The 122,940-nt window shown below is 35.2% G+C and overlaps 7 protein-coding genes across 11 annotated transcripts in view; 3 read left to right on the forward strand and 4 right to left on the reverse strand.

Annotated features, from left to right (window-relative positions):
- Nucleotides 1–32,267, forward strand: part of LOC135682852 (uncharacterized) — a 67,357-nt gene extending 35,090 nt beyond the window's left edge. The window contains exons 21-42 of the mRNA XM_089113533.1: nucleotides 2,042–2,129; nucleotides 3,180–3,264; nucleotides 4,599–4,633; nucleotides 5,071–5,116; nucleotides 6,403–6,458; nucleotides 6,960–7,000; nucleotides 7,765–7,847; nucleotides 8,408–8,503; nucleotides 10,684–10,764; nucleotides 13,424–14,618; nucleotides 16,719–17,019; nucleotides 17,346–17,373; nucleotides 18,123–18,194; nucleotides 18,769–18,837; nucleotides 20,359–20,394; nucleotides 21,248–21,343; nucleotides 21,779–21,873; nucleotides 24,629–24,672; nucleotides 25,370–25,417; nucleotides 25,895–25,959; nucleotides 26,672–26,859; nucleotides 27,480–32,267. Of these exons, the coding sequence (XP_088969659.1) occupies nucleotides 2,042–2,129; nucleotides 3,180–3,264; nucleotides 4,599–4,633; nucleotides 5,071–5,116; nucleotides 6,403–6,458; nucleotides 6,960–7,000; nucleotides 7,765–7,847; nucleotides 8,408–8,503; nucleotides 10,684–10,764; nucleotides 13,424–14,618; nucleotides 16,719–17,019; nucleotides 17,346–17,373; nucleotides 18,123–18,194; nucleotides 18,769–18,837; nucleotides 20,359–20,394; nucleotides 21,248–21,343; nucleotides 21,779–21,873; nucleotides 24,629–24,672; nucleotides 25,370–25,417; nucleotides 25,895–25,959; nucleotides 26,672–26,859; nucleotides 27,480–27,684 (3,053 nt within the window). The 3' untranslated portion in view covers nucleotides 27,685–32,267. The remainder of the gene's footprint in view (nucleotides 1–2,041; nucleotides 2,130–3,179; nucleotides 3,265–4,598; nucleotides 4,634–5,070; nucleotides 5,117–6,402; nucleotides 6,459–6,959; nucleotides 7,001–7,764; nucleotides 7,848–8,407; nucleotides 8,504–10,683; nucleotides 10,765–13,423; nucleotides 14,619–16,718; nucleotides 17,020–17,345; nucleotides 17,374–18,122; nucleotides 18,195–18,768; nucleotides 18,838–20,358; nucleotides 20,395–21,247; nucleotides 21,344–21,778; nucleotides 21,874–24,628; nucleotides 24,673–25,369; nucleotides 25,418–25,894; nucleotides 25,960–26,671; nucleotides 26,860–27,479) is intronic.
- A 5,335-nt stretch (nucleotides 32,268–37,602) lies between these two features.
- Nucleotides 37,603–62,398, forward strand: LOC135687403 (uncharacterized). 2 transcript variants are annotated; one of them, XM_089113529.1, is made up of 24 exons: nucleotides 37,603–37,929; nucleotides 39,687–39,804; nucleotides 43,216–43,309; nucleotides 45,770–45,867; nucleotides 46,392–46,525; nucleotides 47,043–47,078; nucleotides 47,857–47,987; nucleotides 48,698–48,749; nucleotides 48,862–48,926; nucleotides 49,233–49,290; nucleotides 50,254–50,351; nucleotides 51,098–51,174; nucleotides 52,346–52,427; nucleotides 52,740–52,836; nucleotides 53,271–53,389; nucleotides 53,919–54,009; nucleotides 54,636–54,845; nucleotides 55,298–55,409; nucleotides 55,743–55,877; nucleotides 56,107–59,148; nucleotides 59,896–60,034; nucleotides 60,221–60,307; nucleotides 61,208–61,299; nucleotides 61,467–62,398. In XM_089113529.1, the coding sequence occupies exons 2-24, from the start codon at nucleotides 39,716–39,718 to the stop codon at nucleotides 61,609–61,611; spliced, it is 5,283 nt and encodes a 1,760-aa protein (XP_088969655.1). In that variant the 5' UTR covers nucleotides 37,603–37,929; nucleotides 39,687–39,715; the 3' UTR covers nucleotides 61,612–62,398. The 2 variants fall into 2 exon arrangements, with proteins under 2 accessions (XP_088969655.1, XP_088969656.1); XM_089113530.1 differs by lacking the exon at nucleotides 37,603–37,929 and adding an exon at nucleotides 37,936–38,929.
- Nucleotides 62,399–63,997: 1,599 nt separating this feature from the next.
- On the forward strand, nucleotides 63,998–69,634 carry LOC135687543 (follistatin-related protein 5-like). The gene is made up of 6 exons (XM_065204166.2): nucleotides 63,998–64,089; nucleotides 64,259–64,323; nucleotides 65,748–66,176; nucleotides 66,977–67,369; nucleotides 68,533–68,723; nucleotides 69,120–69,634. The coding sequence occupies exons 2-6, from the start codon at nucleotides 64,267–64,269 to the stop codon at nucleotides 69,442–69,444; spliced, it is 1,395 nt and encodes a 464-aa protein (XP_065060238.2). The 5' UTR covers nucleotides 63,998–64,089; nucleotides 64,259–64,266; the 3' UTR covers nucleotides 69,445–69,634.
- Nucleotides 67,217–90,757, reverse strand: LOC135681233 (synaptotagmin-1). Of its 4 annotated transcripts, none has more exons than XM_089113532.1 (7): nucleotides 90,393–90,757; nucleotides 89,860–89,999; nucleotides 87,526–87,789; nucleotides 85,956–86,116; nucleotides 84,982–85,212; nucleotides 84,378–84,510; nucleotides 67,217–68,896 (listed from the first exon to the last, which is right to left on the reverse strand). In XM_089113532.1, exons 2-7 carry the CDS (start codon nucleotides 89,978–89,980, stop codon nucleotides 68,823–68,825), a joined length of 984 nt encoding a protein of 327 aa, XP_088969658.1. In that variant the 5' UTR covers nucleotides 89,981–89,999; nucleotides 90,393–90,757; the 3' UTR covers nucleotides 67,217–68,822. The 4 variants fall into 4 exon arrangements, with proteins under 4 accessions (XP_088969658.1, XP_065051858.2, XP_065051775.2 ...); XM_065195786.2 differs by lacking the exon at nucleotides 67,217–68,896 and adding an exon at nucleotides 82,150–83,451; XM_065195703.2 differs by lacking the exon at nucleotides 67,217–68,896 and adding an exon at nucleotides 82,152–83,481 and having other exon boundaries at nucleotides 89,860–89,996.
- Nucleotides 90,758–90,893: 136 nt separating this feature from the next.
- LOC135681150 (synaptotagmin 1) lies at nucleotides 90,894–97,860 on the reverse strand. The gene is made up of 6 exons (XM_065195499.2): nucleotides 97,032–97,860; nucleotides 96,180–96,428; nucleotides 95,267–95,427; nucleotides 93,982–94,212; nucleotides 92,477–92,606; nucleotides 90,894–92,054 (listed from the first exon to the last, which is right to left on the reverse strand). Exons 1-6 carry the CDS (start codon nucleotides 97,195–97,197, stop codon nucleotides 91,735–91,737), a joined length of 1,257 nt encoding a protein of 418 aa, XP_065051571.2. The 5' UTR covers nucleotides 97,198–97,860; the 3' UTR covers nucleotides 90,894–91,734.
- A 102-nt stretch (nucleotides 97,861–97,962) lies between these two features.
- Nucleotides 97,963–106,504, reverse strand: LOC135680976 (uncharacterized). The gene is made up of 11 exons (XM_065195266.2): nucleotides 106,002–106,504; nucleotides 104,663–105,115; nucleotides 103,844–103,914; nucleotides 103,111–103,241; nucleotides 102,678–102,834; nucleotides 102,467–102,546; nucleotides 102,057–102,132; nucleotides 101,413–101,541; nucleotides 100,961–101,053; nucleotides 100,421–100,759; nucleotides 97,963–100,032 (listed from the first exon to the last, which is right to left on the reverse strand). The coding sequence occupies exons 1-11, from the start codon at nucleotides 106,151–106,153 to the stop codon at nucleotides 98,813–98,815; spliced, it is 2,901 nt and encodes a 966-aa protein (XP_065051338.2). The 5' UTR covers nucleotides 106,154–106,504; the 3' UTR covers nucleotides 97,963–98,812.
- A 1,078-nt stretch (nucleotides 106,505–107,582) lies between these two features.
- Nucleotides 107,583–119,257, reverse strand: LOC135681407 (syntaxin-1A). Its single transcript, XM_065195990.2, has 11 exons — nucleotides 119,061–119,257; nucleotides 117,939–118,368; nucleotides 117,253–117,366; nucleotides 115,756–115,855; nucleotides 115,306–115,380; nucleotides 114,502–114,569; nucleotides 113,554–113,662; nucleotides 112,403–112,476; nucleotides 111,830–111,919; nucleotides 110,506–110,553; nucleotides 107,583–109,641 (listed from the first exon to the last, which is right to left on the reverse strand). The coding sequence occupies exons 2-11, from the start codon at nucleotides 118,053–118,055 to the stop codon at nucleotides 109,486–109,488; spliced, it is 951 nt and encodes a 316-aa protein (XP_065052062.2). The 5' UTR covers nucleotides 118,056–118,368; nucleotides 119,061–119,257; the 3' UTR covers nucleotides 107,583–109,485.
- Between the last annotated feature and the right edge of the window lie 3,683 nt (nucleotides 119,258–122,940).

Consider the following 122,940-nt stretch of genomic DNA (forward strand, 5'->3'; position numbering starts at 1 on the left):
CGTCCCCCCTCTGTGGGTACAAGAATAGCATGTACAAGTGTGATAATGTGCATACACTTTGAAGCTGAGAAGGGGGGGCTGCCTCACTCATTACTCTTGTTTGTCATCCCAACAGCGGTTGTCTTTTGCTCCACTCCTCCATTCGCAAGTTTACTTTCGCATTAAGGTTGCGAAAAGTGTTCTCATAAATAGTTTATCTTAAGTAGCATTTTCTGCTAGAATTCATTTGCCAAATTTAAATCTAGGAATTGATAAGAATAGCACTTGCACCCAGCGATGCAGGATTATAATGGATCAAATTGAAATCTGTCCTCTAAACTTTTTCATAATTGCAGGTTGCTCCAGAGGTAATTACGGTGACACAAACTTTCGCAATCTTTCGTGATGACTTGTAACGAATCTTGCATTCTATTCCAATGTTCAACCATTATTCTTCTTTTGTCGTAGTCATGGATTTTAAGCTATAATTGCCTTTTTCCAAATAAAATGAATAGAACACGCTTTTGTTCATCTCATTGCCTTTTTCCACATTACATGTAATTCTTGTTAGCAGTTTCCTGGAAATTTTTTAGCATGCAAGTGTTTTTCCAAGGGGAATCACATCAATTCCTTGTATAAAGTTTGATGGACCACTATCTATGCCAACCTTTTGTTGTGTACAGTGTTGTCCAGGCTAAATAATTATATACATATATACATGTGGCATTTTCGTTAGTTCTGTTTTCAATAATCTTTACAGAAGTAGCTCGTAGACCTGTCATCTTTCCTTGGACTTGATAACTAAAGTTTGTCCAGTTCTCTTGCTACACAACCACCTCGTCAGTGAACTTTTTTGTGCAGAGTCAATCACCAAGAACACACCTCTCCTTGAAACAATGAAGCATAAACATCAAATAACTGACAATCATAGCAGACAATGGACAATAATAAGCTGCCAAAAACAATAACCAACAAACAATAGATAGTCAACAATAGACAAACTCCTTGTGCCAGTTTTTCCTTGACACTGCACTTTATCGATACACTGATGTTATTCAGCCATTGTGTTAGCATCCAATGCCACTGTCGATTCTCCCTTCAGCCAGTCAATCCATTGAAACTTCTCTTCCAGTATCATCTTTCTCCACATTAAAGTTTGTTAATAAGTTCACTCTGTTTCTGAGTTCCTTAGGTTCAATAGTTGTTGTTGTGTTTAGAAGATTGATTGTGCATGTTCTTCGTACCCATTGGCTCGTAACCCAAAAAGCCAGAACTACTGTTTCCATGTTTGTTTGGTTCGGAAAAATTCTTGTTAATGCTAGGCGCATACGAGAGAATTAGGCTTGACCAAAACTCTTGTACCATTTTGTTTAAACCATTTTTGTTTGGACCATTATGTACAATTTGTTCTGTGACACGAGCGTTCCAAAAGTAAAGACATGGACTAGGAAATTGCGAGAGGGACTAGCAAGGGTTTTTTTGCAAATTTAGTTAGTGAACTCGATACAATAGATCTAGAGAAATTTCGTCAATTTCATCGGTTAGATTGGGAACAATTTGAGTATGCATGGACAAAAGTGGTCCATTAATACAACAAAAAGAGAAAGCAAGAATACGCCTTGCATTGTTACAAGAGAACGATAGTTGATTATTGATGGGTATTTGATGATTTTCGTTTAAAACAGTATTTTTTTGCTAAAAGCTGTGCTGCAGAAAGTAACAATTTATGTTTCACAACATTGCATCAGATTCTTTAATCATCTCAGTTAAGCTTTGAGCTTTTTCATGCTGGTATTGTCAACGATTGTCATTCTCGCGGCTGTTCGCTTCATCCGACTCAAGTCGGAGCACAGCTGGACAATTATCCCCGCCATAGCTGGCCGAGATAAGATTTTTGTCGTCTTTAAATATTCCAGTTGCGGCATTTTAATATTCGTGTGAAAACGAAACGCTATTCCATGACTGGATTCTTTAACTTGAACGAACAAATAATCTTTGAACCAATACTTTTTGGACACGTATTTTCACATGGTGATTCCAAAATTTTATCTTTATCTGTTAGCTGAAAACAAAAAGCTGACAGAAAGCCGAGAGAAGGCATTGCAGAAGATTGGAGATATATCGATATCAGGGGAAGAAATGGAGCAAAGGTACAGATCTTTTTTCGTATGCAATTGCCATTATTATTCGTACAAGTTCGAAGAATAAGTACACTTTATCTACAGCTCTTCATATGTTAAGCTTTTTCAAAGTTTGTAATGAGATATTGCAAGAATAGCAGAAATAATTTGATTTGGATATATCTATAAAAGTGTTCTTGTAAGACCTTAACCACCATTTTTATTCTAATATGAAGGGCACCAAATAATAAAAATTTGAAATTATCCTCATGTTTTGTTCGATTTATCTATTTCTAAAATTCGTGTTATTGTTAATCCTTTGAGCTTTCGTACCTGCTCCAAATCATTTGACCTTTCAATGTCACAGTTTCAGCGCTTCATTTCATGAACGCCAAATATTTTAGTAACATAAAATCCAAGTGCAATTTATCAATGGTGACCCTTTAATCCTGTTATATCTGCGATCGCGATGAACTTAATCTGGTTTCGCTCATGGGATTGAAATGGCTCTTCAAAAGTATTATCTTGTTTAAAAATAAAAAACAAGAGATTCCTCGTTGCTTTTTAGCTTTTAACCTGATACTCGTGTTCGCCGCTGTTGCAAATGCACGATCATTTGTAAAATTTTAGCATGAAAACATTCGGAGGAACAGTGACTGCTTCAAACTCCGATCTGAAAAATTATTTCTTCCTTCTCAAAAATTACCATTATTCACCTGGTATAGTCATATACATGCAATTAGCTTTAATATTTTTAAAATTAAAAACATTGCATCGGATTATAGACTTAGTGCTTTTTCGGTTTTCAAGTTATTTTGCTGTTGACTTTTCCTTGATTCTATTTTGCAGTTTTATTTACAACCTAAATGACGTTTTTGCATAAAAATTGTCTTTTTTGTGAAACAAGTGGAACCATTTGGTACAAAATTAGGCTTAAAAAGGAACTATTAATTCAATTGAAATTTTTCAATTATACTGACACCATCTTTGATGCAAAGTCTTTCTGTTACTGACAATCTTAGGTATTGAATCTTATATATAACATGAATTTCTAAAGTAGAACATATTTGGATGTTCTAGAGTTAACGAATTGATTGAGGATATTCAGAAAGAGAAGGCTATTGTCGAAGAACTGAGGACAGAAAAAGAAAAATTAACGATAGAGGTAAATTCGATAACACTACTTTTTGTCGCATCATGTCAATTGAATTATATTATGTTATATTATATTATATTGTATTGTATTTTATTATATTATATATTTTTCTCAATATTTTATTTAGACGCAGAATACTAACTTTTGCTAATCATTCTGCCTTCGTCTGGTTTCTATTGTATCTTTTTACAAGTAGATGTGAATAATTTTGTTCGGAGACGTTGTGAATTCTTCTAGACGTGAAGGCGTGGCTCCTAACGTTGTCCATGAGGATCATCGGCTCATTCTCTTTCAAGTTTATTTATAAAGATCACATCAAGGCCATTTTTCAGTTGTTCTCATTGACTGTGTAATAATAGCTCTACCAATCTTTTTAGCGTCTGGACGCAGGCGATTATGTTTTATCAAAATCAAACCCAATTGAATTTTTATAGAGAAAGCCAAATGGAGGTTAATTTTAGAAATCTCATTGTGTTCTGATCAACGTAAAGCAAATTTGATTGATGTTTTACAAAGTTCTCAGTGAACACAGGTGGTTCATTTTAGCTTCCACAGTTTTTTCTATTTGGTTTTTTTCCACTGACTTTTTCTTTGCGATCAGTTAACAAGTCTTTCAGCCTCCTTTACTCATTCTTTTATAATCTGATTCACATACAATTGAGAAGCATTTTTCAAAATGGCTGCCTTTTTTGGTCTGTTTCTACAAGGTAAGGGAATTTGAGAAGACGGTGGAGATTGTAGGGCTTTTCAGTGAGTTAAAGACTTTTATTGGCGCAAGGAGTTGCAACGCCTATCGTCTTTTGTCACAACCTGTTCGATTTTCTCGTGCCAGTTTCGATGAACTGTGTATGAAACGAGAGGAACCTTTGAGAGCAAATCTTTCGTTAACTCCCGTTACGTGTCCTCTCATGACGATCTTTTTGTGAGTCATACATGAATATTTACGTTGCTATCAAATTATTGATTTTCGTGAAAATGCACTCCTAGAAATAAAATCGAAATTTTTGAGTTGAAAGCCTCAAGAACAATTCAGATTGCTAATACCTACTCGTGGAAAAGAGGTTGCCGGTGCTATTGGCGTTCCAGCAATAATGATATTTTTGGGTAAAAAGTAAGGATAGAATTAAAGTGATTTGGATCGTATAATCTACGATGCGTCTCTTCACAACTGGGGCTCTATCAGTGTTACCTGAATAATGAGAAATTTCAATCCAGCGCTGACATACTAGATCACTAAATATGATTAAATATTGCTTGCTGTTACACTGATTCATTTGTATCTTGAATTCTCAATTGATATTATTTTTATTATTACTCTGTCGTATTTGTTTTTCCCTGTTAAGCTTGAAGAGGAGCAAGAAAAGAATCAGGCCTTGCAGTGAGAGTTCAATTAATTATATTTTTGTTTTGATTTTTTTGATATTGCATTTGTTTCTACAAATAAAGAGGATGTTTTGAAGGTTACCTGCATATTTGGAATAACCCTAGTTAATGATTTCATTTGTGGATATTTATTTATTAATGTAATCCAAACGTCTTCAATGCATATATACTGAATGCCTTCTGAAAAGAAGCTTAACATCAGTGTAAGTATTTTGCTACTGCTAACCAAGCTCTGTTAAAGCTTTCGAACTTATACACAGATTAGTTTTTGATGAGACGTGAGTAGAGCGTCTATACCTTCCATACTCATCAGACAAAGCAGAGTACTTTGGAATTAAGATTTTCAATGCTTTCTAAATTTTTGCTCAGTTTCATATCCTTTATCTTATGATGACATTGTTTTCTAATTTCATCGTGATTTTATTTCTCAAGGGAAGAACTACATAAACTGAAGAAGACAGAGACGTTTTGTGAAAAGGTACGTTATTGTTAGTGCATGCTAGCTAAACCCGGCATCAAAAAGATTTACTTAATTTATAAATACACTACTTTTGTATGTCTTTACGGTTATAAAAGCTGTCCATTGCTCAATGTTGTTTGATGAATCACCTTCCATGCTATCAAAATCTTAGTCTTACGTTTGACAGTGAGCTTGTTTCCTTCCAGGTTTCAGCATTGGTCATTTTCTGTATCTGCAACTAAGTCTACATTTTTTATCAGTTGCATGGGACTGTCATTCTCGATTCGTTGTAATAATACTGGTCCCAAAAATGGGATGTGCCAGCTTAAAAATTGGGTGCATAAAAAAGAAACATTTTGGTCGTCGCCTCGGTGTGGGGGGGGGGCTGCCAAAGGTCTCTGTTAGTCCAAGTCCTACTGTATCACATTCGCGTTTCGTGTATCGCGTGAACTTCGTATATCCTTGACGATATACTTTGTCATATTTCCTTGACGATAAACCTTGTCATATATCCTTGGCGATAAACCTTGTCATATATCCTTGACGATATACCTTGTCATATATCCTTGATGATGCGATATACCTTGTCATATTTCCTTGACGATAAACCTTGTCATATATCCTTGACGATAAACCTTTTCATATATCCTTGACGATATACCTTGTCATATACCCTTGACGATGCGATATACCTTGTCATATATCCTTGACGATGCGATATACCTTGTCATATATTCTTGACGATATACCTTGTTATATATCCGACGCTATATAACGGATTACGTCAACTGATACTTAGCTGGCGTTGTATTCCTCGCTTTTGTTCCAGCAGTCGTGGTTTAAGAGTTTGTTTAAGCTTAAACCTCGAATTAATTATTGAGCACACATTCATTGCAAAAGTGAGAAAAACTCTTAAATTTGTTTAATATCTTTGGTGACTTTATGTTTTTTGCTGGAATGCAAATTAGGCATTGGCAACAAAAATTAACTTTCAAGCATTCTTTCACTGCGAAATAAATCAGCAGCCTTCGTGTCCTTAGCCGTTATTACAAAAGTCATCAAAAGTTTTCTGGTAAAATTAAGATCAAATCTTAACTTTTCTTTTCACTCTTTCAATCATTGAAGATTGTGAGTAGATATTCTAAGAACGTTTGTATAAATGTAGTTTTTTCACAATGCGATTTGTAGCTGACATTTCGCATTAGGCTGTTAACAGAATTGCATTATTTTAACATGGGAAGTGGAAGTATTTTCTTTTGATATTATCAGATAATTTACATTCAAATGTATATTTCTTTTTGTAGGATGACAACGTTGATGCTAAAAACGAGGCTGTACAACGGATAAAGGACCTAACCGAGTAATCAAGTCAAGCATTTTGCATTTCAATTAGTGTTGCACCTGCTCATTGATTTAAATCCATTAAGGGGGAGGAGACCGACGTCATCTCGTCGATTGTATTATGGAAAAGCACCTAACAAAAATTACTTTCTGTGGGCGAAAACTTTACTAGCATCTGCCGAGAAAAACATTATCGTAAAAGCTTGCTTCTATGACAAACAACATGCTCATTTACTTTAAAGTAGCAAATGACAATAGACGAGGTATACTTTGCTTCAATTTGAGGCAGTGACATTTCAGTTCATTCATTTCAAATTCATTTCAAATTCAATTCATTTCAAAACTGTGACAGTATTTGAATGTATCGTTGCTTTTAATCAAAATTAAGGACAAAAGTTGTAATTTCAAAAACCAACTTTCCAATTAATAGCGAATAACACATGTTTCCTGGTATTCCAATCTGTTTTGTTGGATTGGTACCATCATAGATAATTTTTTGGAATTTTTATTGTCTTTGAAGCTTGGTTGCAAATCTAGAAGCAAGAGATCGCGAACACATGCGTAAGTGCCCTATTCTGAATTCGTAATCATTTACTTAATTTGTAGGCTTTTAAGTGTAGAAAACAGGAAGGTTTTAAGTTTCTTATTAGAGTATAAAGTTTCATGAGATCAACAGGCAACTCTGTACAGCTCTGTCTATACGGTGTCTGTCCAAAAGCCAGAACTACCAATAATGGTATCAGATCATGGTATGTTTTCAAGGGCCTAAAATCTGGAATTCACTCTCGGAATCAATAAAGACAGCACAAAATACTAGACAATTTAAGAATTTGATCAAAACTTAGTTCTTTGAAAACAAGTGCGCATGCTCATTTTGCAGTAAATGAACTGTCTTATGCAATTCTTGAAATTGCTTCACGTTAGTCTTATTTAGTGTATATTCATTATTGTAGAAACTAACATTAAATAATCTACATTACAATACAATCGTGCACTTTATGACAGACCGGTAAACAGTAATTTTCATTATATAATTTGTGTATATTTCACTATAAAAGTAAAGGTTAGCTATCATGACTTACATAAGATAATATTGAAAATTGATGTCTAATTATTTTATTTTGAAGCACGATCGATCTAATTAATTTGTTTCGAAATTTATTCCTAATTTGTTTCGAATATCTAATAAATAGACGATTTACTGTGTTTAAATAGAAAAAAAAGAATCGTCACAGAAGCTACCTTTGTCAAATTGTGATATATTTATAAATAGATGTTCTTAAGATCGCAATTTTATAATCCATATATTTCATTCTTTTTCTTAGGAAAGGTTTTTGAGCTTGAAGATACTGTAGAAGTGAAGGAAAACACACTACAAAAACGCAACGATGAAATAAAGAGACTCGAGGTTTGTAATTTTGAAACAGAAAAATCCTGCACATCCTTTGAAATTCCGTATTTTTCAGTATTTTAGTTATTTTGTGGAGCACATTTTGCGTTGATTAACTTGTGTGAATTCAGAGAACATTTCTATGAGATTTTTCTATTTTATGAACAATGCGATTTATTTTTCTTATTTTGATGCCTCTGATTTCTTCTTATTTTGAACTTTTTGAGCATTTCTTTAAGATTGTACTTCAAGCTCTCAGAGCCTGTGAGTATTTTGAAACCATCCGGCTGATTCAATCTAATTTTTCAAAACAATGGATGTGGCAATTTGGTTGAATATTATTTTAGGACTGTCCATTGCAGCTGTTTCACTTATCGAAAAGCTATCAATGATATCGTTCACTTTACCAGCATGCTCTGAGCTTGAAAAAGGTCATCAAAAAATTCATTTTACTAAGTACGCTCTCAGATGCTGTTCCAACAGTAAAAATTGCAGGTTTCCTGCCAGGTAAAAATGGTTCATTGTTTTCTAAGCTCTTAACAGTTGAGTAGTTATTTTTTAATGTTAACTGGTTGCAGAATTCATTGTCTGAAACTGTGGCAAAACACGAAAACAGTCTACGCGATATTCTAGAGATGTTTCCAGTTCCAGGCGATTTGCTGCCAGAATCTGAGGTTGGTATCCTTAAGTTTTGCTTTATCTTAGATATTTACGCGTGTTTTGAGCACGATCGATCTTTTTAATCTAGAGCCCTTTGCTTAGACTAGAACTCACATATTTACTTTGTCGTTCCCTTCTTTTCACGTGACCGGGTAAGTTTGTTGATAGAGCAACGACGTTGCTGGTCGTTGGTTCCGAATCTGTCCTGGTCAGGGACGGGTTTACTGGGGGTGTGGGGAGTGCGACCCCCCTCCCCCCACATACTCTATGTTTGTGTTCTTCGGCAAATGTTGCTTTGATTCGGTAAAAAGTATTTTTAATCAGTAGACTGTAGTAACAAAATGATGCAAAAAAGTTGTTTTATTTATTTGCTTGCATCTCATTGTGATAGTAACAAAGTGTCACAATAGTTCGGATACTAATGCATACTAACATAAGTAGAAATTTGTTCCAGCTTGACAGGCGCGTTGATCATCACGAAGCCAGCTGTTGCCTTGAATTTTAAATTGATGAATTGTGAAAGATTTTATTTATTTATAATATGGTGCTGTATTTGATGGTTTTAACTTTAAAATTAAACTTTGAGACCCCATTACTCATTGACTCAGGGAAATTGTGACCATTAAACTGAGGGGCCACGAGACCTCAGAACTGATTGACTGAGTGACCGCTTGGTCATGAAACCGTACGACAGCAGAGTGAACTGAGATGCTGCGAAACCGCGTTACCCTATGAATCTGTGTGACCGAATGACCCTGAAACGCGGTAAAACATATTGCGTTGAAATTAAGTTACCGTGTGAACGTTTTCCGACGGAATGTATAACCGCAAACTTCTTATCAATAACTCCGGCCGGCCTTGATTTGAATTCGAAGAAAATTTAGGTAGAAAAAATTAGAAATAGGAGGGGGAAATTGTCGGGAGGCCAATAGCCTGCAAAATTTTGGTCTGGATGTTATTCATTTGCGATGCCATTTTAAGTTCTCATCAATAATTATACCAAGATATTTGGTTTGATTCACAAGACTAACATCATGATTCCCTGCCTCGGAATGATAGCTTTTCTCATTTTGCTTAGTTTCTGTTTTGAACCATTACCATATCTTGAATTTTAATCGTCGAATGAGAGCTTATTGTCGCGGAGCCATTCATAAAGACTCGTACTTTCTGCATCAACTGTGGCACCTTTAATGTCCTTATATCCTTATTGACACAACCTCGTAACTTCTGTTTCTCTGTCCTGAGTCCTGCCCTGAACTCAGTGGTGGCGCCAGGGGAGGGCTAGGGGGGGGCTACAGCCCCTCCGTCGGAAGCATCTAGCCCAAACCCCCCCCCCCCCCATCGGAGGAAATTTTAGGTTATTGTCGGAGCAAATTTGACAAAATAACGTACGAAAACTGCTTATTTTAGTCATTTTAGCCCCCCTGTCGGAAGCTCCAAGCCCCTCTGTCGGAAGATTTCTGGCGCCATCTCTGCCTGAATTCTTTGACCGTTTCTCGGCATGAGATTCAAGTGTCTTTTCAAACGCAAATATCATTGTCTCTAAAAATAAGTGTCTAAAAAGTAAGACATTGTGACTTCGTCCATGTTAATTTTTACTCGCCCTTATGCTAGACGAGAGGCAAATCGCTCTATGAAAATCTCGTACACCTTTGGTGGAAATCTTATTGTTGTAACTGAAAATCTCTGAAAATCCTTTTGTTTTCATGGAAATCTCGTAAGCTGTTGGCATGTGTGAATAGAGTTTTTAAGTGATGATATCACAATAAATTTGGTTTCTATTCGTAACTGTAGAAACAGAGCCAAAATGACAGTAATCCGTTAGCAAACTTCAAATCTTCTATTGGCCATAGCTCACCCAAGTTTTGACTCATCGACTTATTTTTGCATATTTGGAAGCATTATATAGAGTTCTTTTATAATATCTAATCAAAATCCAACATTCTAAAGAAAATCTTTGTTGTGACGTCAAAGGGCCTCAAAGTTAGGAACTCGATTTCCCCTCCGGTGCAGGGTTCATGATATCGGTGTCGTATCCCTGAGTCATGTGTTGAGCTCACTCAGCATGATCGGCTTTTGTTCCCCTATTTACCGCCGGATCATGTTAGATATCATCTCTCAAACCTGGGATTGCTCTTCGGCCTTCTATTTGCCAACATGAACACATCACTTGAGAACTTTGCTTATATTTTAGCTGCCTAGTCAACCAGCAGAGTTTCTCAAAGAAAAATTCGAGCGGTGTATGGCTGCCATAAAACTAAAGCTACAAAACATGGTAAGTTTTCTTTTGCCTACACAAATATCAAATTATGGCATTGCTTTATTGAGCAACTTGTCACTTTTTTGTCACTTGTTATTGTGGTTCTGTAAAAAGGGTTGTTGACATCAAAATGCTTGTATTGTCGTTTTGAAACTTACTTTTTAACTTTATCACTTTTTCAAAAGCATTCTGAAAACACTGAGGTTTAGCTTTAGAGTGATACGGGTTTTGACATTTTGTACGCAAATGAAGAAAAGGCCAGGATAGAAGGCTGCTCGACGCACTCCAATTGAATGCTTGCAGAGAAAAGTCGATAAATATTGTAGAAAATAAGGAACGCTGCAATGCACCGAGAACAAACAGCGATAAAAACAAATAAGGCGAAGATTAAGAATCCGGTTCGGATAATCCGATTGACCTTGTGTCATACACGTTGAGGACTTTTTACTGCATCAACGAATCGCAGGTTGCCTATGGTCAGGGAACGCTCTTCCACAAATATGACATCAACCAAAACATGGTACCTCTCCGGATTGTTCATGTCCGCCCATATATCATTTCGGGAAGCTAATATTTCGCCCCGGTATACTAAGTTTCAATCAGAGCAGAAGTTCTTACATTTTACTAGTCCTAATATTTTCAGTAATAACGGAACAATCCTGGCATTAAAACAACTTGGAACAGCTCCCAAAAATGAACACTTTCTTGAAACTGGCACCCGCAAGTACGGAACAAATTATGTATGATGCTGAAACAATAAAGTCCCGCAACTTACATTTCCGCAACCGCAGCTTCGTGACTCTACCTAACCGTAATACCTCTCGATAAGCGGATAAAAATAGTATATACACTCATTTTTTATAAAAATTCACTTTTTTAAACACCAAAGCTCGATTTCCCAGAAAAAACAGAGTAAGACCACGCCCAGCCTCAGCATGGGCTCCGACACAGGTTGAAAAGTGGGGGAGCCAAAATAAAATTGAGCAATCATAACAAAAGATTTTGAAAAAAGCTCGATTGTTTTTCAAAAAAGTGGGGGGGGGGGGGGCTATGGCTGCCCCGGCCCCCTCAATCCAGGCGATACTTTTCTTAACCGTGTCCGTTTTTGTTCCTGAACCCTAATTCAGTTCGAAACGATTTTTCGTTGATTATTGTGTGACTGTTTCTCGATTTTCCTGATGCCTTTTTGATTATTTTTTATTAGTTTTATTTTGATAAAAGCCGCCAGTTTCTTCAATAATTTTATTATTATTTATTATTCTACATTAATTCATGACTTTATTCTTTATATGTTTTGTTGATTATAATATTTGTTTACTGTTAATGATTCTTTGAAATTTTTCGTTGAATTATTTTTATTACTTTCTTTTTTCTTTGATTATTTTCGTATAATTTCAATTATTTTATATTTATCCATTTTATTCTGTTGTTTGCATGTAATTAATAAATTGTTCGTCGGAGATTCCACTGTGCTGTCAACAAATTTCAAACCTGATATTGAAATTTTCAAGAGGTCTCCGTTTCTCGTCTTATCATCCAGCACTAGGATTGTCAGAAACTCAACGAAAACTTTTATTGTGGACTTTAAGATGGAAATTTCGTGCACAATATTTAAACGAGATTGATAAATGAAAGCTTGAAAAGATTGGCTTTATCCCAGAAAGGACTACAATGTAGAGGCATTTAATTCAATTTTACTTTACTTCAAAAAGCTTAGAGAAAAGAAATGAAGTAATGAATTTAGGAAAACAGAGGTCAGGCAGCAACGGACGTTTTAATTTTATAGACTGATATTTTCATTAAAATTCTTACATCCCCGCTCCCCTGTGGTGCAGAAAATATTTTGTTGAGATTCATCTTCTTTGCCGTTTGGACTTTTGAAGACGTAGACAGAGGGAGGGGGGTGGGGGAGTCTTGAAGAGGTAGGAATCGTCAAGACTGACTGAAGGACTGAAGCTAACAACACGTGTAAGTTAAGGGTAACTAAATGTTTGTTGTCCCGTCTAGTCTTGAAATTACGTGTATCGATTCCATGAATAATGGTGTCCAGGCGCGCAGTGGATAGCTACCTATCCCTTAGGCTCATGCTCTTTTAGATTCAAAATGGGTATCTTTGTGGATGTCTAACCAAACCCCTATTTTGTACACAAATAGAGTGAATATTCAATTTATGTGGGTAAGGTCTATAGATTTTTGTATGCATTTGATCATAATATGCGGCTGTTCCTTCGAAGATATTTTGCATTAGTTTATTTCAGACACTCTTTTTTTATAAGAACCAGTAAATTTAAGTTCAGGCTGACTGTTCTTAATTTTTTCGAAAATCTGAGGCTGGATTTGTTCTTGAATTAAGAGGGTGTGAGCAGTGCTATTGCTCTGAAGGAGGTGTTCAGGCCTCATTTGCCTGAAAAGCTTTTTCGCTCTAAGGAGGTGTTCAGGCCTCATTTGCCAACAATTAATTTGCTGACAAATTTGAATATTCACCGAAAAAGCACCCACACATTGCTAAAAATCCTCGATTTTGAGAAAAACGTTGTTCAAAATTGCAATTTGCAGAAGCTCAGCCTCAACTTGTTCTTAATTTGTTCTTAACTTTTGACCAGTTTTGAGGCTCGTGTTCTTATGAAATTGTTCTTGTAAAAAAAGAGTGTAATAGAATGTTAATTTCTTTCAGAGTGTCCGAGATGGGCCTATTGGAAGCGAGGGCAATGATGCCCCTAGCTCATTGTTTAGCGAAAATATTGGTAACCAGCCGTTTCCCAACACTCACTTCGAGCTGGGATCGAAAATCTCGAAAGAACTGCATGCCCACGTGGTCCAGAAAGCTAGCGTGTGTGCTGCATGTCAGACGGACTTGGGTATGCGCGAAGTAGAAGAAGCGATTCATGCAGTTACAATGTTGAAAGCTTTGCAGGAGATAGACGATGCGACGGCTTCTAGCGACGATTGTTTCGGAGCGCATAACGAATTGCATGAACTTGAGAACAACTCGCACGCGGCTGAAAATTTAACAGAAACTAACAGAGATACAGATCCGATTGAAGAGATACACGAGTCACCAGGAGAGGTTGATTCGATTGAAAATCGAAACAATAGTAAATCAGATGATGTTTTAAAAGATCAACAGATCGCCAAAGAGAATAGTCCGTGCAGAATACCGGGATTGAAGGTGAATCATATTGCAGAGCAAGACAAACAATTAGGAGATATAGATATTTTAGACCAGTTAATCTTTGGTAAACCAAAAGAACAATCTGTTGTGAGTGGTATGAGAGGAATTGTTGATGGTTCGTATGAGAGGTGCTCACCAAAGCTTTTTGAAGTCGAATCAAAAACAGTTGAAAAGGTCGACAACACGAGTGAGGAACATAGAACTACCAAGGAGAAACGGTCTCGCAATTTACTGATAAGAAGCGATAGTGTATCGACTGACGAATCGAACACTAGCGATGAAATGGGGATAGAAACCCTAGATTTTGAGCGCAAAGTTTCGACAAAAAGCGAGGTCTCTGAAGCTGTATCGGAGAGTTCAACAGCTTCCTTAGGGTCTAAAAGAGCGCGCAGAATCGGGGTGTCGGCTGAACCAGTCAGACTGCCTACGTGGACGGAGCTAAGAGAATCAATTAAACTCAACCAGCAAATATTTTTGGAAGAGGAGATGAACCAAGAAACTGAAGGACTGACGAGAACCCCTCGAAATTCAATAGAGGGTGTGTATGACGTAAAAGTAAGTGATAGCACGAACAATAACATAAATATGGATGGCTACGATATCACCAAAGAAAGGGATACTGCACTGGATGCTGCTGATGCTGCTAATACCTCAATGGAATGGTGGTATGAAGTGCCAAAAGACCAACAGGAGCAAGGTACTGTGTGTGTCAGTTTATTGTTCTTACTCCAGGGCCATCGGAATGAGGGCTGGGGCTCCTCCCAAGTATATTTGGCCTATTACCCCTAGGAAAGTCCAGAGTAGGAAAAGTCTCCCCGTTCTAACACCATTCGACCCCATTATTAATTTTGATCTTACTTTGGTAAAGTCACTCAAAATAGTAGAATGCTTGTTTGATGGGTTAGCTTTCATTTACGATCTTAATATAGCCCAACTGACTTAGCTAACAAAACATGGTAGTTTTTATTGTCTAAGAGCCACAACTGATATACTTTTCATTGTTTTGTGATAACTTAACAATGGGTGTATGATGGTTTTACACCTAAATATGCTGCAAATTTGATAAAAAGATTAATTTATGATTCTATTGTGTTCCAAGATTATGTTGAGTATTAAAGCGGTACAGTCAGGATTTTGCTGCATAGTTTTGATATACAGTTATTAAAACACCATGACAGTAGTCGTTTCAAGAATTTCCAAAAGCCTTACTTTAATCTCCTATCAATGTTGGGATTTGCTTCTAATCTTCCTTTCCTGATGAAATTTCCCTACTACTTTTCCTACCTTTGCTTCAAACATCCAATTTTGAATTCTCTTATTTTGCATTTGCAGATTAAGGTGGGAAGGGGTCCAGCAAAGGCTGCAGCTTTGATCACAGGATCCCCCTTTCACTGCCCTTGAGTCAAATATGAAATCGAAAACAAAAATGTGAATTTGTGTTAGCTATTATTATAGAGTAATATTAAGCTTAATACAAAGATGTTCCAAGAGCATTGATTGAGGAGGTCAGCATCTTCCGTTTCATTTTCGGACATTTTCTGACAGTGTCAATGAAAATGTGTCCTATCCAATACATCACTGCTTTGTTTTGATCAATGAAACCTTTGGGTGTGATAAATTATACACAGTTTTTCCATAATATGAACATGGCAAAAAACATACCAGTGCCCTTGGATTCACAGCTTTGCGAACAAGCGCTTTTTTGGTGCCTGATAATGTAGAATAGGTCCCACTCGATCTTAAATACAGGAACACGGAGAAGCCAATAACATGAAATTTGGTCAAGTTTAATTTGCTGCACGTCCTCTGCAAGTATGACGCATCCACAATCTAGCGAATCCGTACTAATCCCTTCAAGGGATTCCAGTAATTCGTGCTATGATGACATGCTGTGTGTCGCCTAGAATTATCACATACATATAAACTAGCAAATCCGTACTAATCTCTTCAAGGAATTGCTGTAATCCGTGAAATTAAAACGCTAACGATTAACACATATTCTTTGCAAAACGAAGATTTGGCTTTGGTTAAAATGAAAGCTTTTTTCCATGTTTTTACTTTTCTTCATATTCAAATCTTTGCCATTAAAATGGACTGAGGGAAATAGATGATGAACCTTCTTTTCATTTCTAAGTTTTTTCAATGTTAAAGACAAGTGAGGTTCTTGACAAATGTGAAGTTATTTCAGAGAATTCAAAAAGCTCCTATGTTTTAAGCGGAAATCGTTATGGCCCTACAACCTTCCTTTACATTGAATAGAAATTGAAGTGAAAAGACGCAGTGAGTGTTGAATGATTGGTTTAAAATGCCTATTTCAGTTGAATATGGCATGTTTTTGATGCAATGCGATGATTTTCAAACTGCCTTTACATAGCCAACAGTTGGTCGTGGGCCTTCTTTTCAGGTAAGATTGGCTCCCCCCCAGAACCAACTGGCTGGCGCCGCCTTTGGTTTTAGGGAGTCGTGCTTTTCTTTTTAGCCAACCATAGCTACTTAGAACCATGAGTAGAAGCAAGATTCATGTTCAATTGGCTTGAATAAGATTAATTAAAGGAAACAACCTGCTGAATCTAGGAAGACCTGAACTGTGCTTAACCATGATGACAATGTAATTAATAAGGATATTTAAAACCAGCAGTTCTGTTTTTATCCAAGATATGTAACACTCTCCCTGTGCCTGTTTTGTTTCACCATCCCCTCCAATGTAACTTGCTGACTCCAGGTCGCTTTCACCCCAAATCTTGAATAGAATGATATTTTAGAGTTGCTGTTATTAATAACCTTCTTCCTTCCAAAGGTGTTGATTCCTCTGTGACACAACCAAATGAAGGAAGTGTTTCAATGGATTTGCCGCGGACTAAAATCTCTACCAGTAGCTCAGTTCATTCAAATTCCGGAGAGTCCTATCAAACACTTAGGTCAAATGAATCCAAAGAGTCAAAGGCAGGAATCGTGGAAGAGTCTACTGCAAAGCGTTCTAGCAAGTTAGGAGATTCTGTGGAGGAGGAAAAGGGAGGTGGCTCCAGCCCAGACAACAGAAGTCTATTGAACTCTTCAAGGAAGAACTCAAAACTGATGCACGAGGAGCAACACCCACAGTAAGAATGCATTTATTGTACAAGTAACCATCAAACATCTTTATTGTGATTCTCGTCATCCTTGTAATCACAGTCATCATCATAATCATAATCAATTTAAAAAACTAGTATCTCATCTATAAATTCAACGCATGTCATAAAGCTATTTTCAACTGCCCCATTTTTTAATCCAGCAAGTCATGGTTTTCAAGCATTGTGAATTATTGCCAATCCAGTGCCAATTTAGCTCGTTTTTAAGGGCAGTCAGTAAATGCAGCATAAGATTAGATATGATCTGAGACGAAATCTCTTCCTCATGAAAGCTAAGATCTTTTCTGTTTTTGCAGTATGTCAAATTTGGAAAAGGACCTAGAGGTAATTTGTTTGTTTTTTGTTTATTTACTGCACAATATGCCCTTCTCTTTCTTTACATGACCTTCACCAGCTCTACAGCTCTTTCATTCTTCCTCATTCTTCGCCTCCTAAACATTGAAAATTTTCCTTAAAAAACAGGGCGTGGCTTCGGCGTTGTTTAGGCGTGGGACTACAGTTTCTTTTGTCTTTTGTTTTTGTCTTTTCTCAAACCCCGAAAATTTTACAAGTACAAAATATATTCTTCGATAGATACAAATTGTCTATAGCTTTTACATTTCTTCTTTCGTGTTGAAAATATTCTTACATTGCACAAAGCAATTTACTGTCGTCTTTACAATCTATACATAAGCTGACATTTTCAAGGAAATACAAGCAAAATGTATGTGTTAAGCAAAATACAAGTTTCCAAAATTGATTGCTGTAATAAATAATAGCCAAGAAACTTTGCTTTTTCGAATGTTCTTAGTTCCATTAAGCATCTTTACAAAAAGAGCAGCTTTTGTTCCATTACTTGTGTAAAATATTCAATTTGCTAGCATGCCATTTTTAAACAGAAAAGCCAAAAATAGACTTTGCTTACAGACGTAGTAACAACATTATTTCAGAAATCATATGTGAATTTCATCAACCTTCATTTCTTTGAAATGTTTTTTCTACAGAATAAGATAATTTCCAAGCAGTTTTCGTACAGAAATCAATCCTATTTGTTGCTGTAGATTTTGATCGTTTTTGTTTCTAATATTTTGTAGAAAAAATACAATGCAGCAGTTTTATCGTTCAAAACTGATCAATACACACTTCAAAGGAGACTCGAAAATCAGGTGATTATTTGACGTAGAATTTAGAAGTTTTAACTTACGTTGTTATTGCAACACAGTGTCATATCAGCCCAAGCAATTTAAACTGACGTTTTTTGCCAATTTGAGCCTTCTATTTGTGTCCAGACTTGGAGCATGGAATTAAGTAGTGGTGGAGCTACTGTAGTGGCATACTATAGCTACAACTATCTTCTTCATTCTTTAGAAGCTTATAAAGATCTTCATTTTAGTTTCCTGGCTGCAATTAAGCACTTAAAATCCTACAAGTTTCTAAGAAGTCCAGCCGCAAAAATGGAATGTTTAACCCCAATTTAAAATTCGCAATGAAATGCAAAATTTCAAATTTGCTACCAGAATCAAAATAGTTTTACAAACTGGTGTGAAAATGTTTGTTGAAAAAAGATTTGATGTTTTTGGACTGCTTTTTATCTCTGCTGCTAAAAGGTAATTTGTAGGGGATAATGTGGCGATGAATGTGGCGAAAAATTGTATTGTGAGGCTTAAGCTGTGTATTTTTATTCCATCTCTTATTTCCGTCAAACTTCTAACAACTCTTCTTGTCGTGTTGTTTACATAGGAGAGGGCAAGAGATGTGGCTGAAAGCGGAATGGAGAGAGAAATTCGAAAGCTGCACGAAAGTCTACAGGTATTTCCTTTGACACTTTATCACGAAATATCTTATTGCAAATGCAGAATATTGCCAAACAATACAATGACTTTTTACTAATTAATGATTTCAAATTTTTATCTTCTCTAATTTTGCTTTAAATAAAAACTCCACCTCTCCGGTTTATTAAAGTTAAGATTCCTCTGCAATAAGTTTTTATTGTTTTTTTGTTATCATTGTTAGATACCTTATCATTTTCTAATATTAGCACATTTCAACGACCTACGCTTATTTTTCATTCTTATGTTTTGTACAAGATAATTTTGCTTGATAAAATTCTAATATGATGTAAATCCAAAATGTTGTTCTCAATTGCTTGGCTGGTGTTTATCATATGTTTGGGTGAATTTCAATTAGCTTATTTCATCACGTAACTACAATCGATTCCTTATGAGAATTATCTCAACTTTTGCGTGTTTTCCTTTATTTTTGGGTCTGAAATATATTTTTCCAGCGTTTTTAAGTTAGCTAATCATGTTAGGCCCCTCACGCTTTTAACTTTCTGGGATTTCAAAGGAGCTATTTTCAGTGCTATCTCTTTACAGGTATACCCTTTTTAAAAGAACGATGTGTCGTCATTCAGTTAATGCTTAGGCTAACTTCAGTGTCAAAAACCTTTATGAATTTTCATGTTTCTATTTTTAATGTTTGGGGCCCTCTTTCTAACTTTGTTGGGAAAAGTTTTTCGAAACTATAACAGAAAATCAGACTTTTTATGTTGGTTGTGGAAAATTAAGAAAGAATTTTCATTATGTGTCTCTGAAGTGTTATGCCAACCAGCCCTTTACATTGACAGAAAATCGCATTTTTCTTTGAGTCTGATTTATAAAATTGCAGTTGTTTCTTGATTTTTCTCCTTCGATTTTCTCTGTTCTTCTAGCAAGTTTCGTATAAAAATGAAGGGATTGTGTCCAGAAATCCTGCAGCCACGTAGCTGCAGAGGAGAAGGGAGGCCCCCCAAATAAAAATGTTGACGAGAACTTGCCCCCTCTGGCTACAGTTTTTCCGAATTATATTTTAAAAATTTGGCATAATTATAATTCCATGAGCTTAATCTAGTCCACATATATCGGTTTGTTATAGATCTGTTTTCTTGTTTTAAAGCCTGCCCCCCTCAGGTATGGTTCTTGCTCTAGTTTGCCCACCCTAGCCGAAATGTTATTCTTCTTCCTCAACTTATAAGTCGGATCAACATTTCTCATCTGTTTACAGATGTCTTAATTCCAGCATTTATCAGCCTTCAGTGCTTTCGTAACAATCAACAGTTGAAGCAGGGACGATTTTAAAGGAACCGTAGATGACACTCAAGCTTTTCTATTGTGAAAATCTGACAATAAGGTATCGCAATAACTAACACGGTTATCATGCCTAAAATGGTGACTGCCTGCCTTGCTCGTGGATAAATTCCCTTACATTTCAATCATATTGTGTATGATGCCCAAATTAAGTATCAGTGCTTTGGATATTATGATATCTTATGTTTAGATTTATCTTTTCCAGGCGGCGTCGAAAGTTGCAATGACGTTTGAATTAAAGGTAAACAAGAATAAAGCTTATATGATTTTTCTATTCTTAATAGAAGTAAAAACAACTTAGACTACATACAAATACTCTGTAAGTAGCTGAAATGGACATGTATTTATATTCGTTGCCAGGCAGCTTTCGAAGGTAGTTAGGACGCTAACAATCCATGCTTTTAAGCAGTGATCTGGTCCACATCTCGTGCTTTCTGTGCTTAGAATTACAGAGAAAAGGCTACTCGCCACAGTCTGAGCGAAAATTTGGTCCTGGCAAAGCTCGAACCCAGACCCTCGAATCTGTAATCCGCGACCTTGGCCATCCTCATTCTAAATGGCCGTGACTTCATCGAGTTTCAACTAACACAAAAAATAGACTTTTAGGCTAGAGGCTGTCTACTGAATTACACATTGTTCAGCAATAGATATTTGGGCATCTCACGAGCACTCTAAAATGAAAAAACTTATTCATGAGACAGCCGCTGGAATAGTTATAAGTAAGAAGGGCATAACTGCTGATTTATCCTTCAAGTTGATTCTGGAATTTTATTTTGCTTTTTTGATGAAAAAATAGTTCATTCAAGGATTATTTAGTATCAATTGATTGCGTTGTTTCATTTCATATCCTGTAATTAATTGACGCAAATGAGGAAAACATTGCAGGGCAAAACACAACGCTTTGCGTGGTGCTTGTTCTGTAAAAAAAGCTTAGGCTTTCATATATCATTGTATTATATCGTCTAGTATATAGTCAGTCTAACAAAAGAGTCTAGTATCTGATTGATGTTCGAAGACTTAAATTCGCTGCATGGTCGAAAAGAATGTCGTGTTCGTAGCTGCTGTAAGTACATTAAATTCACTTCCTGTTCCAGGAAATCATAACGAATCTAGAAAGACACATTGACGTTCTAAGAAAAGCTGGAATGAAGGTCTCCGCCCAAGCTGAGCAGCACGGATGTTTTCAACAAGTAAGGACATGGTTTTTTAATTATACCAAAATTGTCGTTTACAAATAATTTTGCGAGAAGCTTTTCTCTTTATAGAATTGATTTTATCATTACTAATGAGACAAGATAATGCTAGGAAAAAATTGAAAAATCTTCTGCTGTTGGGATCGGTCGGTTAAAATTTTTATAAAATAAATAGGATACAATTTTTGCATCGATTCCTTGCTTTAAAACTCTTCTTAGAATGGTTTTTCATGTTACATAGATAGCAATTCAGTTTTTCGGGTCTTCAATTAAGTGTGAGAAAAACTATTTAGCTTTAAAAGGTGGTTGAAATGTTCTTGGAAATTTCAGTGAATTCTTGTAATAATTTCGACATTCAAGTCCTTAAGTTAAATGGTGTCCAAATACCCTTATTTTAATGCACAGTTTCGACAAAGGATTTTATGATTTCAGGAATCAAAAGTAGCACCCACCCTCGAGTGTCTTATCAGCTATGCAGAGCATCTCCAACTGCGCTTAGAAAGATCAAAGGAAGCCGATGACAGTCGGTGAGTATTATAAAAAGGTCGAAGACACTGCATGTTCTCAGAAGTGTCATTTTTCATACTCGATCTTCAATGGTTTTCCCAAAGCTTGGCTGCCTAGCAGTGAAATGACATGAGAATTGATTTAAGCAGAAGCTAAGCCTTGATAAGTGTAATACTCTCCAGAATCATTTACTTTGCGAATTTGAAAATTCGTATATCTGACAACTTGCTATTGTCTTAGCAACAGAAAACCACAGTCAGTTTGCCAATAATATGGTACAGTTTTGGATAGTTTGTTTCCTTGACGAGAATCGGGACAAACTGAACTATATCGCTGCTTTGAGTAATTAAGAAATGCAATATAAATAGGAGCAAATTTTGAAATCCCTTTTTGCCATGTTAAACTTATTTGCCTTAAACTAGATGTTCAAGCAGGAGTGGCGGCATGGGGGGGCAAGGGGGGGCTTTAGCCCCCCCTAGATTTTTGTTAGCCCCCCCGTCGGCAGCCAATCAATTTTTGCTTTCTCAATACCGTCGGCACTTGATGGATGTCACCCGGTTCACATGTTGTTTAAATGACATAAATAATCGAGGAGAAAACTGCGCTGGCTGGTTTATGGTTTTCTCAATGGCTTTTCTTCGGCAATTTTATTATCAAAGTGGCATTATATCCTGTTGCTTCCGTGAAAGCTGTGACTTAATTGCATGGTGCTCCTTCGCATGACCCACAATACCATGGTGCTCCTCTCGGTTGAAATTCCTGTTGCTGCTTGGAATTCAGGCGAAACGTGCAGATGCTTGATTTGGATCATGTTTTGGACCGTTTCAAGGAAATTTACCCTAACAACAGCAAAATCACGCTGTGATAAATAAAGTCTTTAAAGAATTTTCTTCTTAAGGGATTCTCTTTTCGTTTCAAGACATTATTATTGCCAATGAAAACATTTCGATCATGAGCACATTTTGCGTAATAAATTTTTCAAAAAGCACTTCTTGTCCTTTTTCATAAACTATTTTTCAATAGCATTGTTCACCGCATAGCTTGCTACAAACAAATGGTTTAGAGAAAACCATTGATTAACTTCTTCCACCATAGATAGGAAGAAATATTCAACAATGGGCAATATTTGCGCATTAAGTTTCTAACAAGGCACAAATTGCCGAGAAAATCTGGTGGACTCCGACACAGGTTGGAAAGTGGGGGACGGGAAGGGGGCAAGGGAGAATTTTGCACCCACAACAAAAGATTTTGGAAAAATGCTCTATTGCTCAATAGGAAATTTCAGGTAAAATCCGCTCGGTGGAAGAAACGCTTTAGGTATTTCAGAGACCTTCCTGTCATAAAATCAATAAAGGATCGAGCAAACTTAGGTAAAATTGTGCCTCGTGTTCATTTCTCCTAAAGTTTCTCAGTAGAAGCGTCAACTGCAATTCACTATGAGCTCCACATTCAAAAGGCATGCTAAGATAGAGAGAGGGATCTAAATTTAGAAGTAACTGACAACCTGGTATTTTTCAAGACCACGGCGAAATTGTTGTTTTATCTGCTGTAAAAAAGTTTTGCAAAAAGACAATAATTTTCAATGGGATTAGGAGAATTGCTTTAGTGGAATCTGCTTAAAAGAGTGCATTTTCCAGGGAACTAGAAGCATCACAATTCGAAAATTTCCTCCCCCTTCGGCGGCAACCATGGTGCCGCCCCAGGTAGTAACTATATATTTTGCCCGTCCCGATATAGAGATTTGACAAGACTATTAGGAAAGTCGGTTATCTTACAGAGTTAGATTGACAAAATGTATTGCAGAGGTTTGTGGCACCAGCTAAAAAGTTTCAGGCAATAATTTTTTAATCAGGTAAATTTGCATACCACACCCCCCCCCCCCAACGAGGCTTGCCTCGCGACGGCCCTGACTGCTATATGGGGCAAATAGATTTTTTTTCTGTCGGCAATTTGACACATCCAGCGTCGGCAGTTACGGAGAATATAAACTTCGGCACCTTGAAGGTTTGTCTCTAGCGCCACCCCTGTGTTCAAGGACTGGTTTTATCCATGGTTATAGGCAATATAGAATTTATTGTAAGGCAACTGCAAGGTCTGAGATACTCGGGTGCTTTTAAAAACTTTTTCCGTCACCTAAAGCCTCAATTAATCGCTTGAAGCTTGCTTTTAATTCACAATTAGCTGTTTGGTTCTTCTAAGCTACACAGTTTTTTGTCAATTTATTGCCATAATTTACTACTCTTACTGTTTTGGTGGCTATAACGCTTGCTTCTGAAATCTAAAACATGTTATTAGTCGATATTATCAAGCAATAACTAAGATATTCATAAGTAGAGAGGAATCAACGAAGCTTCATTGCTAAATATAAATTTCAAGGAAAATATAGATATTTTGCCGTATTATTGTTATGTCCTTTCAATTAGTCCGGCTTAGTTAACGATTTTGGCTGGCTGGATTATGAGAAATGTAGACTAAAGTTCGATTCAGTTTGAACATCAAACTCAACATCTGAATGTAAACCGTAAACAGCTTGCAGGTTGAAAAGCATTGACTTTGTAAACAAATCGTTTGTGAATAAACTTGTGTATCGTCTATCATTAGAAGGTTTTAGAACTACATATACCTGCTTAAATAGATTTATAGAAATCATAATAGAAATTCGTCTAGCCTGTTTTAACTAATGTCACCTTATGTGTACTGTAATTTATTATTTATTGGAGCTATCATATAATTACAGATAATTGTTGATTTTTAAGCTTGCTTTTTTAAATTTAGAAACAAGGAACTGGTATTGGAGTCTCAATATTCAATAGGAAATGGTATGATAATTTTTCAGTCAACTTTTACAAAGTTGCCTCTTTTTAGAAGCGCTAGATTCCATTGTAAGGGTCTTTTTCTGTATACCGATACCTCTACAATTGCCTTTAGTGCATCAGGCACTATAATGACTTACTGGTATGACAGTAATTTTCGTGAATATTCTTTAAACTATTTTGAGATATTTAACAAGAAAGTGAAAATAAATTAATGACTGAATGGTAGCGTTAATGATCTTATACTGTTAAGGCGATTGTTTCCTTCAAGTCTGATCATGAATATGGTTCTGCATTTGCTTTCACAAGCATTAATGTGATTTTTGTACACTGAAGAGGGTCAGAGGAAAGCTTTTATTTGTCTTAAAATGTTGGTTTTTCAAAGCCATTTTGAAGCCCCTCTTTCATGAGACGAATTTTTAACTTCAGTCATGGTTAGGCTGTTAGAGCTGTCGGTTTTTTATAATTTTTTATTATAATGATTTTGAGAATTTGCTTTCATCTCTGACTTGCTACAATATTCTTTAAGATTGGCTTGCATCGGTAAAGAATGAACTAAATGCTTTTTAACGCTTAAAGCCAAATCTAGGCTAAAATCAGCTATTCAATTTTTTTGAGAAATGTGTAGTTTAGCAAAAAATTAATCTTTGAAGTTTACATTTGTAGCTTTATATTAAATTTCTCCTGTGTGTTTCGGTTTTAGATGCAAATCACGTGAAACAGAAGTATGGTTATTGTGAAAAATGTCGAGGTTGGTTTTGATTTTGTTGATCAAAAATTCTGGTGCTTTTAAATCATTTATCACGGAAAGAACGAGATATACCAAATTTGCTACAATTTGCTCGAAAATCTTAGTGCTGCAGATTTGCAGCTTTGTTTCTTTCATAAATTTGCAGTTATAAAAGGAATGTGAACAAAGTGTCACACAGCCTGACCATGCCAGGTGGATTCTTTTTTCACCGAGTTGGCGCTTGTAAAAAGTGCATATTATTCAGGAGAACAGGTCCCCTTGTAAGCAATGTTAAGAAGGAATGTGGGGCATATGTTAAACCTCTGATACTTTGTTCCCATTCCCAACTTCGTCTGTTGTCGTTCCCCACTATGTTTAAAACGGATATATATTCCATGTGCTTCCAACAAATGTGTTGCAAGGGCACGCCGAAATGTTTTCTTGTCCCCATATTTTAAGAAAAAGTAAACCTTTATCTTACTGGTGGTTCTATTTTAGGGGCACTTACATTTGAGGAAAGCAATAGAAATGGATCAGACTTTTCAAAAGAGGAAAAAAGCAAGGTCAGTTGTTCATACAAGTCAAACTGAGAATTTTAAAATTTTTTAGTCGCTGAAAAAACGCTTCTCGATTCTCAACAAACCTGTTTAGGGGTATACTTTGATATTTCCCCGTGTCAGTATTCTAAGTTAGAAGATGTCTGTTAGAGTAGTACTCTCGAGTACCCAACAAATGGGGGGGGGGATGAGAATATAATTACAGTTGGTGGCTGGAAATATTGGACGGGTTGCTGGAACAATCGGAGGGGAGGGGGGTAGGAAATTGTTTGATTTGATTTGAGAAAATCTACTTATCTATTTTAAAACTCTTATAGTGTTTGCAGTTTTGTTAAAACTTTGAAAGTTTTAATTCCCAAATTACTCTTTTCAATTTTTTTCCTATGGCTCAATTTAAGGTTAGTTATGAAATTTGCATAAAAAATTAGATTCAATTTTGAATCGAAGATTAAGATTTTAAAGAGAAAGCAACGTTTGTTAGTAAAATTCTTCAAAATGTCAGTGTAACTTTTCCTTTTTTCAATCGAAAAACCACATCACATCTACTCTACTTAGTGATAACAAGCATATTTTGATTCTTGAAAAGGCAGACAAAATGCTAGTCTTTGTTTTTCGATGCTCTTTGCTTCATGCCAGTTTATGGTTGTCGAGTTACACTATGCAGAAGAATTTTGGATTACTTGTAAATATATGTTTGAACATTGCCATATATTTTCAGAAATCGAGTTCTTCGACCTTTTTCGGCCTTGCTTCATCCATACTACGGGAAAGGAAAAATGATTTGCATAAAAAGTCAAGCGAAGTTTCAGAAGTTCTTTTTCATGATAACGAAGATATCAGCAAAGCTCCTAACTCTATCAACTTTGCTCCAAATGAAAAAGAGCCAGAGACAACAGCTCCTTTGAGGTTTGTTGTCTTCAATGTAGTTCATTGCTTTACAACGTTTTATATGTTCATCTACATTCTACACTATTTCTTTGAATCGGGAAAAACCTTGAGATAATGAAGATTGCTCAAAACTTTACTTATGCAGAGCGTTCGATGCCCTGTAGACATGGCTATGCATGCTTGTTGGGTAGAACACATAAGCAGTGGCGGGCACTTGGGGGGGCGAGGGGGGCGACCGCCCCCAATACTTTGGAGGACAATGGTCTTTTATTCTAAAACAATGGGAAATGTGACGTCATCTTATTAAAACAATAGGCTTGCCCCCCCCCAATATTTGATCAAGTGTCCGCCCCTGCACATAAGTTCTAAAGTGATCCCTTTCACCGTAAACATATGGCTTGAAGCAGTTGGCTGGTACAGGGGTGTAGTGATGAGGATATTTGTAAACTCAGGTCTGACTGGTTTGTAACTTAGAACTGTCCTGCTCTAAATAGATAAAATCTAACTAAATAAAAGATGCTCCAAAGTGCAAGATCTCGATATACCCATTACGAATAAAAGGATGGAACGTCATAAGTATATTTTTTACTATAAATCGAATTTTATCTTTGTGTCAAAGACGAATCTGATTTTTCTAGGGCGCAAAAGTCGAGGGGCTCATATTGTGAATGTGTTGGAACAATTTTACGATTCATATTGTCGGTCGCAATTATGTCGGCAATGCTGCTTGTTTTTGCGAAATACGTCGAAGTCGATCTGCCTCTTGTAAACAAGAACTGGAATGACAAACTGATCATGTATGGAAAGAGATTCTTCGGCAGCAGCAACAACAACGCAGTTTGATGAAGATATACCTATATAGGTTTGTCATAGCCTATATTCCTGTGGGAATTTCTATCGAAAAAATGTTTGGGACACAGGTAAACAATGTCACTGCTTTGATATTTGGGGAGGTGAAATGCTTCATCAAGATGGCTTTTGCAAGGGAACTGCAAGCATCCATTTGTTCTTCTGTGGGTTTTCAACGTTTATATAGTTTGCTGCAAACTTCAAGTGTAAATTCTGATCTTTTATTGTTCTAAAGAGAAACTTCACAACTAAGGAACTAATGGATTGCAATTGTCGGGATTGCGCAACAGAGAATGGATAAACTTTTCATCACTAAGAAACATTGTTCAGAATTTATGGACACAAAGATGTTAGTTACATTTTAATCTGGGAACTTTTTCAACAAAATGTACAGAAGCATTGGGGTTGAATATGAAATGTTGCCTGATCTGGCACTTGAGCAAAATCAACTTGAAGAGAATCTAGCTTCGGATAAGAATGAAGCAAATAGCAATGCCTAAAGGATGAGGTGGTAGAAAATCAGTTGATTTAAGTGCTAGCTTCAATGAGCTTTTTAAAAAACGTTGAAAGCCAGTTTTTCAGTTTTGTAAAAACCTGGTTCGTCTAATTTATGTGACTTTAATGTAAAGGAGTTTAACTGAGTTTTTTTCCAGTAGACATTAATTATTCTATTTCATTGACCTGCATTTCTACAGCCCGTGATGTACCTGCCCCTCTACCCACAGACAGTCACAGTCAGACAATTTCAATGTTCCCATTTTTCTTCGAAGCTTTTGTTATACGAAATGACCATTCTCCAGCTGTTTTGATTGTTTCGCCTAACCATTCGATGTCATCTACCCAAAGTTGGTTGACAAGAGATCCTAGTTCATAGTATTATTGTACACACACCACCTTTCTGATAAGACCACCTGGCCTAGAACATCTTTCAAAATAGTTTGGTTTGGTTAAACAAGAAATTCTAAAGATTAACATAACTTTATTGTCTTTCACATATCCATGTTGGTATGTTAGAGTGTTTGATAAAAGCATTTACATCATTTAAAAGACAAAGGCGTCATCATCATTATTATAATCACCAACACTTTTATCTTCATCATAAGCACTAGAATCATTTATTACCTTGGCTCGTTCCCGGAACAAGGTCTAATTCTAAGTACGAAAGGGTTCTTTAAAACTTGAAATGACTAAGCAAACGGGCAGGTTTGATTGAAAATACCGTGGGATATTTACAAAAGAGTTGCTAAACTATCAATATGGATATTCTTTATTGAGTAATGATGTGAATTGTCTAGTGGCTGCTCCTTCGTGTATTTTATTCGATACATATTTATATCTTCGTCAATCTACCATTTTAAAGGTTTTCTGGATTGCTCTCCAAGATTATCAAGCTTTAGAAAAACTTTTTTCAGTGCAAAATGCAATTCTAAATTTCTTTGGATAAGGTTTCGTGATAGTCAATGAGTGTACATTTTTGTTTATGAAACGTTGTTGTTTAAATTATTGAGTTTGTGATGTAATTAACAAACAAATCATTATAACTTATTATGATTCTGTTACATGATTAATTTAGACATTGTTGATATTCAGAGATTATTAAATTATTAATATGAAATCAAGTTTCAAAAACGTGGAAATGCGATTTGATCGCGGGATCTGCTGCGTCTTCTGCGCGATCCTAATTCATACACAATGTATGCAATCTCAGCATCTTACAAGCATCCTTTGCAATCATAACTCCATGCAACCAGTGTTGCCTACCAGGCTGGTTTAAAAGAAGCGAAACATAGGAAAGCAACGCTTTTGAAAAGACACTCATGATAAATATCTATGGTTAACAATAGATAAATGATCATTACCCTTTATAACCGCGGAAATTAACCCCTTGATGTCACGTGAATCTAACATACACATTTTCAATTTTCGGGGCTTTAGGATCCCCGCCTCCAAGCCACCACGTCTCTGTAAACCCACAAAGTCATGTATTGCGGTCAGTTCTTGAGATACGCCATGGTTACGTAGTTCTCTTGAATCCCGCTATCACGAAACGAGCTTCTTACAATCTTCCCACTATTACGAGCTAGAAGTATAGAGCCTATGGGATTTGACTTAATGATTCTATCGTAAAGAACCCCTTTCGAATGAATCCCCCGGTATAGCTTTCTTTCGCTATTACGAATCAACTTTTTGGTCGCCGGGCAACACATAGCCTCTATATAACAGTGTTTAAGGAAAAGTCATTAGCCAGTTTTAAAGCATTAGCCAGTGAAGTTGAAGAGCAAAGATCACGGGATGAGTATTTGATATCAAATGAACGAGTACATAGACAACGATTATGCATTGCTCACTTTGAGCATTTCAACTTACAGAGGAAAAAATAACAGTCAAGATATCGGATACTTTAGAGGAGGGTGACCAGGGATGGATTAAAGCGGCAAGGATGGAGGGGGGGGGGTAGATAATGATTGGATTTTGGTGCCACAACTTTCAGGCAACAGGAAAATGATGGAAAAGCCTGTGTTTAGAATTCAGTCGTTACTTTAAAGATAAAGAAGACAGAAGATAACTGAATAAATTTTTGCATCATTTTCACTACAGACTACAAAAATGCCTTTTACCCAATCGAATTAGAATTTAACGAAGGACATGAAAGTATCTGGAGTTGTCGCATCCCCCACAACTCCCGGTATATCCGTCCCTGTGAGAATATATGAAGAAGTCGTTGTACAACCACCCACAAAGAGTGAAGTTGTGCCAGTTGTGCCTGTGCCAGAGGTTAAATGCGATAAGAAATAAATCCCTTTCATTTTCAACGTTGTTTAAGCCGCAAGACGGCAGCGACAAAAACATATTACTGACTATTCCAGACATGCTCTGCTACTGCCCGATCATTGATGCCAATTCATTTTGAAAATTCATCCCCACAACGTTTAGTTTCTGTAGGGACATAACTTGTGGGGGGTGTTTACCCCCACCCCCCTTCAATACTTAATGAGTCGGTTAATAAGAACTCAGTTGATCCACAAAATCCTTAGTTTGCCGGTGAAATGTCGGCAAAGTCAATTGGTAGTTGAAATAGCACCTAAATATTTCTTTATGTATGTCTTCGTCAGTAAATTTTACTTTCACTGAGTTTCTGTTTGACAACACTTGCTGCAACAAGGGTTCTCATTATAGTGAACTACCATTACTTGGAATTCTTTACGACTTTTTCACAGGGACCACGGATGCAAGGGGGCTGAGGGGCTTTAGCCATCACCCCCCCCCCCAAAACAAAGCTTCCAGAATGTACTTAAAACCGAGGGGTAAATAACTCTAAGAAATCTCCTACATCTTTTGTGAAAATCCTATTGTTTTATCTGAAAATCCCCAGAAATCTTCTTGTTTTAGGCAAAATCTCGTACGCAAATTGCAAGAGTGAATCGCCCCTCGCTTAAAACCATACCAAAAATTGTCTTGCTCTTAGTTCTTAGAGTGTTTAGCCTCCCCCAAAAACGTTTAGCCCCCTCAACCTGTTATATACTTCATGGTCCTTGTTTGGGTTCTTTAGGCCCTAAAGAAATCGAAATAGCAGGATTCCACTGTATTTTGAATCGGCCACTACCCGCTGTACGTAGCGCGGTACATGCAGGACCAGGTGTTCAATCAATAGAAGAATCGAACAGGCCATGTGCTATGACGCATCTCAGTTTACCTTTTAACGAGGTTTTTATGAGTTGGCCTTTGTTTCTTTGGGAATTACTAATCCCTCGGCACACGATAGCTTCATTGGTTTTGAATTCGAATTTCTCGAAACAATTTGCGGACAGCTATTGCGTAAAATTTCGCTTCTTTTTCTTAAACAACAGACTTGACCACTCTCATGTCAGGATAGAATGCCAAACTGTTTGTTCAACTTTAGAAGGTCGTGTCAAGTTGGATATCCTCGGCATTATAATGAACTTAATGCTGTTAGTAGCATTAACAAAGCTGATGTCAATTCTGTCTTCCGTTTTATGGGAAACTTTCATTTTACTGACACACTCCTGTTTGTTGGAGCTTTCAAGAAAGCTTTTCAACTCATAAAAGCGAATGCAAAGAAGATTAACTTCAGCAATCAATGCATTTTTAAAGCCAAAAACAATGACATTTTGTCAGGGTGTAGCAGTTTCTGACACACCTTAGGTTTTCATCAGTAAATCTTCACTTGGGTCACCAAATGACTGCTTGCACCGTCAACCCCCTTCTTTGTCTTTGTCCAAAAATTTTAATTTTAATCTGGAAGCCAAGTAGACATTGTAGGAATTCCGTTCTGCTGTACGGGTAAGCTCTTCTCGCGTATAACCAAGTGACTACCCTGGGTGCAAGAGTTCCCATCATTTAGTCTCAGAAATACAGTCCGAAACTAGACACTGAAATATTTCTTTGAGCGAGAATCATTCTATAATACCGTCTACAATACTTTATCTCAGGGCCGACACAAGCAGTGATTCATAAGGGGCTTACATCGTAATATTTCCGACAACATATCTACTTCAATGGTAGAATACTACGCATGCGTATCTAATTACCAGCTCCCATTTGCTAGGTATAGAACTAGTGGCCTACTGGGCAACCCAATTTGCTCTATTTTAGATAAAGATAGATTTCATCAAGGTGTAGTTGCCTTCTTGCTGTTGCGAAAGCATTTTTCATTAAAATTCAAAAGTTTACAGGTTAAAAAAGATAAAGAGCCTTATCAACATAACATGATAGCAAGGAAAAAACATGCTCCATAGTATAATAATGCCGAAAAATCAGATCTTTTTCTTCTCTTTTTATTTGCTGCAAATGCATCTTTCTTTGTTTTTCTTCTTCTGGAGCTTTGAACGCCTGATCTTTTCCAGGTTGACATGGGCCTATATTTGAAATCGCTGCAGCACATTCTGGTGCTTCAGCATATAGCAAAAGTCAAATTATACATCTTAGTTTTCAATTTTCGCAACTTGCTTCATGCTTCCCACTGTAAAAGATTCCATTATCGACTGGAAAAATCCCGGAGTTTCACACGAAAAGGACCCTAAATGTTCCGTAAGGACTAAATTTGGCTTTTTTCAACCGATGCAACATGAAATAATCGATTAAAAGCCAAATTACTAGTAGCAAAATATGGAAAGATAAAAAGACTATCATCAGCCAGTCGTTGGGATATGATATGACTGATTAAATGGGGCTGATAAGTCTTGTTTTTCTTGTTTTTGGAGCATCTCAGTTAGCATTTTTCATTTGATCTAGTCCAAGATTGTACGAAAAGGGGAAAACACGCAGTACAGTCAGCCTCGCTTGTTTCTCGACATTCACATTTCAAAAAGAATCTGGGCAATTCACCGTCGTATCACTATGTTACAAATTTTGTCTTCTTCTTGCATCTTGTAAATCTCTAGCACAAAAACAGTTTTCCTTGGTCATCATCATTCGCCCATTCCACCTTTGGCAGTTTGCGCATAAATAAGGGATACCTGTTGCCACGCCAACCTTTTGGTTGCTTTCCTGCTTCTTCTTGCATCCATCAATCATTCCTTCTAGGCAGACCTTTCTTACATCTAGAGTCAGTGGCGGCGCCAGGGGGGAGTATGGGGGTAATTACTCCCCCCCCCACTTTTGCCAAAACATGGTCCACATAATCTTTAGCAACTGATTAAAAAGGGCTTTTTTAATATACGTAATAAAACAAGAACCAGAAACTTTTCGGAGTTTCGAGGGACGAAACGTTTTAACACAGCGCAGGATCATTCACGTGATCCCCACATTAGTTCAGATGCTGTGTCACAGAGCTTTGAAAACAAGACGAACTTAAGCAAAGTTTTAAAAACGTGGATATTAAACTATATCGGGGGTGCTTTGTGACGTAAGGTGCCCTAAACTGCGTTACGCCACCGATTCTGATGACTGATAACACATAGATAATTAGACATGTGTACTACAATTTGATTGACCCTTGATAACCGGCAGATGCGATTTCCAAGAATTTCTTTGTTATTGTAAAAAATTAAGATGGCACCGCTGACCAAGTGGTCAGAAGGACCTGCTCTCGCGCTGTCCCATGACTTTTTGTTACGAATCTTTGCATCGATATCCATTTGTAGTTTGAAATCCAAACAAACTAGCTATATAGCTTCGCTGGAATCAAAGTTCGTATTTTATCATTTGCGACGATATCGGAGCCTTGCTTTGCTCCTCTTCCAAAGCTGCACAATTTTATTCGATTGATTCCTGGGCAAGAGGCATCATACGATTTCTCTTATTTAACAGACTTGTAAGATATGACAAAGAAGGAATTTGGAACATTCCGAATCAGGCAACAATGAATTTTTCCTCACAAGGTTAAAGTAGTGACAATATTCTAACGACACCCTGAATTCACAATGGAATGGTCCTCTTCAAGTTTCAGAGTAGGCTTTACCTCAATCTTTGGAACTGCGTACACAAATCAGACAAAATTATCTAGTGTCCTCGGAATGGTCCATATCTGAAAAGATAAGAGAAATTTAGAGAAAGGTTTTTCAAGCAGTTGGAAGGAGCTTCAAGTTAATTAGGTAAAATAGTAAAAGTTGTTGAAAAAAAGACATAAAGTAGCTTTTGACCTGAATTCTTCAGCAGCTGTTAGTACGTCGAAATAAAAACATTTGCGCATTTGAACAACTTTTTGGCAAGTTTGTACAACGTGTCACAGTGCCCCCTCCAGTTACAAAGATATTTGCCTGTCCTTTATAACAGATGGTTTTAAAAAAAACTCTGAGATGGAAACAATCAGTGGAAACTGCTAATAGATTTACAATTTCCTGCCATTAAATTTTCACAGTTTTTAATGCTGTTTAAGTTTCATAATTCAGAAATCTCATGATGGTTTTAGATCAGAACATGTATCTTCATAAGTTTTAGATAGTTACATTCATAAAAGATGTAGCTTCTCATTATATTGAAACGTGAAAAAGTTTAGATGCAAAGAATATACTGAAACCAAAGGAATGGTAGAAATTTGAACCGGGAAATGATAAAAGGGGGCGGGTTTCACTAAAGGTGCAGTTTAAGCACCATGTGCCTTGAACAGATCGATCTGGGGACATTATAAACCTATCAAGTTTAGTCCAGGGGGCAAAGCCCTTGAAGTTCTTAAGATTCAAAGCAAATCTATGTTTTAAAATTCTTCCAAATTTTAAATTGAAAAATTGTCAGAAAGATTTTTGGCATCGATCACATATTTACGAGGAATTTCAAACATAATTTTCGCTATCAGTCTGCCAAATTTAAAAATTTCATTACTAGAAACGTTTCTTTTTGTTTCTCAAGGAACACAAGCGCTGAATTATTTCTATCGGCCGACATATTTTGTTTTCAATCCCTCATTTGTCAGAGGATAGAAATTATGCTAAAAATAATTAAAAAACATCTCAAATAGACCTGTGGATGTTTAATTGTGCCATCTCGTTTGCGTGACAAAATTGCATTTATATTTAGTTTCCTGTTCTTTCAAGGACAAATGATTTATTTGCTAATTAAAATTTTACTAGACAACTCAGTATTCAGTTTTATTAAACATTAAAATACGAAACAATGGCTTGTTGCTTGCCTCTTTCCTGTATGATATTCATATACAATTAATTTGGATTAATTCGTAGACACGACATCCCAAGAAAGTTTGAGAAAACCATTGAATGTGTTTTCAGTCAGGAATTTTGTATCCAACACATTTTCAGCGGCATTTGTGTGTAGCCGAAAACTGGCTAAATTTTTATCTGTTTAATAAAGATACAATGTTGAATTCTCAGGTTCTTAAGCTTTCAACTTCCAAGCTGTCAAACACAAGGTAAAGTAGTGAACAGTTATTTTTGGAAATTTCATGTAGGGAATTCATTTGGAAATGGGTGGCTGTTATGGAATGAAGGAAGGATGGAATAGAGCAAAGATAAAGCCATTTAGCTGGCGGTGTGAGGTTCAGCTTACCCTTTTGCTAGCATAAAAGTGTCTCCTATCTATCATCGGAGTTGACTTGAACTTGAGCGACAATAGAAACAAGGTATAATGTGCTCAAGATGCCCTTCAAGATACTCTTAAGAGCACTAATTCATCCCAATTTGTCCAAAAGGGTCTTGATCTGGCTGGTATTATAGTAGCCCTGCACGCGATTCTATGCTTTGTTGTGAAATTGTTGGGTGCGGCCTACTATCTATTTCTTACAACCAGGACACGTGAAAAAAAATAAAAGGGTCTGCTGATAGCCCCCTCAAAGCTGGTTCAAGATATAGAGAAATCGTTAGTAGCCCCAGAAAATGCATTTTTCATCGCTATGTGTTAGCCAATTATACTTATACCTGTCGGTTCCCTTTCTGTAGTCCTGGAGTTCCCTACAATAGCTACTCTTCAAGCTTAACTCCACCTTTTTACGTAAAAATATAAATAAGATCCTTTACACAGAGTTATAGAATGTCAGAGGTGACTATCTTTTTGTTTATATCAATTTGTCTTAAGAACTGCTTCTTTACACCAACGTAGTAACATTCTGTAGTTGTTGTTTTTCAATACCTTATTACAAACAAATTACGACAAATACCCATTAATGCTAACTTCAAATGAGCCTAAATTCATTAATATCTCATTTATGATGTCATTAATTAAGCGACAAAAGAAATTTGTTTTAATTTACCAAGCTGCAGATTAATTGTAATTCTGCTAATGATGCTAAGTACACTGGACATTGTTTGTGAAGTATCATATAAACCGTGAATTTTTGCTTCCTTGGTAATTTTGCAATAAGAAAGAAAACGGCTAAAATTTACCTTTGTCTATTCATGATATTAGCAGAGTCAAATGAAATTTGTTTCTAAAATGAAAGTAAAAATGCTAGTTGCTAAATGAGCAAGAAGTATCTTCTCCATTTTAGAAAACTTTTCTAATTGGCTTGGTACATCAATACTTTTTCGTCTTAGACAAATGATTTACACACTGTTCATATTATATGACATCAACAGTCCTTATTTGCTCCATTTTCTTTATTTATGTATCGTACTTGATTTTTTCATTTTCAATAATGCTTGGATTAACTGTATTTATTTCTAGTACTCAAGATTCTAGAATGCTTTGGTTGCAAAAGTGAAAATTTGTAAACAGAGATAAAAGCATACGTGGAGATGTTTATAAGCAATGAGTAGTCCATTTGATATTGATATGAAAATAGAAAAAATTATAACGTGATATTTTATGTACTGAATTGAGTTTGATACTTAAAAGACTTCCTAAAAACACGGCAAGCCAATTTTATGGATTGAAATAGAAAACTCGACTGCTTTTCACTGTCTGCAAGAAGCATCATCACTCGGGCTACATCGAGCTTAATCAACTCAAAAAGCGTTGCAGAAGTTAAATTTCACCGCGAGGCGTAATAAGTTACTTTGATCCCGCGACCCATCTCGCTTGCGGTTCGTAGCTGGGTTTTCCTTGGGGTGTATGAAATTCTAAGAAATGCGCCTATGTTGACGCGAAGTTAACCTGTTCAAAATTACGTGATCAACAACGGACTCATCTTGTTTTGTTTGCTACATTTAAAAATGCTATTAAACCACATGCGCTTTCGAGGTAATTGTTGATGAATGTGAAGCAAAATTTACAGTCAAACTGTCATAAAAGCCTTTTTATTTATATTTTTTAACCTATTTAATAAAAATTCGCTTCCCGTTCGGAAAATTGTTCGTGTTACGGTCACGAAACTTCGCTGCTGCGCAGCAACAGGTCCTTTGATTGACACTTAACGTTATCTACAAAGCGAACATAGGAGAAAATACATTTTGATCTAATCGGATGATACAATACTTTAAAATAATTATCAAAGGGACAGCAAATAATCAAAATAGCCACCATTTTCTGTTTCACTGTAATGATTATGGTTGAAAACAAGTAGTTAAAAGGCTATTTGCTATATGTCCTGACTGTAAAGCTGGAATAAAAAGAATATTTCTGGCGTCCGATTCTGAAGTCTCCTTCCGATAATCGATGGTGGCTGTGATGCGTGAAGAGAATTCGTCAATGCAGGAGAAGATGCAGCCGTTTCTGAACCTGAATGTTGGATAACCGCGTTACTTAGATCGAGGAAAAACACAAGATTTCAGCGAAATTTCGACAGACGGCATCAACGGAAAGTTGTGTAAATGACTGATAAATTGTTTATTGAGGTCTTCGTTGGGTTTCTGCTCACTATTAGCCGGAGAAAGGGATCCAATCTCACACGTAACTATCTTTGTCACCTGTTTGATGTCCTCGCTTTGTGCTGAATGTCATATTTTTCAAAGATGTGCGCGCTAGTTTATTGTTTACAGTTTCTTCTCTAGTACCCAAATTTTGAAGATTTTCTTTCATTTTAATCTTAAATTTGAATTTGTACACAGCCAATAATTATTTAGGCCTTTTTTCGGCCGGTCGGCAGCCACTTTATTTTTTACACTTAGGTGTAGATGTCTGTTTTTGTTAGCATTGTAGCAACGAATTTATTATCACGTTAGGTTTCATATGAGTTGTTACTCGGTGAAACACCATTCAAAATGAATTTATGAATAAAATATTTCATTCAAGATTAAAGAACCAACTGTCGTGCATCTTTTCAGGGAAGCTAAAGACTAATTGTTTGTGCTATCTTTTAAAATCAGTAGATAGCCACTCTGTAACATTATAGTTGGAAACAGCTATTCTATATTTTTACATCAAGAAGTTATTTCAGTTTTGATTATCTTAGTTTAGGTCGTAAATACGCATTTCTTTTTGCTTATTTTTATAAACTTTGAAAGTTGCGGGTCGGACAGTTACAAATTATTTGAAATTTGCTTTTGATAATAAGAAAGAATGACTGTGACTTGTTTTCGCAGTCAATTTGTTTTGATGATAAGAATAACTTTCTACGAGGCTATCGCAGAAGACGGGATTGGGGGTAAATTATGATTATGATCTATACGCCCTAGTGGGGTTACTTGGTCAAAATGGACAAGATATTTTTATGAAGTTTGTCAATGGTTGAACAAAATAACAGTAGACCTCCTTGAAGAGGATGACAGAAAAGGCAAATAGCGAAGTATAGCTTGCAGGTCAACTCACTAAACCTTCATATAGTTATTTGCATTGATTGAATGCACACACGAGTGGTAAATGCTCAAGTCAAAATGATCTTTGATACCAGGCTGTCCACCCTCGGGTTTTTGTAACTCTATGTTACAAAAAGCGGCTTACTCGGACATTTGTAAGTAGGCGCACGATTTTGGTTGCGTGAATATAAACTAGCGTTGTGTTGTTTCGATCCTTTGTTCAATTTGCTAACCTTATCAAGGTTTTAGAAGTTTCATTCATGGGTGCAGAAAGTTCCTATCGTATAGGGTAACAGTGAGGTTTGTCTGGTATTGTGAAGGGGGGTTTCGGGGTGGTAAAACTGTCTCCTCAAGGGTGTTATGAAGTCTAGTCGCCTTCGGCTCGTCGATATTGTTTCGTGAAGCCTAGATATGAAGAATTAAAAGGTTTCGTTCTGCTCGCTTCTGTTGTAACTATCAACTTTCATGTAAGTGATTCATAACGTATATGTTTTCCTTTTCTTCCGTTCAATGTTTATGGATAAGATTGTCTGTTCAGGAATGGCGGTTTATTTCGTGTAATGGCTTGCTGAGTTATTGCTGTTCCTGATCAAAAAGGAATTTCCCGAAATGAAAGTGGGTTTTGTAGCCTTCAGAAGGCGTTTACTCGTTGCCAATTTTGGTTTTTTGCAAAACTACATATCGTTTGGATTGAATTTATCTGAATGTCTTTTCAGGATGGCTACCTTTGTCGTGCTGATAACTTAAATAGATTTGGTCAAGAAACGGCCTATTGTTTGCTTTGTTCGTGGCCAAGCATGCACTTGGGTTGTCGTTGTCAATCAGGTCGAACTCGCAAAACTAAATACCCGGACCGTTTTGTTTATCGTAATTTAAATATAATAATTTAATCGTAAGTACTTTAAATTACAGGGTAGTGGAAGCTGATAGCATATCTGACGATGGAGAGAAGTGTCAGGGACCTAGCAAATTACAATCGTGACTACCAACACTTCATTCAAAATTTACAAAAATTTCACGGAAGTAGAGGGTAAGAATGTTTTGTTTTCATTGTTCCAAATGTGCCTAGGAATATGTGTTAGCTTTATATCAATAGAATAAATTTCAGCAATCTTATATTATGGGATTCAGTCTCATTTGTAAAGCAGTCTCACAGCAGAAACTGTTTCAATGAATTTTGCTTTGTTTGGACAGGATGATAAGCTGTTGATGCTAAAAAGGATTATCCTAGACTTAATTTCTATTTTTGCTAGGCAATTAGCTCATTGTTTGTGGAGAGGAATATGAAAAGGAATATAAATTATATTTATGAGGACCTTTCTGGTTTTTTTAGTTTATAAAATATTTAATATATACTATAAGATAAATATTTTTTGTTGAATTTTGATATGATTAGCAGACTGTTGTTTTGTTGGTCAATTATCGAATCAATAGGTGATGTTATTTTAATTCAAGTTTGTGTAAAAGAGCAACATGTTTAATATGGTTTATATCATATAAGCAATTTATAAAAAATCAAGATTTGGAGCAATTAGCTACAAGGAATAATGCTGACACTTTAGACACTTTTGTCTGTGACACTTCAGAGCTCAGTGTCCTATTTTAAAATATATCATTATTATGAGGATTTAGTTACAATTAAGTCCAATTTTACAGTTAGGTGCATTAAATAACCACAGTTGTAGATAAAAATGAACTTTAAAAACTCTACAAACATTATATAATATATGCAATGAGAAAAATGGGAAGAAAGGGAAAAAGCTATGAAGAGAAATGTATATTCATATAAACTTTATATATAGGAGAAGGAGAAACATTTGATTGCTGTGACACATAATTGATTTGTCAAAAATCTAAAAGAACATAAATTACAATCTAAAACGACAGTGAAACAGGCAATCATTGAAGCATTGTTCAAGCAATGCTTTGTCAAGAAGACATATAACAGATTTGTTAACTAGAATGATTGTGAATCAAAATGTATATGCACAATTTTTTGATGGTGCAAAATTCGAAAAAGGCTTTGAAAAAGGTAAACACTTCACAGCCTAAGGCTTTGAAAAAAGCTTTTTCGTCTGACACTCTTCAGAGTATAAAACGTCAGAATAAGGTTCCAAAAGATCAAGATGGAAATTATATACCCAGTTGTGGGTCAAAGGAGTCTCATAAAGGTTACATTAACTTGTATCTTACCAGCTTAGCTGTTATGTTTCAGGAATTTGCCACAACTAAGGCAAGATTATTCCACTTATAAGTAAGAATTAATGAAATGAAGTAGGAGAGCGAGTGAATGAGTGCATGAGTGAGTGAGTGAGTGAGTGAATGAATGAGTGAGTGTGTGTGTGAATGAATGAATGAATGAGTGAGTGAATAAGTGAATAAGTGAGTGAGTGTGAATGTGTGTGTAGTGTGAGTGAATGTGAATGAGTTAAAGAGGGTGAAGAGTTTATGAGTGAATGATTTCTTTGAGAAATACTAGTAGCCTTGTATTCACTAGGACAAGGGAAATACTTGAAGCTTTTATTGTCCAAGGAAAAAATATGCTGAATTTGAATATCAAGAGTCAAGATGGTATAATTTGGCACCTTTTATATTTCATCATAACTATTATACCTTGGTCCAACCATTTGTTTAGTCCAAATGTCATCTGTTCGATTAAATGAATGATGTTAATGGTTGGTTTTTTATGCTGGACAATTTTTATTGTTTCACTTAGGTTTTATCAGTTATTATTTTGTTGTCATGTATTTTGTTCTGATTTTAGCATTATTATGACTTCATTTTGGTAGCCAATCTCACTTGCGTTCATTCAAATGAGAGAGTTTTTAATCACACTAAACATTGAGTTTCTTGTAGTATAGAATATATTTTTCAGAAAGTATTGTTGTAAAATATTATTTTTCTTAGGGCTATCCAAATTTGTTTGTTAATAAAACATGAGTTATTGATAAAATTAAAGGCCCCATATTCTGTTAGTTTGATTAGGGGATATTTGTTGAAGGAATACATCTTATTTTATGTATGAATGGTTTCTTTACATAGAAACATCAACTCAAAGTAAAAATTTTATTCATCTTGATACAGATGGCCATTTAATGTTCTTTCATCTTTAAAGTGAGTTATAAAGCAAAGTTGAATGAGAAGCTCCTTTCATCATTATTATTTTCAGAGTACTGTTTCTGAAAATGGGATTTAATCAACTTTAAGAAGATTTACTTGAACACTAAAGAACAGGAAGTTACTGGATAAAATTAAAACTTGCAAAAGTTATACAGACAAGCTGATAAACAGATTGTGATAAGCAAAGCAAATATATCAACACAATAAATTGCTATTTCAAAATTCCCCACAAAAGTCTTTTCAAATGCTTTTTACAGTCATGGGCTGTGAAATAGATCTTTATGAGAATCCTGAGTTTAAAGTTGATAGTTCCAAAATTGATTAAAATTTTCTGTAAATGAGCATGCTTTACAATAAGAGGCACAGAAATATTACCAGATGTCATAATTCCTGTGTTTAATTTCTACTAACAACAGTGACATTAATTTCCCAAAGACTTTTTCCTAACTGGTCTAATGAAGAACTTTGATTTCAAACAATCTTTTGGCGGTACAAAACTTTGATTTCCACCATGTAGAATCAAGTCTGGAAAATTATACATAGGTCCATCAGTACATAAGCCAACTTTTTCAAGACCTCCCAAATAAATCAATCACAAACTAGACCTGGTTAACTTTGTTTTTACTGGACTTTGACGGTGACCCCCAAAGAGAGAAACTTCTTTCTAGAAGAATCATCAATGTTTAATGTTGCTGTTTACACACAGATTTCTTAAAAAAATGATTCTTTGTTGGTATTCTACAGAGCTTTGCCCCCAGAAATCAATAGACACTAAGCCTTTGTTTCCATTCTTTTCTGTTTGTGCTAATTTACTAATTAATTCATCATCATCAATTTGTTCATGAGCTTTTTCAAAATAATATTTGTCTTCAATACTCACTGAAGCAACGTAAATGATGAAATTATGATGAGATCTTGTCCTTCAGTGGAAATTTTAAAGTATATGATCCAAGATCTATGTTTATCTGGCACATCTTGCATAAATTAAACCTTGTAACTTGAACAAATTGCACTTATGTGTAAATATGTTCAAAAGTAATGAATAGTTTCAATAATGTATATATTACTTGCTGATATTAAATTATAATAGTTCAAAAGACCCATGGAAGCAGCATTTGAAGTTAACAAGTGTTAGCCTCCTTTTGTTGATTTTTAGTGTACCGTTGTGCCTTTCTCGTAATAAGCTTATTTTTCAAAAGGAATTTGCCTTTTAGATCAATTATTTTGGTTACTCATCCAATAACATTTTTAGAAAGTAGATCCATTTATGGGTTTCACCTAGCACTGTGTTAGGAATTTGACATGACATTTTTCTCTTTAGGTCAGGGTTCAAGAAGGTACCATTCTTTGGTGGAAAAGAACTAGATCTGTTGTTATTGTACAAGACAGTTACTTCGCTTGGTGGTTGTTCAAAGGTAAGCAGTGTTATTTTCTATTTTAAGACTGTTTAATGGTCTGTTGTCAACCCTAGAATTCACAGTAACCTATCTTAAGTATCTCCTGCTTTTAGGAAACAAAGCAAATGTTATGTAACTTTATTTTAAATTTTTTAATGATTCTGGATTCAAATGTAACATTTTCATTGGCACTTATTGTCCATCTATGATAATGAAAAAATAAACTTTTTAATAAAGAATTGTTCAGATAACTAGGGTACAGAAAATCTGCCAATTTTCGGATTGTGTGTACGGAAATTCTGGCAAAAAAAGATCTCTTTTTTTAATATAGAAAATTGTTTGCTTCTAGTTCTTAGAGGCTACTTATGCTTATTGTATGAATAGTTAGGCAGTTGTGTTTCTTTTAATCTTTGTGTCAGGTTTCTAGGCTTGTAGAACTTCTGAAAATGTTACCAGAACTTCAGTTAAACCATATTTTTTCTCTAAATACATCTTTCCCTGTAAGCAAGAAAATCCCAATCTAAACTTTTGAAAAATACAAACAATGAAGCTACAGAAAATGTGACATGTTTTTTCATTGGATGTTTGAAATGTGCAGTCATCTTTATATACCATAAACAGAGAACAAAAGGTTTTTTAATTCTATATTGATACTCAAATCATTTTGAAATGGCAGTTTTTTGTTCCTTGTTTAGGATCATAAATGAAAATAATTCAGAAAATTTTCTGTTATCCTTAAATATTTATTAAAAACAGGGTCTGTTATACAAGAATTTCACAGCCAGTTTACAGTTTGATTTATTTCATAGCATGTTTAATCATAATTTGAAAAAGTCTTATGATATATACCTTATGTTTTACAAGTTCAATTTTACAAAGACCATATGCAACAGATTTGTGCTAGAAATCTCAGTAGAGCTAGGGTAGTTATTTGCAGTGATTCTGAAGCATGCACAAACATTCGAATAGTGTGCACAAATAGAACTGAAATTGTTGGTTGGAATTTGTATAAAATTAAGTCAAATTACTGTCTAAGAACTACATTTACTGATTCTGCAGGATAAGAGAAAAGAACAAATAGATAATTTTCTTCATGAAATAGAAAATTATGTTAACAAAGAACAAGAGTAAATGTTAAGATATCATTAGTTTTAACGTTAGGTTGAACAACATTTTATTTCACTTCTGTCATAAATGTAGCGATCACAGATTTCTGATATTTTTAAAAGTTAAATTTGGTGGATCAGATATGAATGAACTAACTTGTCTTGATTAAGTAAACTAGATTACCCCAATTTTTTATTGCCACATTTATCAAAAGTTTTTTGAAAAATTTTCTTATTTTAGCATTGAAATGACTTTAACAAATCATATATTTTCTTTTGCTGAGGCATAAGACTGATATCCTCATTAAAAAATACTCCATTTTCCCTTCTACACACCAAATTCCATGAAATATGTTCCTCAATAGGGTATATACAATTTCCTTTATAATTAAAAAGTCATCATAAACATCTTTTTAATATCCTTTTCATCCAGACCTTCATTTGTAACATATTTTTATTGCATTTTGATTCGCATTAGAAAGTTATTTTGCCATGTCCACTACCATGCCAGTGTTATTTCACGAAACATTGAGATTGATCATGGAAAGCTTTGTTATTTCCTGATTGGTTCTCTGCGGCTTCGTTCTAGCACTAATGTAATGAACACAGTATTTGCTATGGTACCTGCTAATGGGAAATGATTATATTAAACAAAGTCAACGAGAAATCATATTAGCTGATAAATGCGATTTTTCTGTGCATTAAGTTATGAAAAGTCCACTTTCCTTCCTGGTTCACTGCGTGAAATCAAACATTGTGGATTTCACGTTTTCCGTTCTTAAAAAATTAGTTTTATCTTTGTCTTGTTTTGCTTGCTCCAAAAGAAGAGTGAAAAATGACGTCATCGATAGCAAATCAAGCATAAGCATTAGATGAGGTTGTTAATTTACATTGTTAACAGCAAAATTACTTTAGATAAAGCGAACGTGCTGGCCGATTCCAGCAGAATCTGCTTGTTCTTTTTATAGCTTTTGATGACCCTTTCATATCACACAAACATGGCTTGTATTTGAACAATTGGATGTTTGAGGACAAAATGATTTATTTGAGGAATTTTAAACAGGACCTTTCGGGTCGTCAAGCTGGGCTGTAAATAGCGGACAGTGTTAGGTAATCCTGACAGAAGTCTTAAAATTTTTCAATTGAGAAGGATAAAGAGCTTGGGCCTATCAAAGGGGCTCTTTTCGCATGCCAGACTGTGAGCACCTTGGGCAGTTTTGATTTTTTCGCACGGGGTATGGCCTCCAGTATCGCCAACTGCTTATTTCCACGGACGTAGCTAGTTTGTGCTGAAAAACAAGAGTATTTTTGTTATGGAATACGAGTAGGGGCTGGTGGCAACTTTGAGTGACCATACAATACGTTTTTGCAGGTGACCGATGAAAAGAAATGGAGAGACGTCGCCAAGTGCTTCAATTTGCCATCAAGCTGTACTAATGCCGCATTTTCCTTACGTCAATACTACCTAAGGTAATGCCATTAATATTTGTTTGCTGTACTCAAGGGATGGGTGCTTTCTTCGGGGGGAGGGGGAGGCTAAGTGAGCTCTAAAATTGCATATGCTGTGTTTTTTGTATTAGTAATATCCGAATAAATGAAGTTCCTCAACAGCATTTTAGAGGGGATGTTTTTTATGTAGGGGAGGGCGAGGAACCCAAAGGGGGCATATAGTGTTTATTCCCAAGACTTACTATGGTATGCTGCCTATATTATATGTCTGCTCAATTTGTCATTACCTTCGACAGTTTTAAGTACGTAGATAGTTTTTTGATTTTTTTTAAGATTGCAGTAAATTTCTCAATTCTAGTGAGGATATTGCGATAGATTTTCTTTAAATGGAGTCATAAATTGCAATTTTGTCATTTGTTGGTTTTTCATATTTCACTGTAGCAAAGTGGTTCATTGTTTGCAGTTGCTTGTCGTATTCTTTAGAAGTTGCAAACCTGTTTTCACTTGTTCTGTCTTTTATCGCTTTCATAACTGAATTTTTCTAGATACTTGGCATCGTATGAGAAGCTTAATTTCTTGGGTGAGGATGTAGATGACAACTCGTCCGATATTCGGCGGGCTAGCAGCTCACTTTTTCTGCAGCAGTCGAGTATCAACTTTGCACCAACACATTATCAAGGTACTATTATTATTATTATTATTATTATTATTATTATTATTATTATAAAATTATTTACAGTAGGCGAAGCAAATTTTTTAGCTAATATAACAGCTAATTAAAGCCTACTATTTATACTACATTTACAAATCTTAAATTAATTACAATGAATGGGTAAAATGATATAAATACTGTACTGTAAATACTGTAAATGCATTTTGCTTTTGTACTGTTAAAATGCAGGCACGTTGCTTCTTCGATGATTGTTAGATGACGCTGATAATTACATCAAATACCATATTATGCAATTCATTTCTCTCCCTTCGAACCGTGATAGTACATCAATCTTTCTAGCCCCTACCCACTCTATGTATACGCAATACGTTCTTTATCCTGGAGATCTTGAAGTGTATACATATTTTCTTACCATTTGTCATTTTTAGGGTATTATTCTTGCAAATTTAAGTAATTCGCCCTAACAAATTTACCAGCAAATTGGATTAAAACAAAACTAACTCCATGTTGCTTTTTCGTCTAGAACCGATGAAAAAGGTTGAACTCGGACCTTTTGGTGGTAAGTAATTATTCATTCACTTAATGAAAAAGCCATCCTCTACTCTAAAACCGTTAGCCTATATTTGAATTTGAATTGTTTTGTTTTCCATTAGCATTTGCTCACACCGAAACCAAAGTTTTTTCCAAAACGCTAAATAGATTTTCATGCAGTTTATCCTGAAACATCTTCACGCCTTTGCCGAATATACCCACGATAAAATAGATTTTCAAACCTTTTTGAAGCGGATTACATTGTAGGTCTGGTGGCAATCCCATAAACTGTTGTTAATTACATCTGTTTTGATTATGATAATTCGCAGGATAAACCATTTATAACAAGATTAATTTGGAATTATTGAATGATTTTCCCTGAAGAAACAATTCGTCGTTGTGTGTCAATCGCTTGCGGAATGTGATGTTATGAAATTTTTAGTTAACTCACTTTCTTTCAACATATCAGAAAATTCAGTAGCGTTTGTAACGTAGCAGAATTTCAAGGCTAAGATATATGGCAACGAAGCTAAAAGGCTTTACTTTCGAGACTTCGTTTCTGTAATAAAAGCCTAGGTATCATGTTTGCTGTGATGTCATTTTCAATGAACTTCACTGGAAGTCATATTTGCAATAGTGCTTAAACTGACCCCCGGTGAACAATGATTAGCGTTTTACCAACTAGCTCCCTGGCGTGTATGACAATTAGCTAACCACGCAGAACCGCTTTACTCGCCCAGGTAGTTCTTTATCCTCTTTTTGATTTAGCTTCAAGCAAACTGATTTTTTGTACCTTGAATTTGCAGAACCCAAAGTAAACAATTTCGATCGTCTCATGTTCGCACTGGTCAGTGGCTTACCAAACGAGGTGGATTTTGCCTTGAATATTTGCACGCTGTTATCAAATGTCACGAATTCAATCTTCAATCTCGCCAAGGTACGTCCATTGTCGCTCGGTCCATCCACCTTGTTTTTTCAGTACTCGGCTAACATTATTTAGGTAAATTTATGCCAAACTGCATTTAGTTGTTTTTGTTTACTTTTATTAAATGTATTATGAAAATAAAATTATGTAAATTTATGCATTCAACTGCTTTACAAATGGCCATGTTTGATCACTTATTGTGATGCGTCAAGTGAAACTTAAAGATGTATTAATGGTATTTAAAGACATTTAAAATGGTTGCCCTTGAATGACGTCATCTTGTATTTAAATCACTTGAGCGTAAGGGACTTCGTCATTAACTTGGCGCTAAGTGTTTGTACTACGTCATGCAAACAGTTTTTGCATCCTTATCCATATGGTTTTACAGATTTGATCAATTATCTGACATTTGATCAAGAATGATTTAGTTTTTCGTGATATCTTGATTGTCAATCTTGTTCTTTGCCAATCGGTTGGTGCCAGTCAGTATTTGCCTTACTACTTTCTAGAAAAATACTGGCTTCTTTCTTTGATACAAGAGACTTTCTGCATTCATGCCTTGTGAAATAGTGTTTATCCTCCATGAATAAGTTGAAATGTAGTGGAAATGGTTGTTGGAAATTTTCCCTTATTTTGTTGGAAAATAATTGAATATGCAAACGATGTTTTGGAAGTAAACGTGAATATGAGAAAACCTTAAACTGTTTTCCGTCTTTTGACAGGCGCCCAATATCGTAGATCTAATGCTTGCACACGTGGGGATATTCTCTGAAGGTAAGTGTCATTATTCTCTAATTTAGTAAGATAAACAGTGCGCATAGTATTTTTATGTTAATGCTTAGTTGTATCAATAAAATTTTGTATACAGCAAGCTTGTTCTTCCCAGGGGATACGGCAATGCGAGAACTATACAAAGAATGGTATCAAGAATCGGACCGCGATTTTGATAAGGTACGTTGGAAGCAGCGAACAGTTTTTGTATGTGTTCTGTCAGTTTGCTCACAGGTAATGTGATGTAAGATTTCCTCTCAAGGCCCAGTAAATCTCACCTAATTTTTTCGCACAGAATCAAAACTTTTGTTAATAATACTTATATTAATATTCTTTTTTATATGCAAGTAAAAGCTAAATTAAACTTGGGGCTCCAACCTTCTTGCATGTCTTGTCGTTAGGCCTTTTCATTTTTAAAGATTGCCTGATATTAATTCCCCTTGTTCGTATATACCGCTTTTTACATAAAAATGATATTTTCAACAGTTTTGGAAAGAAACAATAGACGATAAAACTGTAAAGGAGATTTTCAATGGAATGTGTGGTAAGTGATTATTATATTTATAACAATTTGCTTGAAAGGCTGGTTTTCATAAAATCATAGAATAAATTGTTTTGTTAAACCTGGCTCTATTCCACGAAATGATAGTTCTAATGCTGTAATGTGTACCTTTATTTTGGTTCGAATTAACGCAATAACTTAGTTCATTTCTGAATATGAGTTCTGTAAATACTGGCTTTCAAATCTAACTATTTGTTGCCCCTCGAAAGCACGCTTTAAGAAATTCATTATCTAAAAAGTTGAGGAAGTACGTGGAAAACTTTGGTAGCAAAATTGCCCGAATATTTAAGAAACTGCGTACCAACCCAGGCACTTAGTTTTTACAATCAAACTATTATATTTTCATTCTGGTACTAAATTTATTTGCTAACTGTATTATCGTTACTTAGTTTTTACGTGTATATCCATGGCGTGTCTTAAGAGACGTGCTCATAAAATTATCTTTATGTTTTGTTGTTTTGTTTGACTATTGGAGAGTCTAGTTCAAACGAGACCTGGTTAGTTATGCGTATCGTACCAAACGGCAAATGGACTTTTTTGTAAAATGAAATGAAGTGAGCTGGCATTTGTTTCAATTGTAGAATGCAGTTTTAAAGTCTGATAATTCAACTTCCTGATAGTTTGAACTTTTGTTTTTTTCCAAAAATAACAGTTTTCTTTTACAATTATCGTTGTTCATGCAAATTTTTCATAACTTTTATAATTCGGACAAAATTTATTTTTAAGAGTTCTTTTTTGTCGTAAATCAGAAACCCAGATGCCTTTTCCAGCTCCATCAACATTTATCAAAGTACCTCGCTTCCTTGATGGCCTATCCTGATTCTTTCAGCACCTGTATCAGCTGATGACATTTTCTTGCCCTGCTACATATAAACCATTCCTTTTCAGTTTCCCCCTTTTCCTTATACAAGTTTCTCTATCTCAACCAAACCCTTTTTGCTCTAGGTTGCAATGCAGCTGCCCCGGCTGATGACTTAGTAAATCTATTCAACCCGAATACAAGCAAATTGGCTGAATCGGTCGAAGCAAAAAGAGTTAATCAGGTATCCTATTTCATTAGGCTTATCCGCATTTATGAACCAAAAGTTTGTATTACGGCTTGCCATTATTAGAAACGCGAGTGTATCGGTTTTTTTAACGAAGTTAGCCTCCAGCGGATTGGTTAATGCGGTCGGTCACGTGGTGCTCCTCATTGAAGCCAAGACAATATTTTATATGGATTACATTCTATCTGGAATTGTGGTAACCAAATTTTAGCCAGGGCTAATTACCTGTCCGTATTTCTTAAAGAATTTCATAGAATTTCTAAACTCAAAGATCGAACGCAGAGCTCGCTAATATGACCTCATCAATTTTAAGTTACAGTGTGCTTAGGTCTGTTCTTTATCAAAATCGTACGTGTCATTTTTTGTGCTTTTTGTAGCTAGCATCAAAAACTTTGTTTATTCGCTCGAGGAATTAAACACAGGTATTTCACGTTCCGCTGTGGTTTTCACGTTTCATTCCTTGTGGAGAATCAAACAAAAAAAAGCTTTGAGTTATCAAAGCTCTATTCTAAAGGTATCTAAAGATATCTATCAAAGCTCTAAGTGCTACAGGGTTGTTATTCCACCAGAGTACTTTTAGTGCAAAATTCGCCACTAGATCCTGTTCAATTGTCGCTTAGATTGACCAGAATCCATTCCCTTGCCCTCTTTGTATTTACCAATCGCACCCGATGTATTGTATAATTGGAAATATCAATGTTCCATTATGTTTGACCATAATCGATTCTTTCTCCTTGCTCTAGATATGTGTGATTCTGCATAATTTTTCATATGAAGAGTTGAACTGCATGTTCATTGCTTCACACCTCACTTGTAGAAGGTAGGTATATAATTTACCCTTTGCCGATTTTGTGCACCTTTCTAGACCATTACGGGCTTGAATTTCAAATCCTGTTGTTTTATTAATGCTTCTCTTTGTTATGACTCGCGGTCACCTTTATTAAGTCATCCTCGTGCAGTTTCGAGCAATTTAAGTTGGGTAGCCTGAAGCTCCAAAGTTAGTTCGCAAATCTTGCGCCATTATCATTTGTTGTTTTTTGGGTGCTAACTGTATCATCAAGCCTTTTATTGCCAGCCTTCAAGTGGCTGATTGCTCAGCAAGGTCCGCGATCTTGCTGCCTGCCCTGTAAGTCTCCTGTACTTTGTTCTGCTCTGCATTTAATGATTTTGCGATCATTTCCTAAACTCTCTTTACCCCAGAATTTGGCAATCGTTTTCTAAGATCTTCCTTGTCTACTATGAAGTGTTTGTATAGTTCTCATGCTGTAAAAATGTCCACCAAAGCTTCTGCATTGGTACTTCCACTTGCATTCTTCCTATACTGTCTCTTTCTATCATGGCCTTCTCACAGTTGTCCCAGATCCTGACGCGATAGCCTCTCTCTTGGGTTATCCCATTTAATGTCTCTAGGTTGTCTCAGTATCTTTTTGGCAAACTTGCTATATATTTGCTAGATTCGAGAAACCTTAAAGGGCCCTGTGCAACGTCAATGCTCTGCGACCGCAAATATGCCTTGTTTCCCCGTGATCAATGATTTCTGATTATCAGAAGTTAAGATGGCTACCCCGCAGCAGGAAGTTTCCGTGACACTTTTCCTTCTCTCCTCAAGCAATACTTTTGTTGGGGAACTTTGGGCTGCGCGGCTTCATATTCCACGCATCACGTTCGTACGCATCACAATATGTGATATTATTGTTGTTGTTTTGTGACGATTTTGATCTATAATGATCTATTGATCTATTATTGTTCTCAGCTATGCGTGTCGACAGAACCCATTGTTTGCCTTCAAAATTTCAATTAATACCTTTGTTTATCTTCCCCTGCATGTTTGTAGGAGATTGCTTGTTTCCTTCACGAGGCGCTGCGCGCCCGCAAAGCACTAACGTTGCACAGGCCCCTTTAAGAAACCGAATATGTTATAAAAGCTACATTATGTTGTGCAATTTTTTTTGGTTGCCGATAAGGGATCTAAAAAAATTTTATCTTTGCAGATTTCTCACACTTTGTGCTGGGTCAAAACTGACGTCTTTGCGAAAAACAGCACTCGATGCACTGGACAACTTAGCTGATAAGGTCAGTCTATTCTGCTGAACTTATTGAGAATGTTTTAAGAACAGGTACTTTATTGCACAAAGAGAGCAGGAAGGCAGTTAAATATATGAACTCTTTTTAACTAATGCAGTGAAGACACCTGCAAATGTATTATAATAACAAGTAACTGCGCAGAGGTCTTGGAATTTAGCTGGAAAGGCTTTTGGAGCTAACAATGTGGCCTTTTTTGTTTCTGCTCTCTCTAAGATATGGACTTTGTTGTTTAGAGAACATAGTATTATAAAGATTCCTTTTTTCCTTCCAACTTGCTAATTAAATCTTACAACATTTCAGATTATTCTGAACATTATTCAAGACGATCAAACCCAAAAAGAGCTCAGAGTCCTACAGAGTTTTCTTTTTTCAAATGATCGCCAACGAAAAGTTCGAGGTTTGTTTAATGATATGTCTTGTCTTAAAGTTTTTTTTTAAGTGCTCATTAAGCTTAAATAATACTGGAGTTCAATCAGGCTCTTTTCTTTTTCAAAGAATGTTAGGTATAGTATAAATTTTATTTTCATATTCAGTCACTTATATTTTTCTTTAATGCTATGTTCATAATTTCCCAGTGACGTAGACACCCCTATTTTGCAGACAGCCTGTTTGTCTTTAGTCCTTAACGAGCTTTAGCTGTTCATTTGTATAATTAAACATATTTGCTTAATCTGAATGCTCATTAACTTGTTAGTCATTGAAGCAAATAGACATTAAAAGGCAATACTATTTTATTCTCGTCAGTTAGTTACACCACAAATGTTTTCTTTATTTTGATCACACCAAGCAGTCGGTAATGCCAATTCTAAAATGAAATTTTATCCTATTTAGCCATCAGCATTCTCGCAAAGCTTAGCTCCCATGAAGAAAATGAAGATGTTTTGAGTGAGGCTATACCTGACTATTTTTATGAAGAACTTATCAGATGCCTGACAATACCAGATATTCAGGTATCCAACCGGGTTTTTTCTTTTTTGCTTTGTTTCACGCCATGCTTATCTATGCTAATTGGTCAGTTGATATTTTCGCCTATACAGTTTATCTTTGATATATATACTTTTTGTAGGTATTTTTCTCTCTCCAATGTTAATTATCTTCGCAGTTTAGATACCAATTATCTTTAAGTAGATTTTTCAACCTTTTAAAGTCCAAATGCAACTGAAATCCTGAGAATCTTGTCCATGTGAAAATCTTTGCCCATGTGAAAATCTTTGCCCATGAAGCATTTCCCACTAATATGAATGCGACTCCTAACATATCTTCCTGATTATATTTTTATCACCCCTTTCCAAGCCATAGCAATTGCCTACATCGTGCTACACTTATTGTCTCCTTATATCTAGGCAGAGTTGTTTTAGCTGAAGTTCAGCTCCTCTAACATTATCATTAGTCAAAAGTTAACATTATCAACTCCCCTTGCAAGGAACAGATAATCTATTCAACAATTTGCCTCAAATTCGCCAATCATCTTTGTTTTAGCTGATCCTGAACGCCTTAGATGCACTGTACTATTTATCTGATTTGGGTGAAGCAACAGCTACTGCGATAGTAATGGTTTATAAAAGCATAGGTAAGAAAGTGAATTTCAAAGTGTAGTTTCGATGCGCTGATCTTCGGTAAATCTTCTATTTATCACCAGGATGTTACAAAGTCCTGGCTCTAAAAAGTAGTGGCGGTAAATAGAATACTCGTCTTCAAGTTCTTCATTTTTGTGTTTATCCTTGTGTATCAGGAAAGTGTTATAACATGTTATTGGAAGATGTAAGGAAAAAGGTGATTGCTTTGTATGCTATAAAGGGGCGTCATTTTCATACAGCTGAGATAGAAGTTGGCTTTATTAGAGAGAATAGAGAGAGGTTAATCAAGCAGGGGTGTTAAAGAGGGGACTCACCCTATATGTCTCTTGAAAATCCTGTGTCGATTGTATTTGTTGTTATACTCAGAAAAAGCTACAGAAAAAATTCATTTGTTAGATCCCTTAATTTGCTAGATTCTTTTTGAAACCAAAAGGAATACTAAAAAAGTGATTTTGATATGATGATTTATTAGGTTTTTTTTGGAGTGATTTAAATATGAGATATGCAGTAGAAAGGAGTTTAATTTGAAATCGTTTGCCTGCAATGTACACAACTATTAAGCATTTGTTTTTTATGTCCAAATATCAATTTTCTATTTAGATATTCGTTTTCCATTTAGATATTTTGGTATGTTTGGTGACAGTACACGCAGAATCGTATGGAAACAGAGCCATTACTGGCTTTCGAATCGTTGAAAACAAGAACTCGTTACACGCCCAAAAGCACGCTGCGCTGCAGCAGAATCTGCAAAGAAACGTAGCTGTGCAGCAGCTGCAACGGAGCTATACCCAAATGCATCCAGTAGTTCAACAAGCCGGGATTCCGCAAGGTAATCACTCTTGTGGTAATCACTCTTGTGGTAATCACTCTTATGTGTTGTTTTCTGCAAAACCCTGGATGAACTGACTCTGGTGGCAAAATTGAACTGACTCGTGAAATATTCGTTGTTGGGAAATTCTTCTCTAGTGTTTTTTTTGCACAAAATTTTCCATTCTTTTATTATTTTGAATTTGCAGCTCGAAAGAATTTTCTGTAATTCCATGTGTCCTTCATTAGCAAAACTCAAAGTTGTGTTTCTTGTCGCAAAGGTCTTTATCCTTATTGTTTTTATCTTCCCATTCGTTTATTTGCCAAGGATAACCTTTTTACGATCTTACCTTATCATATGATGGCCATACCCTTCTTTGATGTAAGATGTATGTACAGTTAAAAGTATTTTTTATTGTGATGAATATAACTATGCATTTATGGTTATCAGATATCAATAAAACTTGTTTGCAGTGCGTTCTTCTCCAAAAAGCCAAGTTGTCCCGGCTCTTCTGCCTGTGCGGCAAGAACCTCCAAAACCAGATGAAAATGAAGAAGTTGAGCCAGAAATATTTGCTGCAAGATGGTGAGTTCTTTGATCTTTGCTTGTCCATCACATTTTCCGCGAGTTTGCAACTTAAAGGAATTCTAAATGAGTTTTTTTACTCTGGTTGCCTGTACACTCGATTAGAAAACGTTGTAACGTAACCATCACATCCTCCCAGAGTTTAGAACTTGAAGGAATTCTAAAAGAATTGTATTACTTGTCCCCATCAAGCTATTAATTGTTTGTGTCTTGGAAGATAAAACGTTGCAATGTAACATGGACACAATAAAGAAATGCTGCCTAATTCCCATCTTTGATGCTCTTCTTGACATAAATAGTAGCTGCCAATAATATTTATTTTATTCGTTGCAGGATAAGTGCTTATTACGAACTTGCTCCAGGCACCGAGATTCAAAGATCACAGGTCTTTTCTGATTACATCGAATCTTGCAAGGAAATCGGTAGAAAAGGAGTTCTTAATGCTCAAAACTTCTTCAAGATTCTTGGGTAGGTAAATTTTGTTGAATTTTTGCTTTCTCCGAGGTATTGCCTAAATCATTGAATAGCTTAATCTCTCTAAAATAATCTCTTAAAGACAAAAGTTAGTTTTGGTTTGGATTGCATGCACGACAAAAGGTCTTTTTTATATTTGTCACATCTTTTAAACTCTCAACTTCCTGAAATGATTATCTATATACTACGTTCAAGTAACAATACGTTGTGTTTATTGTTTCAGTCTCGTCATACCTGCACCATACTGGCGCCCAAATGAGGCAAACAGAGACGATCCAACCATCACCGGCATCAAAAGGAGAGCCAACCCCCTTCTCGTAAAAAACAAAGGCTCCAAAACTTCTGCTCGGATTCCGGATGTTTCTTCACAGCGTAGAGAACAATCAATGCCAATTCGTCCGATACCCGTGATGCCAGGAAGCCCAGCGCTGTTGCTGAAACCCCAATCGATTCAAGGTAATCTACTTCGAGCACAAGATGGCACTGCCAGTCCTTTACAGGGACAACAGCAGCTCCCTAGGCCCATTTTGGTACAAACTTCCTTGCCTTCCAAAGCTCAGATTCCACCACAGTCAATGGCACCCGTAACTAGTGCCAACCAGGGAATACCACTGAGATTGCTAGAGCAGCACGTCAACTCGCAAGGCCAAGGTAAGGATCCCCCATCCAGTGCAACGCCAAAAAGTAATGCTGGATCGACCGACAAAGATGCTACACCTAGTGTTGCTGCAGTACAGCAGTTAACTCCCAGTCATACTGGAACAGCACAACTACAAGTTCCAGGAATTGTCCAATCGGCACCCGGAAACGTCCCACAAGAGACAAGCAACGTTTTATTGGGAAATGTAAATCAAACATCGCAGAGTCCTTTGTTGTCAAATCAGGGGGTCGTTTCTAACCTGACAGTGGCTGCTAGTCCAGAGCTGAACAGTCAATCAAGGAACATCCTTGACAGTAATATGAAGTTAAAATCCCAGCAGAAACTGAGCGCGAAAGAAAAGAATGAACGAAAGAAGGCAATGAAAGCAGCAAGAGACATGATCAATGCCGATATTCGAGCTTCAAACCTTGATCCACTTACTCAATGCCAGAATCTTACTGAGCGTATACAAAAGGAGATGCAGCAGCATTTTGTGCAGTTTCATGTGCATCAGCAAAGCATACAAGCGATACAAGCTCAACTGCAGCAGTTAGTATTGCAAAACCAGCAGGCCAAACTGCCCCAGAACGTGATGGATGATATTAACACTCGTGTGCGCAGTCATCATGCTCAGATGCAGGCCCATTATCAAAAGCTGCAGCAACTGCAATTACTTTTACAGCAAGTGAAAATTAGGCTTACACAAGAACAGAAACTAAAAGACCCTACTGCAGCAGTACCTGATACCAGTAGTGAATCGGCGGCTCTGAATATGCCAAAGACACCAAAGAGCTCACGAGTACCCAAAAAACCGTCAACCACAAGCATGCCTGCCAACCTCCCCAACCAGTTGCAAAATTCACCAGCTGCTTATGGGTTAACTGTAATGCAACCTGGGAATGGTGCACAGTCTCTCGCAGTCGCAGGTATTCAGCAGATGCAATCATTTGCAATAGCAGTTAACCAACCAATGGCAGCCACTGTGAATAGCATTTCCTCAACAAGTGGCGCGGATGTATCCAAGGGTGTCGCTCCTTCGCAATTAAAGGCAGCAGAAGATGGTTCACAAGTAAACCAGGCTATGCAAGGTGTTGCCACAACTCAAGTAGGACTGTTAGCAGCCAACACGCCAGTGCAAATACAAACTTCACAGATACCGGCTCATATGGTAATGACAGGGTCGGCTGCCCTGAATCCTCAGACAGCAACACCGGTCAAACAAGCAGGGGCTCAGGTTTTACAAAAGTCTGTCGCTATCACTTACAACACGCCAATCCTACCCAGGCCGCCCACTTCAGCACCGTCAAATATACAGGGTTCAGCAGCACAGAGTTTACCGAATTCTGGCTTTGGGGGGCAAGCAGTACTGTTTACAATGCCAATGGTGGCAGTACCGCCGCAAGGAACACTGCAATCTACACAAGAGGTAAGGTCTTCACCAACACCCGTCCAGAACACTGCACACCCAAGCATAACCAAAAGAGACAATGTTGCTATGTCAAATACGACTGTGATGACGTCATTAGCGCGAGTAAATAACGAAAACATTATCCTTGGAGAGGAGTCATCAATTTCTACGTCAAAGATAAATGCAACTATTACTAACGGGATTATGGGGTCGTTAAGTTCTGGGTTAAGTTCAACTCCATGTACTGTTACATCTAACGGAACTGCCAGTCCAGAGCTAAAAAACGCAGCGACATTGGTAAATGGCAAACGGGAAGGAGCGACTGGTAAGGGCCCTCAGCCTTCTGTACACGAGGTTCAGTTATCGGAAAGTTATAATCCAACGAACGTTATAGTTAACGGTAAGGTAAATGGAATTTCCAATTTTAAAGATAATTCTACGAAATTTCCAGATACAGTTAGTAAAAATATGGATGTTTCTGAAATTCGGTTTACTGACGACGATTTGACAAAGATTGTTAATGGCGACCGTGAGAGTTCGGTTGGTAAGGGACTTTCAAACTGCACAGAAGAAAGCCACGAGGGTAATGAGAAAACGAGTCTGAAAAGGAAGCTTGAGGATATTCAAAAAGCCGACACAACGAATACGCGACTGCACGATATTGGTATTGATAAAAACAATGAACATGACAAGTTGGATGATTTTTTATACAGTAAGTACGACTCAGTAATAAAAAATAGCAAAAAACTAAAATTAAATGGAGTTTATGTTAATAACTGCAAAGAAAACGTTGATATTAAAGAAATGGACACCAATCATAGTGAAGATATTTCTGATCAGCCGGGTCATTTGGAAACTGATGACGCATCTAGGATTCAGCGCCGGGTTATTGTGGAGGAGACAGGTGACAGTTCAGGTCAAAGTAGCAAAGAACTGAAAATTGGCGATCTAGAACAAAGCGATACGGAAAAAGCAATTGCGGAAATCCCTGAAAATGAAAATATTGCCGGGCAAGATAAAAATGTAAATTGCCTTGATAGTAATTTGAATAATTTGGAAGGTGAAGTTCTCGAAGATACAAAACGGAATTCCAAAGATCAAGTATCGCAAGATTTGGGGTCAAAAGGTCATCAGAGACTGAGCACGTCAGAGGAACATAGCAAAAGTGACAAGGAGAGACAAGGAGAAAGGAAGTGCCAGTGGTCTGGTTGTAAAGGGTAATTTTTATTGTTTTTCTGTGCCTTTTTGTATTATTTTTGTCGAATAAAGGGTCCCATACTTCGTTGTTGAAAGCTTGGTAATTGAAATAACAGGTTTCCTGCCGCATATCAAGGGTTGTCACATGCATGCTGTTTGTCTTCTTGAATTCTTTTCGACTAATTCAAAGGCTGTTTAAAGCGTCTGATGCTACGCTCAACCGGAACTTTGTTCATGAAGGCCAGTGCAATTGATATCATTAAGTGTTGATCTCCCATCATGTTCTCATGACTCTAGATAGATACCCCCCTCGATTGGCCACCCCCCCCTCGAAAAAGCCCCCCTCGAATAAGCCCCCACCCTAGAACTACAAATTTCCAATAAGCTTCCCCCTCGAATAAGCCCCCACTGCTACCGCATATTCTCCAATTGGACCCCTCAATTTGAGGGTTTTTGCCATCTGAGGTTGCCTATGGCGTTTTATTGAATTACCACGACAAATCGTACTTTTGGTAGTAATTAATTAAATGCTCATAAAGAAATTCCTACTAAAATAAACAAGTTCTTTTAATTCTATAAGCCCCCCCCCCTCGTATAAGCCCCCCCCTTCGAATAAGCCCCCGTCCAAAAATATCAAAAATAAATAAGCCCCCAGGGGGCTAATTCGTGGATTTACGGTAATGAAATCATAGTTAAGATTTAATGGGACTTTTTGCAGCGGCCATTTTCTGTTGTTTGAATGATTACACGATTTTCTTTCCTTGCAGCTCTTTTGCCACCTCGAATGACCTGCTTGCACATATGGTGTTCAGTCACGCCCCTCAAGAAGGTAGCATGAAGGCCTGCAAAGTAGCTGGGTGTAAACCTGTTCAGAGGCCAAGGGGATCAATGATCTGTCATTTCAACGTGAGTACGATTTCATTCTACAGTCAGAAACTATTCACCTACCATTAGCAAGAATTTTACGATGTAGGTTGTCTTCATTTGCAGTCTCATTCTCAAATCTCTGCTTTCCTGTTATTGATTCAAAAAATCCTATTGCCTGCTAATATAAATTGACTAATAACAGCTTTCTACCTCATGTTTTTACAGCAAGTTCACTGCAATACGTCTACCGTTCACGATGATGAGCAGGTGACCTTACCACAGTTGCTCTTTCCAAAAGTTGTTGATATTGAGGTAAGGGTGAATACTGTTTGGATTGAGTTGCTATTGTACGGTTGCCTGAGCTTGTTGGCTACAGTTGTTCGAGAATATTGTAGTTTTACTGGGGAGGGGAGGGGGGGGGGGGTGGGGTAGATGCTCAAGAGTTGGATTTCCATGATCTGAAAGCAGTCTAATGATTTATAGATTTTGTGCAGGAAATTGTTTCTATGCATACCGTAAATCCTCGAATTAGTCCCCTGGGGTTTTTTGATGGGGTTATTCAAGGGGGGCTTGTTCGTGGGGGGGCCTATAAAATTATAATAGACATCAAGAAGACATCAATAAAAGACCTCGTATATCTCTTTATTTCTTTATTAAAATTTAATTAATTATTACCAAAAGTATGTTTTTTGTGGTAATACGATAAAACATCAAAGGCAACCTTAGAAAGCAACAATCGACAAATCGAGAGGGGCCAATTCGAAGATTAATAGCAGCATTGGGGGCTTTTTCAAGGGGGAGGGCGCTTATTGACAATTTGTAGTTCTAGGTTGGGGGCTTATTCGAGGGGGGAGAGCCTTTTTCGAGGGGGCGATCCGCAGATTTATGGTTATGCCTTTAAGATGGCCGTGCGTTGAGTTTTCTTTTTAGCTCGAAAACGACCAGTGGGGTTATAGCATTAGTTAACTGAAATCATGTCTTTTTCATGGCTACCAGCTTGTCATTTGTAAAAAGTGTTAAGAATTGTTTTGTGTTAAGCAGAGTTACGGCTATTGCTCGTTAGAGGATACTTAGAACGAAGGAAATCAGGTTTTCTTGTTTGTTGATTTCTGAACTTGCTGCTACATTGATATGAAATTTTGATTTCTGAAGATGACACACCCAAGATAATGTTTTATGTTTTGATGTTATTTGCTCTGCCTTGTTTTTTAGAGAGAAGACGAATCACCGGTTACTCGAACCGTCCGCCTTACTGCAGCGCTTATACTCCGGAATATCGCTCGTAACTCACCGCATGGGAGAAAGTAAGTAGACTGGCCTTGTTTTTGTCTCTAATTAAGGGAAGTTAAGGGGAATCGGAGAATCAAGGGTGAGAACGATGAAATGTCTCGTAAATACGGAATACAATGATCTAAGGTTCTTATTATGTTTTTGCTTCATTTTCTAAATTTTGCTTCAATTTCTTCTGCAGGGTAATTCTGACCTACGAGACGAGGCTTGTGCCATCTGCGATGTCTGCTTCGGAAGCGTCGTCCGCCGTGTCGGCGTGTCTAGAAGAACTATCAAGAAAGCGAAAGAAACCCTCAGACAGTAACACTGCTGATGTGGCCAGTTGATCTAGGATACGATTTAGGTTAATTTATGCTAATTTATGTTAATTTATACTTAGCTTTACAATTATTTGGTGCTTTCAACCCAAAAGCTTTATTCAAATCTTCTGTTTTACTTTCACGTGCGTTGTAGCTTCGTGGTGGGAAAGAACACTCACGTCGATTTTTTAAATTTGCATTTGGGTTTGAGTTCGTTCTCTTTGCTACAGTTTTATTGGTGTCTTTTAGAATAATATCGTTCGTACTTCACAGCGTCAAGCCAACTTTGGCAATTGTTTGGAACTTTTTTAAAAAAACTAGCCTACTCTCTATATCGTTTTTGGTTGCTACCTGCGAACCTTTTAAAGCATGTCACGACATTGCCTGCAAAGTGATCCTTGCAAAATCAATATATTTTATTTTCAGTATGTAAACGGAAAACAGTGGAAGATCTGCCTGTGCATAAACACATCTACCGTTACATGTTTAGACTTACAAAATCTACAATTCAAAGAGCTTGTCTCTATATTTTAAGATACTATTTTTGTGTTATTCTAGAAGAAACATTGAATACAAGGCTTCCTTTGTACCGAAGTTCCAGTAAAAAGTGAAATGTTTTCAAAGTTTGTGGCCTACGCCTAGTTCCCTTTCACCCCCATTACACTTTTAAATTAGTTACTCGTAGACAGGTTTGTTGACATCTGTAAAAAGAGACTAAAAGACGTATATAAGAATTGCAGAAGGCTTTCCTCTTACGATGAGTAATGCGAACTTATTGCCACGTTTATGAGATTCGAGATGGATTTTAAATGCATTTTCTCTTTTTTCTGATGATATGTCTCCATGTTGTTTCACGTTTATTTTCATCCACGATTTTATAGAAGCACGGGCCATATAAACAAGGAACTAAGGCAGCTGCAGAATAGTGCGCGATGCCGAGGTGGTCTGTTGCAGAGTGCACAACGTCATGAATACAGATATGTAGGCCTGTCGGTGACAAGAATTTTCCCTTTCGCAGGAGAACCAAATTTCGGACATTGAACCCCCAAACTTGTGCCTAAATTTCAGCCTTGCTAACCAAAATTTCTTATTCAGTAAACATTCAAAACTGTTTATATTTAATTGAGAAGGAAACTTTGGTATATTTTGTCATCTGCCACTTTGTCATTCAAAACCACCTTCCAGCTTTCAATGAATTAAGGCCCTTATCTAAGCCAGTTTTCACGCTTGTCCAATGGATTATGTGAAGTTGTGAAACGCACCCCGTGCAAGTTACTGTCCAACCTTTCTCCGGAGAGTACGATTGTAGACCAAAAAGGACTTTATGATAAACATGTCCAAATTAAATAAAAGTTTAAATTTACAGAAGCTCTGAGATTGTTTTTCGCAACAAGGAAGGCTTAATAAGGTTGATGCTTTGCGAAATTTCCGATCAACCGGAAGATTTTCGTCTGAGATAAATAATACAGTTCGCGAAGATCACGTGTTTTGTCCTGTTGCATGAATGTTGGCTGTGCACGTGCTTTCTATGAATGTCTCCCAGGGGGTACATGTTCCTATGAAAAACAACCAACGTCCGCGTTCTCCCATACCATTTTGTAAAGTAACCTTGTCCCCTAAGACCCCTGTGAGCCCCCGTATCTAATCGAAAAAATCAGGCACCGGTTCCTGTATGACACAGGTACTGGGGTTGCTACTTAATGTTGCCGAAATGTGAATTCTGAAACCGGCCAAGCAATCTTTAGAAGAAACAATTGAAAAAAAACTGCAAGTATGTTAGTGAAATGCAGAATTCAGTTTTCACAACACTATCCCCCATTGACTGCGCCTTTCATTTTCAAAGATTTAGTAGAGGGTCGCACACTGCAGAACTTTTTTCAGTTCCAAAAAAGCAACTCCTGGTATCCTTGTAGCTTGTTTACGTGTCTCTGCTCCTGGAAATTCGAGTAGATGGCTTTCCGCCAAGAAAGGACCTCAACAATTCTAAGTCAGTTACATATCAGGGGGCAGGGTAGAGGACATCGCTCTAAAAACTGCCTTGGGCAGTCGGGGGTTTCTTTCTAAACTCCATCGCAGATACGTGAAAATGGAAAGCAACACATTTTTATGATGGAAAGCAATAAATTATTTCCCATAGCTAGGAAGAATTTATTTAAGAGACTTGAGCTCTATGAGGTCGATATATGTTTTGAACTTGAGTTCATGATCATCTCAGTTTTTATGCCTTTGCAATCTGGGAAAAAGTAAGAGATGTTGGAGAACGCCAAGACCGTGGACACATTATACGTGACGAGGCAACATTTCACCAAGGCAACGAACAATGAAATATGAACGCAAGGTTTCATATAGCTGTCTTCCTGACCACAGCATTCTGGGACAAAAGTTTTATGTCATTCAAAGATTTGCTTCCTAGATGATATTTTTATTTACTTCCTGTTAACTTTGATTTAAATACAGCTCAGAGCTCTTGAAAACAAACTCACAAGCTGGACCGAGATAGAACAGGTAAGTCATTGCTTTCGATGTTTGATTTTTTTGGCCAAGGGAAACGGAATTGACGTCAGGCTTGAAGTGAAGCGCAACTTTCGACTTTAGCAATCGATCTTTCTTGTGAAATTTTTCGCCTTTGTGTGTGTTGTTCTGCAGCTTTGACTGGATTTTATTTGTGTTCTAGGTTTAACGATGTACGTGGTAGCTCTTTTTGCCGTCTTGTTGGTTGCTTCAGCCGAGTCATCAGGGGTATGAACTCGTTTTTTATCTCTTTGTATCTTTGAAGCGCTGCTTGTGCAGGTGGAGAGACAAGACACCTTCGCAATTATTTTAAACGTCGATGTATAAAATTGTAACTGTCTCAGCTCTAAGCATCCTGATGTTTGCAACCATCACAAATTTCTTTCTAAACACAAGACATCGAATTATACCCATTACATAATCCTTGAAATACCACAGTGCGCACTTTTCTAGGCAAAACGTTACAATTTGGTGTTTGTTTCTGGTGATATCCCAACTACAGATACCCCCAATCTGCTACAGGGATTAATTTAACGGTTTTTGGACGAGCACTGCTTAGCTAAATGTGACGATAAGTCCGTAATTTCGTTTATAACCCTGCATGAGAAACAGGGAATTTTGCATAACCATCTATCAAACTGCCTAACCGAAATTTTTAAAGTTTGAGTCATGAAAGTAAAGGCCCTGATCATTTTAAGTCTTGTTTCAAGAAGAGATGTTTCAGAAAGCGTGAAACATGCCTGGTCAGCAAAATTTTGACCTTAGAATTTTTCAAATCTGATAATTTTATCAAAAAGGTCTTGCAAAACTGAGTAAAAAATACTAAGCCATCATTGTTTCCTGGTGTAATTTGACCTGCTGAGTAGAATAAGATGCGACTCTAGTTTTAAAACATCACAAAAAGCTGTTTTAGACTTTGGTACTTGTGCCCAGGCTGTTGTTGGGTATCGCAGTGTAACCTTACAACTATTCACGTTGTTCAACTGAAACTTTGCTTTTGAAGGACAGTTTGTATACACTTTTTTTTATAAGAACTTTTTTATAAGAGCTCTTTTTTCTCGAAAATCTGAGGCTGGATTGTTCTTAAATTGTTCTTATATTAAAAGAGTGTAAGCAGTGTAATTGCTAGCTTCTTCGCTCTGGGGAGGTGTTCAGGCCTCGTTTGCCATCAAAAGGAGGTGAAGCAACCTTCATTTGCCGACAAATTTTAATATTCGCCGAAAAAGCACCCACACAATGACCAAAAATCCTCATTTTTGAGATAAAACGTTGTTCCGAATTGCATTTTGCAGAAGCTCAGTCTCAGCTTGTTCTTTATTTGTTCTTAAATTTTGATCAATTTGAGGCTCGTGTTCTTATAAAATTGTCCTTATAAAAAAAGTGTATTTGAGATTTGCCTTCCTATGTTTTCGTTGTTTTCTGGCTGTTTCTGCAACAGTATGGAATATATCAGCGATCATAACCACGAGCTGCATGAAAAGTCGAGGCACGTCATTCAAGCCGACAAGCACGTATTTTGGTCGACGAGGCACGTCCGTGCCTGTAGGCACGTTAAATTAAAACCTGATCTGCTAAGAATGCAAAACCCCCTTTTCTAGAACAACTTTCGGTTTCGGTGAGTTTACAATTGAAAGCGGTGGCCTTTTTTCTAGGTGTTTTACGCTCTCACTGACAATGGCATTGACATTATCAATGCGAAAAACCTGAATGTTGTTAAAAGACTAACACATGACATGGCTGTCCCTGGCACTGACAAACCTCTCTGCACAAGAAGCCCTCGCTATAATTCCGCTTGCGGCTGGGGAGGCGCAGCTGTTGTTCCAGGTAGATTTGTGTTTGTGGCAGACAGTTATGGGAACCGCGTTATCGTCCTGGACGCTAAAGAAGCCAAGCCAGTGAGCAGCATTCAAACAAATGGCTTTCCTTATATGCTGAAGTATATTGCAGCCCTAGACGAGGTCTGGATCCACTGTTGGAAAAACAGCTATTTAGATGTTGTTGGAAGCAGGGAAGGAGCAACGGCTATACAGACTATCAAAAATGCCAGCTCGTTGGTTGTTTCGCATAGCATCAAGGCGCAGGTACTTGAGATTAAGAATTTATACTACATATACCGAGCAAAAGAAAGCCATATCTCAGTCAATTTGGAACATCTTAAAGGAATTCGACAGATACTTAAGTGGCTTCAACCACTGTCAATCAAGAATTGGCCAATCAGCGAGGGTGATATCACTCACATGCTTATGGATTGGCTAATTGGCTAATATTGATTGACAGGTAGGTTAAGCCGCTTTAGTAACTATGGATTGCCTTTAAATGATTTCATACTTTTATCATGATGCTCTCTCAACTTAGATTCCAATTCAAAATGTTTAAAAATAGATTTGTGTGATGTCATCCTTTAACAACTTTGAAAAGTTCGCACTCACTGTGGTCGGTTGTTTTTTAACCGATTTCCTGAATCGGTTTTCTTGGGTCCATTTTGGTGCTCAAGAAAGCTCTCGTCTAATGTGTGGGAATGACCCAACTTGAGATATGTCTGTTTTACATCAGTTTATTCCTAAACCGGTTAATTTTTATGGTTAACCATCCTGCTTTTGCGAGGATAAACGCATTTTTCTTCAAACATCACGAGGCATTTGGAAAGAACTCGTTTATTTCAGTTACAAAAAGACTAAAAAATACAATTTTGTCTCTCTGAACTTCAGCAAGTTGATCAAGAGATAGACATCATTAAAATGTTTTGTCCTAAAAAACGTTAAAGAAGAAAAGATTTGGTGATGCAGCAACCTTTCTCACTTTTTCACTTTTTCTTTCCCAAGACTACTTTGCCAATAAATCTCCCCCCTCCCTGATTATCTGCAAATTATTATTATTGTAGGTTGCTGATTCATACAAGGATGTAATGCATGGATATTTTGAAGCTGAAAACTGCCAGAATATCAACCGGAATATCCAATATGGTGTTGTCACCCACTTTAATGAGCCAGGAATCCACAAGATTGATTTAGCGAAAAAAATGTATGCTAAGTTTATTAATACATCAATGTATGGCTGCAAATCGACATTCGGCTTGGCGTACTCTTCGGTTAAAAACTACGCTTTCGTACAGTGTCTTGGAATTTTAAGAGGGCATAGGCAGAGAATGATGGTTGTCGTCGATCTGACACGGGACGCCGTGATTCATGCCGCCGACGCGATCACAGACAAAGCAACTGGGTCTCCCTTTGCTTCGCCTGATGGCAAATATGTCCTCGTTCTGAACAAGAGACAGGTTTGTTGATAATAATAATAATAATGATAATGATACAGTAGTGTCCCGCATATAAGGAATACACAGACCCTGATTTTAAAAAAAATGACACCTTCGATAAGAAACTGGTGAAGGTCTGAAAAAATGATTGTTTCTTATTCAAAAATTATCATGTAACTTAATCATTTGAAAAATAGAACAAAATATTAATCATTCTAAACTTACTATTTTGTCAGTTATTTTGATAAAAGGGTTAGTGAGGGTTTACAATCATTGACCATAAGAACTGTTTGTTTTCAGCTTTCCAGTTTAGTGAAACTGAGCCTGGTCAAATGAAAAAGAATTTTGAATGCGAACTAAGCAAAAAGCACTTTTCTGGAATAATTGTAGCCTTTCCTAAAAGTGAAAAATTACAAATACAACTCATTAAGGTATTACCATCACAATCATTTCTCGATGTGTCTGACTAGAATATCAAAAGTATAATGTGCTTTTTTGTATAAGAAACATCACTCTGGTTTTAAGTGTATATCTCATTTTATAAGAAATATATCAGACCTGAAATCAAAAAAATGTTTTCCTTATATGCGGGACACTACTGTATAAGAATGTTTATACTGTTTTCAAACCGTACAACAGTGTGGTTAAGGTGAACTGTATATATATTTATGTATACAAACTGTTTGTTAGCCTGGTATATTCTTTTTAGAACTTTGTAGAGAGATGCAGTTTTGACATTAGCAATATTTGCTGTTTAACTTTGTTGACTATGCTTTTGGCATTTCTAGTTAAGAATCAGTGGTGGCGCCAAAAAATAGGGAGAGGTAACTCACCCCTCACTGGGCTCGATTAATGCACTGGTTTGTAAATTGATAAAAAAGAACTGGGCACTGGTAGATCATGTTTTAGATTTGTTTTGGAAAAATAACACTGTTAGATATATAAATCGCTAAAGTAATGAGTAAGGGGAGTGGCCAAAAAATAGCATGGGCTGAACCTCTTACATTCAACGGTAACTGGCATCTTAAATATATAAGTTTAGTCTCTATGTGTGAAAGAGTCAACTTGAATCTTGTATCTCTCCATTTATTGTTTAATGGACTTAGGTAGATTAATGCACTCTTAATTGCAATAATCTTTATTACATTTTAGCTAACTATTATCTTCTATGCTTTCGTCTAAAGATTATAACATACTACATGGAGAAGGACACCAGAAAAATTAAGAGGCTTAGAAGCATCCCACTTCCCAAGTTTATGCCCAGTAGAGTTGCATTCCTGAAAACCGCTGATGGCTATCATGCTTACGTCACTTCAAAGATGTTTCAGAAGTTGCTTGTGATCACTTACAAGAGAGGCAGTATTGACAAAATAAAGTACGTATTGTGTTTGATATTGATAATATCAATAATTCATTGCAATCAATCTGTCAATTACGCAGTTGGTAATCATTATCATCATCATCATCATCATCATTAATGACCATATTCAATGATAATCATGATCCTTATAGCTAGCATCTCCTTTGTGTGTACTTGTTTTATTTTCACTGCAAAATATGTTATAATTGCATTAAGGTTTGGGGATGATAATTATAAGAATAATGATCATAATCGATAACTGCATTCTAACTTTTAGGCCCCGTTCTCAGAGGGTCTTGTTTTCGAATTAAAAAGACTCAAAATAGGAGCAGGTGGGCTGGGTAAAGTAAGAGAACGGAACCCAAAGTACCAAACCACTTTTAAACAGTGTTTACGTAACTTTTTTCTTAGCACTATCGGAGGGGTTGGCCAGTTTGCAAAAATATCAGAGGAAAAAATACAAAAGAATCGAGCCATATACATGAAGTATTACAAACTGATGCTTGCAAAAAGCCAACAACCTTTCAGTGAAGAAAAGTTTCAGAGGTATGTTGAAAGAATGTTTTTCGAGCATGTTAGAAGACCGATATCGGTAGGGTGTAATTTGAAGAGCCGGTACATAGGAACGCCAGCAACTGTTGCAAATAAAATAGCAATTATTGATGGAAAGAAAATGAAATTGGTTGGCCTAGTCACAGGGGTTAAAGGACCACGCCAGTTGGTATGGGTGGACTAACACTGGCGTGCACGACAAAAACTACTTTAAAATACCAGCATTTGCAAAAAGTAACGCTATGATTAAAGTAAAGCCCTGATAATTGTATAACTTTGAAGCAGGTAATATAGAATTTAGACTTCTAATAAAAGTTATTGCTACTATAGTAATTTAGAAAATTGCAATTGTAGAAGAAAGTTTGTGATTTGAATCCAGACTCCTTTACAAAGCTTAATATTGAATAATTTTATTCTTAATTATTTTTTACCGAATTAACTGTCGTTTTGAAAACTGAACAACAAAAGTTATCGTCAAAATTGATGAGTTGAGGCGGCATTTAATAACCTTTTTAAAGCAGTTAATCAAAATGAACGTTGAACGTTCGACCAAAAAGAAGTTGAAAAGTTTAGAAGCAATTTCAATGTTAAAACCGATCTTTTTGGCAGAAAATTTGCACACAAAACATGTTGAATTTAGAACAAAAAGATTAAAAAAATACGAAAATGTATTTGATTTCCATATTCAATTTATTTCATATCATCTACTTCTCTTGCTTTGGAGTCTTTAAAATGACTTTCATTAGGCTTTTCGTGGGAAATACCTCTCGTAATATTTGCTGTTGAAGTATTTAGGAAATTTAGTCTAAAGATAAAACGACATTTTAGATTTGCCGACTACTGACAAAAAGTAATTTGCCGGCTTAGAAAAATGATTTGCCGGCTTTGAAAAATCATTGAAACTTTCAAAAAATCTTTCCTATAAAAACAGGTTTCAGCATGATCGGCAATCCTCCAGCATAATCTCAAAGAAAATAAATTGAACTTGGTTTGAAAACCTTTGGTCGTTTTTTCTAGAGAAAACAACACCTTTTTAGATTGGTTGATTTTTGATTAAAAAGTAAGACTATAGGCTTAGAAAAATCATGAATATTTTTCGGAACTTTTTACTTAAAAGACAGGTTTATATGCTTCAGCATGATCATAAAGAACAGAAATTCAACTTAGTTTGGGAATAGAAGTCGTTTTTGTTAAAAAATAATGACTTTCTAGAGTGGTCCATTTTTGATAAAAAAGTAAGGCTATAGGCTTAGGAAAATCATGAAAATTTTTCGAAAATTTTTTCTTAAAAAAACAGATTTATATGCTTCAGCATGATCATAAAGAATATAAATTCAACTTAGTTTGGGAATGAGAGTCATTTTTGTTAAAAAATAACGACTTTCTAGAGTGGTCAATTTTTGATAAAAAAGTAAGGCTATAGGCTTAGGAGAATCATGAAAATTTTTCGAAAATTTTTTCTTAAAAAAACAGGTTTATATGCTTCAGCATGATCATAAAGAATATAAATTCAACTTAGTTTGGGAATGAGAGTCATTTTTGTTAAAAAATATGGACTTTTTAGAGTGGTTAATTTTTGATAAAAAAATAAGGCTATAGGCTTAGGAAAATCATGAAAATTTTTCGAAAATTTTTTCTTCAAAAAACAGGTTTATATGCTTCAGCATGATCATAAAGAACAGAAATTCAACTTAGTTTGGGAATAGAAGTTGTTTTTGTTAAAAAATAATGACTTTCTAGAGTGGTCAATTTTTGATAAAAAAGTAAGGCTATAGGCTTAGGAAAATCATGAAAATTTTTCGAAAATTTTTTCTTAAAAAAACAGGTTTATATGCTTCAGCATGATCATAAAGAATATAAATTCAACTTAGTTTGGGAATGAGAGTCATTTTTGTTTTAAAATAATGACTTTTTAGAGTGGTTAATTTTTGATAAAAAAATAAGGCTATAGGCTTAGGAAAATCATGAAAATTTTTCGAAAATTTTTTCTTCAAAAAACAGGTTTATATGCTTCAGCATGATCATAAAGAATAGAAATTCAACTTAGTTTGGGAATGAGAGTCTTTTTTGTTAAAAAATAACGACTTTTTAGAGCGTTCAATTTTTGATAAAAAAGTAAGGCTATAGGCTTAGGAAAATCATGAAAATTTTTCGAAAATTTTTTCTTCAAAAAACAGGTTTATATGCTTCAGCATGATCATAAAGAACAGAAATTCAACTTAGTTTGGGAATAGAAGTGTTTTTGTTAAAAAATAATGACTTTCTAGAGTGGTCAATTTTTGATAAAAAAGTAAGGCTATAGGCTTAGGAAAATCATGAAAATTTTTCGAAAATTTTTTCTTAAAAAAACAGGTTTATATGCTTCAGCATGATCATAAAGAATATAAATTCAACTTAGTTTGGGAATGAGAGTCATTTTTGTTAAAAAATAACGACTTTCTAGAGTGGTCAATTTTTGATAAAAAAGTAAGGCTATAGGCTTAGGAAAATCATGAAAATTTTTCGAAAATTTTTTCTTAAAAAAACAGGTTTATATGCTTCAGCATGATCATAAAGAATATAAATTCAACTTAGTTTGGGAATGAGAGTCATTTTTGTTAAAAAATAACGACTTTCTAGAGTGGTCAATTTTTGATAAAAAAGTAAGGCTATAGGCTTAGGAGAATCATGAAAATTTTTCGAAAATTTTTTCTTAAAAAAACAGGTTTATATGCTTCAGCATGATCATAAAGAATATAAATTCAACTTAGTTTGGGAATGAGAGTCATTTTTGTTAAAAAATATGGACTTTTTAGAGTGGTTAATTTTTGATAAAAAAATAAGGCTATAGGCTTAGGAAAATCATGAAAATTTTTCGAAAATTTTTTCTTCAAAAAACAGGTTTATATGCTTCAGCATGATCATAAAGAATAGAAATTCAACTTAGTTTGGGAATGAGAGTCTTTTTTGTTAAAAAATAACGACTTTTTAGAGCGTTCAATTTTTGATAAAAAAGTAAGGCTATAGGCTTAGGAAAATCATGAAAATTTTTCGAAAATTTTTTCTTCAAAAAACAGGTTTATATGCTTCAGCATGATCATAAAGAACAGAAATTCAACTTAGTTTGGGAATAGAAGTTGTTTTTGTTAAAAAATAATGACTTTCTAGAGTGGTCAATTTTTGATAAAAAAGTAAGGCTATAGGCTTAGGAAAATCATGAAAATTTTTCGAAAATTTTTTCTTAAAAAAACAGGTTTATATGCTTCAGCATGATCATAAAGAATATAAATTCAACTTAGTTTGGGAATGAGAGTCATTTTTGTTAAAAAATAACGACTTTCTAGAGTGGTCAATTTTTGATAAAAAAGTAAGGCTATAGGCTTAGGAAAATCATGAAAATTTTTCGAAAATTTTTTCTTAAAAAAACAGGTTTATATGCTTCAGCATGATCATAAAGAATATAAATTCAACTTAGTTTGGGAATGAGAGTCATTTTTGTTAAAAAATAACGACTTTCTAGAGTGGTCAATTTTTGATAAAAAAGTAAGGCTATAGGCTTAGGAGAATCATGAAAATTTTTCGAAAATTTTTTCTTAAAAAAACAGGTTTATATGCTTCAGCATGATCATAAAGAATATAAATTCAACTTAGTTTGGGAATGAGAGTCATTTTTGTTAAAAAATATGGACTTTTTAGAGTGGTTAATTTTTGATAAAAAAAAAAGGCTATAGGCTTAGGAAAATCATGAAAATTTTTCGAAAATTTTTTCTTCAAAAAACAGGTTTATATGCTTCAGCATGATCATAAAGAACAGAAATTGAAATTAGTTTGAGAACAAGAGTCGTTTTTGTTAAAAAATAATGACTTTCTAGAGTGGTCAATTTTTGATAAAAAAGTAAGGCTATAGGCTTAGGAAAATCATGAAAATTTTTCGAAAATTTTTTCTTCAAAAAATAGGTTTATATGCTTCAGCATGATCATCAAGAACAGAAATTGAACTTAGTTTGGGAATAGAAGTTGTTTTTGTTAAAAAATAATGACTTTCTAGAGTGGTCAATTTTTGATAAAAAAGTAAGGCTATAGGCTTAGGAAAATCATGAAAATGTTTCGAAAATTTTTTCTTCAAAAAACAGGTTTATATGCTTCAGCATGATCATAAAGAATAGAAATTCAACTTAGTTTGGGAATGAGAGTCTTTTTTGTTAAAAATAACGACTTTTTAGAGCGTTCAATTTTTGATAAAAAAGTAAGGCTATAGGCTTAGGAAAATCATGAAAATTTTTCGAAAATTTTTTCTTCAAAAAACAGGCTTATATGCTTCAGCATGATCATAAAGAACAGAAATTCAACTTAGTTTGGGAATAGAAGTTGTTTTTGTTAAAAAATAATGACTTTCTAGAGTGGTCAATTTTTGATAAAAAAGTAAGGCTATAGGCTTAGGAAAATCATGAAAATTTTTCGAAAATTTTTTCTTAAAAAAACAGGTTTATATGCTTCAGCATGATCATAAAGAATATAAATTCAACTTAGTTTGGGAATTAGAGTCATTTTTGTTAAAAAATAACGACTTTCTAGAGTGGTCAATTTTTGATAAAAAAGTAAGGCTATAGGCTTAGGAAAATCATGAAAATTTTTCGAAAATTTTTTCTTAAAAAAACAGGTTTATATGCTTCAGCATGATCATAAAGAATATAAATTCAACTTAGTTTGGGAATGAGAGTCATTTTTGTTTTAAAATAATGACTTTTTAGAGTGGTTAATTTTTGATAAAAAAATAAGGCTATAGGCTTAGGAAAATCATGAAAATTTTTCGAAAATTTTTTCTTCAAAAAATAGGTTTATATGCTTCAGCGTGATCATCAAGAACAGAAATTGAACTTAGTTTGGGAATAGAAGTTGTTTTTGTTAAAAAATAATGACTTTCTAGAGTGGTCAATTTTTGATAAAAAAGTAAGGCTATAGGCTTAGGAAAATCATGAAAATGTTTCGAAAATTTTTTCTTCAAAGAACAGGTTTATATGCTTCAGCATGATCATAAAGAATAGAAATTCAACTTAGTTTGGGAATGAGAGTCTTTTTTGTTAAAAATAACGACTTTTTAGAGCGTTCAATTTTTGATAAAAAAGTAAGGCTATAGGCTTAGGAAAATCATGAAAATTTTTCGAAAATTTTTTTTTCAAAAAATAGGTTTATATGCTTCAGCATGATCATAAAGAACAGAAATTGAACTTAGTTTGGGAATAGAAGTCGTTTTTGTTAAAAATTATGACTTTCTAGAGTGGTCAATTTTTGATAAAAAAGTAAGGCTATAGGCTTAGGAAAATCATGAAAATTTTTTGAAAATTTTATTTTCAAAAAATAGGTCTACATGCTTCAGCATGATCATAAAGAATAGAAATTCAACTTAGTTTGGGAATGAGAGTCATTTTTGTTAAAAAATAACGACTTTTTAGAGCGTTCAATTTTTGATAAGAAAGTAAGCCTATAGGCTTAGGAAAATCATGAAAATTTTTCGAAAATTTTTTCTTCAAAAAACAGGTTTATATGCTTCAGCATGATCATAGAGAATAGAAATTCAACTTAGTTTGGGAATGAGAGTCATTTTTGTTAAAAAATAACGACTTTTTAGCCCGTTCAATTTTTGATAAAAAAGTAAGCCTATAGGCTTAGGAAAATCATGAAAATTTTTCGAAAATTTTTTCTTCAAAAAATAGGTTTATATGCTTCAGCATGATCATCAAGAACAGAAATTGAACTTAGTTTGGGAATAGAAGTCGTTTTTGTTAAAAAATAATGATTTTCTAGAGTGGTCAATTTTTGATAAAAAAGTAAGGCTATAGGCTTAGGAAAATCATGAAAATTTTTCGAAAATTTTTTTTTCAAAAAATAGGTTTATATGCTTCAGCATGATCAGAAAGAACAGAAATTGAACTTAGTTTGGGAATAGAAGTCGTTTTTGTTAAAAATTATGACTTTCTAGAGTGGTCAATTTTTGATAAAAAAGTAAGGCTATAGGCTTAGGAAAATCATGAAAATTTTTCGAAAATTTTTTTTCAAAAAATAGGTTTATATGCTTCAGCATGATCATAAAGAACAGAAATTGAACTTAGTTTGGGAATAGAAGTCGTTTTTGTTAAAAAATAATGACTTTCTAGAGTGGTCAATTTTTGATAAAAAAGTAAGGCTATAGGCTTAGGAAAATCATGAAAATTTTTTGAAAATTTAATTTTCAAAAAATAGGTCTACATGCTTCAGCATGATCATAAAGAATAGAAATTCAACTTAGTTTGGGAATGAGAGTCATTTTTGTTAAAAAATAACGACTTTTTAGAGCGTTCAATTTTTGATAAGAAAGTAAGCCTATAGGCTTAGGAAAATCATGAAAATTTTTCGAAAATTTTTTCTTCAAAAAACAGGTTTATATGCTTCAGCATGATCATAAAGAACAGAAATTGAACTTAGTTTGGGAATAGAAGTCGTTTTTGTTAAAAAATAATGATTTTCTAGAGTGGTCAATTTTTGATAAAAAAGTAAGGCTATAGGCTTAGGAAAATCATGAAAATTTTTCGAAAATTTTATTTTCAAAAAATAGGTCTATATGCTTCAGCATGATCATAAAGAATAGAAATTCAACTTAGTTTGGGAATGAGAGTCATTTTTGTTAAAAAATAACGACTTTTTAGAGTGTTCAATTTTTGATAAAAAAGTAAGCCTATAGGCTTAGGAAAATCATGAAAATTTTTCGAAAATTTTTCGAAAATTTTTTCATCAAAAAATAGGTTTATATGCTTCAGCATGATCATCAAGAACAGAAATTGAACTTAGTTTGGGAATAGAAGTTGTTTTTGTTAAAAAATAATGACTTTCTAGAGTGGTCAATTTTTGATAAAAAAGTAAGGCTATAGGCTTAGGAAAATCATGAAAATTTTTCGAAAATTTTTTTTTCAAAAAATAGGTTTATATGCTTCAGCATGATCATAGAGAATAGAAATTCAACTTAGTTTGGGAATGAGAGTCATTTTTGTTAAAAAATAACGACTTTTTAGCCCGTTCAATTTTTGATAAAAAAGTAAGCCTATAGGCTTAGGAAAATCATGAAAATTTTTCGAAAATTTTTTCTTCAAAAAATAGGTTTATATGCTTCAGCATGATCATCAAGAACAGAAATTGAACTTAGTTTGGGAATAGAAGTCGTTTTTGTTAAAAAATAATGATTTTCTAGAGTGGTCAATTTTTGATAAAAAAGTAAGGCTATAGGCTTAGGAAAATCATGAAAATTTTTCGAAAATTTTTTTTTCAAAAAATAGGTTTATATGCTTCAGCATGATCAGAAAGAACAGAAATTGAACTTAGTTTGGGAATAGAAGTCGTTTTTGTTAAAAATTATGACTTTCTAGAGTGGTCAATTTTTGATAAAAAAGTAAGGCTATAGGCTTAGGAAAATCATGAAAATTTTTCGAAAATTTTTTTTCAAAAAATAGGTTTATATGCTTCAGCATGATCATAAAGAACAGAAATTGAACTTAGTTTGGGAATAGAAGTCGTTTTTGTTAAAAAATAATGACTTTCTAGAGTGGTCAATTTTTGATAAAAAAGTAAGGCTATAGGCTTAGGAAAATCATGAAAATTTTTCGAAATTTTTTTTTTCAAAAAATAGGTTTATATGCTTCAGCATGATCATAAAGAATAGAAATTCAACTTAGTTTGGGAATGAGAGTCATTTTTGTTAAAAAATAACGACTTTTTAAAGCGTTCAATTTTTGATAAAAAAGTAAGCCTATAGGCTTAGGAAAATCATGAACATTTTTCGAAAATTTTTTCATCAAAAAATAGGTTTATATGCTTCAGCATGATCATCAAGAACAGAAATTGAACTTAGTTTGGGAATAGAAGTTGTTTTTGTTAAAAAATAATGACTTTCTAGAGTGGTCAATTTTTGATAAAAAAGTAAGGCTATAGGCTTAGGAAAATCATGAAAATTTTTCGAAAATTTTTTTTTCAAAAAATAGGTTTATATGCTTCAGCATGATCATAAAGAATAGAAATTCAACTTAGTTTGGGAATGAGAGTCATTTTTGTTAAAAAATAACGACTTTTTAGAGCGTTCAATTTTTGATAAAAAAGTAAGCCTATAGGCTTAGCAAAATCATGAAAATTTTTCGAAAATTTTTTCATCAAAAAATAGGTTTATATGCTTCAGCATGATCATCAAGAACAGAAATTGAACTTAGTTTGGGAAAAAAAGTTGTTTTTGTTAAAAAATAATGACTTTCTAGAGTGGTCATTTTTTGATAAAAAAGTAAGGCTATAGGCTTAGGAAAATCATGAAAATTTTTCGAAAATTTTTTTTTCAAAAAATAGGTTTATATGCTTCAGCATGATCATAAAGAATAGAAATTCAACTTAGTTTGGGAAGGAGAGTCATTTTTGTTAAAAAATAACGACTTTTTAGCGCGTTCAATTTTTGATAAAAAAGTAAGCCTATAGGCTTAGGAAAATCATGAAAATTTTTCGAAAATTTTTTCTTCAAAAAATAGGTTTATATGATTCAGCATGATCATCAAGAACAGAAATTGAACTTAGTTTGGCAATAGAAGTCGTTTTTGTTAAAAAATAATGACTTTCTAGAGTGGTCAATTTTTGATAAAAAAGTAAGGCTATAGGCTTAGGAAAATCATGAAAATTTTTCTAAAAATTTTTTCTTCAAAACACAGGTTTATATGCTTCAACATGATCATAAAGAACAGAAATTGAACTTAGTTTGGGAATAGAAGTCGTTTTTGTTAAAAAAAAATGATTTTCTAGAGTGGTCAATTTTTGATAAAAAAGTAAGGCTATAGGCTTAGGAAAATCATGAAAATTTTTCGAAAATTTTTTTTTCAAAAAATAGGTTTATATGCTTCAGCATGATCATAAAGAACAGAAATTGAACTTAGTTTGGGAATAGAAGTCGTTTTTGTTAAAAATTATGACTTTCTAGAGTGGTCAATTTTTGATAAAAAAGTAAGGCTATAGGCTTAGGAAAATCATGAAAATTTTTCGAAAATTTTTTTTCAAAAAATAGGTTTATATGCTTCAGCATGATCATAAAGAACAGAAATTGAACTTAGTTTGGGAATAGAAGTCGTTTTTGTTAAAAAATAATGGCTTTCTAGAGTGGTCAATTTTTGATAAAAAAGTAAGGCTATAGGCTTAGGAAAATCATGAAAATTTTTCGAAAATTTTTTTTTCAAAAATAGGTTTATATGCTTCAGCATGATCATAAAGAATAGAAATTCAACTTAGTTTGGGAATGAGAGTCATTTTTGTTAAAAAATAACGACTTTTTAGAGCGTTCAATTTTTGATAAAAAAGTAAGCCTATAGGCTTAGCAAAATCATGAAAATTTTTCGAAAATTTTTTCATCAAAAAATAGGTTTATAAGCTTCAGCATGATGATCAAGAACAGAAATTGAACTTAGTTTGGGAAAAAAAGTTGTTTTTGTTAAAAAATAATGACTTTCTAGAGTGGTCATTTTTTGATAAAAAAGTAAGGCTATAGGCTTAGGAAAATCATGAAAATTTTTCGAAAATTTTTCGAAAATTTTTTTTTCAAAAAATAGGTTTATATGCTTCAGCATGATCATAAAGAATAGAAATTCAACTTAGTTTGGGAATGAGAGTCATTTTTGTTAAAAAATAACGACTTTTTAGCGCGTTCAATTTTTGATAAAAAAGTAAGCCTATAGGCTTAGGAAAATCATGAAAATTTTTCGAAAATTTTTTCTTCAAAAAATAGGTTTATATGATTCAGCATGATCATCAAGAACAGAAATTGAACTTAGTTTGGCAATAGAAGTCGTTTTTGTTAAAAAATAATGACTTTCTAGAGTGGTCAATTTTTGATAAAAAAGTAAGGCTATAGGCTTAGGAAAATCATGAAAATTTTTCTAAAAATTTTTTCTTCAAAACACAGGTTTATATGCTTCAACATGATCATAAAGAACAGAAATTGAACTTAGTTTGGGAATAGAAGTCGTTTTTGTTAAAAAAAAATGATTTTCTAGAGTGGTCAATTTTTGATAAAAAAGTAAGGCTATAGGCTTAGGAAAATCATGAAAATTTTTCGAAAATTTTTTTTTCAAAAAATAGGTTTATATGCTTCAGCATGATCATAAAGAACAGAAATTGAACTTAGTTTGGGAATAGAAGTCGTTTTTGTTAAAAATTATGACTTTCTAGAGTGGTCAATTTTTGATAAAAAAGTAAGGCTATAGGCTTAGGAAAATCATGAAAATTTTTCGAAAATTTTTTTTCAAAAAATAGGTTTATATGCTTCAGCATGATCATAAAGAACAGAAATTGAACTTAGTTTGGGAATAGAAGTCGTTTTTGTTAAAAAATAATGGCTTTCTAGAGTGGTCAATTTTTGATAAAAAAGTAAGGCTATAGGCTTAGGAAAATCATGAAAATTTTTCGAAAATTTTTTTTTCAAAAAATAGGTTTATATGCTTCAGCATGATCATAAAGAACAGAAATTGAACTTAGTTTGGGAATAGAAGTCGTTTTTGTTAAAAATTATGACTTTCTAGAGTGGTCAATTTTTGATAAAAAAGTAAGGCTATAGGCTTAGGAAAATCATGAAAATTTTTCGAAATTTTTTTTTTCAAAAAATAGGTTTATATGCTTCAGCATGATCATAAAGAATAGAAATTCAACTTAGTTTGGGAATGAGAGTCATTTTTGTTAAAAAATAACGACTTTTTAGAGCGTTCAATTTTTGATAAAAAAGTAAGCCTATAGGCTTAGGAAAATCATGAAAATTTTTCGAAAATTTTTTCTTCAAAAAATAGGTTTATATGCTTCAGCATGATCATCAAGAACAGAAATTGAACTTAGTTTGGGAATAGAAGTTGTTTTTGTTAAAAAATAATGACTTTCTAGAGTGGTCAATTTTTGATAAAAAAGTAAGGCTATAGGCTTAGGAAAATCATGAAAATTTTTCGAAAATTTTTTCTTCAAAAAACAGGTTTATATGCTTCAGCATGATCATAAAGTACAGAAATTGAACTTAGTTTGGGAATAGAAGTCGTTTTTGTTAAAAAATAATGATTTTCTAGAGTGGTCAATTTTTGATAAAAAAGTAAGGCTATAGGCTTAGGAAAATCATGAAAATTTTTCGAAAGTTTTTTCTTCAAAAAACATGTTTATATGCTTCAGCATTATCATAAAGAACAGAAATTCAACTTAGTTTGGGAAGAACATTTGTTTTTGTTAAAAAATATCGACTTTCCAGAGTGGTCAGTTTTTGATAAAAAAAGTAAGGCTATAGGCTTAGGAAAATCATGAAAATTTTTCGAAAAATTTTTCTTCAAAAAACAGGTTTATATGCTTCAGCATGATCATAAAGAACAGAAATTGAACTTAGCTTGGGAATAGAAGTCGTTTTTGTTAAAAAATAATGATTTTCTAGAGTGGTCAATTTTTGATAAAAAAGTAAGGCTATAGGCTTAGGAAAATCATGAAAATTTTTCGAAAATTTTTTTTTCAAAAAATAGGTTTATATGCTTCAGCATGATGATAAAGAACAGAAATTGAACTTAGTTTGGGAATAGAAGTCGTTTTTGTTAAAAATAATGACTTTCTAAAGTGGTCAATTTTTGATAAAAAAGTAAGGCTATAGGCTTAGGAAAATCATGAAAATTTTTCGAAAATTTTTTCTTCAAAAAAGAGGTTTATATGCCTCAGCATGATCATAAAGAATAGAAATTCAACTTAGTTTGGGAATGAGAGTCATTTTTGTTAAAAAATAAAGACTTTTTAGAGCGTTCAATTTTTGATAAAAAAGTAAGTCTATAGGCTTAGGAAAATCATGAAAATTTTTCGAAAATTTTTTCTTCAAAAAACAGGTTTATATGCTTCAGCATGATCATAAAGAACAGAAATTCAACTTAGTTGGGAATGAGAGTCATTTTTGTTAAAAAATAACGACTTTTTAGAGCGTTCAATTTTTGATAAAAAAGTAAGGCTATAGGCTTAGGAAAATCATGAAAATTTTTCGAAAATTTTTTCTTCAAAAAACATGTTTATATGCTTCAGCATGATCATAAAGAACAGAAATTCAACTTAGTTTGGGAACAACATTTGTTTTTGTTAAAAAATATCGACTTTCTAGAGTGGTCAGTTTTTGATAAAAAAAGTAAGGCTATAGGCTTAGGAAAATCATGAAAATTTTTCGAAAATTTTTACTTAAAAAAACAGGTTTATATGCTTCAGCATGATTATAAAGAACAGAAATTGAACTTAGTTTGGGAACAACATTTGTTTTTGTTAAAAAATATGGACTTTTTAGAGTGGTTAATTTTTGATAAAAAAGTAAGGCTATAGGCTTAGAAAAATCATCGAAAAGTTATCGAAAATTTTTACTTCAAAAAGACGTTTATATGCTTCAGGATGTTCATAAAGAACAGAAATTGAACTTAGTTTAGGAAAAACATTTGTTTTTGTTAAAAAATAACGACTTCCTAGAGTGGTCAATTTTTGATAAAAAAGTAAGTCTATAGGCTTAGGAAAATCATGAAAATTTTTCGAAAATTTTTTCTTCAAAAAACAGGTTTATATGCTTCAGCATGATCATAAAGAACAGAAATTCAACTTAGTTGGGAATGAGAGTCATTTTTGTTAAAAAATAACGACTTTTTAGAGCGTTCAATTTTTGATAAAAAAGTAAGGCTATAGGCTTAGAATAATCATGAAAATTTTTCGAAAATTTTTTCTTCAAAAAACAGGTTTACATGCTTCAGCATGATCATAAAGAACAGAAATTGAACTTAGTTTGGGAACAACATTTGTTTTTGTTAAAAAATAACGACTTTCTAGAGTGGTCAATTTTTGATAAAAAAGTAAGGCTATAGGCTTAGGAAAATCATGAAAATTTTTCGAAAATTTTTACTTCAAAAAAGAAGTTTATATGCTTCAGCATGATCATAAAGAATAGAAATTCAACTTAGTTTGTGAGAAGAGTAATTTTTAATAAATATCTAGAAAGCATTGTTTTAAATGTAGAAAGCGGAAACCCGATTTTTATTTGGAAAACTTTATCTCACATGAACTATATTTCACAAGCCTTTGTTCTAAGTAAGCAACTAGCAGCTACGAGAAGTTCGAAAAACTCGTGCTGAAAAATTTCTCATAATTTGGTACACAACATTAGAAAAAGACAACTTCTTAAAAGTCTATTTCTTTAAATATGGGGCAGTACTTTATCTATCTTACAGGGTGTGGTAATAAACTTTAGAAGCAAAACCTTCTAATTTGTTTTTCATAACGGAAACAAGGCAATGATCCTATTTTCGCGCAGTTTTCTCTCCCTTTCAAGTTGTCATTTTGTAAGTGGCACTTTAAATAACATGAAGATGGAATACCTATGTCACAATCGACTTTGAAATCGTTTACTGTATCATTTATCACTGGTCAATATTCTCCCTGTTGCAATTAGTGCTTAGATCTACAATTTGCATAATAAATTTCTTTATGGCCTATGCATCAGAATTAAGTCATCGGTTTACGAGCATTTTGTCGTAACTGCCCTATATGAAGCCAATTTTTGTAGTTTAGGCCTCATAACCTAGGGAATTGATCTCTCTCATCTTTGTTTGTCATTGGTGTAAACCATCAGGGTAGTAGTTTACGAGGATTTTACAATATGTTGCATTATAAATTTGTCCAGGACTTTGTAACGTTGCACTCCTGGTAGTTAGTTCGGCTTGAGGATATACAGAGTTAATCACCTTGGCATTTCTTTATCTTTGGCGTAAGCGTATGTAATTGTGGTCACGGTTTACGAGGATTTCGTAACATGTCGCGCCACTGTCGCAGCTGCAGTTTATATCTACCCACTCCTCGTCATAATTCAGGTTTAAGAACTTACAGAGTTAATCATCTTCGCCTTTCTTTATCTTTGGCCTAAGCATATGCCATTGTGGTAACGGTTTATGAGGATTTCGCAACATGTCGCGCCAGTGTCGTAATTGCGGCCCATAGGTGCCAACGCCTATCGTAACTTGACCGATGACGTCAGCTTTGCCAATCAAGTCATAATCCATAACCATAAACTGTATGGCTGTTTTTTCGATCTTTTCTGGTGGCACAATAAACAAAAACTGTTCGTTGTAATATGGGTTCAAAGTTTGTTTTTTAACCGTCGACTTTTTCATCTTCACCTTTTTGCCACCTTGGAATATCGAAATTTTCACATACGGATCTGAATTGGAAACGATTCTTTAGCAAAGCAAGTATCCATTTATCAACCAGAGAGTTCATAGGTTAGGCAGATCCAACTATATGGCAGGTTGTTATATTTCAAATACATAAAATGACGTAAAAAAGTAAGGGTCAAAAAGGTTTGACTGGTTCACAAACCCAATCAGCGATCACTGACTCAATAAGCGATCACAAACCGTCAAATGCTTGAAGATGTAAAACACCTTGATTGAGCTCAAGGATGGCTTTGTGGCTACGGTCGCGGACTACAGATCAAGGATGTGGGGTTCGAGTCCAGGAAATGACGAAACTTTCGCCCAGAGTGAGGGGAGTAGCCAGCTCTCTGCAATTCCAGATAGAAACAAACAGAAGCAAATACGCACAAATACAGGGAGTTTTCCGGAGGCAAAATGGCAAGATAAGCAAAAACTATAAAGTCCTTTAAAAAAGATGTCTTCTGAACAAATTGTTTTCCAAATAATATCAACCATATTACGAAAGTATGCCAATGCTGGCATAAAAACAAAATGACAGCACCCAGAAAAGTGCTCGCCCTACCTCCGGAAAATGAGCAAAAGCTTTAAGAACTTTCCTTAATATACAGGAAAAATACGTAGATTTAGGGGGGTTACTGCAAATCTTTTGGTTTCTATAGTGCTCCTCATTGTTGAGACCCGTGCGATACCCAATTTTTCTTGACAAAGGCATGTCAAACCATGAATATCTGCTGACGTAGTTTATATGAATGAACCCTAATGAAAAATGTTTGACAGAAGAGGTAAAATTAAACTTCACTTTATTGGAAAATACGAAAAGGAATGGTATAAAGGGTTTGAATCAAAAATACGTAGCCATTGATTGGAAACGTTATATAAAACGAATCGGCCAAAAACGTACCTGATACACCACCAGGATCTGTGCTTTTGAGGTTCTGGCATTCCAGAAGGTAAACAAAAAGCTTCTTTGTTGTTGGGATGTACCGGAGAGATACACATATGTCACCAAAATCTGACACGGATTTCTTGAATTCCTACGACCAAATAAGCAGGGCAATCATTATTTAACATCCTAACAATAGTTAGAGCTGAACAACGGGGAAGGATGCCAAGAAGTTGATAACTAGAGAAAGTCAGAATTGGAGAACTTTACAGAGTTGATGTCATCTTCTGTAATATCAATACTGCTGCATTTCTTTTCAGTGTCCTAAGACGGCTGATCGCTTTGAAAACAGCAATTGTTAAATGAAAAAACCTCGTTATAGCCTAATGATATTTGTGTATGAAAAGACCCAAAGACAGAGACAGGAAAGGCTGTAAGTGCCTTAAATTGTTCATTCAAACCACTTATCTAAACAACAACTAAATCCGTCCTGCTGCAAGGCCATTGCTGTTCAATATACGGAGAACTGTTTGCCCCTGACTTGAGTCTCAAAAGAAATGTCAAACAACATCGACTGCTAAACAGCAGCATACAAACACTCTACCCTTTGAATTATACTTACTCCCTTTTCACCATCAAACCCTGGAACTAGGATCCGCCATTCCCTGTCTACTGGTATGTTAAGGTTCATATCGATCAAGGGTATTTTCGCTTCACCAAGTACATCATGAGCTGCTACCTGATCAAAGTCCAATGCCTGGATGCAAAGCGTCCGATTCTGTATTTCGTTGTATGGGACGTTATTGAAAACAAATGTTTGGTTATAAACAGGGTCCAGCGTATTGTCAAGTACCTGATTAGAAAAAGACAAATAAAAACTTTTCAGAAGCTTAAAACTAGAATTGTTGGCTAGTCAAAACGCTAATGCAACACTCATGTCAAAGTCTATGCAAAATTGTTAACCAAAGTTTAAACGACATCAAAAAACTAATTCTTTTAAAACCAATAAAAATTTACAATACAAACTTACCAGTAAGGCTAGGTATAATAAATTACAAGGATAATACAAAACCAAGCAAAGAAGCAAGCAAGCAAGCAAGCAAGCAAGCAAGCAAGCAAGCAAGCAAGCAAGCAAGCAAGCAAGCAAGCAAGCAAGCAAGCAAGCAAGCAAGCAAGCAAGCAAGCAAGCAAGCAAGCAAGCAAGCGAGCAAGCAAGCATGCAAGCAAGCAAGCAAGCAAGCAAGCAAGCAAGCAAGCAAGATTTATTGTTAACGCAGGTTAGGGTTCTTGCAGCTGAAAGTTGATGTGGGCCTGCGGCTTGTGACCCCAGATTAATAAATTGAAAAGATTCCTCAATTCCATTGTTGTTTAGGAACATCATGTTTATTGTATCTTAATAGCTGGGTTTGTGGATATTTAGCTTGCTGAGGCCATCTATGCGAAGATGAGATGGGTCCTTGCATATTGAATATTGATGCAGTAAGCAAAAGCAATCATACATTCTATGTTTAGACGGAACCAATTTTACATTTTACAATGGCAAAATACAAGTATTAATTTACTGAGAGAACATACGTAGCCAAATTGTTTTCATACCGATGTTTCAAATCTGCGCTTTGTGTCTGGTAACAGCATTACACGAATGTATGGGTCAGATTCACCCCCTTCATCTGCAGCCGGCAAATCAGTGGCCTCAAAAATAGTTATTGACAAATTCTGCTCTTTGAAATCATACACCATGCTGAATTTCACCCTCCCTAGAAAAATAATGAGGCAAGTATAGAGTAAACTGTATGGTAGAAGGTTGAATTGATGGTAGGGATATTCTAGGATTTTCAGCCATTGTAAACATGAGATTTAATTTCTGCAAACACCAGAAAATTTCAAAAGAACAAGGCTTATAAACAACAAAATCCCCATTTTTGAACTGGCAAATAGTGCAGCAGTAGCATAATTGGATAAACTTCAAGGAAATGTGTAATTTTCTGTTTAATTTGGTAAAAACTCTGCACTTTGTTTTCAAAACGAGAAAATTGAAGTGTGAAATAATGATTAAAACTCTGTTTACACTATGCCGGTACAAAGTGAATATGGTATGAGCAAGGATCTGAACAGTGTGCCAACTTGTCAAGATACAAGTGTCTGTGGTTGAGCTGTATTACAGAATAGAATATATTGGTTGTTGTTGAACTTCAAAATGTCTCAGAAGAAGGAGAGGAAAGTAGAAGAAAACTTAGTAGGAGACAGAATTAAACCTCAGAGTAATGAAACATTACAAGTTAAATGAAGAAGGTGGATGAGACAATTGAAAGTCCATTCAAACAAAATATGCCAAAATTGGATAACAAGTTTGTTGAAAGGCATCCAACAGAAGACAATGCACCTAAAAAGTGGGACAAAGACTCATAATTTGATAAGGAGTGATTATGGCCTCCATGTGAATCTGACATTGAATCTTGCTGTATTCTCTATTTATACTATGCCTGCTGAGAAACACTATGAGCCAGTTGACATGAAGTATTCATTAAAAACCCTATTCAAGTGAAAAATAAGCTGACATAGTGTAAACAGGAGGCCAAAATGGCACAGTTTCATGCAGTATAAGATTTGTATCGGCAAAATGTCAATGGCGTTTAATAATTGATTTAAAACAGCCATCCTAAACTCTGGCCCTTGGCCAACTCCGGTCTGCAACAAGATTTAACTCAGCCCACTGAATGCTTGTACCTCAAAAAAATTTTTGGCTTACACTTTCAAAATTTGGAAATCAATTCAAATTTGTATTTTTTGTCTGCTCTAAGGCCTTTTTTCTGTAGTAAATGATGATATGTGTTCTGTTATCCAGGAGTTGGTCCAAAAGGGAGTATCAAAATAGAAAATGCTCTATTTAATGTTTTAAGCATTTTACAGCAAAATATTTCTCCCTCCATTCTATTTTGCTTTCATTCATATGTAAACAAGTTGATTATTTGCTGCTATGCTAAGATAATTCTAAAATATTGCAAGACCCTTCCTTTTCCATGTCAACATTAGATAAAACTATGGAACCTAGTTAGAAAAAACCTGAGGAATTTTTTCTTGGAAATATGCAGTTTCTGGCCATCCCTGGATTAACACAATTTAATGCGGTATTTTCAAAACTTATGCAGCATAAGGATGCACAAACCTAACACAGTTCCTTCAATTCCCTCTTCATCAAAGAACCCGGCAACACTGTAATCCATTTCATCTACAGCTGACTCCATTTTTTCATGCAGTGGGACATCAAGTAATTCAATGGTGTTCAAATCAACACTTCCCTCCCCATCACTGTCTTTGTCATCATCAACCTTTTTACGGCGACAACAGACTCGGCAGCAGCAACAGCAACAACAAATGATAAAGAGGAGCAGAATTGCACCAGCAATGCTTAGTGTTGCAATGGGTGGGACTAAAAATGTAAATTAACTAGTTATAGAAACAGTGAAAATGATACATAAATGAAGATTTGATAGGTATGTGAAAAAGCTTTAATAACAATCAATTAAAGTAAATTGTACCAGGAAAAAAAAAGATTAAATGAATAATGACGTTTCAAGCATAGCCTGTTATCAAGCTTGTAAACATCATTATTGTAAACGCCTTTCAAATCCTGAAACAGGGAAAAACTCTATTGGTCCTTGATCAATAAAATTTTGAACAAAGCTAAAATGCCCACAATCCCTCCTCTGTTAGAAAACGATGCATTTGTGTTGGGTTTTGCTGAAAAAGCAGAAATTCTAAATAATCATTTTATCCAACAATGCACCACAATCGATACTGGTAGCAAACTCCCTCCAGTATTGGTACATAATATTCCACTGCCCACTGCCTTCCCTATCTCTGACGAGAAGATCTTGCACATCACTCAATCATTAAATTCAAACAAGGCTCATGGTTGTGACAATATCTCAGTGCATATGATAAAGACATGCAATGATGCACTTCTTCTACCATTTAGATTGACTTTTGAATCATGTATGAGCCAAGGTGTTTTCCCTGAAGTCTGGAAGCAAGCGAACATAGTCCCCATCCATAAGTAAGGCAGTAAGAACATGAAGCAAAACTATCGTCCTATCTCTCTTCTTCCAATCTTTGGTAAAATTCTGGAAAAGCTGATCTTTGACTCCCTTAATCATCATCTGAATATAAACAATTTATTAAACCCAAATCAGTCAGGATTTCGCCCAGGAGCTTCAACTGCAACCAGTTACTGACAATAGTCAACTCCATATTTATAGCTTGCAATCCCACGGTAGATATCCCATCTGTTTTTCTTGATAAAGGCCTTTGACAGGGTCTGGCATCTCTGTCTCATAAACAAGCTATGCTGTCTCTGGTAAATTACTAATGCTAATGCAAAGCTTTCTCAATGATAGAAAGCAATGTACTGTTTTGGATGGAAAACGTCTAAATGGGGTAGTATTTCATCTAGAGTCCCCCAAGGCTCTATCCTCTGTCCTCTTTTTTTCATAATTTTTATCAATAACTTGACAGATGGCTTAACATATAATGTGAAACTATTCCCTGATGACACATCAATCTTCACAGTTTTGAATGACCCACATGAAGCTGCATGTGATTTGAACTTTGATTTAAACTTTGTGAGGGCTATATTGCAACCCTTTGAGTCACCATGGATTGACAAACCTTTCGAATGAAGCTTTACTGCAAATAATTCTTTATGGTCATGAAAAATTATCTTTGAATTCAAATGCAAAAATTCTCAAGGCAACATTAAAATACATTCAGACCCCTGGAAGGTTTCATTAAGTAGCTTCATAAATCTTCTCTTATATGTAATTTGTCTTTCATTATTCTTGTTTTGTTTTTGTCAATGTAGTTTGTCTTTTTTTTTTTAACTTCCAAATTGTAAATGTTTTTTGCTATTAGTAATCTGTAACATGTAATTTGCAACATTTAATGTAACTCTAATTTGAAGTAAACATGTTTGGTCACAGGGTTGCTATGTATGTCCATGCTCCCTGTGGCATCCTCTCATAGTTTGTCTATTTTGTAAAACTTTATGAGAATAAAAAAAAACGTCACCATTCATTTGATTAATTGTTTTCCTGGTACAATTTACTTACATTCATCATTATAATAGCATTGTAAAATACCGCACACAGCAATCTAGTATATTTATGAGAAAAAGCTCATGGAATACCTTATATAAATATATTATACATTTTCTTATCAACTGCTTGATGATTGCATTAAGCAAGAAACTGAAAACCCTCCTGTTCTATACAACAAAGGGTATTTTCTGATCAATACATAAATCATATACATAATTTTTTTTCTAGAGAAAATTTTTTGTTTTTTATTAAGCAGGTAATTTGCAATGGCTATTTATCTGGCTATATTATCTACAAACAAGTGACAATGGGTATGAAAAAATATATATATTTGGGTGCATTGCAAAAGTCTAGATAATTCTAGATACCGCTTATACACAATGATATATTGTAAATGCACATACTTGGAAGCTTTTTCAAAAGTTCCCAGCATTTCTTGAAAAATGATGTTGCACTGTCTTTGTTTTCTTTTGATAAGAATGAAACTGAAACATCTGTTGAATTCACCAAACTTGCTTTACCCATTTACAAAAGCTTCAGGCTGCTGAAAAAGAAAAAAAAATTATTTTCAATTTCATAGAATTTTGAACTTCACATTCAATATATAAAACCAAAGTTCAGCAGCATTGGGTGCTAAGTGACTTGAGTAACTGACAAAATTTCAGCATTTAGTGTGAATATATTTTATTAAGACTAAGGCTTTACAGTCTAGATACACTTGCCTTAACTAAAAAGGCACACAAAAAGGAACAATCAAACTGAAAATTTCTAAAAAAATGCAATTAGTTAGATAAAGTGCAGATTAAGGCTATTTAGTTATTTAAAACAGTTCATTTAAAAAAAGCTATTATGTGTTGTTTATGTTTATTTAAAAGCTAGACAATTTATGCATTGAATAAACAGTTGAATAAGCTAGACAATTACTGTGGATACTTACACGTTGGAAACCTTCTGTTCCACAACTCCTTGAAAATTGAAGTTGCCTCTTCAACATATTTTCACGAAACCTTGCAGCGAAGTAAAAACTACATTATATCCGAACTTGAGCTCAATCCTATCCCTGTTTCAGTTCCTTCACTCCGTCGCTTCCCTCGATATACACAGAGATGCTTTAGGCCAAGAGCGACACCAACGATGACATCATCGTCGTAAAATGTACCTGTTGATTAACCTTCGCTCTATCTGGTTTTTTAATCAGGAGTATGGTCCTTTTTGCAGTATTTTCTCCGATATTCATGGCAAATCGGCAAATCGTAACAAAACAGAAATTTCCTTAACTTTTATCATCCGTAATTGCGCGCGAGAAATTTTAATAAACAGTCTCGTTTAGCGAAGACCTCGTTTTAAAACGATATAATAACAAAAGGACATCGGGAACGAGGACGCAAACTAATGATCTAAAAAAAGTTTTTATTTGTGGCAGTGAAAGTTGAATAAATTCAAATTCAAATTCATTGGTATTCAGCAACTAATTACAGGGTACTTAAATTAATTATTATAGTAGTTAATACAGAATATGTGACATTTATTTTAGCTAATAACAAAATAAGTTGCCTAGGACGCTGGGAGGAACCGAAACGGTTTTGAATATATACGAATATATACAGTAAAACACAGCGTAGCAGCTTAGAGCCGTCCTGTTCTTTTCAGCAAAACATATTTTAAGACATTAATTTATCGGTTTTCTCTTGGCATATAGAGCATTTTACATACAATGCATATAATTTCCATTGAGTGAAATGTGCCAAATATTAGAAGTAAACGATTCTGTTAACAATCTAAAGATGATGCAGCTGTGACGCTTCTCTATGGTAACTATAAGAACTCCAAATCATGTTTATCTCTTTATCAAGCTGTTCAAACAAGCTTTCGACTAAGACTATTTGGCTCAACAACGTAATTGTTCAAATGCAAACAATCACCGTGAAATAAGGACTGCTCATATGGTTTGCTTCATAGCTTTTTTGTTTTATACGGCCTTAGGTCCTTATACGATCTGTAATAGCCAATCATCAGTTTACGAGACCCTAATGCCAAGAGTACCCTTAGGTGGGGTCTCTATCCACATAGCAAGCCCTCTCGAAGCTCTTGGGATTTTGTGACGGGAAATCTTGAAACTGACTTACAAAAAGTCCTCTTCTAAGGGTTTCCAATCCAAGAAGGGCTACCTTTTAAATGAGGGGACAGGAATCACGGGGACGGCAGTGTCCGTTGCTTAAGCCAGGATTTTCATGAAGGACATGATTCTAGACATGCAGCTCTAAATCGACGATACTTTTCTACTCTGATAAAGTGGGCGGTCGTAATCGATGCCATCTCGCAACAGGCTTTCCAGGTGTACGCCTCATTTGAGTCCAATGTTTTAACTGGGCACCAGTCCCCAAGGACCCTAGAAGCACCTCTCCTATTGGCTCTCCTTTTTCGCCTTTGTCATAGTCACATACAATAAACATGGCTGACGTCTCTTCGATTTTTTCGAAATCAACTTCGAAGAAAAATGATTCATTGTAAGATGGGTTTAGCGTCCTCATTTTTACAGTTGTCTTCCTTTTTTTCACCTTTTTGCCTTCTTGCACGATCCAGAATTTCACGTACGGATCTACGAGAAAAAACTCTTACTTTTTCCACAGATTGACTACCCTGGGTACCAGAGCCACATAAATTCGATCGCAGAAATAGATGATAGAAAAGGAGAATTGGAGGAATGCCACGAAATTTTGTAGCTCTGGCACCCAGGGTACAGATCGCCAAGCAAATTTATGAGGAGATGTCCTCCCCGGAGCGTGGCTTTTTCACATTTACATCACATTAATTCACAAACATTTAAACTCCTTTACACACACTTTTATGTGTAGAACAGGACGAGCTTCACGATCCGAGTTTTAGACAAAATGCTAAAAGCACCATTTTCGCTGAAACAAGTATTCTCAATTTTTGCACAACTGTCTGGCATATCATTTCTGCATGTAGAATAAACAGAAAATTTCGACTTTGAAAATTTCATCAAAGATAAATGCTCACCAGAAAATCCACCTTCATCTGTACTCTTAAGGTCCTTGCAGGCCAGGATGAAAACCGCGAGTAGCTGCGGGTTTGGTGCGTACGCTAGAGCTATGCATATGTGCCCCAAAAGAGGATCTCCTTTTTTCATCTAAAATGGAAAGTGTATCAGTCAATTAAATGAAGTGAAAGGTACTCCAAAGGTAAACTTTCCAACACAGTTTTGGCAGTCAAATGGTCGATAAAGCAACTCAACATTGGCTGGCAAAACACTGTTAAGATACAATACTAAAAATCGTGTCTTGGTGGCGTGTTTGACCAAGAGAGGGCGAGGGGGGGAAGGAATATAATTTTTGAACATAGAAGGCAAAAGTGTATTCTAAGCTGGATTTGGGCCCTTTTTGGAGCTGGAAATCGAAATGTTGAACTGAATATGAAATTCTGCGGAGCTGGAAAATTCAAACATAACAACAAAACATTCCTTGTTTTCTAATTATTATTCTTATCATATTTCGTTCTTATGAAACAGTTCAGCAGTACTGATGTTGGAAACTCTACCGATCAGATCAGCTGATGTGGCTGATATCTAGTTTGTGATAGGGTATGACAAGACTAATTACCTGAGCCGTAGTTTTTGCTATTGAATTGGACTGTAGAACAAAAATGTTTCGGTTTGCGAATGTGGGACATAGGCAATATACCTAAGGATACAGCATATAGCAACAGAAATTCAACCATCACCCCGCGCCGACGATAAGGAGAGAGAGAAAAGAGAGGGAAATGGCACAAGACCTCGATGTCTAGGGGGCCTCATAAAGTACTGAATTCCATAAATGGAATTAATCAAATGTAACAAAGGTATGCATAAAATAGTAAACTTTCCATTGATTAGAAGAAAATTACTGCAAGAAATATTCTGCAATGTATTTAAAGCTAATCTAAAGGGCGTGATCGCTGAATTATTCTTCTCGCTTCGCTCGCAGTGGCTTCCAGTTTTAACTTTGTCCCAGAGCCTCCCAAAAAACTTTAGGAAAATTGTTATTTTAGGAAAAGATCGTTTAAGGTGAATATAGTAATGTTGTAATTTTACTGTTTTGCAAGGCTTAACTGTAGAGTCAACTACAAAAATGGGTATCATGAAACTTGCTACAATGAAAGAAGCGTATTTAGGAAAATGATGGCGTGAAGATGCAAAGTTTGGGAAGCCGAATAAAATCCACTCATTTCACACCAGAAAATCTCACTTCTGTGCGATTTTCACACAAAAAAAAGTTCTGATCAATACCACTAACAAAAGAAAATTCTTCTTAAAAAAAGAATAACAAAAAATCAACCATAATGATACAGATTTTACAGGACAGACTTTTCAGTAAGATGAAACACTGCTATCAATCAATACAAAAGGCATCTTAGCCCCACTATTTGATTATTCATACCTAGGTTTATAACTTTGGATTACCATTATAGTTTGCCATTACAATTTTTGCAAAAGTAAATGCATCTCATATGTAAAGATAGAATCTCACCCCTTTAGACTCAAATTTAAACTCTGGTTGTAATATACGTGTTTCCTCGACAGGATGATTTAGATCCAAATCTATAACTGGAACTTTGGCCTCGCCAAGCAAATCGTGTCCAGAGAATCTGTCGTAATCATACACCTTCAAATGTACATAGCTGCTTGTAAGCTGGGAATATGTTATGTGCTTGAAATTGAATGACTGTTCAAAGACTGGGTTCACAGTCTTCATCTTTACCTGAATAACAAAATGTCTATAAAAAGCTGTTTCGTAAAAGGGTGTTGCTATGTACAAAAAAAATTTCAAAGCACAGATTATGTTACATATCCTAGTTTTGATCCAACGATTAAGATCATCAAAGAATGCAACACCAGTAGTCAGGACCATCGAGAGGCAGCTCGGGCCCAGGGTGATTCACAAAACTGGACCCCCTTAAGAAAATTTCCTGTGGCCACGCTCTTCAGTCTCCCGGAGATGAGGGAACACCTTCTTTAGGTACAATTGTTGCAAACGTTTTTTAAGGATTTTTACGAGAATGTGCAAAAACATTTTAAATGATACAAGGACATGTGGACATTTCTCTACGATAAACTTACAGGCTTTTTTGCAGAAATAGTAGATCTTTTTGCAATTGTAAATAGATTTTGTTACTTTATTACAGGCCCGCCCCTCCTAACCCCTTCCTCTCGACCCCCTTGGCAGAAGTTCACCTCAAAGTCATACAAAAGGCATGCCAGAATCTACACAAAATAATCAGTGTAGGACAAATACAATTTTTATGAGGATTGTTGCAATTACATTGGTGTCAGAATTGATCGAGGATGAATGAATGTGAAAAATTTTAAGAAGACAGACAATTGTAACCATTTTTTCAGTAGGAAATAAGCTAAAATCTTTATCAAAGTAGGATAAATACTCAACACCAGATACCATTTACATTATCATTTTACACATACTTCTAGATCCCCCTAAAAGTAAAACCAATAAAGTCATTGCTTGAGTCCTTAGCTAACAAATAATGAAGTTTAAAAGACATTTTGTCAAAAATCTTGGATGATCAAGTCTTTTTTCCTTAATGAAACTTGTTATAACTCAGACACTACAATATATGATTAACAGCCTGAATAAGCCCATTCCCCCCATCCATCAACAAAATTATTTAGAAGAAACCAAGATCCTAGAAAAGTTTTTGTTCAAGTTTTTGATGATGCCCCTTATTACATCTAACCAGTAATAATTGCCCTCTAATTATTTAAAAACCACAACAAGCAAAATTGAATTGAAACCATACTTTTGTCTTGTATTCTTTTCTGCCTGCCGGAACAATGGCAACCTTGGCATAAGGGTCAGAGAAACCAGAAGGGTCAGCAGCTGGGATGTCTCTGGCATCAATCACTTTGACTGTTGCAATATTTTCATCACCACTAAAAGTCAGCACAAATTTTATACGCCCTGAAACATGTATAAACATAAAGATATAAAAACTTTGCCTTCAACATTTGACATTCTTAGTTATCTCCTAAATATTAGACAGTAGCAATCAATATCATTTTTACATTTATCATTTTACAGTAAAACAATGTTTTGCTAACTACTGCTGATACCATGGACAATGACAGAAGTGTAGACACACTACTGTCATTGTCCATGTTTTTGTTTGTTTGTAACTGTACTGTTTTTGTAAAGAATAATGTGTTATTCATGATAGAAACTTGATGACCAAGCTGTTCATTCAAGCAGAAAACTTAGAACATTTATGGCATTGCAAAAGAGATTTGTTTAACTTTTTCAAACTTAAGTGAAAATTAGCCTGTGGTACTATACTGCAAATGACATCTTTCCTGGCAATTCTGTGATTGTGTATAGTAACTGCTCCAAAACGGAGATTTGGCAAGGTATATTATTATTATTATTATTAAGCAATACATACCACTTTATGTCTCATGTTTATTTATGGTTAAGTTTAGCTTTTGGTTTCATTTTATAAAAATAACATTCAATATTCAAACTCTGAGGGTAGCATCTCTTCATTAAAAAATAACTTAACAAATAATTATACTTTTAAGAAAATCCTTTTGAGAGAATTTCTCAAAAGTAAAAACCTAGCCCATTATATATCAAAAGTTATGACACCTTTAAGAAACAACCCATCAAAATACATACTATATAGAAAGAAAAAATTGAATATATAGAATTTGTTATACCAAGTTGAATATCTTTTCCAGTTTCCTTTTCAGATGCCTCTACATTGTAATCTATTTCATCCTGCATTGGTTGTACTCTCTCGTAATATGTTGGTCCAAATAGTTGATACTTTTGCAAATTCATTTTATCTTTTGCTTTCTTTTTTACTTCTTTCTTTTTGCAACAGCGTCGGCAGCAACAGCAGCATACAAAAGTTATTAAAAGGAACAGGACCCCACCAACAATACCAAGTGTTGCATATGGAGGAACTAGATATAAAATGATTCATTCAATTTATTTTGAAAATTATACGGCTAAAGGAAAATTTCATGTGACACGAGGGACAATGAAATCAAACCTTAAATCTATGATTCTCTTCTCAAGGCAAACAATTCTTTCATGGCATCAATACCTAAATCATTTGATTTGATGAACATATAATTTAAAAGTATTCAAACATTTTTAAAAGGCTTTTCTGGAAGTGGCATTTAAACAAATCAAACTGTTTCACTTTGAAGGTATCATTTAAACTACCCATATTAACCAAATGAATTTGGTTCTCTTTAAAAAAATTTGGCTGTGATATTCATTCTCTTGATAAAGAAATTTTAATATATTTTGCTTGTGTTTCTTTTATCTATGGAAATTTCATGAATATTTTAGCAAGATTTTGTTGATAGTAATGTACTCTATTTATGACAACATCAAGAGCTTAAAGAAACCTCTGCTTGCACTTCTTTTAAAAAGATACTCGATTTCAAGATAAGGCATGTCATTTATATTTCGAATTACAAATCCAAAAGCATAAAAACATCCTGTTACTGACAAGCTGAAGTTGCAACATTCAGAGAAGTGGATTCAGATAAACTCACTTGGCAGTGTTTTCAAATAGGCCCAAACAATCAATGCATACTTTTCAAAAAACTTCACTATTTCGTGTTTTTCTTTTGCAGTAGGTCTCAATGTAGGTTTCGTTGCAACATTTGCTCTGTTGAAATATGCAACAGTTTGGTGTCGCTGGCTATTGGTAAGCTTCATTGCAGCTTAAAAACTTCGTGATGTCCAGCTGGACAAATAAGTAGTAGTCAGCCAGTAGTAAAATATTCAAACCAGGAACCGGCCTAAAGACAACATTTGAACGAAGAGGATGCAATATCAAAACTTTTCCTCCATTCAATTATAGTTATTCATTTTCCTGTTACCGTCATCTTCGTAAAATGCACTCAACCATCCTACGACTGCGATCAGCTTCATAGATTGCTACAGCCACCATTTTGAATAGTGATTTCATTTTCCAAGAATTCGCGGTTGTCGTGGAGCTTTTTTGATTTCACCTCATGTATGGGGACACGAATTCATAAGGTTTATAGAACTTCTTCCTTACAAGACAATTTTTTGCAAACGTTTTTTAGGTTAGGTACGGAATGCATCAAGTTTTACAACTGACATCGTGATATGGGGGACGGTAAGACCAATTTGGATTTATTTTTTATTCTCGGATCGTGCAGTGGTGTATAAAGATTTTTCAGAGAATTTCACCCGTGACCGTTGTTGTTAATCTATGGGCTTTCTTTCTTTCTTCATACTCAAGGCTGGTCGTCTTCCGCATGGGAGCATTGGAAGCGAGTACTGTCGATTGCGTTTGAGTGTTTTGGCGTATTTTTTACTGTACTTTGGACATTTCGCAGTATTTCGTTTCGTTGACCATAATCAGCCAATTTTTGTTGAATTACAGCAAGGATCCAATAAACAGGGACAGATAAATTATAAATTTGAGAGATAAGAACAGAAACAACAATGACATAAAAATTAAGATTTATTTTGTAAGATTTCAATCTTGTTACATAACTACAGTAAAATAAGAAGAAGAGTATCTTTACAAATAAAAACTTGCTCGTAACATGGATTGTTGCAAGGTAAAAAAAATTATTCATGTTGATGGCAGAGTAAACTCCAATACCATATATAAAGATAAAGTTCCATTAAGGAGTATTTTTTAAGGTATTCTTTGAAGCAAAATTCTAGCTTTATGAACAAAAATAAATCAAATAAAATTGTTAACGGAACAAAACTTGGCTGTTAATTAGAATTATTGCAAAATATTTAAAAACACACACATCCTTTAGTTATTATAATACTTTTTTGTTTATGCGAGAATTAAAGATTTACACCTAATGAGAGAAAGGTGGATACAACAGTGGATACAAATATGCATAAAGGAAAATCTATCAGCATCATATATATATGCTGTTATCTAACAAGTCCTGTAATGGACATTTAATTGCATGCTATCTGCAAACATAGTCTGAACAATGTTTCGGCTGAAGGCTATGTGTTCATCAAGTGGAGAATAACTTACACTTAATAAGGTGACTTCTTTGAAGTATCTAACAGGCATAACGAGTGTATACAGGGGAGAATACACAGCCCAGCTCTTAGTCCCAATTAAAAAAACAATGGGAAAAGCCTTGGTTAATTCAGTGAAAAACTATGGCAAAGTATAGAAAAGTATTTTATCAACTATGTTTTACTTTTTATAATAGAAAATTGACAGAGAACCAATTTAGCAATGACTTAAATAAAATTTATCAAAAAGCAAAATCTAGGTGAAATTCTTTGTAAAGTGTAAATCAATGGTAGGAAGTAGATAAATTCATTTATTGTCAGTGATAAATCGATGAAGTTGTCTTTGAACTTTTTGTGCTTTAATATCAACTACATCATAACGCATTGGTGTCTCTTCACACAGCCTGCTTCCTTTCGAGAATATGACAGGTGAAGTATTTTGCATATTTGTGTCAACAGATTGCAAAGGAAAAACTGCTCTTCCTGATATGTCTTTGAGAGTTGGACTGGATTGGGTAAGAAAGGCATCTAAATAATGACTGTTTTCCTTTTCAGCTGTGTTTGGCCGTATATTGACACGAGTTGGTGCAATGGATACCATCTCAACAACACCATTGTTCTCCACATTTGGTGTTTTTAGCTTTTCACTGTCACTGACATTGATCTGTGGCATTAGTTGTGCTAATTGCGAAGAGCAATTTCCTTTTAGACATGCAATAGCATCTGCTAAACTTCTGTTTTGCCCATTTGGAGACTGTTTTAGACTAACTAAAAACACAGAACCTGCTGGCTTGGTTGATGGGCTTGTCCTTATGTCATTGAGAGACACAGAGCTTGCTGTAGAGAGTGCTGGAAGTCTTGGAGACTCCTTTGTAGATTTTATGTTATTAACTTCTGTTGATGTTTTGCTTCTGATATTTCCAGAAGATGCACTTGAAATCCATTCATTAAAATTTGCTTTCCGTTTCTTTGTGGCTGTTGGTGCCTCTTCATTTACTGGCCCAATAGATTCACCAAATGAAGCTTGAATTCCTATCGAGGCAGTCTGCACAACTCTTTTACTTTTTTCTGTTATGGCCTGATCAACAAGCAACCTTTTGTCTTTTGGATTCTCTGTTGTCTTTGTAAGTACCTTTTCAAGTTCATTACGCAGAGTAATAGCCTTCTTTTTACCATTATACTGGTCCATGATAACTTCTAAACAAGATAATGACAAAACTTTTGCCTTGCTGTCTTTCAAGGTATTTTTTGCATGTCCTCCTAATGAAGAACTATCTTTAATCAATCCTGCTTTGCTTATTGGTGATCCTTCATCTTCCAACCTCCCAAGAAGACAACAACGGCTCCCTTTATCAGAAAATTCACTATCCTTGGATGTGTCACTTTGGGTTTCCTGTTTCTGAATTTCATTGTGAGCAGTTATAAGGTGCAATAATCCATTTGGATTCTGCAGCTTTTCTGGAAATCTTTCCTGTAGCCTCTTAAACTCTTCACGAAAAATTCTTTCATTTGGACTCACTTGTTCAGCTAAAAAAGTTTAGAAATTAAAAACGTTTTGCACAATCATCATAAGTTACATCAAAACAAAAGGGATATTCCATGTAAAATTTTTTTAAATATTTTATCGAAGGTGAAGAACTGTTGTTATCTCACAACATGCCTAGAATGCAGCATGATACATGATGACAAGAGCAAACTACAAACGTTTTCCTCTTGCGTTTACCAAAAATTGTGATTGGCTATATTTTCAAATGAATGCAGTTGAAAGAATGGCTATGTTTTCCAGTGAAAGAATTTTTATCACTTTGCAAAGCATCTAATACCAAATAAAAAATCAATTTTACTGATTTCTGAAGTATATATATCCTGATCTAAAATATTATAGAAATGCTAGTTAGAATAGTAGCTTCCATACATTTAATGTTTGCAATCCTCCTTGGAGATTGGACATCAGTTTCTTCAATTTGACCAGCTCTGTCACTTTCATCATTAAGGTCTTTTGCAGTTGTCTTTTTGTCATTTGTTTCAATGCTTCCCAGGCTAGTTTTTTCTGGGCATTTGTTGTCTTGGTCTGGTTTCATAAATTTGCAAGTCTTCTCGTCTTTACTGTCGGTGCTTGACCTTTTTCTAGTGTGAATTGTTGCAGCAGATTTGGTACGTGGCATCTTGTTCTTTTTCTGAGGATTCAGATTTTGAATGGCAATGTTGCTGGCTGATAATGATCTGCTTTCAAGTTTTCTTACAGAGCTTTGCACTGAAAAAAGAGCAAGGAGGTGGCTCAATTCAAGAAAGATTTCAGGACCTTGTTTAGAGAAAAAAACAGAAATCCCAAATCTCATAAAAACGTGTGGGGAAAAAATTCTTAAAGCTTCATTTAAAATGTAGCATTGAAGTCTTCCGTTTTTCAAAAAGACCTTTACATAATATTAGGGAATAAATATCTTAAATAACTCACAAGATCTAGATTCCACAGTATATGGCATACTGAATAAAGAGTGCTTTGTTGTCATGTAGTCAAGGCTTCCACTCAATGTCTGTTCAAGTGTTTCTGCATCAAGAGCAACGTAACATGGTTTCAATGAAAAAAATTTAACAAAAACAGCAAAATGATTTGAAAAGCCAATAACATGAAAAAATTCTTGCATAAAGCATTAAGCAATAATTTTTCAAGAATTTTTGTTTGAAAATTGAAGGTTAGCAATATCTGCAGCATATACTAAGATTATTTCAGCAAAATCTTCTTTGATAAAAAGTCACTCATGTTCAGAGCAGAATTCTCAAGAGAATTCCTTTATAAACAAACTACCTAGTCTGAAAATGAAAGATTCATCTCTATACACAGCATATTTAAACTAGATTTTCAATTTCAAGGGAAATTAGTTAAATTTGTTATTGTAATCTCCAAACCTGTATCTGGCTGCAATGATTCTAAATCAACCCCAACCCATTTGAATGCTGCTTTACGTGATCCAGTCTTTTCAATGAGTCTCATGCTTGTCAAAATGTTTGCAATGTCATAAAGCCTCCTGACCTTTGCTGCAATCATAAAAATTGACAAGAGTTAAATATACATATATATGTCAAACTTTTAAACTTCATTTCATCGACAAAGTTGCAAAACATTCATAAATAATTGATACATATTTCAACATTTAAACCTTTATAATTATCAGTCTCCTTTAAGATGATATGAGTGCCGAACTGGTTACTTCGATAAGAATGTACATTATAATACCCAGTCAGGTTGCAACTACTCAGGAGTGAAACTGACATAAGTAATTCATGATTATGAAATGAAAAAAAACTCCCAAGCCACATGCTTATATTCATACACATATATGTATATAAACTCTTACTTATACCTCAAAAGTACATCTTTACATATATGAAGTGCATATATGGAATAGATTCATAGAAGCCTTTCATTGCAGCAATTTCTCAAACAAAAATGTATAAACTTGTCACCAAAGCCAATGGATCAGCTTAGATTTATCCTCTTGTTTATGGCTAAGCCAAAATGGCTATATTTTTAGATATTTATATAAATTTACTTCTTGTCTTTCCATGAGGGTCTTCTGTTCCTTCAATAATTTCCTTAGCTGCTTCTTCTAATGCAATTACAGGGTTCTGTAAGTTAACAGATAAGCTAATGAGCTAGGCCACATGAAGGATTCACAGGTGTAAAAACATTTTCAATCAAGTATCAAAATTGTGAAGGATAGGAAGCTATTTGAATCTGCAAGACCTTCTGTAGAATAATTGAAAAAAAACTGTGCGATCATGATCAAATGCTAAGAACAAGTTTGTCAAAGAATAAATTTCTTCAAAAACAACAAAATGAAAAGGGGGAAATGTTTTAAATTAAACTCAAAGTTCTAAAATAACCAAATGAAAAGACATGATTTACTTTGATGAAAAAAAAACAAGAAATTTTCATAAAGTTATGAAAGCTATCACAAACCTCAGCTGCCATAAAAAGCATTATCAATTTTTGACAGAAAATCCCTAAAGATTTGCTTCTTCGTCTCCCCTTATCTTCATCTAAACAAAAAGAACAATAGACCAGTTTTAAAAGTAAAAGAAACTAGTTTAAAAGTATTGCCAGCAAACATCAAAGTTTGTTTTTCAATGAAATTGCAATGACATCAAAAATTCTAAAAAGGGAAATTCACCTTGGCTTGCAGTCGACGCATTTTCACTGTTAGAATTATCTGATTCTTGGTCTCTGACCATAATTCCATTACTAAGCCACAGTGATGGAATATTATTTTTATCAACATTCTCAAAATTTGTAGAGCCTTTTCCTCCATAGATCTTTTTGGCAAGAGCCTGAAAGAAAACAACATAACTCAAAAGATTTGATCACCCTTCTAGCAAAACCCTACCACAGATTTTTCTTCAATAGCAGATATTATCTGCAGATGTTTTAAGGATGAAATACAAAATGCTAATTAATTACAAAATGTTACCAATGATTTACTGCTGAGCCAAGCCCTAACCCGGCCATTGCCATAAAGTATAGTTTGCCATTGTTTCCATTACATTCATTAAGAGATCTTATTCTTTTTACAGCACAATATTCTAAAAAATTATGTGCAGTATTACCTTTAGTTTACTAAGTGTTGGAATTAGTCTGCTTGAGCCATGCCAGACATAAGTGTTCTTTCCTTGTTTGGTTACATATTCTAAACTTTCCAAAACATTTACAATATCATAAATTCTTCGTCTCTCAACACCTGTAAGATGAAAATATTCATACATACCTAAATGAATAATGCAACAAGCACACATAAAACTTTTCAAATAAACTAGCTGTCATGCAAATTACCAAGGAAAAGACAAATTTGCACTTTTTGCTGTTGTTTCTACTTAGCAAACGAAGGTAGTTTTATTCAGATACAGCAAAGTTGTGCTTATGAGCAGTCTCCTCTTGATGTGACCACATCTCTGATTCATACTACAGGGATAAAAAAGGGTCAGTATAACCCTAAGTAAAAGTTTGGTCATGTTAAGGACTCGAACCCCAGACTCTTGGATCTGTAGTCCCTGACCCTAACCACTGAGCCACCATCAGGACTCGAGGTAAAAACAAACTAGTTACTTTTCACCTATTGATTTGCACCTGGGTACAATTTTTTACTTGTTGTTTGGACATCATCAAGCATTTGCAAAAAGTATATTGGTAAAGTGATTTTCCAATTTTTGATGCTACACATGTACATATTACTCACTTAATAAGTCTCTGCTTTTTTAATAATAATGAATGTCTCACTACAATAAGCTTGATTGAGAACAATTCTACTAGTAAGGCACTAACAACAAATCAAAGTTTGCATACTTAATTCCTTCGCAACCTCATGTAGAGATATTATGCATCCCTCTGATCCTTCTGGGTATTTACTTAAAAATCTAAAAAGAAAGTAATGATTTTCATCAATACAAAATTACATTGGAAATAAAAATAATTGATGTAACTTTTAAAAAACCCTCTAAAAATTTTTTTAAGCATGACTGTGTCCATAAGTTCTAAATATTTTTGACATAATGTCATTGACATCATTATCAAGGCACTGAGCTCAAAAACTTTTCTTGTTCTCCCAGTGTCCTTGGCAATTTATTTAATATTTGATAAGTTTGAGTATATTGTAACTAAATTGCAAATGTTGCTAAATCACATTAACTTGAATTTGATATTTTGAAACTGTGCTTTGTACTTGTAAGGATAAATACATGCAGCTGACAGTAGAGAATTGTTGTCTGGTGATCTCATTACTGTAAATCCTCAGACTAGCCCTCCCCCTCCAATAAGCCCCCACTGCTACCGTAAATTCTCCAATTCCTACTAAAATAAAAAAAGTCTTTTAATAATGTCTTCTTAATGTCTTTGATAATTTTTAGGTCCCCCTTCATATAAGCCCCCATCAAAAGACATCAATATGACATCAAGTTTCTATGACAGACTGGTAAACAGCAATTTTGATTATGTTCACTAACTGTAGAAAACTTCTTAAAATATATATTTATGTAATATAATATATATATCAATAATATAATTAATTCAAAAAGTTATGCTTGTAGACTAAATATATATGCATGTAGACTAAGAAATGACACTAAAAGAAATACATATATATTAAACAATTTTCCAAAGACATACTTTTGACAAAGGAGACCCAATGACTTTAATTTTCTGCCAGAACCAAGATCTTTCTTATCAAATCCTCCATTTCTGTCTCTTTCAAAATAATCTTGTTTATCCTTGTCTTCGGTTGAATCTGAACTAGTGCTGCAGTTGTCTTCATCATCGTTTTTATCAACAAAAAGTTCCCTCTTCTGTCTACCCTCATCCCTTGCACTGGCAATTCCAAATGCAGCAGAAACGAGCATTTTCAAATTTGCTGTTGGTGTCAATGGATCGTCTGAAGATACAGCCATTCCAGCTTGCTTTTGTGGCGTTATTGGTAGACTATTTGCAGTTTTTTCCAGCTTCACTTTAAAACCTGCATCTCTGATGTCTTCATCAGATTTACTCCTTTCAAGTGATTTCATCATTTTGAATGATGGTGTGCAGTGCTTGATTGTTTCCTTTACAGTATCATTTAAACAGTATCTAGAAAGAACAGCATTAATTATTACTAGCAATAATAGTTAGTTTAAGTAGGCAGCTTATACCACCCCTTGTTCTATATGACAGTTTAGGTTGAAAGTTTCAATTTTTGTTGAAAATCATAAATTCAAGCCCCCTGAAACTAAACTTCGAACAAATGAAATTTCAATACTACTTGTCTCATACATATTTGAAGCAGCGGCCTAATCTCCCCGCCCCAATATGAAAATGGTTCACCCCTGAATTGGCGCCAAAACAAACGAAAGGGATACAGTTTTATCAACAATCAGATAATGCAAGTTCCCCGTAAAGAAAATTTGAAACTGGTATATATGAAATAAACATCAGAAGCTTTACGGAGCAAAGTACAAAGATCTTGTGTGGTCATAAAATGCCGAAGAAGCGCCATTCATTAGACGATCTGTACATCTCTACATATTTATATTCTTGCTTGAGGATTGAACATATTTTCATCCAAGCTTCTCTGCCTAGCAATAAACTTTCAAAATTAGCTGTGGCAATGGAGGGGCGGTTGAAAAAGGCAGAAAAATTCAAATATTTGTTACGGGCCTAGCCGTGCATATTCAGCCTGCCCTACGATCATTTTGCAATGTCTATGATCCTTATTCCACTATTGCTTAAACGGAAAATTTAATTCAAGCTACTGTTAAAGTTTAAGACAATTTTTCTTGATTCAAAAAAAATATTGTAAAATTAACAGTCTTTATAAATGGTACTTTATAGAGATACAATTTCCTCTCTTGTCGGTTTAGGCCAGTTCTCTATCACCGATAGTAAGTTTACAGTTGGACAATTTTGAAACTGAAAGTACATATAAAATTCAAAAATGTCATTTAGTGTACTCATAGATTATTGCAACTTTGCCTACCTGTAAGGCCGAGTTTCTTGTTGCATCACCTTGCAGAGCGCCAAGTTTCTTCCGATGTCACAACCCACTGTCCGTTGATTTGGCGCGGGCACGTTTGGGTGTCTTGAGATGGATTTAGCAAATAGACCAATCAGAATACTGAACCGTATCATGTGATAATAAATTAACAATCAGTGATAAAAGGCGCCAAAATTAAAGGCGCCAAAAATGCTCCTGTGCAGGGATGATAAAAATGTCGAAAAAGATAATTTCAAATTTCCCGCCAAAAAGATCATAGCTTTTGGGTCGTATTTGTGTATCTGGTGTATCAAACTAGGTGAAATTAATACATGTCTAAAAACCATGAAGTTTCTGTTCATCATTTGCAAAAAATGGTGTTGTGTAATTCAAACAAATGAATCTGTACCCTTAAGATAAGTTTTCTATTTCCACTAGTCTTTGATATTTTCGAAGAATGAGCTAAATGTTTTCAACATTTTTCTCACTAGATCGAGTCATCTCGAATTATATTTTCAACAGACCGAGAAACAAGTTACCGTATTGCCTCTAAGGAACGCCACGGTGTTTTTTACGAAACCAAAATTTTGCGTGTGGCGTTCAATAGAGGGTGGTGTTTATCAGAGGGCGGCGTCTAATACAGAATGGAAAGTGTGTGAATTGGAAATGACAAGAAAAGTGCGATGTTTTCAAATTCTAGCATGTAATAATACCATAGTCAATAGAAAAATCTCTGGTCTGGAAGCCTGTTGTTCTGACTTTCTGCTTCATTTTAACGATGTCAAGGGATCAAAAGAAGTGCACAACTTTCGCTCGGTAGAGTTCAAATTTCTAATTTGCGTGTCGTTTTAACATGATATTTTCAACTTATCATCAGATTATCAAGTATGCTATATTATTAACATGCCTGGAGCTAACTGTGCGTTTAATAAATGTGGAGTTAAAGAAAGAGATATCTTGGATGTGTTATTAAAATATCGTGAAATCGATGCTAATTTCAAAGAATGGCAAAGTGTGTATCTGCGAAAGACATTCTGTCTCTGCTTGAGCAAAGGTTTTCTCAATTTCATTTTTAGCTCTTATCAAACCTCCTCTTGGTTTTGTCAGTCCTTGGGACACAGGCCGTTCTTCAATGAAGCTCTCCAGCAACCTAATTAAAGTCTGGTTGATGTCAATTGGGCTGTTTCTTGCTTTTTCAAAAATTTGTGTTCAATTTTGCCAGATAAGTATTGTAGGCGATCAAAATCTTTATCGCTCATTGGCAATGGCTTTTCTAAGGCCAGTTGTTGTGGTCTCCTGAAGAAGCTGTACAATTTGTCTCCCAAATTTTTCAACAAAAAGAAGTTAAAAGAGCTGGCTGCACAATTTGAAATAAGAATATTTGCAAACTGCAGAGCCGTACAGTAAAAAAGTAGAAAAAGACTTTCGCCATCGCTACCGTTCGATAAGACTGCATAGCATGCCATTAATTATTGTTTTAAAGAGTCCGTTAAAATGAAATTGGTGATGAAAAATCGCTTTTGGTAAGGGGCTCAAGTCGGCGGGCGAAGTATAAAACAAAGGACTTTCAGATCAGAGTTGCTCCTATTGACTATGATAATACGGTAATCGAATTTCAGAAGCAAGATCAACCCCATTTGATGATCGATAATCGATTATTTTCATTGTTGACAATTTGATAATCAAGATCCTCTTTTATTCAATATACACGTGTCATTGCACCTAGCACTGTTTCTCCGAACCGCACACCCTCTCTTGGGTCTATCATAGTCAATTGTATCTTTTAACAATAGTGTATATTAACAATACTGAGGTTAAAGTCAAGAATAATGTAGGCGAAGAGTATTTAGCAGTTCAAAGAAACATAATTACAACTTACAATCTAACATAAATGCAATTTCTTTCTTTCTTTCTATCAATTAAGTCTATTATGTCAAAAACTTTGTCTCTAAAGCTGTTTTTCTTTTCTTTGAGGCAAAGGGTGGCTAAAAAACGATGTCGTAAAATCTATTTGTTGATTTGACAATGTAATGCATGAAAATATCTGTAGATTTGCAAACCAGTTTAATCTTACTTCTGTGCAGAGCTGTGAAAGTATAAAGTCGGGTATTTACCAAAAAATTGCAGTTATACGAGTTTTGTTCTTATTATTCTTCAACCAAGCCAAAACAAAGCCACATCGCGCCAATAAGTAGCATTATATATTTAACTTTACAGGTTTTTTATGCTGTTCTTGCAGGATACGTGACCAAGATTTAGAATTTCTTAAAAATAGATTCATCAGACGTCGTTATTTACCAATTTTATTGATCTGACCTAATAACATGAAAAACAAAAATTAAATACCATTCTGCTTCATCTAAGTTTTTCTGATGACAGTTTGAGAAATCTTTGGTTGTTTAGTTGATTAAAACTAGTCAATGCTTGACACGTTATTTATGATGAGTAATATTCTAATCCATTGTCATTCGCTTTAAGTTATTTCTAGCACATCTTTTATTGTAAAAGATTTTCTTATCACTGTATTGTCTCTGGTAAAATAAGTCTAAGCCCTTAAAAAGATCATTTAATGCAAAAAATTAAACAAGAAAACTAGTAACATGACTAGCCAGCTTCAGCAGTACTTCCTTGGGTACCAGAGCAACAGGAATTCGAGCACGTCAATAGAAATCCATGCGGAGGAGCGTACTCCTGTCTTCTATTTCCGCGCTGAAATTTATGTGGCTCTGAAACCCAGGGTACAGCAAAACAATTTCATCTCTCTTTAGACAAATGCGTGGTTGAGGTTACGGTTGGGACAATTGTTTGATGATGTATATGTGGCAATATCGGCGCATTGTGGGGACCGGGGGACACAACCCCCCTCCCAGTTCTCGGCAAGACCAATATTGTCGTTCTTCTAAATTCAATGATAAAATATTTGGAGGGTGTAATGTTTTGGGAACTTATTTTTTGGGATTCAATCCTTTGATTTTGAAACTGCCGTAAAATTTGCGCTCCTTGTTAGTAAAATCCCATTTGAAGGTAAAAAAGGATGTGGCCCACAAAATTGTTGTTTTGTCCCCCAAGAGCCTAGGGGCTGTCGCCGCGACTGATATGTGAGGGTATGGAATGTATAATTGAGAAGGAATTATAAGCAAGGCACCCAGGAATAAGCCTGGAATTACAAATATAAAAATTCGTTAGTTGAGGGAGTTGAGAACAAGTCTCTGCAATAGTATTTTTGTAAGTTTAGTATGTGATAGCATGAACATTTAGTGAGAGTTGTACTTTGTTGACTAGCAGAGGCATATACGATTGTAGGATATAAAAAGCCCAACTAACATGGTAAAGGAACCCTTATTAGTAAACACTGGTCTGCTTGACTAGATAGGTTTTAATAGTTCTTATTCTCGCAACAACAGATGGCACAAAAAAATATAAAAAATCAAAAAGAGTGCTCGCTTGACTTATCTTAGTTTTGTGAAAACTTGCTTTATTTGGAGAGTTACAAAAGAGGGCAAAGTTGTAAACATGGACACGGACAGCAGAGCAGCATTCGCCTCCTCTTGTATTTTTTTGCAGCTTTCAAAGCAGGAAGTGTAACTCTAAGATATTCATCAGTACTTTCCACATTGTACTGAATATTATCAATCAGTTGTCCCTAGCGGAAGAAATAAATTCACAATGAAATTACATTACCTAGACAATAAGAACTTTATAAATATGCTTTTAAAAACTGTTGGGTATATCGAGGTCAAATCAGAATTAAGCATCGGGGGTGGGGGAGGGGGGAGTGATGCAGGGCCTCCGATAAAGGAAGGTCGGGGGCCATGGCCCCTCCATTTTGCAAAACAATAGAGCTTTTTTAAAAATATTTTGGTATTATTGTTTAAGTCTCCCTTGCCCCCCCCCTACTTTCCAACCTGCGTCGGAGCCCATAGGGTGTCTACAGTCGAAATATTTAGCAGTAGAAGCATATATGTGATAGCAGAGTACGAAATTATAGAATAGGATGTATCATGAACTGAAAATGGGGGAGGGGGAGGGGGAGGGGTAGGGGTATGATTTCCGCTTAATCCACCTTTTCAGTTTCCTGGTGGTATATCCTAAGAGGAAATTGTATATCCATTTTCCTCTCACGTTGATTTCAAAACCAGAGATTTATGTTTGGGCACCTTCGACGTAAAAGTGAGGCTAAACAAAAGTTTTTGAGAGTATGAGGGGTTAAGGTCTCATGTTTCGAGGGGGCAATAAACCACCCCAGCAACCTTCCTGGATACGACTCCGATTACTCAGAAAAATACATCGAAAAGCCTATTGAGAAACTACAATAAAGACCATATTAACCAAACTCGAGCTTCTGAAACTTTCCCCAAAAAAGTATACATTATAAGGAAGATCATTTGGTAGTTAGCTTGTTGATTTACAAAATGCATGAAAACCTTTATACTTCTACACTGCAACGTTATAATCATTCTGCATGCATTAAGATCTTGTGTATATAACCAACATTAACTAGGCCTACCTGACACTCTATAGTTCTTGCCATTTCCAAAAACAAGTCTTGAATTTCCTAGTAAATCAGAGAAATCATCAGGGACTGGAGCTCGCAAGATTTATCAAGAAAGTCATTGATCAAGAGTGGAAGATTGTAATTAGAGAAACGGAGAGGGTGGTTACTCCAAAAACACCGTTGTCACTAAACTCTCGAGATTTTGTGTTCTCTCGTTGAAAAATTTGTTAAAAATAAACTGATACATGATTGTTTTGAGAAAGTAATCATGAATGAATAAAATATTTGTTAAAAATTCAAAGATTATGGAATAAACCCGGCTATCAGCAACCATAGGCCATGAGACGGTAGATTTTTCTTATTGAATCAACTGGTTAACAGTTTATGAATAATATTGTGAATTTTTGAGGAAGCTTAAAAGAACTTTTAGCAAATAAAAGCAAATATATTCTTATTCGAATGCAGAAATGTACGGCAAATGCTGGATTACATTTATTGCAGCATTAATGATAAATAGGATATTAATATATTAAACTTTGAAGCAAAACCTTCTTTTTCAATGCTGACATATTTGATTAGTAAATTTATATTATACCTCTATGTATGACACCTATTATGCTTAATTCCCGTCTGATTTCATTTTTTCCTCTATCCACATAATTTTTCAATTCAGCTTTTAAACTAATTTAAACTAATCTTTATCTTCTAATTTTTCTACAGCATCGTAAATACAATAATTAAAACTGCTATGAGATGTGAATATCCTTCAGCATATACTGTTCAATATCTCTTCATAATAATTGCGTTTTATTCAACATGGCCTCTTAATGAAACACTGAAAAAGATCTAGCACTACCTGCAAACAGATAAAAAAACCAAAAATTTCTTGATTTGGTTGTGTTTCACCCCTACGTGCCCCTTTTGCTATAGCAATGCTCATGATCCTGAAACTTAATCTCAGCATTCAAAGGTTATAACAAGCAACCTTCTTACAACAGACAGGTCCTTATAGCCAATAGAGAGTAGCTTTGGTCCCAGTAGGAATATAGCTATTGAATACAGAAAAAGAACACTCGCGATATGATCTCAAAAAGCAATAGCAAATAGTAATATGGTAGTCTTTTGCTTTGGAAAAGGGGAATGCTCCCCAAACACTCTTTCACTGCTTCCCCTGTTCCACAAGTTTCAGTTAAAAATTAACAAGCATGTTTTCTTTGATTTAAGCATCTAAGGTAGGAATGGTGTCAACATAATGACACAACAAGGTAATAGAATTAACAAAAACCCTGAAGTTTGAATTTATTCACGGTTTTTCCGCTTACGAACGGATACTTACATAAAGGCTCTTTTCAAGTCGAATTATATCCGCATGTCTTGATTCAACCAGTTTTAAAGCAGCTTTCATATTCTGAGTTTCCACCACAATCTAAAAGGAAGCATTAAATTTAAATTTATCGGATTTTGATTTTAAAAAGATAAAACGTTCCTATAAAGAGCGTTCTCGAAAAACTGAGTTGTTTTGTTAAATAAAAAGATTAGATAGGAAACGAGTTGGCTAAATTTATCAAAGTCGTTTTATATAAATCTAGCTCAAAAGCTTTCTTTAAAATGTAGGTTTTGGAAAGTGATAAGCGGATGAGATGTAGAAAATAAGGAATCAGAGCTATTTTTCACAGATCTTGAATGCAATTTTGAGCTATGGCGTGCTTCCATTTAGGCATGCATACACAACTGTGATTCCACAATTTTCAAAATGGCAAAACGGAAAAGCAGGGACCATCAAACGCGACACTCTTTGGCGGAGACAAAACTTTGTTAAGGTTCTAAACTTTTTTAGCGCTTTAGTAGTAATAACAGACTAGAGGAAATATTTAAAAGACATTTGGTCATGTTTCTAACGAATACCCACGTTCACAGTCAACACAGCAAGATCCCCTTGCTCTAACATCTCCTCAACGTCCTCATCAGATTTCACCGAACCAGCTGCAAACAAATTGACAATAGGTAAGCGACACTGATTGGGCAACCTCAACAGTCATGTGCTTGCGTTTCTGAATGGCCTAATTCGATCCACAACTGGGTATATATATTTCCTAGCATAGAGCTTTCGATCTATGTTCTGACGTTTTATACTCTGAAGAGTGTCAGAGGAACAGTTTTAGTATGTTTCAAAATGTTTGCTTTTTTCAAAGCCATTTTCAAGTTTTGTACCACCAAAAGATAGTTTGCTTGTGGTGAATTGCAGGATTCTGAGTATGATTTGTATTTTGATCTAGATTCTAGAGGCCATGGAATCGCAAATTTTGTGGCTTGTACAGCAACAACACTATGCACGATTATCAACAAACAGCTTCACCAGTGCAAGCAGGCAGGGCTGCTGAGGAATTGTCTAGTTTCCATACTGTTCGACCTGATAGTCATAAATAAGCATGATTAATAGTCATAAATTAGCATTATGAATTATTTCAAGTAAAGGGTTAGGGTTAGGGTTAGGGTTGGTTAGGGTTAGGTTTAGGTTAACGGTTAGGTTTAGGGTTAGGTTTAGGGTTAGGTTTAGGGTTAGGTTTAGGATTAGGTTTAGGGTTAGGGTTAGGTTTAGGGTTAAGTTTAGGGTTAGGTTTAGGGTTAGGTTTAGGGTTAGGTTTAGGGTTAGGTTTAGGGTTAGGTTTAGGGTTAGGTTTAGGGTAAACTAGACAGCTCCGGCTGCTGATGGACATAATTGCATGCGGAATTTACTTTCCTCTCTTTTGTTTTTATCTTTGTTTTAAAAAGCATGGAATTTGATATAATTTGTTTTCGAAAGAGTGCGGTAATAGATTATTCAAGAGGATGAAAGACCTTTCCACTTTTTAATGGATTTTTGGTTTATTGATCGGCAAAATTGCTTAATGGTATGTTTTGATAATCAATGGTATGATGGTATAGAATTGTAGGGGAAATTAGAACAATAATACTTTTATCACTAGACGTTACCTTTCGCCTATTATGTGACCCTAAACCCTCCACCCTTCAGCAAATATGCTACTAACTTAATCTCATACGCCGCTGTTGATCTCATACCGATTTCTAACTGCCGCACAATCCTCTTTTTGCAATTGTCCCTGTGATTGATCTGTGATTTGTTAAAGTCGCAAATGAGCTCTTGAAATACCTTCTGCAAGGCAGAAACCTGAAAGAGAAATGTGAAGTCAGTGGCGAATCTAGCCTGAAAAATCTGGGGGGGGGGGCTAGCCGGGGGCCAAACTCTCAGTTATAGGGGCCAACAGCCATCACTTTGCGAACTAGTAGAATGTAAAACCGTGACGTGGTGCCTCAAAATTAGCTACAAGGCACCGATTTTTAACGCCCCCTGGATAACCCAAACAGTCAAACAAGTCAAACAACGATTAAACAGCTTTCGAAAAAACATTAAATAAAAACTTTTGAAAAATCTGGGGGGGGGCAAACAAGGTGCAAAGAATTTCTGGTGGGCTTTGGCCTCCTTGCCCTCACCAACTCCCTCCCCCCCCCCCCACCCCACAAAAACGCCACTTTCTGAAGTGATTACAAAAGGTCCAACAAAGATAAAATTACTCTTCACTGAGCACCCTATTTACATATATTGCTATATAAATTAGATTTAAAAGATGATTGATAATTATTTTGAGAATTGTAATTGTGCAAAATAATATTTTATTGGAAATAAGTTAATTCCAACATTTATCGTGCATTACGAAGCAACAGTTGAAATAAACTGAAAACCAAGCGAAACTTTATAGATTTTGAGTTTGACAGCATAACACATGACTTTAACGAAAAATGCATGTGATGGAAGTTCCTTCTTTCCCCAAAATGAAAATTTTTTTGCTTCAATTTTTTTGCAAAGACAGGACAGAGATTTTCTACTGTTCAATGTAGCATCGAGTTGGCGAACTCTAAATCAGTAATAACACTGGGAGCTAAAATACTTAGATTCCACTTTCAAATAATCAAGGTAATGGCAGAAGGGTTAAGATGGATAGTTATTACCTGGCATTTTCGTATTCTTTGTTCTGCAGACCATGCCTTGTCTTCGTCGATAGACCAGGATGCCAAATCTTAAATTGAGAAATTGAATTGCTTGATAACAATAAAATTGCATATGATTAGATAGGCATTATTCTATGACCTCATCTGCTGTCATATTTGCTGGTGTCTTGGTTCTTACTTGATAAAAAAGTGGTTTTGATCAACCTCCAAGGGAATATCTTTTTTAACCAAAAAATTCAAGGTAGTTAACTACACCCAGGAGCCACGCCAAATACAGGCCAGAGGGGACATTACCCGTAAACGTTAAGCAAGATGAATTGCTGATAATTGCAGACTAAACGTCTTCTGCTCTGTCGCCCCTACACTTTGAAGTTCAATGTACTGCCGCTTTTTCAAAACCTGACCTTGATCTGTCCTTGAGTAAAATATTCAACATGTTTTAATTTATGCATGTTTTTATTAAAACTGAGTAATTTTACAAATAGCAATTTGCAATTTTGGGAGACAACATTTTTACACACATTCAAAGAAAAGGAATGTTGCTTGTTTGTACCCGGAGCATATAAAGTCATTTTCCAAAATTGTGAGGAAGTAAAACTGAACCGAATCGAGAAAATTTTCTATTCCCATTACGTCACAAAAGCTGAAACCTTACAGAGCAAAGCTTTGTCTGGGTGTAGTAACTATTCTTACTTCCTTTTCAATGACCTTCTTATATTGGTTACTTTTCTGGCTGCCATTTCTTTTAGGCTCTGCTGTTGAAATAATACTTACTTTGATATCTATCACCATATGCCCTCATACCTTTGATTTCCTTGTCCAATGATGCTGTAAGGTCTTTAATACGTTTCGTTAGGCAATCGAGATCTCCTTCCAGCTCTACGATAAAACACGTGTATCACTCGGTTAAACCATGACGCTACATTTGTAAGATATGCAAAATAACAGAGAGAAAAATCTTATTTGCTTGCTCAAATGTTTTTCTTCTGTTAAAAAAGTTTCGAATCTTGCAGAACACATTTTAACAGGGGTGTGTCAAGAAGACGGTCCAACCACATGGAATTATGTCATTTTAGGGTCCTGAGTCGCAAGCTCCCAGGATTATTTTACCTCGCCTATCGCTTAGCAGAAGGCCTTTCCCACGTGTAAGCGACATTCTCTACACTGTACTCTAATGTTTCAAGGACTCACTTGCAAAATAAAATGCTCGTCTTGATAATTTTAATCAAATTGTATGAACGTGAAGTAACTAACGATTATCCAAATGTGTTTGTACAATAATCTTGCTTTGCTTTGCTCTCAGCTCCAAAATAAGTTGTTGGCAAGCACGTATTCGTTGTTGAACAATATCGGCCTAAAACAAATTTAAAAATTCGAATTTCAGTACTTGCGTGAAATATGAATGCAAAGTAGGCCCAGAAAAGCACAGATAAGAATGCAGCCAGTGATACCTTTGTTTGTGAACAATTTCACACCATGATCAAGCGCTTCTAAGAAACACATTTCATTTTGTATAAAATCACAATTGGTAAAAGGGACAAAGAATGGATGCTTGGAGAACACCAACTTATTACCATCATGTCTTTATCGTTCATTGTCGTCCTAAGAATATCACAATCATATTGATTTATGTACTAATGCTGTAAGGAGGGAGTCTCATAAATAATCTTGCACACCTAAATCTTGGTGGGGGGGCTTTGTGAGGCGTTTGGGTACAGATCAGACAGCAGAACACTTAACTTATAAATACTTGCAAAATGCTTAAATAAAGCTTTTATAACATTCTTACTTGATTGATTACATTTTACTAAAAGGCCCAGATCTACAACTGTTATTTTTAAAGAGGGGGAAAATTATCTACTTGACAAGTTTACCTTTAACAAATTCTCTGCTTTCGAATTCCTTTTCAAAGTTGTTAAATTGCCATTTCATCTTTAATATTTTAAATTCTTGTTTTCAAGTAATATTTTGCAACAGTTTTAATGGTATTTGTAAGAATAGAAATTCTTAAAAAATGAAATGTACTGAACTTTTTCTTGCATACATTGCTGTTCTAAAGTAATGTGTTTTATATTCAGGCGCCTCTTTTGACAGAATTATCCTCTGCTTTAAAAGCTCTTTTCAGTAAGAAAGAACACATGTGATTCAAATTTAAACGATGTACCACCTGCTTTTCTGATTAGCACATGACAGAAGGTAAAGAATCTCTTGTCTTCGATGCTTTTTTTTTGTACTCTCGACAACCACTATGAAGTGCTTCTGCAGAGCAAAATTGTTGTGGGCCTCGTTTCTGCGAGACTTCACGCAGTTCCTGGAAAATCTTTTGTCTTGCTCCCTTGATAAACTCCAGAGCACAGGCGGCTGATAATCATTGAAATCTTACTAATCCGCTTGAAAATGTCATTACCTTGATACCAAACATTCCTGCTGTTTGCATTCGCAATGTTTTGTGTACTGAGTACAAAAACACACCGGAGATTGTGATAAAGGCACTAGTTTGTAACAAAAGTCATCTTGTAATAATTTCCTAGTTTTTACTTGTCATGTATGGGAAATTCCCCTTTGAGCCTGTACTTGTAGGCCTTTAGCACGTTTGCTTTGTGTCAAAGAATTCAGTTCACGTGCTGTAGTCAACACTGTAAAACGACAAGTTATGATTATTATGAATATCGCTTGGCATGACAATATTCAGCAACAGGCAATGTAGCCTGTTCTTACCCCAATACTCTTTAAAATTTGAAATAAACTTACCATTATCAGAAATTTTTCCGTTTCTTCGTTGAAATTATTGGTTGATGACATTTCCTCATACAGTAACATGGCATCATCAACAAGCCACGATTCATCGCTGCCGTTATCGTTCATCTGCAAAGACAAACTCGTTTGGAAAGGGCCAATAATTGGAAAGATCAGCAATTTAATATTACATTGTTATGTATAAAGATTATCAACCTGTCAAGAAAGATCAATCTGTGTGTATCAATCTGTATATCTGGCAACCTTTTTCGTCTGTGTATTCTCATCCACAACCGAAGCACAGAATAGAAATAAGGCAGCAGGGACAGTCGCGTCACAGAATATTTCTATTCTGTGACCGAAGAGTTTATAAGATAATAATTTTTTAAAAGAAACCATGATTTTAAACTGAACGTGCCTTTATGAACAATGGTTTATGCTTTATCTAAAACGGAATATAAACCACATTAGGGTGTAATGAAGCGAATCTCCTTGTGACAAAGGAAACTTGATGTAAAGAAAGTCAGGCTAAACTATAAATTTCGCAAACACAACAGTGACCAACATATTATTTAACCCATATTGTCTGAAGGCACCTGTGCACAAAGGCCCATTCGATGTAAAAACAACAAACTAAATCTTCCAATATCGATATAGAAAGCAACAAACAAGTGCAAACTGCATTTATGCTGGAAAAATACCTGCAGGATTTGATGAAAGTTTTCCAGCCTGTCTTTCATGTTGATTGCTCGCTGTAAACATTCACAGGAAAACCGAGAATCGACAATTTCATTTGCAAATGCTACATCTGTGTACATGTGTAAACAGTTGTTTAATTCATGGTTCAGCTAGCTACAAAATGACGATATAATTTCTGTGTTTTGTCAGTCAAATGACTAGTGTGAGCAGTTGAGCAACATTGATGCTTTGAAACACCTGTCTTGATCCGCAGACAAGGCAAGTCTCTTCAATCGGAAGCAAGTTCGGTGATACGCAACTCCAGTCTGTCGACGAATCTTCGAATATTTTTCCTTACGAAAGATAATTGCTCCTAATACCCATGAATCGGCTTTACGGCTGACAACTAAGCCTTCAATCAGTATAATGGTAGATAGGTACACCGCGGTTTTCCTGTAAGAATGCCTTAATTAATGTTAGGTTTCGATACTCTAGAACATTTTAAATCTAGAGCCTAAAAACATTATTTCAAGTGTTTATTTAAACAAAGCTACAGGTAGATTTAATCAAGGAATGGCAAGCCCCCCCCCCTGGGGTTAGTCCAAGATAACTTGCTGTTTCCTTACTGTAAAGATTAATATTATTGAAGAAATTGTGAGAAAACATCAAATGAATGCTATTGATAAAGTGTTTACCTTGATCTTATATCTAACCCGCTCTTCTATTTTTGGCCCAATATTCCTATTAACAATATTCTTAGAAAACTGTGTACAATGTGCTGATAGAAACAATGATATTAAGTACAGGGATGGCGCCACCGGGGTTGCTTGGGGGGCAGGAGCCCCCAAAAAATTCATTGAGCCCCCTCGTCCGCACTTGAATTTTTGAAAAATTTTAAGCAATGTCGGCACTTTCATAACTTCAATAGTCTTTTGAAGTAGAATTTCCACAGCGGAATGATGTGATATTACATCTTTGTGGGTGGTTCACTCACCGTCGGCACTCTGACATTACAGCGCCCCCCAGCATTTCTTTTCTGGCGCCATCCCTGATTAAGTACCCCCAAAATCTGACGTGCTAAGGCGTACGGTGTTGTGAATCACCTCCCCCTTTTTTGGCACATGTAGCGGATCATTCTACTCTACCTCGATTCCACAACGGCCTCTTATCTCCATTGCTTATCTCTTGTTATTGGCAGATTTGTGCTTTGTAGGCCAGTGGTTTTGCGACAACCGCAAAAAGTGATCAAATGATGACGATGATGATGACGATATTGATCGAATATAATTAATAATGTTGATTATAATCATTTGGTCAGAATAATGATAATATCTACGGTGTTTCGTGTGAACAGCGGTTTATACATATTTGTTATGCAATGAAACAAAAGGCGCTTAGAACGTATTGCATTGTCTGGAAAACTCTTTTTCATTCCCAAGACCCACGCTCAACAAGATGTTCTATCTGTCTGGTTTTCGTCACGAAATCTCCTTAAAGATTCATGCAGGCAGGAAAAACTCTGTTTAATAGCATGAAACCAATATATAGTATAGTACGGTCGCACGATGTGACCCTAAACAAACATTTTCATAGAATGCCAAACGGAAAGCAATCATTACTCATCGCAATAAACACAAGTCTTCCTTAAAAGGTTGACTTATTTCCTGGTTAAATGTTAAAATTACCCGTTCTTTATCACGGGCGTTATTAATCTTTCTGTCAGATTCAAAAATTTCAAAACTTTCTAAAGTATCTGTTTAAGTTCAACATACAAGCGTAAAATGCTTTTTAACAGCTCTTCAAAAATTGAGAGCATCATAAATTTTAGCTAAAAACAGAGTAATTCTCAGAAAGAGACTAACATTATAAAAGTTTAAATGAATTTCAAGATTTGGCGGGAGATAATCTTCATTCTTTACTGTTTTCTATGTTTTTCCATCTTTTTGCGGATAAAAGATAATATTTAGGAAATTCATGGCCTGGAGAATAATTTTCATTTCATTTATCAACAGAGTGTCAGTAATCATGCATTTTAAAGGATTTCCTTTCCAAAATATTGCCTACTCGAAATTTTTTTCAATCTTTAACTCTGTGACGCATAGGGTGGCGACTTATACGCAGGGGCGGCGCCACGGGGTGGCCTGGGGTGGACATGTTTACCCCACTTTTCTTAAGATCGACTTTCTAATTTTTCCAAAACTGGATTAAAAAATAAAGGGGATGTTAGTTTTCTTCTCTGAAAACAAAACTCTTTTTCATTTTGATGGTCAGTGACGGTTCTTTGTCAGATCTTAGCTGACATGGAGTATGATGTGTTGGACCATCAATTCCGTAAATAGTGAGAAGCTAAAATGAAAATGATTTATAAAACACAGCTTTATCCTGCTAAACAGTTGGTTCTTAGAGTGTGGTCTTTGCCTTCCTTCCTTGTTAAAGGTTTTTGGCAATAATTAACTGTAAAACTAGTACCCAAACTTTTATAAGCTGTAAGGATAAAAAGTTGTGGCCCGACCTGTTACAGCTGCATCACCTTTTAGCCTCAAATGTCTGACGAAAGGTTGGGAAACCTAGTTCAAATTACAATTTATCAAGATATGGCAGATAAAATAGACCAAGGAAGCCTCGTTAATAAGTTTAAAACCATTCTAGCTAGCTAAAAAATACCACTCTGAAATTAACTTTTATGTTACTAACTTTTATGTAGGTAAACCTATGAAATTTAACTCTTCTATTGAGGATTTCAAAATATATCAAAACTTGGTTATCAATAACGAGCGTGCTTTCTCGTACGGTGTTGCACCAGTTTCTCACCCAGACCCCTTTATCAGCTCCACCCCTTCATTGTCCATCCCACTATTTTGGGGCCATCGCCGCCCCTGGCAATCACTTTGTGCTATAGAAAGATTGAATGTTGTGTGATTTGATTGCACAGTCTTATGACAGGCAATCATTTCGTGCTAAAGAAAAGTTGAATCTATTCACTGCTGAAAGATGAGGCTGTTAAACAGGAGGGAAAATCATCGGTTATATAATCGAAAGTTTCTGAAATTCTCATGATCAAATGAAAATCTTGATTTCCTGAAATTCTGTAGTCTTTCAGAATATCTAATTAACTGGGAATGGTCGAATACATTCCATATATAATTCAACATTTACTGCTATAAAATATTCAAAGCCTGAACAAGCAGCTTACCTTGCAGTTAAGAAGACTCGAGGGGATAAATCCAGTGTTTCTTTTCCAAAATGTTGCGATCTTCTTTGATTGGTCGTCATCGTTGATAACCCTGAGAAACTTCCAGCCTGTTTTGCTTGCTAAAATATAAAATCAAAGTCATAAATTGACTTACGGTTACTTGGCTATTGACACAGTAGCAATTACGGGAGATCCATCTAAATTCTGGGCGTATATATTTCAAAGGAGTGGTATTAACATTAAACCGCAGGTGCTGGAAGGTTGGTCGAGGGAATGAGAAAGGGTGGAGAGGAATCGGGGGACAATTTTCTTACCTTAAACCAATATAGCACCTTTGCTGTTTTGTCGACTGAACGGTATGGAAGATGATTGCAGTGCCGTGATGTCCAATAATTCGTAGCAAAAGCCAAAAAGCAAGGTTCTTTGTAAAATATGAGCAATTGCTGTTATAGGGAATATTCCATTTAAGTAATTGTGAAGTGTTTTATAACGTAGATTTATGAAAAAATTAGCAATCTTTTGACTTGGTTCATTACAATTTATTTGCTTTAGCTACATACCATGTAACTAATTTTATAATCGGTTTTATATCTTTATTAAGTATATTTTTATTTTATATGTCAATTGTTATTTCTGTCACTATTGGTTCTACCATGATTATCATGTTTTCCGATTTTCATTTATTGTTGCAATATTTATTCTTGCTGGAAATAGTAATATTATTTAGATAATTAACTGAATGGTAAAAACCAGAATGCATTTCGTGCTGCGAAATTCAAAATGAAGCGAAAAAGCCGAATTTTACTTCCAATGCTCAATTTTCTACTTAGAAGACAAAAAGTTTTACTAAAAGCTGGCCAAAAAGAACAAAAAATTGGACAGAAAAGACAACAAGTAGAGAGCATTGTGCTCCGCTTTCAAATCACCATGATATGGAAATAAACTTGAACGAAACATCATCCATCCAGACCTATTTCCTATCACATGGGACTTTATGTTTCGCTTCTTAACTGGCCTAGATTAACAATTGTTTTCATCACTGACATAAAGGTAAAATACAAATAGGGTTTTTAACATTTTTAAAAATGTTCCCACCTTGTATAACACTGCTAGAGGTGAAGAACATCATCAACAAGGTAGATCTTAACGTGATTTCTCCTTTCCTTGCGTACCATCAATATGTCATTGGCAGTCATGCTACCAGTAAAACCTATTCATTACAAATCATCTTGGTACATTAACCATACCCGTTAAGTTGGGAGCTCTTCAAGGGGACTGTTTAAGGCCACTTCTTTTCATATGTGTTTGAAAATACCCGATGCAAACAGCCGAGAAATTCAAATAATTGACTCTTCCTCAGCTTGAAAGTCAAATTGTGTTGCGTCAAAACTAGAAATCAAAAGCTCTTAAAAAAAAGAGAAAAGCTCGAAAACATTAGTACTGGTATGTGCGCCTTGCGTTGTTGCATCTGCTGGCGTGTTTCAAATAATATTGCCATGTCATTGAACTAAAGGCGTCCAGAAGGAAGCGAAGGACTTCATTATAATGGCAAAGGAGTCTCGCCTTTAGCTATGTTCGCATCATTAAAAAACTGTTCCTCCTCGGGTGGTTGCTTTCAAGTCTTGCCTTTAAGGCTCTTTTGTTTCTCGAGCCAAATTCTATCTACTACTTCCACAAAGATACCGTCGATTACTTATAAAAGAAAGAATTATTCTATAATTATTAATAAATCGGCGCTATCATTCACCATAAAGAGCAAAAAGCAATTTTCATGTGATACAGGGCACTGCGAATTCATATCTTTATTTCTTCTCCTGTTCATGGGAAAGGGC

This window comes from Rhopilema esculentum, chromosome 17 (assembly GCF_057945365.1).
Source record: "Rhopilema esculentum isolate cy_ngs chromosome 17, ASM5794536v1, whole genome shotgun sequence".
Taxonomy (NCBI): Eukaryota; Metazoa; Cnidaria; class Scyphozoa; order Rhizostomeae; family Rhizostomatidae; genus Rhopilema; species Rhopilema esculentum.

Coding starts and splice junctions, on each gene's coding strand:
- LOC135680976 (XM_065195266.2), bottom strand. CDS start 106,153: ATGATACGGTTCAGTATTCTGATTGGTCTATTTGCTAAATCCATCTCA. Junction 103,915..104,662: donor TTGGGTCTCCTTTGTCAAAA/GTATGTCTTTGG, acceptor CTTTCTTTTTAG/ATTTTTAAGTAAATACCCAG. Junction 103,242..103,843: donor TGAGGTTGCGAAGGAATTAA/GTATGCAAACTT, acceptor TTCATCTTACAG/GTGTTGAGAGACGAAGAATT.
- LOC135681150 (XM_065195499.2), bottom strand. CDS start 97,197: ATGAAGCTTACCAATAGCCAGCGACACCAAACTGTTGCATATTTCAAC. Junction 94,213..95,266: donor GAAAAGAATACAAGACAAAA/GTATGGTTTCAA, acceptor TTTGTTATTCAG/GTAAAGATGAAGACTGTGAA. Junction 92,055..92,476: donor AGATGAAGGTGGATTTTCTG/GTGAGCATTTAT, acceptor TTTTTCTCGTAG/ATCCGTACGTGAAATTCTGG.
- LOC135681233 (XM_065195703.2), bottom strand. CDS start 89,980: ATGGGTAAAGCAAGTTTGGTGAATTCAACAGATGTTTCAGTTTCATTC. Junction 86,117..87,525: donor AATTGAAGGAACTGTGTTAG/GTTTGTGCATCC, acceptor TTATTTTTCTAG/GGAGGGTGAAATTCAGCATG. Junction 83,482..84,377: donor AGATCCTGGTGGTGTATCAG/GTACGTTTTTGG, acceptor TTTCCAATTCAG/ATCCGTATGTGAAAATTTCG.
- LOC135687543 (XM_065204166.2), top strand. CDS start 64,267: ATGTACGTGGTAGCTCTTTTTGCCGTCTTGTTGGTTGCTTCAGCCGAG. Junction 66,177..66,976: donor CGCATAGCATCAAGGCGCAG/GTACTTGAGATT, acceptor TTATTATTGTAG/GTTGCTGATTCATACAAGGA. Junction 67,370..68,532: donor TCGTTCTGAACAAGAGACAG/GTTTGTTGATAA, acceptor TTTCGTCTAAAG/ATTATAACATACTACATGGA.
- LOC135687403 (XM_089113529.1), top strand. CDS start 39,716: ATGGAGAGAAGTGTCAGGGACCTAGCAAATTACAATCGTGACTACCAA. Junction 52,428..52,739: donor TGGACAACTTAGCTGATAAG/GTCAGTCTATTC, acceptor ACAACATTTCAG/ATTATTCTGAACATTATTCA. Junction 60,308..61,207: donor CAAAAGTTGTTGATATTGAG/GTAAGGGTGAAT, acceptor CTTGTTTTTTAG/AGAGAAGACGAATCACCGGT.
- LOC135681407 (XM_065195990.2), bottom strand. CDS start 118,055: ATGTACACAGATGTAGCATTTGCAAATGAAATTGTCGATTCTCGGTTT. Junction 115,856..117,252: donor CGGAAAAATTTCTGATAATG/GTAAGTTTATTT, acceptor AATTTGTTTTAG/GCCGATATTGTTCAACAACG. Junction 110,554..111,829: donor GACTTGAAAAGAGCCTTTAT/GTAAGTATCCGT, acceptor CTGATTTACTAG/GAAATTCAAGACTTGTTTTT.